This window comes from Hyposmocoma kahamanoa, unplaced genomic scaffold, assembly GCF_003589595.1.
Source record: "Hyposmocoma kahamanoa isolate Upper Pololo Valley unplaced genomic scaffold, ASM358959v1 102, whole genome shotgun sequence".
NCBI lineage: Eukaryota > Metazoa > Arthropoda > Insecta > Lepidoptera > Cosmopterigidae > Hyposmocoma > Hyposmocoma kahamanoa.
In genome coordinates, this window is record NW_020653337.1 from 10865862 (window position 1) to 10999011 (window position 133150).

At 36.0% G+C, this 133150-nt stretch overlaps 7 protein-coding genes across 9 annotated transcripts; 3 read left to right on the top strand and 4 right to left on the bottom strand.

Moving 5' to 3' along the window:
• Window positions 1–12710: 12710 nt before the first annotated feature.
• LOC113235269 (peroxisomal N(1)-acetyl-spermine/spermidine oxidase-like) lies at window positions 12711–15384 on the bottom strand. Its single transcript, XM_026470922.1, has 3 exons — window positions 15314–15384; window positions 14760–14999; window positions 12711–14583 (listed from the first exon to the last, which is right to left on the bottom strand). The coding sequence occupies exons 1-3, from the start codon at window positions 15373–15375 to the stop codon at window positions 13200–13202; spliced, it is 1686 nt and encodes a 561-aa protein (XP_026326707.1). The 5' UTR covers window positions 15376–15384; the 3' UTR covers window positions 12711–13199.
• A 778-nt stretch (window positions 15385–16162) lies between these two features.
• Window positions 16163–51979, bottom strand: LOC113235252 (venom dipeptidyl peptidase 4-like). Of its 3 annotated transcripts, none has more exons than XM_026470893.1 (14): window positions 51854–51979; window positions 34965–35112; window positions 33175–33269; window positions 33063–33083; window positions 32500–32577; window positions 26283–26335; window positions 22887–23077; window positions 22450–22619; window positions 20979–21623; window positions 20521–20746; window positions 20201–20351; window positions 19811–19971; window positions 17061–17266; window positions 16163–16767 (listed from the first exon to the last, which is right to left on the bottom strand). In XM_026470893.1, the coding sequence occupies exons 1-14, from the start codon at window positions 51872–51874 to the stop codon at window positions 16675–16677; spliced, it is 2259 nt and encodes a 752-aa protein (XP_026326678.1). In that variant the 5' UTR covers window positions 51875–51979; the 3' UTR covers window positions 16163–16674. The 3 variants fall into 3 exon arrangements, with proteins under 3 accessions (XP_026326678.1, XP_026326688.1, XP_026326695.1); XM_026470903.1 differs by having other exon boundaries at window positions 34965–35109; window positions 51854–51973; XM_026470910.1 differs by lacking the exon at window positions 33063–33083.
• On the top strand, window positions 40066–44482 carry LOC113235278 (alpha-L-fucosidase-like). Its single transcript, XM_026470934.1, has 5 exons — window positions 40066–40354; window positions 41762–41894; window positions 42005–42480; window positions 42623–42763; window positions 43964–44482. The coding sequence occupies exons 1-5, from the start codon at window positions 40066–40068 to the stop codon at window positions 44374–44376; spliced, it is 1452 nt and encodes a 483-aa protein (XP_026326719.1). The 3' UTR covers window positions 44377–44482.
• Window positions 51980–56464: 4485 nt separating the features above from the next.
• On the bottom strand, window positions 56465–90240 carry LOC113233504. Its single transcript, XM_026468631.1, has 21 exons — window positions 88386–90240; window positions 88101–88308; window positions 87741–87879; window positions 87076–87188; window positions 86470–86561; window positions 83079–83137; window positions 76782–76804; window positions 75873–75996; window positions 74756–74856; window positions 74173–74247; window positions 73618–73670; window positions 71833–72020; window positions 70702–70871; window positions 69682–69918; window positions 68063–68295; window positions 66851–67061; window positions 65938–66175; window positions 64105–64252; window positions 61970–62130; window positions 58919–59130; window positions 56465–56856 (listed from the first exon to the last, which is right to left on the bottom strand). Exons 1-21 carry the CDS (start codon window positions 90137–90139, stop codon window positions 56758–56760), a joined length of 4638 nt encoding a protein of 1545 aa, XP_026324416.1. The 5' UTR covers window positions 90140–90240; the 3' UTR covers window positions 56465–56757.
• A 553-nt stretch (window positions 90241–90793) lies between these two features.
• LOC113234737 (cyclin-Y-like protein 1) lies at window positions 90794–92865 on the top strand. The gene is made up of 2 exons (XM_026470204.1): window positions 90794–90871; window positions 90974–92865. Exon 2 carries the CDS (start codon window positions 91095–91097, stop codon window positions 92103–92105), a length of 1011 nt encoding a protein of 336 aa, XP_026325989.1. The 5' UTR covers window positions 90794–90871; window positions 90974–91094; the 3' UTR covers window positions 92106–92865.
• Window positions 92866–95523: 2658 nt separating this feature from the next.
• Window positions 95524–99464, bottom strand: LOC113233516 (mitochondrial assembly of ribosomal large subunit protein 1). The gene is made up of 4 exons (XM_026468641.1): window positions 99447–99464; window positions 97233–97503; window positions 96771–97031; window positions 95524–95695 (listed from the first exon to the last, which is right to left on the bottom strand). The coding sequence occupies exons 1-4, from the start codon at window positions 99462–99464 to the stop codon at window positions 95526–95528; spliced, it is 720 nt and encodes a 239-aa protein (XP_026324426.1). The 3' UTR covers window positions 95524–95525.
• A 497-nt stretch (window positions 99465–99961) lies between these two features.
• LOC113236257 lies at window positions 99962–108986 on the top strand. The gene is made up of 4 exons (XM_026472265.1): window positions 99962–100396; window positions 104429–104620; window positions 105868–106079; window positions 107610–108986. The coding sequence occupies exons 1-4, from the start codon at window positions 100215–100217 to the stop codon at window positions 108770–108772; spliced, it is 1749 nt and encodes a 582-aa protein (XP_026328050.1). The 5' UTR covers window positions 99962–100214; the 3' UTR covers window positions 108773–108986.
• The last annotated feature ends 24164 nt before the right edge of the window (window positions 108987–133150 follow it).

Genomic DNA, 133150 nt, shown 5'->3' on the forward strand with positions numbered 1-133150 from the left:
TATCGCACCGCTATCACTACTAACTAAACTGTTGTAATTGAAAATACGTGAAATTCACAATTATACTATTTAAAATTTGAATCTCTACACGTCAATACAACAGTCGTTAGAATATTGTTAGAAACAATTAAAAGATATCTACTTAATAGTTATTAGTAGCAGTAGAGCTCCTTGTGATAGAGTTCGCCTAGGGACGTACTGCCATCTTACCTACTTCTGCCGCCAAGCAGTAATGTGAGCATTACTGCGTCCCGGTTTGGAAGGGTAAGGGTGCTGGTGAAATTGCAGGGACTTGTCAACTTATGTCTCAGGGTGACATCTTTGCGATTTAAAGCTCCGAGTGGCACTGCAACTGTTATGGGCAGACATGTAAGCTTACCATCAAGCGCGACTTGTTCATCAAAATGTGTTAAACTTTTTGTAAGCTTATTGTGGACATAACAATCATTACTCAAAAACATTAAATTATTTTTCCTCTTTTATTCTTAAACATATTGGGCAAGTAGGAAATTTTGTTTAGAAGTCTTTAATAAACTTTAACCAATACATAAATTTTAATAATCTTTCACTGGAAGTGAGTAATTCGTTTTTCATTGATTCTGAAAAAATACAATTTTTGAGTTAATACACTATTGTATCAACAGTGCGATATGTAGTCATCGTAATCATCATGTTGTTAACATCATCCTCAACTCGACGTCACCCGCTGCTATAGTATAAAAAAGACGAATAGTAAGGCGTAGGGTTGTCACAATACTATTTTAGTTATACCTACAGGTCATCGACTTGGTTCCGTTCTCGATGCTACATACAGGTTGTCAAACATAATTTGAAGAAATTAAACCATTCATCACAACATTCTCGTGCTATATTGATAACCCTTGTTATACTAATAAATAAAAAATAAAAAAAATATTGTAAATGTTATTTACAAAGAGCAACCCCTAGAGTTTCTTGCTCATTCTTCTCAGGGGAATCTGTCTTACGAATGAGCGGTAGAGTTCAACTATTGTAACGATTTCAAGTGTAATAATGCTTACCTATGAAATAAAGATTATTTTGAATTTGAATTTTGAATTTGAATTTAAACTAAATGCAAACTAGGATGATCCCTGTGACACTTCATTTGACATTTGTCATAGAGATGAGGTAAAGTCTAGATTGTTAAAGTATTTGATTTTTGAAGCAAAAATTCTCTCTTATAGTTTTATTTTTCTGACTTATTCTGAACGATATACAGATGTGTGAAGTGTTTTGAATTATGTTGAAGGCATAAAGCACATAACTATAATTCAAATATAATTTCAATACCTATATATATTATTTAGTTTTTGACACTTTAGAAAATTTCAAAAAAACCTTTATCATATGATTAATTTATAGGTTCCAAAAACATAATAACACTGACATGTTAATTCATAGCCTGTGATTAAAATTCATAAATTAAGAATGAATACCCCACTATATATTTATTCATTAAATTACCTACAACTTTTTATCGATATCTAAATTACTAGATTATTTTCAGTATACAATACGTTACACATTTATATTTTTATACCAGCAAGCGTTGCTTGTTGATTAGTGTCTAGATTATGGGAATATGATCATAAAATGCAACTCGAGTGCACCGCGAGATTATGCGAATATGTACGTCCGTAAACGACGTGCAATGGGCATACACACATAGAAGCCGCGGTGCTACGTTTGTGTGAAGTTACATTGCTTGTGTTATTATACTATGGTATAGGTCTCCTGTAACTTGTGCCATGCACCACGATCTTACGGTAGTATCACTTATCCACGGTTCAGAACTTCAACTATGTTATCTACCCATCTCATTTTTTTTACAAGAGAGCGTCTCACGTTTCTATATCCTCCTCATGGTCACCATTCTGTTGTCATATAGTAATCTATTTACAAAAACTGAAGAATCGTCTATGAATTCAGAATAAATACCCATACCTATATCCAAGCGGGATATGCTATTTACAGAATGTCTAATCAAAGTATCTGTTTTCAGAATTGTTGTTTATGTGTCTGGATGCTTTTATCAAACAGGCTCCAAAATGGCCGAATGGTTTTAGATAAAACATTATAGAAAATATTTTTCTGGTTAGCACCTATTTTAATCACTACTATTTTTAACCGACTTCAAAAAAGGAGGAGGTTCTCAAATCGACTGTATTTTTTATATGTGTGTTGCGCGATAACTCCAGCATTTGTGAACCGATTTTGATATTTCTTTTTTTGTTGAAAAGAGTGTTAGTCCCATTTAAATTTGAAGAAAATATTCTACAATATATAAGGGTGGCAAACTGGGGGATGAATCCAGTTTCGCGCTCTTTCCAAAATCAAAATCAAATCAAAATAATTTCTTTATTACATAAGTAAGCATTATTACACTTGAAATCGTCACATTGGTTAAACTCTACCGCTCATTCGTAAGGCAGATTCCCCTGAGAAGAATGACCAAGAAACTCTAGGGGTTGCTCTTTGTAAATAACATTTATACGCAATCAACATTTACAATATATTTTCTTTTTGCTTTGAAACATCAGAGATCGAGACTACCTCCATGAGCTAAACGGGTCCACGGATTTTTGTCATCCAAGTACGCAGAAGTTGTATAATATAATAGCCTTTAATATAAAGTTTTTGTTTCACTACAATTTTAAACATCATGAATGGCAAATTTTGCGTATCAGCCGGAATCTTGTTATAGAAGCGTATACATTGCCCCTTAAATGAACTTGTCACTTTGTGGAGACGACTGTCAAGAACAGCTAGTTTATTTTATTCCTCGTATTAATGTTATGTCTGTCACTATTTTTCATATAGGGGTTAATATTCCTCTTAACATAAATTACATTTTCATAGATGTACTGTGACGCTAGTGTAAGAATATTAATTTCCTAAGTTTAAGGAAAAGATACTCTGGGGCCCAGATCGTAAATTACCCTAACTGCACATTTCTGCAGGTTTCCGGTAACCGATTTCAATAAAACTTGAACATAGATGTAATTCCACGAATTTTTGGGGTCGGTTTTTTTATAAAAAGGTTATAATTATTTATAATACATTCGAAACTAATTAAAAGTATAAGTGAATAGAACAGGTGCTAACTGGAAATATTTTCTATAATATCAGAAAGTCGCACTTGAAACGAAATAGTGTTGTAACTCAAAAAAGACGAAGAAAAAACGAATTACAAGTCAGTTTAGTATAGTTGAAAATACGCGATTTACGTCCGGAAAAAAAATTGTTTCATTTTCTACAGGATTTAAAAATACTGAACGGATCTTATTGCGAACAATATGATTATTTTTATTTATGCGTACCTAATATTTCACCATTATCAACCCATTTATACGTCCCACCGCTGGGCACGGGTTTCCTCTCAGACTAGGGTTAATCCACCACGCAGGCCCATGCGGGTTGGGGTTGGGGATTTCACACATTTTCCGTTTAAATTCCGATTAAGTAAGAGGTGCGAACCCGGAGCCTGAATTCGAAACCGCGGCCTCAGCTTGAACCGTGGTAGCCTAATGGTTTGACCTACCGCCTTTTTACCATATAATATTTATCCATTTATAAAGTAAAATATAAATGTATTAGTTTCAGTGTGCGTCGAGTAACTCTAACCTCTGAGACCCAGGTTATTACCTAGTTCAAGGGTGGAATGTATAGCCACCTATTTAGACACTGTTGTACAAAACCTGTTTAATTAGAGTCCATGCTATGTAACATGTTCTATTTTTATGACAATAAATTATAACAATTAAAAAATTCAATATTTTTTTACCTTTCAAATCGTGTTTTGAATTACTACAGTATTTTGTCATGTGCGAATACGAGTTCCCTTAACACCCTTTGAAGTCAATAAGAACGTATATTTTTTTCTATTTACAGAACTTTTATGGATGTGCATTTATGATGAATTTCTTTTCGTGTAGTTTTATCTTGTTTTTCATCACCATTTTTAATCATTCAGGCCATCAATATATTGATTATTACTAATTACAGGTTTGTTACCACGATATTTAAACACAAGTACACCCTCCATGGTCATGGATCTTGTCGCGACCATGGAACGTTCCGAAATATCGGGAAAATAAAAATAACTGATATCGGATTAACAGTCAACCTGTGACTATGGCGCTTGTAAGAGTGCCGAAATATCGGGAAAATAAAAAAGTGATATCGGATTAACAGTCAACCCATGAACATGGAGCGTGTAACCGTTCCGAAATATTGGGAAAATAAAAAGGACTGACATCGGATTGACAGTCAACCCATGACCATGGAAAGTAGAACCGTTCCGAAATATCGGGAAAATAAAAACAACTGATATCGGATTGACAGTCAACCCGTGACCACGGAGTGTGTAAGCGTGCCGAAATATCGGGAAAATAAGAACAACTGATATCGGATTGACAGTCACCCCGTGACCACGAAGTGTGTAACCGTTCCGAAATATCGGGAAAATAAAAAGTACTCACGTTGTGGTAAGAAACCTGCTATTAGTGAATAAATACGCAATCCATTATTTAAATTTTTTTAGATATGAAAATGTCTGAATTATATTTATGCAGTGATATACCATTTTTAAGTATATTATTTTCTTTAGCCTAACTTGCACCTACTAAATAGCAATAAGATACAGAGTTGAACGAACAATTAAGTTTCAAAATGAATGTAGTAATTACTCATGTTAAGATTGGTTAACGTATATTGTGTTTAACATGAATGTACGACCTACCTTTTAATTGCCACTCCTTCTAACTTAATGGAATTACTTTATGTTACCTATGGAATCCCGTTACATAATTAACGGTGTTCCATTACAATAATCGAGCAGACAATGGAATTTTCGTAGCAATAGAGCTCCTTGTGAAAGAGTTCGTCCAGGGAAGTACTGCCACCTTACCTGTTTCTGCCGCCAAGCAGTTTTGTAGGCTAAAGGTGCTGGTGAAATTGCAGGCAAATGGAACTTATCAACTTATGTCTCAGGCGCACTGGCAGTGTCCCTCAGATCTTTGCAATTTAAAGCTCTGAGTAGCACGGCAACTGCTATGGACAGGAGTGTCGCTTAACACCAGACCATCCTAGCCAGTTAGCTACCGTGGACAAATCTTTCTTTCAGAGAGCACATGGTGTCTGCGATAGTAATCACCTGGCAGGGAAACTTCAGCATATAAAGCAAGTCCTACATGCGAATAAGTTGAATATTCCACGCCAATGCCGCAGGCCCCGTGTGTAACCACCAACAGTCGAGCGAAGACCTGCCATCTTACCTTACGTGAGAGGTGTTACAGACAAGATCGGAAGAGTCCTCAGGCGTGCATCTATCAAGACCTATTTCAAGCCCCTGAGGAAGATTTCTCAGTTCCTGAGACCCGTGAAATGTAACATCCCCTTACAGGATGCAGGAGTTTACAAGCTTGACTGTGAGTGCGGTCTCTCTTATATTGGACAAACAAAGCGAAGTATTTGTACCCGCGTCAAAGAACATATAGCTGATGTCAAACACCGTCGCGTAAGCGAGTCTGCAGTCTGCTGGCGAACATGTCATGGATAAATCTACACATTCAATGAAGTTTGGCAAACCCCAGGTCCTTGCAAAAGAAGTCCGTTATCTACCCACGATGCTGCGAGAGGCCATTGAAATTAAAAAACATCCTAATTTCAACAGGGAAGATGGTTTCTCCGTGCCACCAGTTTGGGATCCAGTATTTCCTCTAATGAAAAATCCCAAACAGACATAAGACTGCAGTACTAATTAATATGTTTTAGTTTATTCTAATTTCTATTATTAATTAATAACAAATTGAACTTAATAAAAATTCATTCAATTAAACAATTTGTAAAACTTAATGTAGCGTAAATTGGAATGGTTTCTTTGTAAAATTGAAAATGTGGTATTTAATTAATAAATATTGTAACTATAGTGAAAAAATAGGGTGGTTTGCATCAATATTAGACATAACTGGTTGATGACTGTACCACCTCAGTCAACCGTGACCATGGGACCTGTAAAGGGCCCGAAACGTCGGTTTGTTTGAAAAAACAAATATACGCGATTTAAATCCGGAAAAATAGTTTCGTTTCCGACATGTTAATTGATTGGTAGTGCCAGTGCTAGAGACATAATTCGGCTATTCTCCGAGTGACACTAACTAGCTGTAGCCAGTAGCCGGCTAAAGCCAAGGCCTCAGCCGCGGGAGCAATTAGACGGAAGGGGAAATTGCATCTCTTGGGATGGCTCACAAATTGCCTCAAACGTCAGCACTCTACTCGCTACGCTAGAATTTGACTTTCGTATTAGTTCGATGGATACCCGAAATTCGCGAGTGAGTTCTTCGAGATGTCTCGTGAGTAAATCAGCAATTACGATTATGACATGTTTACCCCCGCCCACTTTACTTTAACTTGTTACTTATAGTTTATACTATTAATTGTACTGAATATTATAATTTTTACTACCATTACATTTTTTTATGAATTTATTACTCCACTAGATTGATACAATTATTAATACAAAGATCGAACACAAAGAAAAATTCCTTTGATTAGGACTCGAACCTGTGACCTGGTATATGGCATAGATGCCATACCAGGTCGACTGTAGTAGAGTGAAGAAAAATCTTTCAAAGTTTTATCACGGATGGCGTTATGGCAAAAAAATCCGTTAGAAAAGAAACAAAGATCTGTAGTAAACGCGTAGAAAAATTTTAAGATCTGCTCACTCGACCAGTAGCTCAGTTGGTAGAGCAGTCACCCTGATTTTGCAGACGAAGGTTCAAATCCTTTTTTTTTCTTGCCAAATATAAGAATTTTTCTTTGTGTTCGATCTTGGTATTAATAATTATATAATATAATAATAAATTATATAATATTAATAAATTATATATATTTTAGTTTATAGTTTTTCACACGTTAAAATATAAAATATATATTTTTGCTATGTTAGTATAATAAATAAAAACTATTTTACGGGGTTCTTGTCATAAATTATTAAGTGATACACTACTTATATAACGAAACAATATTTTTACCAGTTTTCCAAATATGTATTTAAAAATATTTTGTGAACATTTGTTTAATGCAGACAGACCTTACGTACTAGCCATAATGACCAAACATTTCTATATCATGTTTTGAGTTCCAGGTGTATCACGGCATCACTTTTAAGTGACATCACTGCCTGGCAAACTTACTTTTCATTAAACTAATTGAGCTCCGCAGGCTTCCTAAAACATTGATCGTCACACATGGTCACACGTGACTCCTTGGAAGTGAGCCGAACCGATTAAGTGAGGAAAGTGAGACGCAAGCCAGTGGTATGAGTAACTTTTAATGTAGCCGACCGAGAGGCATATCATAGAGCTATTACTAAAATTTGTACTTATCTAAAACCTGCACATAAACTAAAATCTATTCAAAAGTAGAGTGTCGTAATGAGAAATGTTTTTTAATGCATGTATTTCTTCAATACATTGACAAGTTCGGAAACACAAAAACATACTAGGGAATTTAATGTAGATGATTTTCTTCTACTTCGAATTGTTAATCAGTTGTACTTATGTTTCAAATTAGGTTTTTAGAAAAAAAAACATGAAGGAGATAATAGTAAGGTAAAAATGCACTATACCTATAAATGTTGATAATCAATCCGGTAGGTATTATTACCATCCAATTCCCTCATGATAAATAATTAAGAGTCATAACAAAAATATTTTTGTTATTTTCACTCCTTTGTTACAATTTCCAGCAAAAGACAAAAGGAAACAACAATATTTTGTCACGTCATGACCCTTTTAAATAAAGAAATACGAGCTGTACACTGCACACATGCGTTGGCCAAGAGAAATGGTACTCTTTCGACGGCGAGCAGCAACAGTCGCGACGAACTAGACACTGCCACCGTTAATATCTCAAATATTTATAAAATATTTTGTTGTCGAAAGATGTGTGCCGCGGTCGGCATTTGGCATCAGGCCAGTGCTATTGCTCTCCTCCTCTTCATTACAAATGGTGTAAGATCACAAGCAGCCCTTTATCGTAACGCAATGAAAATTTTTCGATTTGATCATATATCAGACGAAGAAAATAATATTTAATAAGTTCATCATTCGAGGACGCCGTCGTGTCACGAAAATTTCGCATCCATATTGTAAAAACTCCGATAGCCTTCGTTTTGGAGCGTAAAACTCATGCACGTCTATTTCTCTTTAAATTTTCCATAAATATACGCAATTTAACTAAAAAAATCAAAACAATATTTATCTCTCTCACCGTAACTCCTTAATGGGCAATACGCAGATATTAAAATGATCAGAAATGCATTCTACAGGACGAGCTTCTACGAGTCTACAAATCAGGATAACAGAAGAAACTCGAGCGTGACTATCGATAATGGCGATGAGATGAATGAAAACTACACGTGCAGGGGCAACCAAAGGTGGAAAAGTCATTGAAGGCATATAGCGTCCTATAGTGTACCTGGTCACGAGTTCGCGTTGCAGCGGTGCAGCGAATAAGAGCAGGGCGACACGCGCCGCTCGCCTGTCTCCGAGCGACTGGCGCCCGGGCCGCGACGCCCCGCCCGCTCCGCCACACGCCGGCGGATTCCGCTCGCGCTGTCGGCACGCGTCCGCCGCGCCGACACTCGCCCACCCGCTGCAGCAGCTACTGCTGCTACCACCACGACCTACCACTGCACCGCCAGCTACGACGCAATTTAAGCCCTCAGATAAACCCAGCAAGCGTTCCACACCGCGAGAGTATCGATGTATTTGTCAAGAAGTCTCGGGCGAAGGGTAGTCGCAAGGGGTGAGCACGCACCGCGCGGCGAGGGGGGCTGATCCTGCGCGTTGCGTCACGCATTTGTCTCGCAGTTTTCTTGCGTGCTCCCGCAGCCCTCTATCTGCAGAGACGTATCAGCCCATGGTACCGCCGCCACCACCCGCCCCGCGCGTCATTGCGTCGGTTGTGTTTACGATCACACAAAGTTTTTAGTTTTTTAATTGCTAATTTTGCAATGAACTTCCATTCCGGCTAGGTCACTAAACTTAAGATATAGATAGAACTATCTCACCAATGTTATTTTATTTGCCGTCAACAGGTTTTATTAAGATGCCCAGATGGTTTGAAATATATTTTTAATATGTACGTCATTTACATTCTGTAATGGCATTACTTGTAGTGTAGCACATAATTACCTACTAAAAATATTATTGAATTTGCAATCGTAGGAAAATTGTAGAAATTAATCAACTCTTAATATGTATATGAAAGCAGTTTGTCCACTCAAAGCATCAATCACCACCTATGATCAAACAAAGTTTCAATTCCTGATAAAGTTAGTCTTTTTTAGAATTAGCAACGCTAAAAGATGCTTAACATACATTTACTGTTATTGGTTGCTGGTCGGCACACAATTAACAATTTTACGTCTCAACATCAATCACTCACGAGCTGGTTATTGGAGCCTTATTGAAACTAATGTTGCTGCTTCAATGGCTAATCTGATGAAAAATATCTTTGTCGAATTCGGACCCCACGCCATAGCGCGCTGATTCCCCAATCACTCGGCTTAGCCCTAATTGAGTTAGGTATAGACACAGGACCACTTTTTACGGTTCGATATCCTGCTATCTCGTAGAAGGAAGATGGAATATTGCCAAGAAATTGCTTTCATGAGGGGAAATTCAATGTAAAGCTAGCTCAAATTCGGGATTTTTATACTTAAAAGTAGCTCTACCTCTTACCGAGAATACTTCTTTCATACAAATTATGATAACTATTCACGCTCTATATCACAACAAAAACCTTGCGGTGACGGTCGGCAATGATGGGGAAAAAGGACCGAATTTACTCAACGAGCTCTAATCTCTGATACGTATTCCATGTCCACAGCCCGCAGCTAACTCCCCTTCTTCTTTTCAACAGCGAAAGAATCATTGAATATTCTCGTAGGTAGAATCGAAATATTTTTTAATTTAGATTGGAAAGAAATTTTAATTAGTATTATAAATACAGGGGCTGTACAAATGCACTTGTTAAATTTTTAGAAAGTACAATGCTTTTTTGTAGGCAACTATGAAACCACTACTACAAAATGTACTTTTCACACATTGTATCCAATTCAAATTAAGGAAATAATAAATGTTTTAATTACCAAAAGTTAAGTTACATTGATTTATGTTCACAATAGTAAATTATAAAAAAACCATTTCTGCATTGCACATTAAAGGTGGTACTTATTTTGTATGATAAGAATTTTCAGGAAGAATATTGTCAGTAATTGCAACGATCAAAATTACATAGGTACTCTTAGTGACGACAAACTCAATAAAAATAAATAAGCAATATTGAGTGAAAGCTTGATGATTTTAAACAATTCATGTCTCGTAACACAAGTAAGTTCAACTTTATTCGCTACAAAGGAAATAGTGGATAATAAAAACGAATAATCTTATTTTACCACAGTATTACACAAAGCCAACTTACACTACTCAAATAAACATGGGATCACTCGCTCGGGAATATATAGAATCATCTTAGAAAGATAACATTACTTTCTAAATTAATGTTATCTTTCTGCATATGTAAGTCAAACCACATAGTGTCAGTTGGTTCCGACATATTGGGTATTAAAGATTTATAACAATATGTAGTCATTATCGAAGATCGAAATGAGTACAGTATATTTATACACATAATAACACTTTCCTCTTGAATCGTGGAATTATTGTACTTTATTTTGGTTTCTATTTTTTTAACTCCTACTGTTTTTACTACCATAAGTAATATTCATATACTTTTTGTGAAAATACATCACAAGTTTGGTGTTATTATTGATACAAAATTCGAACAAACACAAAGAAAAAATCCGTCGATCCGGCTGGATAAATACCGTTTCTGACAAAAACCGACTGTACATGTGTGCTAAGTCATGGAAGCGGTTTGCTTACCAAGCGTGGATGCTCGTTCCCACACAACTCCCAAAAATCGGACGCTAAAACAAGCCTTTAATTAAGTCACCACATCTAACTAAATTAGGTTTGAATAGAGTACGTTAAGCCCTTTTTCCAACTGGTTTCATATCCCTCACGAAGTAAAGCATTCTGGTGTCTCGCCAAATCTGTCGAGGCGAATTTCTGCAGATCGTCGCTTTCTCCACTATTAAAGTCTGATAAAAATCACTCGGTAACACCGTTAAAGAGAAAATTAATTTATTGGTTTTTGCTTTTGCGGATAACTCACATCTAGATGCTGCTGCCAAAGTTCGTAGTTACCTCATCATTTATCTATAATATTTTAGTAGCAGTTCGTCCAGGTAAGTGCTGCCACCTTACCTGTTTCTGCCGCCAAGCAGTAATATGAGCACTACTGCGTTCCGGTTTCGAAAGGTGAGAGTGCTGATGATATTACAGGCACATGGGACTTGTCAGCTTATGTCTCAGGGTGACGATCGCAGTGACAGTGCCCCTAAGATCTTTACGATTTAAAGCTCTAAGTGGCACTGCAACTGTTATGGACAGGCGTGTAGCTTACCATCAGGCACATGACTCGTTCGTTCCATTGATATTATTTTAAAAATCTAAAAGATGTACTCAGAACAGTAAGCACTCTTGACATGAATATAGCGATCCCTGTTGGTATTCCGGTAAATGTTTTTTGTAAAAAATCTGTATACTTGGATTGTCTTCACAGAGGACTTGGGTTTATATCTTTCTGCCAAGATTATAAGAATAGACTGCATTCGTCAGTCATTTCATGATAACCTGTCAGTTTATTTTGAGCACCGTCATAGTTAAGAAGTAAGTTAGTTGTGTACTTTTTTTACGCTAGGAATTCCCAGCGTCGGCGTTAAATACCATTCTCTGAGGCGCAGCAAACAGTTATGGGACTCCCAGGCAGTAGTTCCGTATACCCAATAAAACCCAGTGGTTAAACCCACCATCACAGACAGGCGTCTCAGGTTCCGTACAAAATTGTATATTCTCAACTTAAGCATTTGAATTTGAAGTTTGATATTAATTGTAGTTGATGTCAATTCAATACTACAAACAAGCAGTTGAAAGTAAATAAGTTTGACTACAATGTAGCCAGTAGGACTTTTGTCCCGGGAATCTCGTCACTCGGTCTCGAAAACTTTCGAGTCTCGACAATTCATTGGCATTTTGGAGACTCGAGGCTGACATTTTCAGTCTTGGGAATGTCAAGAGTTTTAACACTTAAGTCATTTAATTAAAAAGTATTAAAAATCTACTAAACCATCAGATATTATTCGCTCTGGCCACACGGACGTGGCAACACTGCACAGTGCAGTTACAATTTGTGGATAAAAAAAAATATTGAAGAACGGTAGTGACAAAATCAGGTCCTCTCTATTAGAAACTATACTTAGCGCCCCTTGTTTCTTACGTACTCATTATAAAAATGAAAAATAACTTTCATAATTAATAAATAATTTTTCATTTTGTAATTTGTGTTAATAAAGAACACAATTTAAATATGATGTGTTACCTGCCTAAACGCGTAACCTATAAGCATGTAAATCTATTTTTGAAACAGTCTCGAAAGCTCGTTTTGTCCGAGATTTTCGAGACCGCACCAAGTATCTTTTCCCGGCACGTGGAAATGCAGCGAAATTGAAAGCCCTAGTAGCCAGTATCATAAATATATATGCATACGTAGTTGAGTATTTACTTTTGGCCCAAAATATCTTAAAGTTCTATAAAAAAAATGTGTAAGTGATCTAAATTGGTTCAACTCTTGGGTTTCTGCAAAAAAAGTAATTTTTTTCAGTGTGAGCCAGCAACTAGAAATTAATATAGGCATTATTATTATAGTACATTTGCGTTAAAGCTGAAAAAGAAGGTTTCACCTGTCCAATAAATAGGCTTCAAACAATGAGTATTGTTTTAACTTGAACAAATTGTAGGTGCAATATTATAAAGACATGGTGCAAGATAACATGAAAATGATACAGAGTATCATCAGTCTTTCAAACTAACGAGAGGGAGTTCCGTGAAAGTTCGTAAAGATAAGTTAGTAACTAGACATGGGTTCTGTTCTAGATTAAAACATTAAGAAAGTTTATATAACACCTTCAGATTCCTCTGAATCACTAAACATTGCAAAAAATGTAAAGAACTTTTGATGGTATATAAAGTAAAACAACACAGTTAATCACCGTTGTCGTCCTCTTTGCTGTTGTCTTTTTTCTGTTTTTCTTTTTCTTTATTTTCTAATTGCTTCACCATGTCGATAGGAACAGGAGGCCCCTGATAATGTACAGTCAGTTGCACAATCCTCTCTGCTTCTCTGACGCCACTTATCCTGGCGCCAGAGACTGTTGCAAAATGACCTGGAACAGTCGCTTCTCCAGCAAACAGCAGAATTGGTGGAATGGGCTCATTGGGCCCTGGCAGAGGACAGGCTAGTGCTCGCTGTGCTGAACCATCTGAGCAGCCATTGTCAAATGAATAAGCACCACAAAAGTAAGGATCCGACGACCAGTAGGATCTTAGAATTGCTACTGGATACGGTACACACGTACCTGTAAGACACCGCAATAAATCTGTAACACCCTCCGCCACATCTTTATCACATATCCCCTCCACAAAAATAGCCTCCTGTCCAGTCACCCAACAACACATTACATGTTTGCTGTTAGATACTATTCCTAATGATTTAATACCTCTAGTCCAATCACAACGGCTATAAAGCTCAGAGCCTGTAAACTTGAAATTTAAATCAGATTGTTGCCAATACCAAAATGGGCGATCGTATTCTAAATATATTTTGTTACAATGTCCAAACCCGAGACATCGCATTGCATCCATTTTTGCAGCCGGTAGAGCTGGGCAGAACATTTTGATTGCGTTCTGTGCCAATACACCCAGAGATATAGTGACAACGACGTAGTCTGCCGGAAATTCTTCACCGTCGTCAGTTACAACTACCGCTCTGTGTAGGGACTTTGGACAAGTTCCCCAATACACGCAATTAACAGGCTTACAATATCTTATAGCACCTTCCGGTATCTTGCGCAGTATTGGCGCTAAGATACCAATTAATCCTAAGGGAACCCGAACTTCTCCGCCCGCCATATTCATAAAACAACCAAAGTGATCTGCACAAAGCATCGACGTGTCACTGCCGCAACGCGCGCTCAGCATGTGGCACATACCAAACATTATTCTTGCTGCGTCGTGCTGGTGTTCTTCAGGGAACTGGTGTAGCTCTTGTTGTATTCTTAGACTCATGAAATTAATAAGGGAACCATGCTGCTTGCTTCCACCTAAGCAATATATAGCGTCAGCTTCTTCTTCGATCTGTCGAAATTTGTAGTAAGCTGTTATGGTTGGCGTGAATGGCATATTTCCACTAACAGCTCTGGTAAATAAGCCACGACTGTGAACAGCAGCAGGAACACCGGGTCGTGGAGGATCTTCTGAAGCAGCCAGCTTATAAACTGGATGTGTGGCGCAATTATCTTCTTTCGAGTGAGAGCCGAGCTCCGCTACGACATCACCGAGCCAACACGAATGGATGCGTCCTCCTGGCCTAAATGAAACAAAATGTTTGATTTAACAAAATTTTTGGCCTTTGTCCAGCAGCGTGACAGCAACGGCTAACTAAAAAATAGAATGTAACAAAGTAACGAAACATTCGAGTAAACATTTAATTTAACTTCAGTACTACGATTTAAAACAAAGATATTACAATTTCATTAACTATACCTTTGATAAGCTTCCAGTATTACTATATTCTCAATGCCGCGGTCGAAGAGGCGAGCAGCGGTCGAAAGGCCTGCCATGCCGGCACCAATAATAACGACGCGTGGCTCCGGGAAAGACAGATCTACATTAATTGGGTCCACCGCATTTATGCCACGTTCGATCATGTTAGGAGAGCAATCGTACACTGTTGCAGGCTTCTTGGGACATTTGAATGTATTTTTTGCTTTTTTATCGGATTTCCTGTGAAATAGTAGTTTAAATTCACTAAAATAACTGAAATACATCGTCCTATCTCTTACACAGCCACATACTTGGTATTTGCGATGTGTTATTGGTTTACAAATTCATTTGTAATTGAGAATGGAATGTTCTGTTTGTGGTTCGATTGAGATCACAAATGTATTGATAACTATATTTGCAAGTTTTACTACTACGGTTCAAGTCTTTCCTTTAAATAAACTTGAATACGACCCTACTTTTGAACATTTCCATAGTCTGTCATCGAACAAACGTTTATCTGATAAATGTTTACTAATAATTTTAGAAGTACGTACCATCGTCTCATACTCGGCCATGTTCTTTGAATGATTCTAAATAAATTACTAAAATTTCTCATGATGTACAATAATCAAAATAAAACCACTAAAATATTTTGAAAGGTCATGAGTGCATTTCTATCAATTGAATGTCAAAACCAAGTCAAAACATGACGTGTTTTTGGCAATGTTCTATTTTATAACTACGACGCACTATAAGTTTCCGGAACTAGCCACTTACATAAACAATATTTAAAAAGTAATTACGACATTTGAAAATGGAACTCTTTGGCTGTAGAATACAGTTTGAAACAAAATCTGACTGTCAGGCAGAGGTTCCAGGTTCGATTCCCGGGCCGTGAGAAATATTTGTATGTGTGTGCCTACATTTATTTCTCTCGTGAGTTTGAGTGTAATTTGTGGTTGTCGTATGTGTGTTGAGTGTGTGCGTTATTATCATTGTCATTGTCACTGCCATTGTCATAGTCCCGACCTGGCGCCTTGTCACTTTTATTTATTTCCAGAAATTAAAAACCAGCGCACAACGCATTCAACAATTTTCATCACCTGAAGAGACTGTCGAAGAGTATGAAAAATATGTTTCAGAGATTGTCACGGAGGAGTAGCATAAATGTTTTCAAAATTGGTTCATTCTCATGAAAAAGTGCATTAACGGTAACGGAGAATATTTTGAGAAACAATAAAAAAATTTTCAAACAATTTATAGTATTTTATTCTTATTCATTAAGGAAACTCATAGTGCACCCCAAGTATTTAACAAAAAGAAGTTTGTGGGAGCATATAACAGCTCCAAAAATATAATTAAAAAACACTTGGAATAAATAGGAAATGAAACTATTTTTCCGGATTTAAATCGCGTATATTTGTTTTTTTCAAACAAACCGACGTTTCGGGTCCTTTACAGGTCCCATGGTCACGGTTGACTGTTTAGTTAAGTAAGTAATTAGTTAAGTAGCACTAGAAAGGAAAGCTTCTAAAGATCTTCAATCAGGTGCCTAAGTAATGTAATATAGGTCCAAGTACAAAGAACTTACGACTTTTCGATTTTATTGAAGACTTTGTCTTCAATAAAATCGAAATCTCGGAGGTCAATTTATGTTATTGAACTATAACGATAAAAAATTGAGTAGTTTTCAGATAACATTCAACAGGGTTAGTGTTTCTTCGAAAAGTTATCACTTGAAAGAAATAGTTCAAATATGGTTATAATTTTACTATAGATATAACTTTACTTATTATGCTTATGTTGCGCAATGAGGCGTCTTAAGAGATCAGAAGTCGATCGTCGATTTTATTCTTATTTTATCTAAGGACTTCTTCGGCAGGAAACAGGAGTTTAAGTCTTTCTCTGAATTTCGCTACGAGCTGAAGCACTCAGTCCAGAAGTGATCCAGTGTATGGTAAAAATGTCGACTGACACCGAGTAGTGAATGAGTCTCATCAGTGTAGCTCTGTAAAATAAAACGTTATGTTAATAAATAAACTTCTTAGGTTGAAAAATTACAGCTTCGAGGTTCTAATTGTTTCAAAAACACCTAATTTTGGGACCTTTCAATCATACAATTCGTAAGCATTACTAAACTTATGAAATGATGGCTTTTTAATTCAGAGTTAGTTAAGAATTATTTCAACTTTTGTACATGGTTATTTGTAAAATTCTAACAACCTCGCAGAACTGTATTACTAACATCATAAACTACAAATAAAAACATCTGATCAATCAATGTGAATGATTTTGTCTAACCATTTGTTCAAAAGGAATGTCAGCATGCTGCAGCACTTTTGCGAGCTGCAGACTGTGTTGATAATGTACGTTGTCGTCTCCCGTCCCGTGCACCAGCAGGTACTTGCGACCACGCAGCTTCGGCGCCAATGCCAATAAATCCGAACGCTGGTAGCCAACAGGATTAGCTTGCGGAAGATCCATGTAGCGCTCAGTGTAGATTGTATCTGTGAAGAGCATATAACTTTGAAAAAACGTATCATACCTTTTCTGTATATCTGGCGCATCTTGGGCAAGAATCGGTGACTACCTTATGCTGGGGTCGCACTTGCGTCTATCGTCACGAAACAGTTTGTGCTGAAACTTCGTATGATTTACTCGTTAAAAATTTATCACGCCAATGCGGTGATCACGTTAACGTTTCGTAATTTTAAACGAAATATCGTGTAATAAACCAAAATGACTACAAAACAATTTCCAGACCTATTGACCATGACTATTAACTATTTTTTACATCTACTGTGTAATGTGTACGAAAAATTACATTCATTGGATCCCATGTAATGGGCTCAGCTTCAAAGGTGTTTAAAAACTACAATATCATTTCGTCCCTCCAGACCGCAACAACCGAGAAATACAGTTGATATGAACAACACTAGTCCCAATACGCAGCACAAATTAACTAACTTAATTAAATTAAAACGATTGAATAATTTATTAAATTTAAAATTCAAACTTCAAGTTGTCTTCAAACAATGTCGCAAGCGATCAAATGTGGATCACATAAACCATCAAACAAGTTGGACAAACTTGCCTGTACTGTTCATGCTCATCTCTTTCTATAGTCGTACGTACCTACCGTACTATAGTTATCACAATGACTCATATCTCTTTGTGATTTGTGCAATGAGTAAGCATAATAGATAAACCGTTTCTAGCATTAATTCTAGCACTAAGTATTAAGAAAAAAGAAATATACGTTGGTATGGAATCTAGCAAGGTGAACGCGTAGGCGACAACTGAAATTTGGTTTGACAAACATGCTTGCAAACATATTTGTAAAACACGTCGTCAATCGAGATTTCCATCAAACATATCAAACACTTACATTATTTGACAAACGCATCAAACACGACCGCAGACGATCAAAAAGTTTGACACAAAGAAAAAAAAAATTTGACAAATTATTTGATCGTTTACCGGCCGTTTAACTCGATTGATAACTTGTATGCAGCCAGAACTTTCGCGAAGATAGCCGATATTGGTTAATTATACCTGGCTGCGTGTATCGTATCATTGCGCAAAGCTTCGTGACGATAGACGCAAGTGCGAGCCCAGCATTACGCCGATTGGCAAATCCTTTCACCACGATGGCAAGCATTAGTGTACAATCGGCGCCTTCACTTAGGTATCGTCGGTAGTGAGGGCACCGACTGGTATTATGCCATCGATGCGATAAGAAGAAGACTTTAAAAAATGCTTTGTCTTATGCCACATAGTTATACCAGTGTTCAAAAATGTTTAAGAACAATCCACACCTTTGTTGTTTTAAAAGGAAATTATTGACGTTAAAGGACGTTATTGTATAATTAATGATTGTACGTTATTGCAATTGCTATGACTGGGGTATATCGCATGTATTCATTATCCAATGAAGAGAACAATTGAATTTAATGGGAAATTTTCCCTTTCCTGGCTATTTCAATGGAATAAAAGAGCAATTCACAATAAAACGATATATACTTATACTGAACATTAAATATTACATTTTTGAAAAGAGACTACGGTATGCTTCAATGGAATACGTGTGTTGTACAATAGAAAAAATGAATTGTATACTATTATTAGAGGAGGAAGACGATTTGATAAAATGGCACCGGAAGGGAAACATAAATAAAAATAATAATAATTCAACTTTTACGTCATAACCAAAATAGTAATAGCAATAAAAAAAAATTTTCTTTTGGGCCGTGGGAGTGGCGATAATCTAAAGTAGATGCTAGTATAAAATAGGTTCTTGAATCTCACCTACCGCATCCACATTCATACCTCGAACACATTTAAAAATACAAAATTAATAATTACATCCCCGTAAAGGCGAGAACTTAAGAAATAATCAAAATAGATAATCAAACTTTTTTTTATACTAAATGATGTGACGAACAAGTCGTACGCCTGTCCATAACAGTTGCAGTGCCACTTAGAGCTTTAAATCGCAAAGATCTGAGGTGCACTACCAGTGCGCCCATCTCCCTGAGACATAAGTGAAACGGTTGAACCCTTCAAAACCGGAATGCGATAATGCTCACCTTACTGCTTGGCGGCAGAAATAGATAAGGTGGCAGTACTTCCCTGAAAGTCTTTCACAAGAAGCTCTACTGCTACTGTAAACTACTAAAAAAACTAATAGGAATAAAGTTACATAAAGAAAAAAAGTTAAAGAAAGAAAAAAAGCTGTGATAGCCTAATGGTTTGACCTATCGCCTCTCAAAGCAGAGGCCGTGGGTTCGAATCCGACTTCACGACTCTGAGTTTTTCGGAATTTATCTACGAAATTGAATTTGAAATTTACTACAAGTTTTTCAGTGAAGAAAAACATCGTGACGAAATCTGCCGAGAAAGATTCACAACCCTCGGAAAACGTGTGAAGTCCCCAACCCGCATTGGGCCAGCTTGGCGAACTATGACCTAAACCCTCAGCTATGAGGAGATCCGTGCCCAGCAGTGGGACGTATAAATGGGTTGATAATGATGATAAAATCTTTACTTACCATAATAAAGCCAGGAAGTGACTGGAGCTACAGCAGCGCCACAAGTGATGGTCTTCAGGTCATCCTGGATCAACATCATGGTGGTAGCATACCCTCCATAACTCCACCCCCAAACTCCGACTTTTGAAGGGTCGATAAATGGGTACGTCTCCAATAAACGCCTGTTTGATTTTTTTTTTAATTCACACAAAATTTGTGTTCACAGATGCTCATTATTGTTAAAAATGATATTCGAAATTGGAGAATAAATATGTGTCTTACATACAGTGGTTAATTTATGCATATAGTCCAACAATGTAGTTACATGTCTCGATGTTACATAACAATACCAACACATTTTTATTCAACAATAACAGCTATTCGTTTCGACAAATCCGATGTCAATCTCACCTGATAGCAGCAATTGAGTCCGTAACCTCAACAGTGCCAAGGGCGTCCTTGACAGCAAACATGGCCTCTACGCCCATCGCGCCTGACCCTCGCACGTCGACGGACCCGACTATGAAACTACGATTGCCGGCCAAGTATAAGTTGTAATATTCTGTTATGTAAAATAACAATTGAAACCTTTATTTAGAGTATATTTTTAGGTCAATGAGTTTTCTTTCGTCATGAACAAAGTTTGTGTGAGGGTAAATTCATTTCAACAATATCTTCTTTATGTATTTTACGAGAGTATAGAAAAGTATTCAAAGTCACAAAAAACTCACCTAAATCAAAATTGTCTTTAACCCTAACCGTGCCCGGCCCAGCATACACCCTCACGACCAATGGATATTTCTGTCCTTGAACCATCTCAGGTGGTAACAATAATTTGACGTGGGCGTAAACATTATCTCCTAAAGGTATTATGTTGAACAAAGTCATCGGCATTTTGTATTGACTTAATTTCTCTGACAATTTCGTACTGTCTTTGATCAATGTCAATGTATCAACCTGAAAAGTAAGAGTTAACACTATAATAACAAGAAAAGTTAATTTTAATTAAAAAATGAAGTATGTTTTCGGTGAGTGGTGGTGAAATGTAAGCCCGTTAATTAAATACAATTCGCAAAGTATGGCAATTGTCAAAAATATTCTTAACTATGTAATATTACACGTTTTTAACCTGGTCTTTTAAATGACGGTCTACAAAATTCTTTCTGGTTAAAAATTCAAAGTAACATACCTGTGAATTATACAAAAATGTTTTAGGAGCGGTATTAGTAGACGAGCAAGAAAGGACACCATATGAGGAGCCTGTTGAAAACATGCCAGAAGTATGATGACAGGAAGACTCCCGGCACGATATACAACGAACAACGCTTCCTGAAGTCGACCATAGCTGCCTTTGCCACGGTGTTCCCGAAGGTGAAACAATATAATAGAGAGTTTTGGTTGCATCATTCCAACCCAGAATATCTGTGACAGTCGCGTTAGTAGGGGTTAAATTTTCTAAAGTATACGAGGCTAAATCAAAGCGCGTCGCATGTAAAAACTTCCGCTCTTCTAACTCTTGAGGTTCAATCTCTATCATTTTGGTACCAGTACTGTCGAAGTATGGCGTGTTTAAGTCGATCCAGCCGTTTGGTTCCACGCGCTGTCTGACAATATTGCATTTGTCAATTTGTAGTTCACAATTCACTAAAACGCTTAGGTTCTGTCTTCTATTTAACCATAGAACGAGGAGATTATGATCTGAGGCCCAGTTGACTCTACCAAGGATGTGATCCAAGCCGACTACGTCCACTGGAGCTGGAATGTTCCAAGCATCCGTTTCGGGATTGTTCACTTTGAACACACGGAGTCCTACTACTGGATTTACGCGACCTGCCTGACAATAAAAAATGATTGTCACTTCTTCCTTCTCCGTTACTTAACGATGTTTATTTATTTATTTAGCTTAATATAAATCAATAATTGTACAATACGTTGTGATTAACACTTTAGACTATGGAGTCTTACCTTATGTGGCATAGGTGTTAATTTAAATCAAACAAGTAAGTTTCCTCTTCCAATCAAAATCGCTTCGACAATAGGTAATTAAATTGCAATTTAAGCTAGTGCATTTGAAGTTCATTTAAAAGCTTAAATACAAAAATTTATGTATAATATTAGGACAATATGCAACTCTACAGTGTCATGCAAATGTAATGGTGTGTTATTTATATAAATTCAACAATACCTTAAATAATCTTAGGCCGTAAAAACCTTTTTTTATCTACGAGTAATGTACAGTGTTTTTTTAAACACTGGGGAAATCTGAAACCGTAGAAGATACAAGGAAACTGTCATATGAACCATTAAGTTTATTTTTGTGAAAACAATTTTGACAAACAATTTTTTGGTCAAGCGTGTGTTGTCCTTAAAAATAAAAAAAAATTTATGAAAATTTTTTTTAGTGCTGATCGACTCAGTTTTCTGTTGCCGATAGACTTCATTGTATCAGAAGAAAAAAATTAGAAGTTGGTCAAATTAAATAATCCTTACATAACCATAGAAGTATGTTTTCGGATTTCCCCACACTGTCCCATTAAAAAAGCACTCTACAGACGTTTGAAATGCTTAAAAAGCAAAATACTGCTCACTCGAGTACTAGGTACTGTTTTTTTTCACATGTTTGTTAATTTGTACTTAGTTATACATATTGTAAAACTAACCTTGGGGTACTTAAACCGGACTTCCTGTGAATATTGAAAGTTAACATCAGCTGGGTTCCCATAAATTGGATAGACCACTGACTCCACCAAAGTGTCGTTGAAAGATGCCACAGCCAAGTAAGTGCCGTTAGGTGAAAACCAAACTGCTTCTGCTGCATTGAATATCTCCTCTGGAACAGAAAACAGAACGTAGTTTATTTGTGATATAAATGTAAGTCTAGAATTGAATATAGCCAAGAAAACAATATAGAGCTCAGAAACTTCGATTCGGCAAGAAAAAGCAACTGTTTTTAATTATACCTTACATGCTCATTTTAAATTGATTTTAAACGAATCATTGTAATAAATTAATTACTATTACTCGTACATAACTTTGTGCGACGATATAGGCGCGTGCGCTCCTTTAAATTTGATTAGCTGTAATTTACAAAGCAAACCTTCATAAATCCAGTCCGTGACACCGAAGTAAACTTGTCCAACTACTCCCTCGTTTGTCAAAATGGTGACGTCATCAGGACGAGCCGAGTCCGCGACATAGTACACATTGTTATCTTGTACGTATGCTATAGAGTGATCTCCGCCCCAAATGGCTGTTTGAAGATATCCTTTGCCTAACTCCGTCAGTATTCTGTCAATAATTACAAAATGTCTATAGGTGAATTGAATTCGTTACAGCTCACTTCAACAAGGCACACATTTTACGATATTTTTATTTCGGACCATTCACACTGAATGTATGTCAGTCATAAAAAAAGTAAATATAATACACTCACGGACACATAATTCGAGCCACCTCGCAACAGTATTAAATGCCCTAAGCTTAAACAATGTTCGATTGATCAAGAACTATCCTACGCAATTTTGAAACTAGTTAATTAAATTTCTAAAAAGGACTTATGGAAAAGCCTTTTCTATAAGTCCTTTTTAGAAATTTGGACTTGCAAAACCGGGGAGCCTTTTTCTTCGATGATAACACTATATTTGTGTTCTAGCCCTTTAAGGCAAAAATGCGAGGTGACACAAATTATGTGTCCGGGAGTGATCATTGTATCAATATGTATTTACTGTTTTCATACTTTTAACATAACATACCATGACATTTTTAACCGTCTTCAAAAACATTCTTCACAATTCGACTGTGTTTTTTGTGTGTGCATGTTACGCGATTGCTTCAACATTCGTGAACCGATTGCGAAAATTCTTTTTTTTTTTGTTGGAAAGGGGATACCTCTGTAGCAGTCCCACTCAAATTGGAAAAAAATATTCCACCTCTAAGGATGGCAAATTAGGGGATGAATCCGGTTTATTGGATTTCACCCATTTTCCTTTAACTGATTTCAATAAAACTTGGCAAACAGATGTAATTCCAATTCGTCTAATTATGGAAATTGGCAAACAGGTGAGAAGGACTCTTCAACAGTGTACAGCAGCTACCTTGTGTTTGAGATCAAAATTTTTCCTTTTGACATGGACTGCCATATCTATGCCTTACTTTCACAAACTCGTATCTTATAAAGGGTGATTATTCAGGAGATGACAAAACTTTCCATTTATTTTAAATTTCTTATCAAGGGTGCTAATGTGGGTGCATTACTTTAAGAATACGTAAAAGCCAGTGTGTGAATATGTAGGAAATGTGATTTTGTTTTTATTTACTTGGTTAGTCAACAATTGTTATACCAATAAAAGATCAGAAAACATATATGCAAAAAAAACTTAAAACTAAGTGCACAATCTATTACAGACCGACACTACATGCACAATAAATTATTGCAGAGTAAAAAGAAACTTACAAAAAGATAAGTGTAAACATTAATTTAACCATATAATTCACTTACAAAAACAATTAGTGTTAATATCTTAAGACTAAGCAAAAGCATAAAAAAGTAGTTAGGTGACTGAGTTTTAGGAAGGTGACGACATTTCGCGCTTGGTTCGTACTGCAGAGAAGTAGTGGAAATCAATGGTTGCGTAGTGACCATTGTACAATTGGCAAAGCCTAGCAATGGAAGAATTCGCGCCTAAAACAGTCCTGCGAAAAGGCTTCCAAAGAGGCTTGATGTAAAATCTAGGTAGTCTGTGGGGAACATTAACTAATATAAGGTTTAGAACTGCATTTAAGTTGATTATTTAATAATTTATATAAAAACATCATATTTTTATATATGAACGAAGTTTTTTAGCTTGTCCAGTGTAGAACGCCAAATGATTCACAAACCTCTTCTGCATCCTCTTCAATCTCTGTGAGTGAGTGGCGAAATGTGGACGCCACACAGTGCTACAGTATTCCAGAATACTACGGACTAATGTGTTATAAAGTATTAACTTTGTTTTTGGACTCTTAAACACTTTACAGGTTCTGAGTAAGAAACCTTAAGATACGAGAAGCACTTTTTATGGTTTTATCAATATGAGGTACGAAAGTGAATTTTTTGTCAAGTATCCCACCGAGATCTCTAATCATATCAGACTCAACCAGAATTGTCCCTTTTATGTAGTAATTAGTGGAAACAGGTGAAAGATTTCTAGTAAATTTAATGTGGGTACAATTTGCAACGTTCAACTCCATACCATTGCTGTCACACCAATGTACCACATTATTTAAATCAGTTTGAAGCTTAGACTCATTGTCACTTAAAATGACCCTAGAAATTTTCAAGTCATCGGCGTACACAAAATGAGAAGAACTATTAATAGTCAATGGAAGATCGTTTATGAATATATTAAATAAAATCGGTCCCTGGTGTGAATCCTGGGGCACGCCTGATGTTGCTCGTTGAAACTGAGTACGATAACTGTTGATGACTACATAAAATAATCTATCCTCCAAATACAATTTCAGCCATTTGAAAAAAGAACCACTAATGCCATAAACTGAAAGTTTTTTAACTTGTATATAGTGTGGTACCTTGTCGAAGGCCTTACTAAGATCCGTGTATAGACATCGACTTGATGGTGAGAGTCAATACATCCGAATATCATTTCCGTAAATGCAACTAAATTCGTTATTGTCGATCGTTCTTTAACACAGGCATGTTGGTGCTCACTTAAATATTTACTAAAATATGATTGCAAAATAGGACAAACGAAAGCTTCAAAGACTTTTGCCAATGTTGCTAAAATAAAGTAAATAAGTGATGTGTAATCAGCCTCCAAAATTTGTATATGCAATCGATTTTTTGCATTTCGGTAACTTTGTGCTTTAAGATACGCGTTTGAGAAAGTAAGGCGACGATATGCGTTTTTGTTCTATTTGAGGCGACCGCGGTGACGAATACAGCAAAAGTGGATAAAGCGTGAAACACACAGGGAGCGGGTGCAGGTCGGGTGCGGATCGGGCGGGTGTCGGGTCCGGAGCAGGCCCACGCGTATGGGGTGTTGTTGTCCATAAAAATACACGGAATTAGAGCCGCCGCGCTCCTGACCCGACACGCACCCGACCCGCAGCCGTTCTTCTTTTGAGGTCGGTTTTTTTATGTAAAATGTTATAAGTATATATAACACAATTTACCAGCATGAAACTATAACGTCACTAGAGCAAACAGAGTTATTTTCGAGCGATCGAAAATAATTTGTTTAATATCGTTTGATCGATATACTCGATCAAACGATATTAAACAAAGTAAACGCGTTGTTTAATTTTTCCATGCTGAGAAATAATAATTAACAAATGTTTGTGACCTGCAATTATTTGTAACAAATATACATTATTAAGCAAGTTAAAGTAAATTTTATTTTGCCCGGTCACAAATTAACCATAAAATTGCTGCTACTTTTAATGAGGGCACAACGTTAAATATTTAATTAAAACCTTGATGAGATTGTCAACTCACTTTTTTTCAAGGTTGTACAATGAATATTTCGCGAGACTTGAGTGCCGGTATACCTGAAACAATATTGATTACTCAGTAAATTAAATAAGTACATATTTATATTATGTATTTGTAGCATATTACTTTTCCTGTGGTGGTACTGGTAGGACATTAGTAGAATTATAAAAACCAACATTTTCTGGGCTCTATGTAAAAGTTAAATGAGAAATAAGTAGGTAAAGGTAGACGACTCGTTGACATTCTGTAGGGTTTCTGCCCCTCTTGTCGTAACTAATAAATGCGTTGATTTTGGTAACTTTCGAAATATCGGCACCTAAAGTTTATTTCTTTGAAAAATGTCACTAACTTTTAATTTATTATTATTATTCATTGACTTACAATGTTATTATTATTATTTATCTTTAAGTTTACCCGGTAACTTTGAGATTGCCTGGTAGAGATCTAGTTATAAGATCGCCTGTCTTTTGTTTTTTTTGTTATGTATTATGTTCTAGAGCGCAATGAGGAGTATTTGTATTGTAAAAAAAAACAATAAGCCAAATAAGATACAAAAAAACCAAGTATAAGGGGTTGTAGATTCTCATTTCACTCATTGATTGAATCCAAAACAGTTCCTTTTTTGACTTATAAAAATATTGGTGAGATCCAGATTGTCAACGGTTAAAATAACGCTATTTTAAGATAAGCCTCTATTCTAAAAAGCCATCGATATGTTAATAACTCAATTTCGCTAAAATGTCGATTAAGTTGTTTATGGTAAAGAGGACAATAGTATTTTAACCGTCTTGATCTTTTACTAGTATCCGACCTGTTATTAGTACCTGTATTCGCAAGTGTATTCTACAGATTTTTCAGACAAGCAAGAACCACAATTAGTAACTTATGGCTGTATATAGTACGGCAGATATCAATACGAATTGACGAGACATGTTTATCTTAGTTGAAAGTACTTATTTTTATTTCACTAAATCACAAATAGAAATACAAATATAATTCTTAAAGTGCACACCACGATCTTTTTACATAGTTTGTTTTTAGATTTTAGTAGCAGTAGAGTTCCTTGTCAATGAGTTCGTCCAGAGACGTATTGCCATGTTACCTATTTCCGCCGCGACGCGGTAATGTGAGTATTACTGCGTTCCAAAAGGTAAGGGTGCTGGTGAAATTACAGGCATATAAGACTTGCCAACTTACGTCTCTGAGAGACGGGCGTAGCGGCAGTGGCACTGCAACTGTCCATAGGGACTGGCGTGTTGCTTACCAGCAGGCGCGCGACTTGTTTGTCCCGTCATTTGGTACCATAAAAAAGCTGTTTTATTGGTAAAGCAAAAATTGTAGGCCCCTTTTCTATGCATATTATTAAAGTAATATAACATCCAAAAGAGGTACAATTTAACTATTTAAAATGTTAACTACAAACATTAAGTAGTTTACTAATTTACCACACCAGATTTTTCTCTTCGTCCTGCAAAATTACATAAAAATCACTATAAGACGATGTATATTCTAATTTATTTAAAAAATATATTCCGCTTCTGAATCGTAAAACACGTTGCTCTCGCTAATATTCTGTATAGCCCGTAATATATATACCTGAGTAAAAACGATCGAATTGAAAATACTTAAACCGAATCAAATTGTCAAATCATATTCTATTATGGCAAGATTTCCTTGTCCTTGTCCTCGTAAGTAGCTGAACCAATACATTTACATAATTTGGTTATTGCATTCCATGAGATTCAATAGTTACAATATTTATATAATAGCACACCCAAGCCACTTGCCTATTATCGTTAAAAAAATGTTTTAGTTTCATAGTCACTCAAGAGAGAATTAATTTCCCTTGTTTTGCATACGTAGAGCAATAGAGCACATCGTTCCACTGGCCGAACAATTCAATAAATTACACTTTTTATCTTAAACGACTCCGTACTCGTGGTAACAGATCATGTTGTGGCGATTTATGTACATTCTCGTTGAGAAAAGTAACGCAAAAATGCTTTTTTTTTTCAAATCAAATCATTGATTGTGTACACACTTTTAGAAGGACTTGTTGTTCTGTCGATACGTATCGTCTTGCCAACTCAAACACCTTTTTTAGAACATTTTTATGAAACTTTCAGGGATTGTTGTTAATATTTTACAAATTATGGGAAAATATATAAAAAAATATTTGTTCGGGAAGACCGGATTTTCACTATGTCCTACATATAGGACAACGGCACTATATTAATATGTCCTTTTAACATATTGATTGATTGTAAGTGGACTAATTAGCAATGAAGTTAAAGGAATAATTCAATAAAATATTATTTATTGAAAAAAAAACTTATTAAACATAAACTTAAAAAACGAATAAAAAATAAATATTTCTTCTAAAACAAACAAAATATTTCTTCAATCATTTAGACGTTACTACTATTAGTCTAATTTACAAAATGTATTTAATTGTAAAATAGGCACAAAACACAAACAAATCTTACATTTTTTACAGTTTTTCTCATTACAACCACATTTTTGCAGCGTGACTGTTTTAAACTATTATTCCTTTAATTCCCTATAGTCAATCCGAGAAACTTTCCAGTTTTCAAAATTTGTGTTCTACTTGTACAGTCAACAATAAGAAATCGTCATCGATATACCTATTGCTGATAGAATCTATACCATGCCCATTCCATAGTATCTATCGGTAAATAGGCGGGTTGCAAATACTAAATTCTGGCTCAAACTTGTTTTTCGACCAATTATCTTGCTTATTTCTTTATCTTTGCTTATTTAGGTGTTTCAAGTACCTACACCGTCGACTACAAACACGTCTGCGTGAACGCGACATAGATCTCAGATGTCCTCTTGATCGCAACGGTAATGATGATGAACTGGCGAATTCTTCCGAATTATCAGAAAACGCTGGACAAGACACAACAGTATCCGATATATCGCACTGTTATTATAATAGTGTTGTAACTCAAAATATGTGAAATTCAAGATTATAGTATTGGTGAACGTACAATTTGATTCTCCACAGGCCAATGAAACCGTTGTTAGAATATTGTAATAAACAATGTAAAGCTATCTACTTAACTCAAACTGAGACAAACTTTTTGTGTGGTAGTTCTGGATAAAAACATTCCTACTCAACAATAGGAAATTTTTTCCTTTTTATTTTTAAAAATATTTAATATATAATATTAGTAGAAAACTGTTTACATGTCTGTAATAAACTTTAACCTATACATGTACTTTTCTAAATCTTTCATGGGAAGAGAATAATCAGTTTTTTATCGATTCTGAAAGAATACCCTTTTTGAGTTAATACACTTTTATATTCCTTATGCGATATGTTCATCGTCGTGTGAATTGCTATCCGACTCAAGGTTGTTAGTTTGATTGCGATACGGTTTCGGTTCGATACATTCAAGATCATCATCGGAAACGTCACCATAGAACAACCTTGGAGTCATTGAACGTTTCTAATATTTCATTATCTAATCTGTCAAATCATAATTTATCATAACTAAAGACAAAATATATAATTTGATAATATTTGAAAGATTTAGTTTATGTACTCTGTGAAGAACATGTGTAGGGATACTTAACATCGACTATCTACATTTGTTCTTTGCAAAGGACATAAAGTTTGTTAGGTTATTTTTCGCTAAGTATTTATTTTTTTCTAAAAAATGTCTATCTACACAGCTTTGCACAGACGCATGATTGCACGTGCTCCCTCAGATGCTATTTAGAAAAAAAAATACAGATGACACACGACATTTGTCTATTGTTTTGACAATGTAGAAAGCCTATAAATGGTATTAAAAAAATAGTAAGCTTGCCACCTTTAGTTACTTCAGGAGTTTTTTTGGATTTATGTGTACTTCTCGGAGTACAAATGTGGGTAGGAGGGTATTGCTAATTTTATGGCATACAATTACTTAATTTGATTAATTTAACGGTATATTATATAATATTTGTAATTATAAGTTTTGTAACAAACCTATTTTATAACTGTGTTTGTAACAATAGTTCCAGAGTTTACCGCTAGATGGCGTTTGCATCGAAAGCGCTATTTCTGAATAGCGGTGTTAAGATGTTGAGTTCTTCTCTTATAGCACGCCCTTCTGGCGGAAGTCCTTAGTAGCGCCCTGAGCCGAGGTCCGTGCCCACTTGGGCGCCCTTAGGCCCGCCACTTAGATTTAATTTTTTTAATGGGTTAAGAGCTCTCACCTCGCCTTCTTATCCAGTGGCGCAGTCAAGGCCAACTACAAAACGTCATCAATCAGTCCCTTCTTGGGAACTGCTGCCCGAACCTTCTGAAATTGACGTACGCTCATAGAGGGTGAAAATAACCTCTCGGAACGGTTTCCCGGAGTAAGTCCCTTCTTGGAAACAACTGCCCGGACCTTCTGCATATAGGGTGTAAAGCAGTTATCTTTGAAATAAACATCTTTCTGCAACATCTTGGAGTTTTGACTTGGCTTAAGTTGGGTCATCCCACAGCAAACAGAACTCCTCCTTTTATTGCTTAATTTCAAAAATGTCAAATTTCAATTTCAACTCTTAATAATCTCATGCATGTCATTATTTTATCGCAGATAACTATTATTGCATGTTCTTCTCATTTAAATAATCGCTGACTTTATAATATGCATTCCTGGTCAATAAATTGAATAAGCACATTTTAAAATTGGCAATGTCATTTGTATCAAGTATATGCTTTGGCAGCTTACTGGATTTTTTTTTTAAATCAATAAGAGCAATTAACGAATTTAGTTTAGCAGTTACATAGATGTAGCATTACCTTGGTACTTCGGGCATGTTTTACATCCACGAAGATACAACATACCATAAAGAACATTTTCAAAGAAAAAACTTAATATCACTGCTGTCTTTTTAATTGCATCTTATTTACGAGGGAAAAATAGATATATGCTACTTGTTTACAACCGAGTGCTCGCAAGTTCACTGCCATGGTTAAAACTTTGATAAAATGTTACACATAATTGTCATGATTAAATTTAATCTGCTTACTCCATGTTTTCATAATATAAACAACATTAAATAAATATTTATTGTATTAAAATAATAAATTGTCGATAAATATAATTACAAAATGTTAAAAAGAAAAAATATATGAAGTAACCATGCCGCATGCCGCCCCGACTTCAGTGTGCTATGCCCTTTAAGAAACTAGTAACGCGGTGGCTGTGCAGAACGAAAGGGTTATTATATTACAGATGAAAGTATTATATAAGCCTTTTATTGGCATTGTTGTTCGCACAGTTATTTATGTAGTTTCTCTACGGTATAGGTAAACGGTAAATCACTATTTAGTGCGTTCTAACAGGTCAATGGTTCTAATTAACATTTTTGCTGTCGATTTATAAGCGATGATCCCAGTTAGCTGTTACTGTTAGGCGGCTTTATTAGTGTTACTTAAAACAGTAGCGTTATCAGTGACTACGAGACGTGAAATTCAAATTTCTTTTCGTAAGTAATAATCATTGTTATTATTATTGATATAAAGATCGGACTACACAAAAAAAACCTTCAATCTGACTGGTTCGTTTAATAAAAAAAAATGTTGTAAAAACTTCTTGATATTCAATAAAATAAATATTCATTGTTTTACAAGAATAATAATCCTGCTGAAAACAAATTAAATACGTGTATATATGTTCTTATACATAAAACATTGGCAAATATGAAATTTCAACAATAATTTCGGAATATTATTTGATTACAATTACAATTCTCTACATATCGATGCACGTGACAATAAAATCACGTGTATATAATAACAACAGTGTTATAGGAATCTAAATTTTGTATAGTTAGTGATAATTACATATATTCTTTTTTGAATGCCATGAGAATACTGAGGGCCGTTTCGTTAGGGAAGTTGATCAACGACTGACAAATTAGATAACAACAAGCATGAGTGACAAGGATGACGCTTTACAAAGCCGAAATCAGCCGATCATCTTATTCTCCAGCTCGATGTATTCGGCACTACTACCATAATTGATCATAGGCCCTAAACAAATAAAGAGTTAAAAAAGTTCTTTCTGTTTGTTGGATCTAGTAGTGCAGTATTTTCACAAAGGTATATGAGTGTCATGGTATCAAAAACATCAGTTATTCAATAACATAAAATATTTGTAATTATAATAATAATGTTATTACTTCTTATAGGTAGGTAGATATTTGAGGTACTCACTTTTTTGCTCTGTGATGACATTAACAAGTATTTTGAATCCTTAGAAAATGAAACGAAAGCATGGCCGCTTAAGTTGAACTGAAAAAAAAAATAGAATAGGTATATTGATTGCATCTCATATTGCTCTACTAAGATAAAGAAACAATATTAGTAGAAAGTAGGTATGTGAAATTAATTTTAATGACTCGTCCGACTCCCCGAAATGTTATGCTGGCTTCTGACGGTCCGTGGTGTCACGGACCGCGCCACGAGAGCTCGCGCCAACGTGCCGTAGCTCGTAGGGCGGGCTCACGTATGGACTGGTAGCGCGAGCTTGCCCGGCTTGACTCGTGTTATCACGGGCCGTAGGAAGCCGCTTTAATAATAGCCTATTCATTGCATTGGCCACACTGAACAAAATTTATCTACAGATTATTTAAACAACAAAGAAAGTAAAGTAAAACTATACAGACAGAACAATCTAAAAAAATTAAGACATTTAAAAGGAAAGTAGACACACAAATGCTTGTTAATAATAAATAAATCTACAATTGAACAAAAAAAAATTCGTCATTCAAAGTTACCGTAATAGAGTTATTTCCTATCTGAAAACAAATTACTTTTACTTTATTTTTAAGCTCGTTTTAACTGTTTGTATAATCAAAAAATTCACAAAATTAATTACAAATTTCTTACCAACTCATCAGTATCTAACAAAGTGATAAATTTGTTGATGCTGGCATCAAACTTTTTTATTCCTCCGGCAGGATCGAATGTAATATACTCAGTATCTGTAATCAAAGTAAAATAGAAGACGTTTATAATACATAAACGTCACCTACATTTTTTTGCTTTCAGTAACATAAATATAGAACAGACTTTCGGGGTCTACGCGTTGTAAATAACATTACGTACAATGCGTACGTTGTTGGAAGTGGGACCGTTGCGAATATCATCATTCGCTTCCGCATCCACGAATAACCGGCATAAATTAAAATATCCGCATCCGTATCTGTCTCCGGATTGATCGATGATGATGTTCATTGCGAATATTCGCGTCGTGACATTATCTAAAGGGAATAACGGCGCGCTGGAATAATTTACAAACGATCTAGAATTTGATAATAACAACGCACACACTCCACATAGCCCCGCACTAGGGAAACCTTGTGTTGCGGGTGCCATGGACACTCACATAGACAACCACAAATTACACCCAAACTCACGAGAGAAATAAATGTAGGCCACACAAATATTTCTCCCGGTCCGGGAATCGAATCTGGGACCTCTGCATGGTAACCGTTCGGCCACGAAGGCAGTTAAAATATAAAATAATATATATTTATATAATATATATTTATATAATAATAAAATTCCAGTATGATTAAGCTAGGCAGATTGATTGATTTTTTGTTAATAAATGTCACATAATTGTTAAAAAGCTGTTTCATGTAAATTCAATAAGGATATGTGCATCAGGATCTACTATTTTAAACAAAAAATCTGCATCCGTATCCACTGATGTACAAAAGTCCTGCATCATCGACAACCCTGATAGGAACATTTACAATATTCTTGATACTAAAATGTTTGATAGACCTCCTGCAAAGTACGAAATTGTTTTAGTTTTTATTTTATCGTTACTACAGTACTAAAAAACGTGCAAAAAGTAACATTTAAAAAACCTCATTAGATCATTTACATACAAAATTTTCACATTTAAAAAATATTTGAAATATGCTCTTCGAAAGTTCTTATGACAACCACTTAGACTTACGCAGAAATAAAAATACTTTTAGTAATAGGGTCTATTAGTAGAGTCTATATTTATGTTACTGATAAGAAAAAAAGTACAACAAAATTGCTAGAGAGACATGAAAGTCACTCAATTTACAAGATAAACACAGGTTCACAGTTCATGAAGTTTTACTCATAAGAAAATACTCATAAATTTATGAACTGCATATCTTCCTAGATTTTGATAGACTAGTATTTCGACTCTAAAAACTAGAATAATAAAGAAATTTATGACCTGTAACCGTTGAATACATGTAATGAGTAAAATACCAAAGTTCATATCTCGAGCTGAATACTGAAGAAAATATCAACATAGACTGGTGCTTTTGAAATCCAATTGTATATATATCTCAAATTGTAGTAGACGTCGTACAACAATTTAAACCATTTATTTATAAAATAATTAAACTTCGTTAAACTAATCAGATTATGTTTAGTACTCAAGTGTCGCAATAAAATGCTAATAAATATATTATGAATTTAGTATATATTCGACGGTCTTGGAGAATAAATTAATAAAAGAGAGTTAAGTACTCTTTGTTCCTGGAGGTAGATCACAACCCTAACGACGAAAATTGTATACGGAATGTGCGGAAAGATACTTAGTCTATATTACAACCTAAATTATGGTGAATTTAGTAACTTAGAATAGTAATAAATTTAAGTTGCTATGTGATTAGACAACATACCTGATGTCCAGTCTACAGAGATTCTTTCAGGGTAAAAGTCTGGCTTCAACGGAATCAGCTCTTCGAGAGTGAACGTTTTCAGGTTTTGAGGTGATGACTCCGTGTGATACCCGAGAAGCACTAGCACCAGTATGGCATTGTGAATCTTCTGAAAAATAATCGCTATATGTTATAATCTATATGCCATAAGTGACCGATTTAAAAAACATATATTCTTCGCTCATTTGTCCGATTAAGAAAACCCATGTAAGTTAACAAAGCTAGGATTTCAGGTTTTACATTGGTCTCCCTATAGCTCTGTTAACATCTACATCTTGTATAATGCCATTGTACCATTTATAAACTATTGAGAGAAGTAAATAAACTTCATATTACACAATTTTCGGTAAAATCATAAGCATATTATCTTTACCTCATGAGTAAGGTAAAAAATTTAACACAAATTTCCAATCGGGAGCATGCAACTGTATTAAGTTATCCAACCAATAAGCTAGAAATGTATCATTCATCATAAGTTCATGGAAATGGTATAAAAAAACCTTGTCAAAGACATTAACGTTATTCATATTATCGTATCACATAAAGTACTTAGTCTCAGATTATAGAAGTCTAGGTGACGACAATGAAATATTACAGAGTAGTAAAATTAACTTTGGTGACACAATTTTTTTTATAATACTAAGTGACGGGACGAACTAGTCGTATGACTGGAGGTGAGGTGAGTGACACACCTGTAGCTAACAGTTGCAATCCCATCAGAGCTTTAAATCACAAAGATCTGATGGGCATTGTCCTTGTGCCCGACTCCCTGAGACATAAGTTGACAAGTCCCATGTGCCTGTAATTTCACCATCACACTTAACGTTCGAAACAGGAATGCAATAATGTTCATATTACTGCTTGGAGGCAGAAATAGGTAAGGTGGTACTTCCCTGAACGAACTCTGTCACAAGAAGCTCTACTGCAACTAAACACTAGCCGGTTCCTTCCTTCAGAGTAGTTAGCCACTGACTCAAAAGTGAAGGTCAGGGATGGGGAAGATTATTTTGTAAATAAATAGTGTTTTATTACATTATTATTCCAAGTACCAAGTAGGTATGTATTTATAGGGCAATGTAACCTGAGTATAAACAAATAAATTAGGGGCCAGAATAAATAAGAAATTTTACAGGGGGCCGGAAATGTAAAAAATGCATTTTCTTTTGAAATGTGTTTTATAGTGAAGTGTTATGTTATTCTGCGTGAATATTAACATATACATATGTTATATTTTGTTGTGTCAACGAGGATATAAAAATATACATCCGCGGGCGCGACGGAAGGTCTTTGTGGACTGGAGTTGGCTATTGGGCCGAACTTTGCCGAACGCGGGTCTAGGCCAATGCATATTCTACCATGATAATAGAACGTAGGTAACTTCGAATGATATTAATGTTGTGTACATATTTCATAACCCTTGGTTTTATGAGATCAATTCATTATTTTATAATGTTCAAAAATCGTACTCAATAGGAAAGTAGGTAATTAAATTTGCAAGTCTAATTCACAACGCAGAAATATTACGCTATAAAATGCTTAAAAATACACCGAAACAATAAAAGAATCACGGCAGTTACAAAATACAGGGCGTGACAAAAGGCGCAATTTATTTCCACTGATAAGTAGTCTCCAATGTATTCCGTAGTATTCCGCAAACAAGAGGGAGTCACTAGTTGAAGCATTCTCGTACTCACTTCTTTCATATTTAATCAGAAGGTCTTGGTATGCTTGACGTTTTCAGACGAAAAGAATGCTACCGCCTTCTTCATCCCTTAAATTCCAAAAAATGGGGTAATATGATGTACATGCAAAAGATTTCAACGAGGACATATTGTCAAGGTACATTGACACAAGTAGCAGATATTATCGGTAGTGTCACTGTTTTTCTATAGTTATCCTTTTCACTATTTTTAAAGAAAAATGATTCGAGTTTCGACATAATTAAAGGTTACAAATAGTAATAAAAACAAATGATAGTTGTTCGTAGTAAACTCGATGGCTGATCAGTGTTATGCCAAATGTATCTGATTTTTAAATCAGTACTAGATAATATTAGGGGTTAAAGTATGAAATTGCCGTTTTATTGCAATAGGTTCTTTGAATTTTCATAGAATCTTCATGGTTTGAGGTTTTCGAATGAAACTTTTTTCAAATGGTTTCTGTGATTTTTTTTTTTTTAATTTGAAACATTTGAATATCGACTTTCAATTGTTTTTGTTATTCAATTTAGACAAGAAAGATGGATACTGCGAAAATTCGAGTGATTTTTGAATACGAGTTCCGACGCGGAACTAACGCGGCACAAACAGCCCGCAATATCAATGCTGCGTTTGGAGAGGGGTCTACTAATGAACGCACCGTGCGATTTTGGTTTAAACGCTTTCGTGATGGAAATTTCGACTTAAAGAACGAGCCACGAGGAAGACCGCCCACACAGGTGAATAACGATGAATTAAGAGAGATAGTGGAAGTCGATCCTAGTCAAACTACCCAGGAATTAGCGGCATGGTTTAACGTTACCTTACCCACAATATTGACTCACTTGCGTCAAACCAATAAAATAAAAAAATACGAAAAATGGGTGCCTCATGATTTGACTGATCTGCAGAAAGAAACGCGTGTTGAAACTTGTGTTGCCTTGTTGAACCGGTACAGAAATGAAGGAATATTGGATCGAATTGTAACATGTGATGAAAAGTGGATTCTTTATGATAACCGGAAAAGAAAAATGCAATGGCTGACCCCAGGTCAAATGCCACAACAGTGTCCTAAAGCAAAACTTACCAATAAAAAGGTAATGGTAACTGTTTGGTGGTCTCAGCATGGTGTTATTCACTATAGTTTTCTCCGATCTGGTCAAGCAATAACGGCAGATGTCTATTGTGCCGAACTCCGAACCATGTTGACAAAACTAGCAGTAAAACAGCCCCGACTCATGAATCGATCTTCACCATTATTGCTCCACGACAACGCGAGACCTCACACAGCACGAGAAACCATTTTGACCCTTCAGGAACTGCAGTTAGAAACCATTCGTCATCCTCCGTATTCACCAGACCTTGCTCCAACGGACTACCATTTTTTTCGTGATTTGGACAATTATCTACGTGACAAGAAGTTTTCTTCCCAGGAGGCAGTACAAAATGCTTTCACACAGTTTGTGCAGTCTAGATCGTCGGAGTTCTATCGCAAAGGCATTAATAACCTTCCCATTAGATGGCAGCAATGTATAGATAATAATGGCAACTATTTTGATTAAATAAATTTGTTAAAAATTAAAAAAATAAACAATTTAGATTTTCAGTACAAATCGGCAATTTCATACTTTAACCCCTATTATTGTATATCATTGTAGCAAAAAAAATTATCCCTTCTGTTAGGTATCGAATATATTTAATTTAGTAGCAGTAGAGAAAGTGTGAAAGAGCTTGTCCAGGGATGTACTACTACCTTACCTATTTCAGCCGCCAAGCAGTAATGTGACCATTTCTGCGTTCCGGTTTTGAAGGGTAAGGGTGCTGGTGAACGTACAGGCACGTGGGACTTGTCAACTTATGTCTCAGGATGACAGGCGCAGTGGCTGTGCCCATAAGATCTTTGCGATTTAAAGCTCTGAAAGGCACTGCAACTGGACAGGCCTTTAACTTATTACCAGGCACACGACTTGCTCGTCCCGTCACTTGATATTATAAAAAAAAATTTGGCTTTGGAAGAAAAAAGCAATAGAAATGCCTTAAGATTCGATTACAATCAGAACCGCTGTCGCCAAAACTCACACATTCATAATTTGAAACACTATGAAATCTTGATAATTATTGGTCATAGTTTGTAATTTAAAAAGATGTTAGGAATTCTAAACTATATAATGTAATTTAAACTTTACCCCATCGGCATATCGTTGAAAGTTCAATAACTATTATTGCGAGTTACGATGTTTTGATTTTATATTGAAATTTCAATCAATCTGCTGCCATCTAGCGGTCGGTATCTGAATGACGACGACTTTAAGATCTTTACTTCTTCAAAAAAGAAGCGATCATATTGCAGCGGTATAAGGTTTACTTTCGTTTCTTGTAACAAAACATTATTACGATAAACAGAAAATTGAAAATTTATTCAAATTAAATAAGACTTGACTATGATATAAAACATCAGCATAGATGATAATATTACAAGTGAGAGTACTATTTTTGCACTCTAAAGTAGCAAAATAATTCATTTTTCTATGATTTTCGAGGGTTTTCGCGAGATAATTGACACGACCATATCGTACAAAGCGAAAATGGCGAACTGAACTTAATATGTGGAACTTCGCATACTGTTGGCACACATGCCACGCAAACTATGCACCTCTACTATATATTTAATTGTTCGGTGGTTTTGGCTAATGCAAGGTCACTAGAATTCATCCACAATAAAGAATATTAGACCATGAATCTATTTTTTCTTTGTCTAGTCCTTAACAAACAACAGTAGACTATAACACAGGTCAGGTGATCACAAATATAGCTATTTATCAATCTAGAATTAATTTACTTTTCTTATCATTCAAATTATTTTTAATAATTCTCACAAAATGACTAAGCGGTGACACCACCTTATTCGACTACTCATACTTATGTATTAAATTACATTACATATATATACATCAGATATTACACAATCGAATTTTAAAAATCTACATTTTTTTCCTTCAGCCATAATACAATATTGTTTGAGTAGCTATTGTTTAATTAAAAGAGAGGGTTTAAAACATTTTTTCAATAAAGAATATGGCAATAGTTCTTCAACCAATTGCTGATTCGTAAACACAAGAAATGAGATTTGTTTGGAGTGTGTTACCGTGCGTTTGTGAGTGCATTTTATCTTTAAGTAAAAAGCTAGAGATACAGGCAGGATCTGTAAAAATTATTTGCGTTTATTACTTTAGATAATTTTCGTAGTTTTCAAATAAAAAAAAAATGATAGTTTGAATGTAACCTATATACATAAATTTAGCGTCATTGTCTGGATACATATATAAAAAAGAAATATCAATAAAAAATCATTTTTCTGCAGGATCATGAGATGGTTACAATTTTCTGTTTTCTTTGTTTACCTTGTTTACTCAAAAGTACAGGAAAACAGGGACAATTTAAACATTAAAAACGTGACAAATACATTAAATTTAACGAAAATCAAGATGAATGTATTGCAGAACAGTAAAGTGTATTCGCCGAATTGGCAAGATCTAGATACTCGCCCCTTACCTCAGTGGTATGATTCTGCAAAAATTGGCATTTTCGTTCATTGGGGCGTGTATTCTGTGCCAGGTTGTGTAAGTGAGTGGTTCTGGTATTATTGGCGAAATGGTAATTTTTTTGTAATAATCGATTTACTTTATTTGTTAGTTCAAGGGTTATGACAGAGTTCTCACAACGTATTGAATCTAGGCCTATCAGAATTTTGCATACATTACTGGTTATAACTGCTTCCGTGACAGGAGAAATATTTGTATGGCCTACATTTATTTCTCTCATGAGTTTGGGTGTAATTTGTGGTTGTCTATGTGTGTGTCCACGACGCGTTTCCCTAGTGTGGGGCAATGTTAAGTGTGCGCGTTATTGAGTGTGTGCGTTATTATGTGTTTTTATTAAATCAGTGAGTAATAAGTAAGTGCTGTAGAGAGCGTATGTCAGTTCACGTTATTGTGAACTGACATACGATCGAGTTTAATTCTATAAATTAAATTTCCATGTTTGTCCTTTTTTAACCACCTTCAAAGTGGGAGGAGGTCCTCAATTGGGCAGTATTTTTCTTTTTTTTTTATGTTACGCGATCCGACATTTGTGAACCGTTGTTGATGATTCTTATTTTGTTGTGAAGAGGGTACTTCAGTATTGGTCCCATTTAAATTTGAAGAAAATATTCCACCTTTAAGGGTGAAAAACTAGGGGACGAATCCGGTTTCGTGCACTTCCCGGTATCTAATTTCAATAAAACTTGGCAAATAAATGTAACTCCACTAACTGTTGAAATCGGTTTTTTTTAATAAAAAGTATAATTTATTCACAATGCTAAAACACCTTTCTAGTGCAGCGTCAAGAGCACGTAAACCTTGGCACTTAAAACTTATATTCAACTCTATGCCGTTTACAATAAGAACGCTTCAAAGTGTCGCTTAATGTTTTTGACACATTTACTTGACATAATTACTTATTATTGCACTTGTATTTTTCTTTTCTTTTTTATAATACGAAGTGACGCGACGAACAAGTCGTGCACCTGGCCGTAAGCGTCACGCCGGTTCATAATAGTTACAGTGCCACTCAGAGCTTTAAATCGTAAAGATTTTGAGGGCACTGCCACTGCGCCCGTCACCCTGAGACTTAAGTTAACAAGTCCCATGTGCCTGTAATTTCACCAGCACCCTTACCCTTTCAAACCGGTACACAGTAATGCTCACATTACTGCTTGGCGGCAGAAACAGGTAAGGCGGCAGTACTTCCCTGGACGAACTCTTTCTCAAGGAGCTCTACTGCTACTAAAATAATCTAACTGAGGTACAAAAGTTAATATAATTCAAAATTCCCAACTTAGTGTTTCCCCTAGTATAATCACCATAGCACTTACCCAGAAAATTTGTAGATCGGCGATGTAACCAAATGAATGCTATCAGTTTAACTATGTCTACCACTTACGTTTAGGATGAATACCTTAATTAACTTTTGCTGTAAATTAACTGTGTCGAACGAACATGACATCAAATTGTTTTTCAGGTAACAGAGAAATACACGATTTTTTAAAATATTACCGTCATGGATTTACGTATGAAGAATTTGCACAAAACCTCACAGCTAATTCTTTTAACCCCAATAAATGGGCAAAACTTTTCGCAAAATCTGGAGCTAAGTTTGTATCTTTATATAAAATGATTGTTCTGACTTATCGACCCAACAACAATTTGTTGATGTATAAATACGAATAAAGGTCATTGAAACCTTTATTAACGTGCATTTCAGATACGTCGTTCTCACAGCTAAACATCACGACGGGTTTACCTTGTTTCCATCTGGCCGTCCAGGGAACTGGAATTCAGTGGACATAGGGCCTAAAATAGACGTCGTAAAAGCTCTTTCAGAGGCCGTAAGAAGTCACAAGTTGAAATTTGGTATTTACTATTCTTTGTTAGAATGGAACAACACATTGTTCTTAAGCGATATAAAATCACATAATACTACAAATGCTACTACAAATTATATTGAAGACGTACTTTGGCCTGACATCAAACTTTTAATCAACACGTATACGCCCTCCGTGCTATGGGCCGACGGAGACTGGGACGCAAATTATTCCTACTGGAAATCGCCAGAACTTGTAGCCTGGCTCTACAATGAGAGTCCAGTTAAAGATGAGATAGTAGTCAACGACAGGTGGGGCTGGGGTACCAACTGTCAATATGGAGACTTCTTCAACTGTAAAGACAGATTTAATCCTAGTATGCGTAATTTTAATTTTCCTTAAATGTATCACATAAACAAAGTAATACAATACTTTTTTAAGTTGAATTTAAACGTTACTAATGTTTTTTGTATTAGGCACCATCTCAAGAGATTATACTTATGTTATAAATATTCCAGGAACCCTGTTTCCACACAAATGGGAAAATGCGTTCACTATAGACAAGTTATCATGGGGTTTCAGAAGAAATATGAAATCAAGTGAAGTTTTAAGTTTCGAAGAAATATTGGAATATGTTGTGTCGACAGTGAGCTGTGGTGGTAACAAATTAGAAATTGTGTATATAAAGTACTTCTACAAAGTATGTTGATGTGCTCGCTAAGGCCTAGGCCATAGTTTCCCAAAGTGATTCTTAACCCCCAAGATGGGCGCTGAAGAGTCCAAGGAGCCTCGGCAGTAATTGGGGGGCGTTGATTCTGTCCAGGGGGTATTATCGCATTTGAAAAAACTTCAATTATCTATATAAACTACACTACTTTTTCCTTCTGATTTTTGTGTTCAGTTGATGTAAAAAATACATGTTTTCAACATTGACTTACAGTCAATGGTTTTCAATTATTTTTTATGATGGTGGACTTTGAAATTTTTTTATCTTAGCCTAAGTGAATGGTGAGTCAAAAAATTTGGGAACCTATGGCCTAGGCTCCCAAGGCCTAAAATAAAGGACATGAGATTTCTACCCGTATCATAACTAATGTAATTGACATTTTTAGCGATATTGAATTATTCCGCTTTATTCCTCTGATCGTAGATATGTAATCTACGATCAGCGGAGTAAAGTGGATATAAATGGATGGATGGAATAAAGTTGAGTGCAAGAGTGAAGAATACAATAATACGTGAAAGATGTGGCTTGAAAGGGGATGTGGTCACTAGAATAGGGAAAAGAATGTTGAGGTGGTTTGGGCATATAGAGCGGTTGGATGTAAGAAGAATTACCAAACAGATTTATGCGAATGTTTTTTTTTATAATATCAAGTGACGGGACGAACAAGTAGTGCGCCTGATGGTAAGCTACATGCCTGTCCATAATACTTGTTCGTTCGTCACTTAGTATTTATTATAAAAAAAAATTATCGATGTTATCGTTACATTTTAAGATTTCTTCATTAGCTGATGCTTCTTCATTAGCGATTCTTAATTACTGTTCCAATATTTAATATGTTGTTTGAATTTAAAGAAGTTTCTTAAATCTATATATTGATTATCCAAACGACGGCCCCCGTTGTCGAGTGGCTTGCATACCGGTTTACAAATTGTCGTCATTTCTGAAGTCCCGGGTTCATCACTCTTCCAGCTTTTCTATACTGTCTCGGGTCTGGGTGTTTGTGATACCGTCGTCTTCAGATTTCCATAACACAAGTGCTTTAACTACTTATTTTGGGCTCAGAATAATATATATGATGTTGTCTAATTATTAAAAATTAAAAATCATATCAATTTTGTCTTTATTTCCCAAGGAAACGCATTGATCAACGTTGGACCAACAAAAGATGGAGCTATATTGCCTGTATTCCAAAAGAGACTACTAAAGTTGGGCAAATGGCTGGGAATTAATGGCGAAGCCATTTATAACACCTCGCCCTGGCATTTCCAAAAAGACAAACTCAGTAACACAGATGTTTGGTACACTTGCAAAACTGAACGACTCCAGCGATCGAAACTTATGGCGCCTATAGAATCTGACACAATTACATCAATTTATGCCATATTTCTAAAATGGCCCGTCGATGACACATTGAAGTTATATTGTTTGACTCCTTACATAGTTAATGAAAATATTACGATTCAACTTCTAATGCCTGACGGTATCTATTTCCCTGTACCTGTAAGTAATAATAATGTTAATTATTGTGGCAGGCAACCACACTAATTGTCTGGTTTAAAAGTAGGAAATACCTGTACTCTATTATTACCCTGAACAGTGATCGGCAAACCGCGACTCGCGAGTCACATGCGGCATTTTGACCTCTTGAGTGGGGCTCTTCCACTAAATACCGACACCGATGAGTGTACAAAACAAGTGTGAATGGGATACTTGGGAGGGATCAACTTCAGCAAACGTACCTCAATCAAATTGGTAAATTGGTGAAATTACATGCACATGGGACTTATCGAGTCCTTAGGTTTTCGCAATTGTTACACATAGGAAATGAAACTATTTTTCCGGATTTAAATCGCATATATTTGTTTTTTTAACCAACCAACGTTTCGGGCGACTGACTGTTGACTAAGGTGGTAAATTTTCACGACTTTAAGTGTAACTTAACAGCTAAGCGGAGCTTAGCTCGGCTTCAAACTGCTTTTGACGATGAAGCACCATGCAAGACAACTATTTATGGCTGGTTTTCAGAATGCAAATGCGGTCATGTGAATCTCAGTGACAAATTTCGTGATGGTCGCCCGTCCACTACTGTGAACAACAAAAATATCGATGCTGTGCGCCGTACGACCAAACAGACAGGCATGTGACGTACCATGAGATTCGGGCATCTTTATGCATAGGCATGAGTCAAATACAATCAATACTACACAAACATTTGGGTGTGAAAAAGCTGTGCTCTCGGTGGATCCCACACACTTTGACTGAGGTTCAAAAAACGGATCGCGTCACTTGGTGCAATGCCATTCTAACCAGATTCAACGAAGGGTCGTCAAATTTGGTGTGGGACATAACAACAACGTAACAGGTGACGAAACATGGATTCATACGGAAAAATAGTTTCATTTCACATGGGACTTGTCAACTTATGTCTCAGGCTGATGGACGCAGTGACAGTTTGCGATTTATAGCTCTGAGTGGCGCTGCAACTGTTATGGACAGGCGTGTAGCTCACCATGAGGCGCACGATTTGTTCGTCCCGTCACTTGATATTATAAAACAATAAAAAGATCAGATTGAGGATATTCTTAGCAGTTTAGGAGTACCTCAATTAAGTTAACAACAATTTTAGTAGGTACATACAGTTTAAGTTTAAAAAATTGGCTCTCAAATGTTATTCAATCTGTCATACTGTTGATATCTGAGTCTGTAGACAAATGAGTTGGCCGATCACCGATCCAGAACGTCCAAACCAGGGGGTCTACTCTCGACCTCCGTCCGATATCCGTCCGAAACAATTACTGCCAAATAAGCAATTGACCAAATGAAAAAACGCGTGATGGGAATGAAGCTTCATATTTGATACTTGTCTTTTAATTTTGTCGAATATTACTTATTTGACAGTAATTGTTTCGGACGGATGTCAGATCGAGAATAGACCCGCTGAACCATCAGGGGGTCTATTCTCGATCTCCGTAATAAATATATCCGTGATAAAATTCAGTTCCCAAATTGGTAATTCCGAGAATTGAAAACGGGACCTCCTGGTCTTGTACTTATAGAGCGAGAACTGCTAGGCTTTCTGACTCATCTAGTTTACCCACTACAAAATAATGTACATTTATGTTTAAAGTTTTTTAAAAGCCATACACATACATACCTACTATTGTTACAATAGTGGTTTACCTATTTAGTGGTAATCATGCGTAAGAGTTAAATATATATATGGGAATGTTAAATAAAAACACCAAAACCTATGATTTACAGAGTAACATTAGAAATGATGTGACGGAAGTACTCCTCGAGGAAATAAATAAAGATGATGATACCACAGTAACTGCCTGGGTGTTGAAAGTACAAATTACATATACAATGTTATAAGTACGTAAAACACAAATCGCCACATCTCACAGCACGTCATAATTAGATCGAAGATCAATTTATCTAATGATAACAAAAGTGCAACCAGTCGTGAAACTATTTATACTCGTAGTTAACTACCTTGCAATAAAATTTTACTTATTTAGTCTTTTTTTTTAAACAACTAAATATTGAAAGTACAATCTTTTATACTATTAATAAGTATACAGAAAAACTTTATTATTGATTACCACGATCGTGAGGGTTAGTAAAATCAAAGATCATTTTGTCGGATGAAATCAAAAGTGCAATCAATCGTGAAACTACTAGTTATTGTTGAAACAATGTGTAACTTGTTTACGCTTTTGATGTTTATTTTAAACTCGATATTGTAAAAGATTTTACACAATGTTAAAATATTATAGAACTAAAATAGAGTAATCTGCGAGTGTTAGTAAGATCAAAGACTGCTTTTTGTCGAATAAAACTAAAAGTGCAACCCGTCGTAAAACTACTTATTGTTGTCGTTAACTAGCATAAAATAAAATAACTATTACTTGTTTACTTTTTTATATTTCTATAGACAATTAGAAGTATATTTAGGTACAGGTACATCTAGGTACATTTTTATACAACGTTATAATAGCAAAAAAAACTAAATTATCATATCTGAGACCGTTAGTAAGATCGAAGATCAATTTGTCGAATAAAACCAAAAGTGCAACCAGCCGTAAACTACTTCTTGTTGTCGTTAACTAGCTTGAAATAAAATATTATTGTTTACTCTTTTTATGTTTTTTCAAACAACGAGACATTGTAGATACAATGTCTTATAAATGTTATAACAGCATAGAAGATCTAAATTAGCATACGAGTATCTGCGAGTATTAGTAAAATCGAAAATCATTTTGTCGAGTGAAACCAAAAGTGAACCAAAACCAGTCGAAAACTACTTATTGTTGTCGTTAAGCTTAAAATGATATATAACATGTTTTTATACATGTCGTAGTAAACTAAATCTGTGTAATATAAATATCTGTGTAATAGAAAAATTTTACATTTAATATCACTTTCTATAATACTTTCCTCTACAATATACCTAAAACCTGGGTTATCAGTGTTAATACATCCGAAGATCAATCGTAATGAGAAAACTATTTAAGGCTCAACTCACACTGGCGCTGAGTCGAAACGTCGCGTCGCGTTCTGTTTTTAACTACAACGCTTGGCGATACTGATGATGGCTGATAATGTGCTCAAGAGACGCGCGTCGACGCGCGAAGCCGCTCGCCTGCAGTCAAGCGTAGACGCACGTCGACGCCCGTTTCCATATTTGCATAACACAAATTTGTACCTTAATCATGGGAAAATAGAGATGAATATACTATAGGCGAAAAACATGACGCGTCGCGACGCTTCGAATCTGCGCCAGTGTGAGTTGAGCCTATGAGAATGACACCGGTTCACTATCTAAAGCAGTCTTGCCAGATTAAGCGATTTTTCGCCTCTTAGGCTACTTCGTAAAACTATAAATATTTAAATACTTAATAAAATGACTGGGGAATTACAAATTTGATTGGGGATTTTGTGGGGAATGGAGTTGAAAAATAACTCATTTGGGGGTTTGAGTATTTCCCCAATGTCCGGCAGCAAGGAATTGTAGAATTGTTTTCCTTGATTTTTAGGGATGTTATGACTTGGGCGAATATCGGCTGCTTAACACAAAAAAAACTGATCTACAGGCAGTTCAAAGGGTTTTATTTCTATTTGCTATAGAGATTTATTTTTGTTGTTAATTGTATTATAATATTTTATTTACAACTTTACTTTTGTACTAAGAATACATGGTAAATAATCATATTTAATATTTTGAATTTTCCATGCATTCTGAGTGCAGAAGAAAAATTATTATTGCAATTTAAATACAAAAGAGTGAATTTGCAACCTACGGGTCCTCGCCTAGTTGGCCGTCCAAGATATCGTTGGAATGATGGAGACGCCAAAGACCTGAAGAAATTGAATGTGCCCGAATGGTAGCAATTGGCACTAAAATAGCGTACTTTGGTGTCGGAGGCCAAAATGTTTTTCAGTTCGCTGGGCCATCGAAGTAAGTAATTCAAATATAATTGACAACAAATGTAAAATATCTGTGAAGGTTAAGAGCAAATAAACACAAACCCGTTTGAACTAACTTTCGATAGTGAACCGGTGTCATTTATCTTTAATAGTTTTGTAATTATGGCTGTTGTGGCATATTATTTGGTCTATATTATTTCTTGGGTAGGAAATATTCAACAATACCGATAAGAGCTAGGTGCTTAGGTTTTAGGTATGTTGTAGGGGAAAGTATAATAGCAAGAAAAAAACCACTTTTCTAAACTGTATTATAATCCATTTATGTCAATAAACTAATACCCAGCTGCATCCGTTTTCTGGGGTAGTATCGAGAAACAATAAACTACAATTTCGATTTATGCTACCAAGTTCAGCACTCCATGTCTCCATTCTTCCTCACTTACGGTAATTAAAAAACAAATTGTTTTGGAGTGTATTCACACCAAGTTTAGGGTAATAGACTCAGGGATATGAATTTCCTTTAACTCATTGCATTGGTTCACTGAATTGAATAGTATAGAAAAATAAGATTTTATTTTTCTTTATCAGTTTTGAAGAATATTTATATTAAGTTTCAGGTAAATAGATTCGCTTTTATGATACTAAGTGACGAACAAGTCGTGCGCCTCGTGTAAGCGACACACCTGTCTATAGCAGTTACAGTGTCACTCAGAGCTTTGAAAGTGTACAATTCCCATATGCCTGTAATTTCACCAGCGCCTTTACCATTCAATACTGGAACACAGTAATGTTCACTTTACTGCTTGGCGGCATAAAGAGGTACCTAAGGTGGCAGTACTTCCATGGACGAAATCATTTACAAGGAGCCTTCTGGTAGATCTTGCAAATATTATTTCTCCTTTATAGGAATAAACGCAAACTTTGTATATAGCTCGTAGCTGTATTTTTACAAAACCGGAACTTTTATTATTACGTTTATACAACGTAACAGAACTTTTGTTCTAGATCTTCTAAAATTCTAACGATATTTTTTTAACTTCCCATACAATTCCAGCAGTTCCGCTGGTTTGTATGCGACCTTAGCACAATTATGTGAAATGCTTAAAGTGGCAGAACAACAGTTTTGATTATAGAAATACCATATTCAGAGGTTTCGAGTAAAGTAAGTACATATGGATTATCTATGAAACACAACGTGTGAAAAAAACATTGGTACCTTAAACCCGATGTTGCACGCACGTGTAATAAACACAATACAATTTCATTATCATAGGTTAGAAAGAAAAAGAACATAATTTATGTTATTTAATAACCCTCGGCACCTTATAACAGAAATAAATCGTTCCAATCTGGAACACTGTTTGAATGCCTTTTTGTTTCATATGTTTTGCATAAAACCTATAATCTCTACTCGGTATGATAATATATTAAGTGATGTTTCTCATAATGAAGATACATCTGTTACAGTACAATAGACAGGAGCTTCAATCTTTTCTACGTAATTTCTCTATATGAAAATAAGTGACATATACTCTAATCCACATGATCGACTTACAACCTCTTCTTTATTTATTTATTTACGAGTTTATATGGCGTCCAAGCATTGACTTTATTTGTAAGTCAATGCGTCCAAGCAATAAATTTACATTTTATGTAATACTTTTGATGTGGATCATTTCAATACGAGTGTGATTTCAGCAAGGGGAGCACTGAGAGGGTGCCTACTTCTTTGACTCATAGTGACGCTTAATACTGCAGCTGCAGTGATCTTTTGATGTTTTATGTAATAAGTTAGTTGAATTGTGGATCTAGGTCCCTTATTATATTTCTGTTTGTGAGGATCTGTAATTTGCTCTCAGTTGTTAATATTATAATTTAATTTAGTTTTAAGCAGTTGGTCTTCCTTTTAGTAAATAAATGAATAAATGTATTCATGGAAAACCAAATGTTTCAAAATATTTAAAAAACAGGGAAAAAAACATACAGCCAATTAAAGATTTCCGCTTTATTCTTAGTCACATGTCAACGCGAAACCAATAGGCATAAATAATTAATAAATAAATAAAAAACGCATACACACTAATAGCACCGCACTAGGGAAACCCTGTGTCGCGGATGCCATGGCCACACATATAGACAACCACAAATTCCCCAAAATACCCAAAAATACCCAAACTCACGAGAAAAATAAACGTAGGCCATACAAACGTCTGCGTGACAGACCAGGATGGTAATGGCCACCAAGGCATTTGTATTAATGGGATAATTTGGCTAATATGGACTCTCACAGCTTTAAATCGCGCAAAGATCTTAGGGGCACTGTCACTGCGCCCTGAGACATACGTTGACAAGTCCCATATGACTGTAATTTCACCTGCACCCTTACCCTTCCAAACCAATACGAAAAGTCAAAATAAAACTTTTGCAATGATATATTTTTTGTTGCTAACACTACATACATTGAACAATTTATAAAATCAAAGGTAAGTTCACAAGAAGACCAATGAATCCGAAACATGAATGAATCAGCAGTAAACAACCAAGTATGTATAATGTAACTAATGTGATTAACTGCTTTCGTGGCCGAACGGTTACCATGCTCGTCTGAAACGCAGAGGTCTCATGTGCGATTCCCGGGCCGGCAGAAATATTTGTATGGCCTTCATTTATTTCACTCCTTAGTTTGGGTGTAATTTGTGGTGTTCTATGTGTGTGGTCCATAGCACCCGCGACACAGGGTTTCCTTAGTGCTAGGCTATGATAATTTCATTTTTTATTTAATTAAGAATCAAAAATATACAAGAATAACATAGCACAAATTCAAAGAAACCTGCATACCGGGAACATAACATTTTCGTCGTTCTCGACAATGTGACGATTCGATTATAATAGTAACCCTCCTACAGCAGGTGGCAGAGCATTGTTCATTTTGCATGAAAATTATTTGAAGTAACCCTGAACAGCAGCTAAACAAAATCAGCTTCCCAACCAAGGACCTATCATACTGTATCTCAGCATGCGTTAACGTTACAAGGTGTAAGTAAATTGATATACTTTTTCTAAATATGGAATAGGTAAAACCATGCACATTTTAGATATCGTAAGAACGGATACGGAGAATCCGGTTCTCAATATTAAGATTAGGATTAGTTGCATTGACACTTTTATGTCGCAAACTATATGTCACTGAATGGTGTAGATACTTTAGTAGTTTAATATCATAATACGATCAACAGCTAAATATGTTATGACCTTTTTTGTACCGCCCTGTATAAACTGCCGATAATTTAAAAAAATGTAGCGAAGAAGGGAAATTAAATTTTTGCTATACATTACGTACCGCAACAAGAATTGTTAGCGATAACAATTTTTGTTGTTTAAATGTTTCCTTAACATTTTTAAAAAGCACTCAATGGCAATAGGTAATTTATATTATGTATTATTACAGGTATTAATATAGTTTTTTTTTATTTACTAAGATTGCCGATAAACGTTACGCAGTGATATACATAATTTAATGACAACTTAAAAAATACACCGCAACTTGCTATATGTACGCTAATTTCAAAGGCAATCACAAACATATACTTACCATTGTTTTAATATACGACATGTTAGTGGGCTACTGGCAAGTTGCCAAGTCCTGTCCTTCTCAATCCTAAATGAAATTTAAGTGGTCCAATCAGACGCGTGATACAACTCGCCGGGCCTCAACTCGCGCGCGCACAGCCTCGCTAATGCGGTCACCGACTGACTGCCCGCGCCCGTGCGCACAACCACTTCACGCTCACTAACACAGTCACCACGCACTTCACAACAATTAAAACTTCCAAGAGTCAACATCACCCGCCAATTAATACAAACCCGTTTAACTATTAGAAGGTACTGTGTACAGTCAAAATGTCACGGATAGCGAAACGAAGGCACATCCGCACCAGACCGGAAAATACTAGGGCCGTAGAAGTAGGTCAGGGACCTTAGTTACTACTTCTTCCTGATCCGCCTTACAGCAATTAAATCAAAATTCACTTTGTTATTGTTTTTTTTCTTCTGCTTGTCCCAGAGTAGTTGAGTGAGAATTATGATTTATGACATTAATTAAGTCCATCGTACTTTATCGCATCGTGCAAGAAAGTTTTAGTAAATAAACAAATAAAATGCTTGGTTTAGACAGAATCTGAAAAAGAAGCCGTGTTTTTCACAAAATTCGTGCAGCTTTAAATATACATAACATACGTAAAAATTGTTAGAAAAAATCCTAAACAGTACGATACCAACCCTTTTAAATGAATAACAATGAGAGCATCATTGTTTTTAAAGTAAATATCTAATATTGTATTTGTATAAGATACTTCAATTCTCACCATAGCTACCTGTCAACGTTTAACACATTTGGACTTATACTCGGCAGCTTAGATCCATAACGTATGTGCTGACGTAACTATTGCCAAACGGACCAATTTCGTTCGAAAATATGGTCTGTTATACAAGACCTTTCTAACGTATAAAGAGGTAAAAACACTTAACGGTGAGGTCACTATCGGTCAATGACCAAACAATTACAAGATGAGCCGAGACAAACTCAGGGACGTGAACTTTTATGATAAGTTACGGTCGTAATCCTGCGTCACGAAATAGTGTACGCGTAAGTCCGTGGACCAGTAAAGTAATCGTTAAACATTATGTTTCGTAACACACAATAAATTTGCAATAAAAATATCAATATCACATTACGATATGATTCAAACAAGAGTGATAAAGTATCACGTCCGTAAGTCTACATTATGCAATCTCGTACATACGTACCAGCAGCACAAGTTAGCGGATTTGTATAATACCAACAAGATAGTAGCTTTCTGGTGAACATAAACAAACAGGAAAATGAATAAGGAAGATGTGTAGATATTAAAAATGTTTCTTTTTGCATGGTCTGAGAAAAAGGAAATAAGTGCGGAATACTTGATAAAGCCCAGATGCAACTTAGAGAGCTATATTGCAGTAAATTGCTTTCCAGTGAGCATTTTTTATCAACACACGAAATACCGAACTAAATAAAGCAATAGTAGTAGAACGTGCAAAATGTAAGTGCAATGTTGCGAATTTGTTATTTTGAAATTTTCTGCGCTCTTAAAACTGATATGTGTAGTCCTAAACTCACATTGAGACTCTATAATTCAAATATCTACCTGTTCCTTAGGATAGACGCGTGGCCAGCCACTGGTGTACAGTCAAAAGCACGTCAAGCTTGACGCTTTGTATTTGAACAGTTCTTATCGTAAGCGGCATAGAGTTGGATTTAAGTCTTAAGTGTCAAGCTTGACGTGCTCTTGACCCTGTACCTTTTTCCATAGTAACTATAGTCTAGTATTTGAAATTTAAATAGTTTATGTACGTAGGTAAATATCTTAAAAAATAAAATACCCGACCTCGAAGGTTTGTGGAATTACATCTATTTGCCAAGTTTTATTGAAATCGGTTAGCGGTAGTCGGAAACTGGGTGAAATCCAGTAAACCTGATTCATTTACCCTAATTTGCCATCTTTAGAGGCGGAGTATTTTCTTCAAATTTGAATGAGACCACTACTGAGGTACCCTCTTTATAACAAAAAAAAAAGAATCATCGAAATCAATTCACAAATGTCGGAGAAATCGCGTAACATACGCACAACAAAAAAATACACAGTCAAATTGAGGCCCTCCACCTTTTTTAAGTCGGTTAAAAATCGACATGTAGTCGGTTTTAGTAAATAAAAAATATTATGTTTACTCGGCCCGCCCCATTTCACATCCATTCATTACTAGCATTCCAGCTGGATGTGTCTTCTCAATTGATTTTGATCAAAAATATCTACAACCCCTATAGGATGAAAAATCCGAGTCCTGTTTAAGCAACTTCTGTGAGAAAAATCCAATAAGTCACTGTTCTACTTTCATCGCATAAATAAACAAATAAGTTAAATTATTTTGCATTTTGCATTCTGCAAGTCAAGTTTGTGTATTCGATTATACAATCGTGATCGGCCATGTTCAGTTCCTTTCACTTTTAACGGTCGTCACTCTACTGCATACTGCAGCAGCCTCACTAACATACGAGTTAAAGATCACTAGACGGCGGGTTAATAAACCGCTGTTTTATGTCAGACAACTTATGTATCATTTATTATTTAGTTGGAATACTGATTGCCCATTCGTGTTTTCTTAGATATGATGATTGCCATAACTGTTATGCTCAAATAGATTTGGAATAAGTCGAGGCCAGAAATAATTTGATAAATACAGAGATATTTCATCAGAGTCTATGTAAAGTAATAAAATGTGTCGACGAACAGGTTCAAGTACCTTATGATCGGTTTCAATAATTTTATGTAACCTTTATGTCATGTAACTGATACAGAACTATTTAGTGGAAGAATTGAACACCTTAAATTCTCATCTAGATATTGCATAGGAGAAATACCAATTACATAACAATACCAGATATTTATAATAGATAAATATGGTCTATTCCACTAAGTTCAACTATAAGTTCAATCAGTTAAACTAATCGGACACAAATATTCCAATTAGTTCAACTAGGTACAACTTTCAAAGTTGAACTTATTGGACGAAATATAGTGATTACGTTTAAGTACAATAATTCCCAGTCTATCCCATCTGTCAACGCCTGACGTTAAAGTGTTGATAAAAGTGTGCATCAAAAAATTGTACTATGAATAATTTTTTGCCGCAGCGCTCGTCACCCAACGACATAAGTTGACTAGTCCTATGTGCCTGTAATTTCACCAGCACCCTTCTTACCCTTCAAAACCGGAACGCAGTAATGCTCACATTATTGCGGTAGAAATAGGTAAGTACGTTAATATTACTGAATGATGATCTCTAAAAACCCTGGTAACATATAGTATAGTGTTACGTTTTCTTGCGTTGTGTAAAATTAATGGATAATTCTCACTCGAATCATTTATTCTATATTACTATATTGTAGTCAAGGCGAAAGTCTTTGACCAGTGTGTGTTGCCAGTGATCACATATGGATCAGAAACGTGGTCCCTCACTATGGGCCTCATAAGAAGGCTCAAGGTCACTCAGCGGGCAATGGAGAGAGCGATGCTCGGTATTTCCCTGCGTGATAGAATCAGAAATGAGGAAATCCGTAGGAGAACTAAGGTAACCGACATAGCTCGAAGAATTGCTCAGCTGAAGTGGCAGTGGGCGTGGCACATAGCTAGGAGAACCGATGGCCGTTGGGGCGGAAAGGTTCTTCAATGGCGACCGCGCACCGGACGACGCTCAGTGGGTAGGCCCTCCACCAGGTGGACCGACGATCTGGTGGAGGTCGCGGGAAGCCGATGGATGCGGGCAGTGCAGGACCGATCGTCGTGGAGATCGTTGGGGGAGGCCTATGCCCAGCAGTGGGCGTCGTATGGCTGAATGATGATATTGTAGTATCTTTCAATCTCCTGACGCAATTCCACAACTGCTGCGGTAACTTTTTTGTATATAAATTTTATTTGTTTCTACTTCGGATACTTAAGTCCCCGTGGGTCCGAATGAAAAATGAGAAATGGATGTCGAACACAAAATCTTCATATTACTTTTCATACGTTTTTCTACATCTGTGACATGCAAAAATTCTACTTCTTGCATAAAATTTACCAATTTAGAAACATTATTAATATGTAGAATCTTGAAATATGGAATACGCAACAGTCCTGAATGTTTAATTTAACCCACAGGTGCCGTGCCCTCATTATTTTTTATATGAAAATTGTTTTTAGCATTCACCCCTAATCCCAGAATCCTACAAGACCTTATTAAAAATAAGACAAAAGATAATGGTTCATTTGACCTCAAAACCTTTATTTCTCTACGACCCAAAACGTAAAATTTAAAATTGTTCAATTCCTTTAATCTATGCCTTATGTATTATACAACCATTTGTCACCTATAAAATTTTGCAGAATGCGAGCGAAGCAAAATGGCTCGTAATTCGTTACAGTACGTAATTTTATGGCTCAAAACGTCAGTTTGAAATGTTCACGGCTACTGTATAAACACAGATAATGAAAGCAAACCAAAGTGTATAGAAAACAGTTTATTATTATTTTTACACTTAACATTAAAATTAGGTGTAATTAAAAATATATACAAATAATAATATTTAAAAAATAAAAATTTGTGACATAAATATGTTTATATATCCAGTTCATTACATGTTGCTTGATAATAGTCGATGTCGGTGTTCGTCGGTGTCGGTGTCGTCATGATTCGTCAGCCTCCGTATCCTTGTTGAATTTTGAACACTTCTCACGATGGGTAAAACAAAAGACTAGTACCATATTGCGACAGTTTTTGTGCGCACCACGGTCACACACTACCACAAGTACAAAAATTTAATGTTATGTCGTATTGTTAATTTGAATACATCAGCATGTGCTGAACGTCTGATTAGCGGTAATATTATGAAAATTTATTGTGCATTTTACAACTGTACACCTACACGCGCAGCCGCAGACATCTGTTCCAGTAGCGGTCCATAGCGTGGTACCGATGCATGTTGACGCCCGCCAAACTGTGTGCTTCGTCAGGGTAGGACTGCGAAAGATATTAAACCGATATAATAATGTGGGCTAAGAGTCATGGAACACAGCTCTAAGATTACCCTAGTATAAAATACTACCACAAAAAGTAGTATGTTGACATACGACACCTTGTTTAATATTATAATTAAAGTTTAAGCCACGCATACAGTCGTATTCTCAAGTTACGACATTTGCACGGATAGCAAAGGATCGTAACTAGAGATTTTCCCGTTTTTCTTCACAAATACGACTCTCTGATTGATGTTAATTATTACGAAATATACCATAGATACTTATAAAATAAAATTACAAACATCCATTACTGTAATATTTGTATGAAACGCATAAACCTAGATCAAAAGTTAAATGTCTATTTCTCGAAATGTTGCTTTTTAGGGTTCTTTGTTCAAAATAACACATAAGATACAATAATTCTGTACAAACGGCATGTGAAACCTTGCCATGTACAATTTAAAAAAAAAAAATTTCTACTACAGGCATAGCATTTGTCACTTGCAACATGTTGGCCTTCATGACGGCCGGTTTATACGTATAAAGTAATAAGTGATAAGTAGAAGTACTTTGTTTGGTGAGTTCAGCATATTCAAAGATGTATATCAATCATCAAATATGCCACGATTATGTCGTCGGCGTTTTGTAGAAAGGGTGAAAACACCATGTCGAAAAACTTTTCAGGGGAGCATGTTCTAGGTTTCAAAGACTATTTTAAAATATTTACGTCCTGTTTTAAAATTCAATTTTGGTTTTAATTAAGTTTAAGTTTTAAAATTGAACAGGGTGCAGGACGTAATATTTTAAAACAGTCGTGAAAAACTAAAACATGCTCCCTTGATTTTTTTTTCGAAATGGTGCTGTCTCCCTTTCCACAAAACACTGGTAATGTGCTTTTGCTTACCACTTTGTATTTAATTTATGTAAACCAACAATTACTATCCAGAGGTCGTCTCAGTACCTACTGAGTAGTATGTTGCCCTCCTTATCATAACCGACGTAGTCAGATATGGGCAAGCGCCCGGGTTTTTATCCGGCGTTTTGTTAATAAAAAGGTTTATGTATCGAGTTAAAATCATTCACGTCCGTAATCGAGGCTAAACACTATTTACAACTAACTCTTTGTCGTAAATCGAGCTTTGTACAAATATTAGGTATTATTACAAAATGTTTATTGCTTTCCTATCTAGACGGATCGATTTGCCTTTCTATTGAATCGTTTCGCAAGAAGTTAGTAAGAATTCACAGGATTGCAACGTAGGTATTGTGTTGAGTTGTCTTATTTTCATCTAAAATTGATTTATTACATCGAAATTTTGTAATAAGTTTGAATCTACACCAAAATCCGTATTCACTGTTTCCGCCTAAGATTTTGGGCAGAAATTGATTAAGACACGACGCTTTGAGTAAAAATCCGGTTAAAACCCGGGCGAGTTGATTGGGTTTTAACTCACTGCCCATCTCTAAACAGACATTTTTAACCACATTGAGTTATTAACACATCTGGGATCTGCGAAATGTTACCTACAACCCTCTGTAATCAGTTTTAATATTTTATTTAGTTTCAGTTGCATTGTTAAACAAAATAAACGTATTTGACATTTTTTAGGTCACAATAAAACTTTAGGAACCAATATCTCAAATATTACCAAAATGCATTTGCGTTAGTTGTAACAAGTAGGACAGAATGGTAGTAACATTTTATTTAATAACGTCACGGGACCTGTCGACGGGACGAACAAGTCGTGCGCCTGATGGTAAGCTACACGCCTTACATAACAGTTACAGTACCACTCAGAGTTTTAAATTGCAACGATCTGAGGAGCACTACCACTGCGCATGTCACTCTGAGATATAAGTTGACAAGTTCTATGTGCCTGTAACTTCACCAGCACCCTTACCCTTCAAAACTGGAACACAGTAATACGTAATAAGGCATTACTGCTTGGCGGCAGAATACGTACGGTGGCAGTACTTTTTTTTTTTTTTTTAACCTAGACGAACTCTTTCACAAGGAGCTCTACTGCTACTTGTACAATGTATCATGTATCATAACTGCTCACCATCTGTTCAAAAGGAATATTGAGTTCCTGCAACGCCGTCATCAACTTAGCTGCGTTCTGATAATGCACGTTGTCGTCTGCATTGCCGTGCATGATGTAGAAATCATGACCTTCCAGTTTTTTTGCTAGCAATGTAACGTCACCGGCTTCATATCCCTTTAGATTGTCCTCTTCAGTAGGTCGCCCCATGTAGCGTTCCGTGTACATAGTATCTTTAACAAAATAATACATAATAATTACGATCACGATGAATCTATTACAGATTTGATATTAATGATGATCATTAGGCATAGAGTATATAACCGAAAATAGAGACGAAATAAGGGCCATATATTCCTGGTAACATATTAGCGATACAGCTCTTATAAATGTCAATTCTCGTTTGCACAGAAATATAGACAGGCCAACTACTGACCTGTGTGTACGTCTCCGTATATTCCAAAAAATATTCTGTATTTATTGTAATAAAGATAATATCTCTAACAATGCCGTGCTGTTCTATATGGTGGGAAAAACAGCAATACGTCTCATTACAAAACAAACGGAATCACATTTCATCGGTAATTAAAGATGTAATTTTGCGATTTTCGTCCATTATAGCAAAGCTCAAGTTAACCGGTCGATTTGAAGTGACACAGTTGACGACACCCATTGACGACACCCGTCAATTGTTTCGAATTCGGGCTGGCCAATCGGAGCGCAGTTGTCACAGCAATGATATGGCAAAATAGTTTTCAAACAAATTAAATGACATTTCGTATCTATTTCTGGTTATATGCTCGATGTCATTAGGTAATATGGGACCGTAATATACCTTAACATTAGTCAAATCAGTTTGGAAATTGGGAGATTTACTTCTATATTATCTAAGTATAAAAACTACATAGGCCCGTATTTTTATTACTTGTAACACCTTTGGGACTCCTTTCATTAAAAAAATGCACATTAATTGCTTATGCTTACATTATGTTACATAATTATGTGAAAAATCATTTAAATTTAAATAGTACCAACGTGACATAGATTTTTTTTAAATAAAACTTACAAAAATTTACTGCCCTCGTAACGAAAAAAGGCACAACTGTTGTATAAATTACACATAGTTCTGCCTTTTTTGTTCCGAGGGCAGTATAACAATTACAATTAATCAGCGTAAAAGTGGTGTAACCCATTCTGAATTTATTTTTCTACAATATTACTTTAAATGATACTAAAGTACATAGTTACATTTGGATGCCATTTTCATGTATAGAAAATATTTAATTTTTCAAATCAAAATAGCATTCAAATATATAATAAATTGTGTACTTTAGAGTCATTAGATAAAGAAATTAAATATGATTTACACCATTTTTGCGCTGATAGCCTCAATTTATATTCCAACAAATATTCCTCAAAAAACTCTTGAATGCTATAACAACATATTTAACAAATGTGCTTTGAGATGTTCGGTAAATAAATAATATTGCGTTTGAGATGAAAATATATTTGGGAGTTAAGTTAAATGTTTTAATACCATTTACAAAAGGTTGTGTGCTGTAGATTTTTATTTCGAGCAACACTAAAACACGTAGGTATGTTTATCAGTTTTCGAAGTGGTTTTCCTTAACTGGAATAAGCAAAGACAGTGAAAGTGTATAGAACATCAATCCATTTCAATCTATTATACAGAAAAAGTTCACTACTGACCTGATAATACACAGTTTAGTGATAACTAGATGAACTGCCAACTACAAATCAATTAGTTAATTGTATGAATCGATTTGTTTAATTGAATCAGTTGGAATAACAGTTTTGTTGCGATTTTTTATTTATTTTAATTTTATTGAGCTTTGGCTATAGAGTCATCAGCTTAAACAATAACAAATAATTAAGAAAATAAAAACGTAATAAACTAAAAAATAATTTGCATGAAAATTGTAAAAATAAAATCCCACAATTTTTTCTGAAAAAAAAAAGGTTTTTTGCGTTTTCGCTGCTGAGTACTGACCAAAAATATGTGACACAATACCGAGTGTTATTTTCATACACACATATTATTAGTACATGGTGTAAAAGTGGTTTTTCTTACATGACCCATAAAAGTAAATTTAAATTTAAAATCCTTACTTAGATGTAGACGAGTAAGTACTCGATTGTGTTTGAAATATTCGATTTACTAATCGATTACAAAACTTTAATGGAATGAACCGAATGTTTCTTCGTACAGCACTATGCAACAAACAATCTCACTTTTGTTCTAACATTTTCCAAATACGATTTTAAGTTTTTAAATTTTTATTGAATTGATGTTCAATTATTTTTTGTGAAATGATTCCACTAGTTTGTTATAATTATTAATACAAAGATCGAACACTCACAAAAAATTCCTTCGATCCGGCCGGATTCCAACCGACTACATCTAGCTAACGGAACATACGTAAGGGAACGAACCAGCGGACTTCACGAATTTTTCTATATGCTTGCGTCGTATCTTTGTATTTGGTTTTTCGCCAGAGCTGTAAAGATATCTAACTGGGTGATAAAACTTTCATAGATTTCTCATAGATGGCGCTACGACTAAAAAGTCGTTGATACAACCAAATACAAAGATACGACGCAAGCACATAGAAAAATTCGTGAAGTCCGCTGGTTCGTTCCGTGGCTTAGTTGGTATAGCGTCTGCCACGGTAAGCTAGAAGACGTCGGTTCAAATCCGGCCACATCGAGGGAATTTTTTCTGAGTGTTCGATCTTTGTATTAATAATTATAACAATTTTAAGTTCAAATTAATATTGTTGGCAAAAGTGATGAGACATCAAGTTGAAATCTTCAAAATATACGTAAAAATGTCACTTACAATAAATGGATAGAGTGATTGCTTTAACCACACCGGTTTGTTTAATTTTACTGCAAAATGGATTAAAACAGACATATTGTGCGATAATATTTTCTAAAAAATCATTGGAAGAAAATGAGGAAGACGAATGTTGTAGTTCGCACTAATTGAAGCAGTGTTCCCTATACCTTTTCAGCTCCTCAATAATCAAACTAACTTTATACACTACTCACTGTAATACAGCCAAGAAGTGACAGGGGCTCCAGAGACACCGCAGCTGAAGAGATGTTCGTCATCGTGTAATAGAGTGAGCAGCGTCGCATATCCCCCGTAACTGTGACCCCATATGCCGATTCTGCTTTGGTCGATGACCGGGAATTGTTGTAGAACTTGTCTGTAGCAAGATACATGTGTACAGACTAACAAGTTAGATTTTGACCTTCGCCATGTTTAACATTTTTAAACAACATTTCTTCTACAGACTACACGAACATTGATTTTTAAAATGTGCTGGCGCCATCTATCTGGTGTCATTGCAATTACACCAGATAGATGAATGTATTATAATCCATTTCGCATGATGAGTACTGTGACATTTCAAATTTTTATGTTACTTTTAATTTACTCTCAATCAAGTTACAAAAAAATAGTAAATTTGTTTTAATAGACCAAAAGAAACAAAAATTGTTTCAATTTTTCCATAGATCCATAGATTTACACCATAGAATCGACAAGTACCTTGTATGCGGGTTCTTTTCTTTTGTTTTGAGCTTTGCGTGATGCTTTTGGAGTAATTGTTCTAATTTCGTTTCGTAGCTGTTGATTTTATGGTTTTTTGTTGACTTTTTGTTTGGTTGTTATCGATATTTTAAACCGTTATGTAGTTTTTTAGTAACTTAATAACATAATAATGGAATCCTTTTTATTTTGTTTATTATTTATTCTTGAACTAATGTCTCCAAATTAATTCTCTCTTCGTTACAGACTATCTCGATAAGATATTGAAATCGATTTTTTTAATTCAAATTTACATCAATACTATCTAGAAACTACAAATCACAAATGTCACCGTACCCATACTATGTGAAACGGACTATAATGATGAAATTGATTATCAGTCAGTCCTCATACTTTTCCAAAATAGGCCTACAAGTGTTTCTACACTTTTTAAATTATATAACTCCTGCAACAATTACAATTAATAACAAAGGTATTCACGGGCACTTGCGACTGCCATGAGCTATTTGGTACCGAGTATATTCGTACTACATAGTTTACTAACTTACGAAACACTGGTTATTAATTGCACACGTTCTATTATTAACTTATTGTCAAGGAGGGGCAAAAAAAAAATTTGATATAAGTATGTAATTAATATCTATTAATATATCAATTTTTTGAGATCCACTTAATTTTAATACAATAGGTAAAGAAATGCCGAATAGCAATTTTTAATTCTTAGCAGCACCTTAAAACCGAAACGCAGTATTCCTAGCACACTCCTTGGCGGCAGAAATATGTAAGGTTATAAAGTTAAGGTAATTATGTAGAAAGTTATTGCGGGTAACTATGTGAGTCTGTTCGGGAGATATATATAGTCGTACGACGTAGCTCTAGGCCTTTGATAGAACAAAGAAACACGAAAACCTTTATATATATTATATACATATGTACGTCTTTATTGTTCGCTTCGTTCAACGAGTAAGGGTCAGACAGCCATACAAGGTACCATAGAGGGCTACCGTTCTTGGGGAACAATATAAGGAACAACATAGCTATTAAAATAATGGAAGTATCCAAACATGTAATGTGACGCTTCCACGTAAAACAAAAGGGTAAGTTTTAGGTTAGTTTTCTAATTTCGGTGGCATTTTGTATTATTTAAGTATTCGAGTGTATTATCGTGAAATATTAAATAATATTTCAGACTAATACACTCGAATATGAAATAATACTTCATGATATTATTCAAGAATATTTAAATAATAAAAAATGCCACCGAAATTAGACGCAGAAAACAAACCTGAAAATTACCCAAAAAAACAGGTGGATGTTGCGCTAGAATAGTGTTATTTTGTACGCCAGTAATTTTCAGGTAAGTTTTTTGTACTCAATTTGGTGACAATTTATATTATTTAACTACTCGTACATATCATTGTGAAATATTAAATAATAATTCAGGTTACTACACTCGAATATTAAATAATATTTCATGATGATAGTCTATAAATATTTAAATAAAAAGAAATTGTCACCAAAATTGAGTATAAAAAACTTACCTGAAAATGACCAACCTGTCATCGCCTTTTGACGGGAGCCACAAAAGGTCACTATTTGAAAACTATAATTATTGTTTTAGATTGCTTACCTGAGAATAACAAAATGGTCTTCGACCTCAACAGTGCCCAAAGCATTGTTGAGTGAATACAGTATTTCTTGTCCCTTGAGACCGGAACCCCTTCCGTCCGCCACCATGTAGATTATGTTGCGACTGGTCGCCAAGTATGAATGATAACCTAGTGTAAACACACATTGTTGTTTAAAACTTGCATAATGAAAAGATTCTGGGACCGATTCAAAGGGAGGATGGAGCTGGAAAGCAAGGAAGAACCTTGAAATTGAAGATCTGATGTCCGGAGTCCAATTCGAATATTCTGGGAGAAACTAAAGCTGCGAGATTTAGTTAGCTCGGACATGTGGAAAGAATGGGAGAGGATCGAGCCGCGAAAAGAGAGTACCTACTTGAGACGACCGAGTGGACGGTCAGACGTCATAGGTACCACTCGAGTGATGAAGTCCAGAAAGATCTGAACTCGGTGCTAGTGACTGGAAGAATCTGGTGTCGGAGGTCAAGACCCACTTTGGATCAGTGCGTCACCGAAATAAGTAGTAAGTACAAACGAAAAAAACGAAAACAAAATAATGATAATAATAACGCACACACTTATAGCCCCGCACTAGGGAAACTCTGTATCGCGGGTGCCATTGACACACACATAGGAACCACAAATTGCACCCAAACACACAAGAGAAATAAATGTAGGCCATACAAATATTTCTCTCAGTCCCGGAATCGAACCCGGGACCTCTGTGTAGCAGTCTAGCATGGTAACCGTTCGACCACAGAGGCAGATATTCATTGTTAATTGTGTTTGATTTAGCGGCTCAAGGGTTTATTTTTGGAGTCACAGAAAGAAGGAAGCGTATTTCAAGTGTAAAATAGTTTATTATTAATACCGTGTAGTAGTAATCTATGTTAATTATAGTTAACTGCTCTATGTGTGAAATACTATGTATATTAACTTGTGTGTTATCAGTTTCAATTTTGGTTTATGTTTTCGTACGCGTGTTTTATACGTAGGTATATCGGCTAATCCACAAAAGCTGAATACCAGTTATGTGTATGCGCATGCGCTCTACACAGTGTGCTTTAACTTACTCCCCTGCCACACAATAATTGTAAATTTTTATATCGTTGAATAAGTTACGTTTAGTCACGGTATGCTGAAGGCGTCACCGCCGGTTCGAATCCACCCGGATTGAAAGAATTTTTCTTAGTGTTCGATCTTTGTGTAAAGAATTATAACAAACTAATGGAGTAATTTCACAAAAAAATATTTAATACCATGGTAGTAAAACATCGTGGGGGATATAAAATCCGCTCGTGGAAAGAATGGGAGAGGATCGAGATGCCAAAAAAGCGTATTTGGGGCAATCTATGGGTCATCGTCCAGTGGGTCTTCCAAGATATCGCTGGAAGGATGAAGTCACCAAAGACCTAAAGGAACTGAATGTGACTGAATGGTCGGAATTGGCACAAGACCGACAGAAATGGCATAGGTACTTAGGTGTCGGAGGCCAAGATCCACTTCGGGTCGCTGAGTCAGCGAAGTAAGCAAAACATCGTGGTGATATTTAACAGCTTAATATTACAAACATCGTAATATTCAATAAACTCAATATTATAAGTTACGTTTAATTACTGTTGGGTAATTTTCCAAAAACTTTCAAAGCGGAAATTTTTCCGGAAAAAATCCCGGAAAATTTGAAAAATATGACTTGAAATTTTTTTTTAATGGAAATTTTCCATGACCCAACACTACATCTTTTTTTGTGGAGTAAATAAATGGTATAGACAATTTCGACTAACGCGATTCGACATTAAATACTACTCATATATTCCACACAGTAAGTTACTTACCGACAGTAAAGGTGTCGAATACTGTATTGGTATTAGGTCCAGAATATACGTAAAACACAAGTGGATATTTAGTATTGGTGTCGCTGAAGTCTAGTCCAGGGGGGAGGTGAAGACGTACAGGGGCAGGAAATCCGTTCTGAAGGGGCACTGTGAAGATCATGCTACCGGGTCTTGTCTTTCCCACCAGGCGTTCACGAACTATGGCGTTGTCTTCCCATAGGCGGATTGATTCGCGAGTCTATAGAGAAAAAAAACGTAAAAGTAAGCTTACTTTAGCCTATTTAAGTTGAAAAATCTCGTTTCAGTTATTTTTTTTACTTTTCTATTATTTATATAATAACCAAGTTACTTTGATTGTGAATCTTTTTAAAATATCAGATAATAAATAAAATATCAGTAGGTGGCATTATCTATAAATTCTTTACTACACGAAAGAAATACTAATTATACAAACGGTGAGCAAAGGTGGACTTATCTCTAAAAAATATCTCTTCCAGCCAATAGAGAAAGTGAGAGAAATATTATAAACTAACAGGTAATAACAGGTAAATAAATAACCTGAATACACACACACACACACACACACACACACACACACACACACACACACACACACACACACACACACACACACACACACACACACACACACACACACACACGCACGCACGCACGCACGCACACATGTGGATATATATTTATATACAACAAAATAGTAAAAACAATGACATGAGACTTCACCAAGAAAGTGCGCTACCAGCCGTTTCTTGAAGGAAACAATTGACGATTATTACGTAAAAAGACACGTATGCTAACTCTATTACAAACGTAGCAGCGCGGCTTGTATTTGTGCACGTCTACCGCGCCGTATACGGACGCATTCGCATAATAATGAAAGGCGCGTGGTACTAACCCGAGTATCAATAATAAACGTAGCAGAAATTTCATTAGACGAGGAACAAGTAATGGTCAGGTAGGAGCCGCCGTGACTGGCCGTGGCGGTGGCCCACGTGCAAGGACCCCCGTCCGGCAATACCAGGTTGCAGCTGAGGCAACCGTCATTTGCGCCAACCACGCGCACTTGCGACTGCCACGGGGTATCGGGTACAGTGGTCGTGTAGTAGCTGAAAACAGTAATCAGTATCGGTGCTCATACGAGCAAATACTCGTACTACATAGTTTACCGACTCCGTGTGAAGCACCAGTGGTGCTTTGCGGGCGTAAGAGGCTAGCCTTCAAATAAAAGCTAATATAGTTTTTTATTTGTTTCTTCGGATTTGTTGTTAAAATCTCATAAACTACAATACAACACCACATAAATATAGGCATGTATTAAAATGATAATTTTAAATTTGCAAAAGCAGCAGGCAAAAAAATCTAAACGGTCATCTTTTATAATGATTGATCCTCTTTCTCTGATACATAAAATAAATTAAATCAGCGGATATTTTAATCTGTTCAGAGCTAAGCAAAAAATGTTTCGTATGTATAAATTAGCATTGATAGTTTTAAGTTGGACCTCAACACTAAGACAAATGAGCATTAAAAATAAAATTTAGATACTTATTTTTAAAACTAAGTAAATAATAATAATAAAAACGCACACACTCAACATAGCCCCGCACTAGGGAAACCCTGTGTCGCGGGTGCCATGGACACACACATAGACAACCACAAATTATGGGTGTAACTTGTGGTTGTGTGTGTGTGTGTGTGTGTGTGTGTGTGTAATGGGTTTCAATATATAATTATATATTTAGGACATTTGAACACGCTGATTTTCAAGTAAGAAGGCTGGTCTAAGAGCTCGGGGAAACTATTTCCTTTCGAGTTATTGCTATAATTGTTTAGAAAATTATTGATAGAATAATAATAATAAGTGCCAGAAGTATTATGAGTACCAGAGCAACGAAACCAATAAAACGAACACCCAGGCAAGAGCCAATTTAGAAAAGTTTTTTCCTAAATTGATCCTACCGGGAATCGGACCCGGAACCTCATCATCCAATATCTACAGAATAAAACGTTGTGTCACCGAGTTCATCATTGATTATTATTATCACTATTACTATACAATCACATATACATACAATTTCATAACATAGATATGTATAGATATACGTACTATTCAAGAAACTCCTCATTCATTCCAACAAAATTATTAACAGTGGCATGTTGAGGTGTAATGGAACTGGATACAATGTCATCATCAATACGCATGCTGAGGAAGAGATGTTGCCATATATTGCCATCAGTCTGCTCCAGCGACCATCGAAGGGACAAGAAGTAACTGCCGTCACTGCTGAAGCGTGGCAGGCCTATAGGCACCCAACCGTTTGGCTGAGTTCTGTACTCGTCCTATGCACAAACATACACATAGAATAAAATAACAATAAATCAAAATCGGCCCACGTCCACGACAACAATCTACGACTGTGTGGTATGTCATAGTTTTCGCTGATATAATCAGAGTATGATAAGACAAACAGCATACTCCATACTACTGTTGAGGATATTTTTCCGGAAAATATCAAACCGTGAACAAAATTCTGATAAGTTGGAAAAATTGGAAGGCTCATATTATGTTCTACGTTTAAATATGTTTTAAAGTTTTATTTAGAATGAATTATAAAATAAAATTGTATAGCTAAAAGCAAGTTAGAGTAAATTGAGATTTAAAATAATTGGACAACAACTGGAAAACAGGATCACAGTAGGTAGGTAAAAAACAAATTATAATAATTCCATCGTTTTCGTTCAACTTTTAACAGCTGTAAACTGTCAAATGTGGAAAAATATAGGAAAATTATTCAGAAAAATATTTATTTTTCTAAGTAATAAATATGATTGTTCAAAATGGAAATTATTACATGACAGCGCGGCTTGTACGTGTGCACGCCCGCCGCGCCATGTACGGATGTACACATTCACATAATCTCGCGGTGCACTCGCGTTGTACAGTGCACCGCACATACCATTCATTATAGAATTTAAATATTCGCTAAAAAAATTATCAAATAGTAAAGGTGTTTAAGGTTGTACCAATAAGAATGCGTCAAATTTTGAATTGTTCAGCATATCATTTCTATTTCATACTCCCATAACCGAGATACAAATCCGCGACACTAATATAAAAATGTCAATATATAAGTACTGCATTTGACAAAAGTTTAGTAAACATGAGCATACTGTATTTATTATTTTTATGACATTTTTTTTTTCAAAATATGTTTGCGACCTGTTAGTGTAAGGACCAACTACAATAATAATGTGACAACTCTACGCTCCAAGCGACGACGCGTAGGTATTGACACGCCGCACAGGAAGAACTTTGAACTACTTGTTTTAATAAGTATACTATGGAGTACGTGTGTTGGAGTGAGTGATCTGCCATACATTTCGACAAAAAGGAATCATCAAAATCTGTTCACAAATACCTGAGTTACCGCGTAACATACTACAAAAAAACATACAGTCGAATTGAGAACCTCCTCTTTTTAAAGTCGGTTAATAAAACAATGACGAGTCAACATGCGTAACGCGTATGAATAGGTGGCGATGTTGTATGTTGTTTTTTATATTACTTATATTGTTATATAACGTGTGTCATATAATACTTTTAACAATATTGTTTCGGAGTTATCTTAATATTAACACAGCATCAAAGTGACTACAATATTCGACTTAAAATTAAAAACGTTCGATTTAAGCATTTTTATTCAACGCTACTTTAGTAGTACTTACTTGGCAAGTTATTGGAGTGACGGCAATGTTACAAATCTTCAGTACAGTGGAGTTCTGCCGCCTATTAAGCCAAAGAGCAGCAATCTCGTTGTCAGTGGTCCATTGTACACCACCAAGGATGTGGTCATCGGTAACCGTCTCCACGGGAGCAGGTAGATCTATGTAACTGATGTTGTTCGCCGTTATACCCACAAGATTAACAACACGCAGGCGCACTGTCGGGTTACGGTGATTAACCTATAGACAAGGAATAAAAAAGAATAAAGTAACGAGATATTTTGTTGCCACATTGACGGAACGGCAACAAAGGCTGTCATTAAGCCGTTCGATAGACGACTTGATTTTTAAATAGTTCGAATTTCCTTATAATGAACGCACCTTACTATGTGGTGGTTTATCTTCATATAAAAGGGATAAAGAGACGAGTTTCGTTAAAAAAAACTTTTTATTAGATTTCCAATAAGGTGCCAATAAGTATAATGAGATTTCATAACAGATTATTAAAAGGTAAAAGAAAAGTCCTATTTTTCTTTATTTTAAGTAACAATCACCATGATAAATCTATGGCAAGATGTTTTATTATAAAATTTCGATGACATACAAGAAACATTTGAGCAGTAGCCGTGCACACGACTTGTTCGCCCGGTCACTTTTTATCATAAAAAAAGACTGCTGCGTTCGGTATGGAACGAAATTTCCGTAGGTAAATAGCTGAGTATTATTCTGCCATTATTGCCATAACTAACGCATTTACATTTCGGTAATTTCCGAAATATTGGCACCTAAGGTTTTAGTCTCACCAAAAAGAATCAGAATTAAGCTGATTACGCTTAACAATACAACTGAAACTAAATAAGATACTAAAAAACCGATTAGATGTTGTTGTAGATCTGGTTTCGCTGATCTCAGACATGTTAATAACTAAATTTCGCTAGAAATTACGATTATATTAGGTAAGGAGAGCAGTATTATTTTTCGAATAACCCAAGTAACAGACCTTTAGACCTTATACATACAGACCTTTGGGTACTTCAAATGGACGAGTTCCGGGTACAAATCATCGGGCTCTGTCATATTGACATAGTAGTAATACGAATAGGTTTCAACTTCACGGTCGTCGAAACTGGCAAAAGCAAGATAGGAGCCCTGGGTCGAGAACCATGTTGCTTGCCCGGTGTACATAACGTCCTCTGTAATATAAAGGATACCACTAAGCTTAGTCTAAACAATGTTAAGTTACCCTGTATCATTATTTATTTTCGTTGAATATTATGTTTTTACTACCATGATATTCATGTTTTTGTGAAAATACTCCACTAATTTGTTATAATTATTGATACATGAATCGAATATACACAAGGAAAAGTTCCTTTTATCCGGGCCTCGGCACCAGTATCTGTTGCCTCGCCGTTGCTACCACACTAACCAACTAAACTACAGCTCGTGGCAGGAGGTTTACTCCGGTTCTCCATCTCATAGATATGAGTTTCTCTATGTGCTTCTACATATTTTTGTATTAGGTTTATACAGCATTTTCGCCCAAAATCTGTTTTAATATGAAACATAAAAAATAGTTCAGAAGTGGTGTATTCGATTTCAACCTTAGGTCAAGGACGCACTGTAATGTGCGAAATAATCTGACTTCCATATTTTAAAAGTGAACTATTTTTTCGGATCTTAATCGCATATTTCAACTAACCATCCTTTTAGGCTCTTCATGAGAGGGTCGCTCTAGAAATAGGAACGCCTGGGTAATTCCCATGACATTGTGATTGTTACGCTCTGTTTCAATCTGTTTTGCATCTTATGTTATTATTATCATACTATTAAAGCCATTTATATAGCCAGGGTGATTTCCTACTACTGCATTCTTAACGTGAATAATCTATACCACAGATTACTTAATAGTTACTACTCTCATACAAAATCGAAAATACCTACGCTATAATAGCCTACTAAATCTGACTAATGACACCAGGTGCTCACTACAAGGAAAAAGCACTTAAGCACGCGCACATAGAGGTGAAAATAACGTTATCGCATAACCTTGAGCAAGTGTCGGAGCCCTGTCTATAGTGACTAGTTATCACGAGTTGTTTACAGTGGTCAGGCGGCACTACCAACCGCAGAGTTCAACAAATAGCCACTTACCCTCATACACCCAATCCGTGTGTCCATTGAAAACATCGCCCGGATTGCCGTCGAAGGTTAGAGGGATAGCTTCGGTCACGTCACTGGGCAAGTAATACACGTTGTTGTTCAACACGTACGCTAGCGCGTGATTCGCGCCGAAGATGCAAAGTTGGAGTGGCTCATGATCTGCTATAAGGGTCGTGTGTCTGAAATATTGTATAAACACTTACTATCTTTCAATTACATAAACGAATCTCTTCGAATAAGACCGTCTAACTTTGACGAATCTTACATACAAAATTACAGAAACAACACTGGGCGGAACTGGTTTCTGGGCTAACTCGGCTGCGGCGGAAATGGTACATATAACAGCGTTGCCCAATGCAAGACCAAGACGAGACTAACGCCACACTTGGTCTTGATCTCGCGTCAATACACCTGGTCTTGGTCTCAATATTGCACACTCAGGGTCGTATTCCAGAACTCTACTCAATGCTCAAGACAGGATTTGAGCAGACTTCAGTATGATTTCAAGCACTGGAAATACGACCGTAATGGCAGGGACTTGAGTATGATTTCTAGTGCTTTGAATCATACTCAAGTCAGGATTGCAATTGAAACACAAGCACTGGAAATACGACCCTAATGGCAGGGACTTGAGTATGATTTCGAGTGCTTTAAACCATACTCAAATCCTGACTTGAGCATTGATTAGAGTTCTAGAATACGACCCTATGTCTTGGTCTCGGTTTTGTTGCAAGAGTCTCGCAAGTCTTACTATAGCTACTGTTACTTATCAAACTACAATTCTATTATTTAGGGTTGGTTCATAGTTTGGAACAACGCAACAGAGTAAGCACATTTTCAGCAAGTGGACGACCGGTTACCGTGCTGGTCTGCCACGCAGAAGTCCCGGGTTCGATTCCCGGGCCGGGAGAAATATTTGTATGGCTTACATTTATTTCTCTCGTGAGTTGGGTGTAATTTGTGGTTGCCTGTATGTGTTTCCATGGCACCCCCGACACCCTAGGACGGGACCATGAGTGTGTGCGTTTTTTATTATTATTATTATTTATTTAATTTATAATATTGTGATGACCATATATATTGGTTAGTCATAATTTTTCGCATATATTAATAAGATTTATAAATAATACTATATATTTAGAGTATGACAAGGGTACAAGGTGTGACCAGCTCGCGGATCGTCGCGCCGTGTTTCGCCCGCGCCCCGGTTCGCTACTTTTTTCTTTCATTTTCGGTTTATGTTGTTTATTATGTTAATTCATTAACTTCAATAGTGCTTTTTGTTTTTTGATACACTTTTATCACAAGAGCACATTATTTTAAGTAAGAAAACTACTTACTTCAAAATATAATCATGGACACAATAGTTAGTAGTATAATATAACAAACAACCAACTTTGTTGTTAGAAGAAACGGTTGTTTTGACACCGATACTAGGGAACGTCAATCAATATCGACACTTATTTGAATCCAAATGCATCAATATTTAATGCCTATATCTGAATCTCGCAATCTCGCCTTGTCCTTGCTTAAATCTTGCAGGGCTGGATTGGTCTTGTTACAATTAAGTGGTATTGGTGTTGCATTTTTGCATTTTTTTAACGATTTTAGAAAACACTTTAGAAGGGTTTTTCACGGTATTGTTCTTCTCCCATTAAGCAATTGTAAGGTAATTAACAATTGAAGCTTGTGTCCCAATACCTTTTCCTCATGCAAGATATATGCCAGAACGTATAAGTGTTGGTACAGTTACGATTAGTAAATGTTAAAACCTACTGAGTTTCTATCTCGTAAAGAGCAAATCGAGCTGTTGTAGAGTATCGGTAGACCTGTGAACAAAATGATTTTAATAACCTTTAGTTAGATAAAAATATAACCAAAACTTTGGGCTATGGAAGAAAGTACATTACCCTAGACGATTTTAGACAGAAATATATCTTTTTAGGTTAAAATAAATTTAGATAAAACACAACCATATGGTTGATAGAACCAGAAATTATATAGGGAATGTCGACTTTAGTTTCCGAATAACTAAATATGTTATATCTTACTAAAGTCTTTCAGTATCACCGACACTATCATGACCCAGAGTATTGTTGCCCCCTTTTGATACCAACCTGTATTACACTATTTTGAAATCTACATTCGATATTTACTACATAATATATTTTAATCTTCATACTAGTCACTATCATAAGTTGATAATATTGATATGATAAGTGAATACACAATATATTACTAAGCCTTCAATTCTGAATTATTACTACTATTTTACTATTGAGGCGAATTAAATTATTATTATTATTAACTAAATGGAAAATGTAATGGTACCCGTTGAACATCACTAGGTGCTAATATATACTGCCGATCCCGTGAGAGTATTGGATTCTCAGTGCCCAGGGCTTCCTGTCGACAAAAATTAAGTGTTACTTATATAGTATTTTAATGTAATGAACTAATGAATTATCTCACTGTTCAATAAAGTCAAGTCACATACAGTCTATATACTTAGCAACAAGTCAAAAGTTAGAGTCATCCGGTCAAAATATTTCATCTAATATTATCTATACGTTAAATTCAGAGTTCTCTGTATAATTGACAAAAACCAATTTTCCAAACCAATTCTCTGTATAATTGAAAAAAAATTCATCATCAAATGAACAGACAGCTCAGTAAATTTATTGCAATACAAGGCGAACTCACATATTCTAGAGTGATAAGTTAGCACTCCGAAATTAATAAATTTATTTAATTTTGAAAATTTATCTACGACAATATACGTATACATAGATATTTCTATACGAATCGATAAATTATCGAATACTAATAATACAGTGAGCTGTAAGACAGGTTTAGTTGCCTACTACGTTCTCCAGACTTTCACAAGGGATTATATTTTGCATTGATTTCTTACCAGAACTGACGCATTGACGAAGAACTCTCTGATGCTGTCATCAGAAGCATCGTACACGAAAATGCCCGGTTCTTCGGGCTTTGTGAAGGTGAATTCGGTATCTGAAATATGACTTTCACTTGTAATTACGTTACTTGGTCCATACTTTTATTTATAGCAGAAAATTGTTCAGCAACTTTTACAGGTTTCGAGAATATTGCTATTAATAGCATTAGTCATAAAACTTCGCTAATTAGCTATGTAATTGAAAAAAAAACTAAATTTAGTTATGTAATTGAAAAGCTCTAATTTATTTTTATTGTGACATATCGACTGTAAACTGGCAACTGGTACTATCTCAATTTTCTAAAGGTGTCACTTTTTAAAACACATTTTATACTATTTCATACTTCGCAGCGTTGCAAGAAATTACATCTCAGATACATTCAATTTTGGCGCCAGAATCGACTTCATTCAACTTGTACTAACATCTAACCAGATGCTATATAAATGACGCAAACAATTCTTTTCTTCAGAATATATAGTCGATATGTTCAGAAAGTTTTGGTATGTGTAAGTGATTGTACTATAATAAACATGGTTTATTGAGGTTTAATTCTTAACAGATAAGGTTTATTCTTTATATTAACAAGCAATTTAATGCGATAGCAGACATACTCGAAAACAGCAGGTTAACTCAATTCATAAGTTGGCAATATAAGGTGAAAAATAATTTGATGTAATAAAAAAACGCATTGTTTTTTTCTTAATATTTAACGAATAAATAAGTTACGACATCTCATAGTTTTCCCAAAGGTACCGCTTTAGTTAACACGAACACCTCTATGCGGACACCGCGCCATAGCAGCGGACACACACAGTCGTGGTATGAGAATAACTCGACGGTGTACCTTAAGTTATCTATGTATTCGAATAATTAGAATAATTTTAGTAACACAAATGTACTAACCCTTTTTTTACGGATGTATTCCGAGATTATGTTTCATAGGAAAAAATAGAGATTTTTTGTCGCCCCATAGATATTTAATTTATAGTAATCGTTACACGATTTACATATTATGTTATTTTTAATTTTAAACCCCATAAAAGAAAATAATAAAAGATGCAGGCTGCATACCAGAAATCCAAGTGCCATTGAATCCTCTCTGCGCAAACCGCCCTGAGACAAAGTCGTCGATTGTGAAAGGGTTGTCTGCCGTCACCGACATCACTACCACCGCCAGTACGTACCACCACCGCGCCTTACGAAATCATAAAGGAGTTTACCACTCAATATTAGCTAGGTACATAATAATAATTATAACTTTTTTATAATAACAAAACCGACTTCAAAAGTTTGTGGAATTACATCTATTTGGCAGGTTTTATTGAAATCCATTAACAAAAATTGGGTGAAATGCAATAAACCCGATTCATCCCCTAATGTGCCACTCTTAGGGTTGTATTCTAGAATTCTACTCAATGCTCAAGTCAGGATTTGAGTATGGTTTAAAGCACTCGAAATCATACTCAAGTCCCTGCCATTAGGGTCGTATTTCCAGTGCTTGTGTTTCCAGTGCAATCCTGACTTGACCATTGAGTAGAGTTCTAGAACACGACCCTTAGAGCTGGAATATTTTCTTCAAATTTGTCGGGACTACTATGGAGGCACATACACACAAAAAATACAGTCGAATTGAACTTCCTCCTTTTTTTGAAAACAGTTAAATGTGTATCTGTATTGAAAAGTGAATAGTCTTACAGCTGGGCACGGGTCTCATATAAGGCGATGTTTTAGACCCTAGTCCGCTGCACTAGCGTACTAAAGGTCGCAATTAGAATCACAATGTTTTCCTTCATCGCTAATGTAAGTGACCAATTTATAAATTAATAAACATAAAATGTAGTTCTTTAATTTAGAGTAAGTAATGAACTACTTGCACGCACAGTCTGAAAAAATTTAAAACCAACCACATCGATGCATTTCCTTATATTATATTGTAACAAAGTTTGAATTATTTGATAGAATAGAGAAAAAAATATTTACCATTTTTACAAAATATTTCAATTATCACTGTTACATAGGCGCGCTTGCCCCCAATCGTCTCGGATCGATCGGACGACTGTCTTACATTTGCTTATCTCTGAATTACTTTTTTATCCTCTGATAAACAAATATCTACAGATATACTTATAAGCCCTTTGATGTATATTTTAAGTATATAACCAGTTGTAAAATTTAAACATCATCGGTAATGCCACTTCTTATACTGAATTGCTTTTGTAACTACACTCCCAGGCACATAATTCGAGCCACTCTGCATTTTCAGTGTTAAATTTCCTAAGCATAAAAAATATTGAACAAAAATTATAATGTAGTAGATTGAAGTCTTTGATTATGCAATTTTGAATTCATAATTGGTATACTAAATGTCTTTTCTAAAAGTCGCTGAAAATTTTAATTTATAAAACCGGGGAAAATTCTTTCTTCGATAAATAAGATAAGAATTTGTATTCTAACCGTTCGAAAAAAAAAATGCAAGAAGAAGTATGTGTCTAGTAGGGAATTTTTAGACACAGTACACAACTTGCCGTCACAATGAGTAGCATGATGAAGGCACGTATTGTTTTTGTACCGACTGATACTATAGTCAAGCGCTCATTGTATACCAATTTTTATATCAATAATAATAATCACTTCACACCGGGACAATTGTATCAAGCACAAGTCCCGTCGTGTATGGAGTACTGTTGCCACCTTTGGGATGGCTCTGCTACATATCAACTGGCCACCTTGGATTCAATTGACAAGCATACCAAGAGCCTTGTAGGTGACTCGGAATTAGTAGAGCCGAAACTGCAGAGCCTTGAACCGCCGTAAAGTTGCCTGCTTATCGGTATTTTATAGGACATATCACGGAGAGTGTGCGATGGAATTACACGATTTAATTCCGCCTTCCCCTTTCCATCATCGGGGGACTAGGCGTAGGCTTGGCTTCCGCCCCTATGTTGTGGATATTCTAAAGATTAGCACGAAGCGTTACGCTTCCACATTTATATGGCGAACGGCTATGGAGTGGAATTCCCTGCCTGCAGACTTGTTCCCTGAACGTTATAACTTGGACCTTTTCAAGGCGAGAGTGAATAGGCATTATCTAGGTGTGCAAGCTCCATCGTCGACCTCATCGTCACTTTCCATCAGGTGAGATGGAGGTCAAATGCACACCTACATTAGAATAAATAAAAAAAATAATAATAATGCACACACTCAACATAGCCCCGCACAATGGACACCCTGTGTCGCGGGTGCCATGGACACACACATAGACAACCAGAAATTACACCCAAGCTCACGAGAGAAATAAATGTAGGCCATACAAATATTTCTCCCGGCCCGGGAATCGAGTCTGGGACCTCTGCGTGGAAGTCCGGTGGAAGATGATAACCGTTCGGCCACGAAGGTAGTTAATTAATGCACTATGTTAGGTAGGCTTGCCATCGTCATGGACCCCCGGCCTTCATTACACGAAACGTTTAGGGATTCGTGGATCTTAGGTTAAGAATTTCAAAAGAATATCGACAATAGATTAAATTCCCTCCCCCATATACCGGAGGTTCCAAATATTTTACATAGCACGATATTTAATTGCATTAAAAATGAATTTGATAAGGTGTTTACATCGAAATCACTAACTTTCCACAGGGAGACTAAATGTAATGACTGGGCAACTGGGTTTGTATGAGCTATATGCTATGAAAACTTATAATACTAATTCCAGTTTTATAGAATATGTTAAAATTTATTCAAAAATATTTAAAAAAGTATGTGTAGCTGCTACGGTAAGTTTCACAGCGATAAAATTATACAATCGAAAAATAAATCTAAAACTACTTGGAGTATAATAAATAAAGAGTCATGCACGGTTAAACAACATGATAGAGATATAGTTCTAGAATTAGACGGCAAACTTATTAAATCAAAAGATGAGGTAGCCCAAGCTTTTCAATCATTCTTTCCGGAAATCGCCGTAAACATTATATCATCATCGTTCAGCCATACGACGCCCACTGCTACGGGCATAGGCCTCCCCCAACGATCTCCACGACGCGTCGTGGACGATCGGCCCTGCGCTGCCCGCATACCCATTGAGCGATCGTCCGATACGCGGTCGCCATTAAAGAACCTTTCCGCCCCAATGGCCGTCGGTTCTCCTAGCTATGTGCCCCGTCCACTACCACTTCAGCTGAGCAATTCTTCGAGCTATGTCGGTTACCTTAGTTCTCCTACGGATTTCCTCATTTCTGATTCTATCACGTAGGGAAATAACAAGCATCGCTCTCTCCATTGCCCCCTGAGTGACCTTGAGCCTTCTTATGAGGCCCATCGTCTTATTAAGAAGCTGCAATTTTACGGAGTAAGTGACAAAGCGTTAGAACTTGTCTCGTCATATCTTAACGGTAGAATTTAGAAAGTAGATATAAATGGAGTGACTTCTTTTGGTTCTCCGGTAAAAATGGGTATTCCGCAGGGCTTAATAATTCGACATTTCTTATTTCTCATTTATATTAATAATATCTCACTCTTTGTTAAGGACTTTTGCGAAATAATATTGTTTGCTGACACATCCTTGATTTTGAAAACAAACAGACATGACGTTAACTAAGACAATATTAATAATGACACCCTTTCAAAGGTAGTTTATTGTTTTAATATTAACAATTTATTGCTCAATGCCAAGAAGTAAAGTGTCTTAAATTTGAATTACCTAATGTACAATTGACTGGCCCAATTATAGAAATAAATGGAAAAAAGTTAGACCTTGTTAATAAAGCTGTCTTTTTGGGAGTTACCTTAGACAGTAAACTCCAATAGTTTCCATATATATCTTCCCTGGCCAGCAAATTAAGCTCTGCTGCATACGCAGTCCGTAGAATACGTGAAAATACCGATGTTGCTACTGCTAGACTAGGGTTGAATCAAATCAAAATCATCTCCATGGTCACGGGTTGAGTCAACCCGTGACCATGGAGCGTGCAACCGTTCCGAAATATCGGGAAAATAAAAAGAAGTTATACCGTGGTAAGAAACCTGTTACTAGTGATAATCATTTAGATTACTTTAGTTACTTCCATAGTATAAATATATTCCATAGTAAAGCGGCAGATATACAAACCATATTTCTGTTGCAAAATCGTGCGATTCGTTCTGTGTATCGTTTAGGTTCTCGGATTTCTCTCAGAGAAAAGTTTAGAGAGACTGGTATCATGACTGTGGCATCACAGTATCTACATTAATTTACTCAAATATTTTATATGCCCATAAAATTATACATAACTTCGTTAAGGAAGGACATATCCATTTCTAGTCCAAACTCATGGTAACACATTTTAGTTTAACTAAGGTAAACTATTCTTTTATGGGGAACTGTGTATGTTTTTACAATAAGATTCCGCAGCATATAATTAAGTTTACCATTTCCTAAGTTTAAAACTTACATTGAAAGTATTTTAATTGAAAAGTCATATTATACAAAATTGTAGACTACGTGTTAGGTAAAGATGTATGGAAAGACAACGTGAGTCTAGGTTCCACACAAATATGATTCAAAATGCATTTATATAGCATAGCTCTTTTCAAATAAAATAGCATTTAAGTTTATTTGAAAAGAGCTATCCCAAGAGTTTCTTGCTTGTTCTGCTCAGGGAGGTCAGCGTTGTGAACGATCAGTAGCTTAAAAAAATGAAGGTTTCAAGTGTAAAAATTATACGTATGGAATAAATGATTATTTGACTTTGACTTTGAGAAACCCTTCTCTAGAGTTATTCTTTTCTGTGGAATCTGCCTTAAGAATGCGTAGTAGATATGTCGATCGTGTTCAATCGAATCAAAAGCACCTGAAACCCTATAACCCGGTTACTAGCTTCTAAATAACCCGATCATTTTAGAGGTTCATGGGTCATGCGCGCAATATTCGACTTTATCGATATAATTTTAGAGATTATTCAGTAATTCAAAATATTCTTGTAGCCTCGTTCACTCTCACGTGAAGGCCCCACTCAAGACACGGTTTGTCTTCTCACTCTTCGTTTGGGTCGTCCGAACCTACGTTCGATCGAACCAAAAAGTCATTACAACTTTTTCCAGTCTCATCAATCCGTTAGTAATAGTGTTCCTTGTGGAAGTGTTCGTCCAGGGAAGTACCATCACCTTACCTATTTCTGCACATTACTGCATTTGGGTATTCAAGGGTAACCCATAGGGTTGCTGGTGAAATTACAGGCACATGGAATTTTACAACTTAAGTCTCAGGCTGACGGGCGCAGTGGCAGTGCCCCCCAGATTTTTGCGATTTAAAGCTCTCGGCAGCGCTGCAACTTTTATGGGCAGGCATGTCAATTACCACCAGGTGCACGAGTCGTTTGTCCCGTCACTTAGTATCATAAAAAAAAGCATCAAGCTTGACACTGGACTTTGACCGTTCATATGGCAAACGTAGAGTTGAATTGTCAGTTCACGTACTCTTGACCCTGCACTATTTTTTTTGTCTTATTTTTAAATTTGGTCTTCTAGGATTCGAATGAGAAAAAATACTTTTGTATAGTCAATACTGCCTACAACTGCCTCCGTGGCCGAACGGTTACCATACTGGACTTCCACGCAGTGATGCCGGGTTGGGTTCCCGGGCCGGGAGAAAAATTTTTATGGCCTATATTTATTTCTCTCGTGAGTGTGGATGTAATTTGTGCTTGTCTATGTATGTCCATGGCACCCGCAATACAGGGTATCCTTAGTGCGGGGCTATGAGTGTTGAGTTATTATTAATAGCATATCAGCTATACACTTTTGTTCGAGTGTCGCCTCCAAAGCAACGGACAAAATTCATCAAAGTAGCTTTGATATCAATTCATTTGATAATTATGACAACAATCTATATTTTCCAATTGTCAGTACACTTGTATGGCCAGCATCTATACAACAGGAGTGGAGACAAAAGGATTCACAAATCCTAATAGTCCCACCCATGTTATTTAATAGGCACATGACGGGCGTGTCACACACCTCTCTATCTTAAGATAGGTGAGTTACGCGTAACAAGGCTACTTCATAAGAGCACAAAATATTATTTTTTTGTAAAATGTATTTACGAAGATATAGTATACGCCAAATGCTTGCGTCTCATTAATTTAATAATATTATTACGCGATTTTCATTTATCTAAACATAATTGAAATAGGCAATACAATAACAAAGCGTTTGCGAAAATACGCATACCTCTCGCAATTCGAGTTATGTGATATAATTCTTTTATTTTAACTTTAATTATATAAAATAAATAAGTATGTATATAAAATAATAAATATAATTATTATCCTAAGTGGATTTGACAACATCAGAATTGTTATAATTACATTTGTAATGATAATAAAAGACAAAATTTTGTTTGCATTTTTATGATTAGGCCCAAATTAATTTGATCCATATTTACTGCTTTCCACTTTTAAGAATATTACAATTAAATAATGTTTCATTTAAAACAAACAGCTTATTAATTAGCTGGATTGGGCAAATCAAATCGGTTCTTTTGTATATAAAATAAGGTTAGGTTAATTTGTGCTGTATGTACTAACAATAGTCTAAGTTTTAATTGTTTACTAACACTTTGTCTATGGGCATTTCATTGCCTGAAATAAAAGATTTCATTCATTCATTCATTAATATACCCAAATATAACTTAACTTTTTACTTTTCTTTGGTACGGGAACTATTATACACTTCTGGACACATCTATTGGCCCACCTTGTATTTTCAGTTTCGTTTGGTCCTAGTTAAAATTTTATATTAGGTCGAGCAAAAAGTTTTTATGCAGTTTTGAACCTGGCACATTCACAATTTCATTCAATAGTCTTTTTTTGAATTTCGAACACAGAATTTAAAGAAACAAAAGACAATTTGGAGCCTGTTTGTTGATATCAAACAATCGAATACTAAGAAAACTTGGTTTTATTGGTTTACTTGGATTTAATTCTTGAAAAAGTGATTGATATCTTTGGTTTTGCAACAAACATTACTTATTCTTAACATTAAGGTGAGGTTCTATCAATAATCTATGGATACTTCACCTGAAGTCGCCGCCCAAGCTGTGGCACTTATTCAGGCCGGACACAGCCAAAGAAACGTGAGTGCTCAACTTAATTTAAGTCGATCTGCGGTCCGAAATATTTATCGGAGGTACCTAGAGACTGGCGGCTTTGTTCGTCGCCAAGGAAGGCCACGATCTCGGGTCACAACTGAAAGGCAGGATCGATTCATCGTGACGACCAGCTTGAGAAATCGTCACCTTACCTCCATTGAGATACAAAACCAACTTCGCGACTTCCACGGAGTATCTGTGAGCGCTCGAACTGTTCGGAGAAGGTTAAAAGAACGCGATATGGTACCACACAAGCCAGCTAATGGGCCCAAACTAACGCGAGCCCACCGAACAGCGCGCCTTCATTTCGCACGCAGTCATTTAAATTGGACACAGCAAGATTGGAGCCGTGTACTCTTTTCTGATGAGTCTAAAATTGTGTTACATGGCAATGATGGAAGGAAGAAGGTCTACCGACGTAAGGGAGAGCGTTTCGCACAATGCTGCTTTGAAGAGAGGGTTGCTTATGGCGGTGGCTCATGGACTGTCTGGGGCGGTATATCCGCGAGCGGCAAAACTCAACTTGAGGTTGTTACAGGACCACGGCTGCCAACATTAAATGCTGAAAGGTACATTCGTGAGTGCTTAGAACCTCACGTGATACCATACGCGGACTATGTGGGCCCAAATTTCCTTTTTATGCATGATAATGCAAGAGCCCATGCGGCCGGCATCGTCAGGGAATATCTTCGGGATGTGAACATCACAGTTATGGACTGGCCAGCCAGAAGCCCAGATATGAACCCCATTGAGCACATGTGGGACGAGCTAAAAAGACGTGTTAGGGCTCGTCAGCCAGTTGCCCAGACGATGCAGGAGTTGAAAACTGCCATAGAAGACATTGACTTACAAAATAGAAGAGGAATGGGAGATGATCCCTCAAAATTTCATAGAACGGTTGATAAACTCTATGCCTAATCGTATGAGAGCTGTGGTAGATGCCCATGGAGGCAACACGCGTTATTAAATTAAACCTTTATTTGATAAAACATGTTTTTTATTCAAAAATCAATTGCCTTTAACAAGGCGCATATCCGATTTGTTAGGCGTAGCTCCATGTCGTATGGTATTCTGAATTCAAATTTAAAACAATACGATCGAAAAAGATGGTAAAATGTATCAGGTTTAAAACTGCATCAACAGTTTTTGTTCAATCTAGCAATCATATTTCGGTAGGGGCCATCGAAACCTAAACTCTAAGGTGGGCCAATAGATGTGTCCAGAAGTGTATTATTACTATTAGCTGTAAATGAATATACATGAGATAGCCTTTGGCCAACATTTTAACGCTAGTAATGGGCAGGGTCACGTAACTCACAAAATAGGTGATACGCTTTACACGATATGTATGACATTAATTAATGCTTAGAAATAAATGAAATCATAAAAAAATAACGATGACACTTACAAAGACATAAAAAAAGCATATTGTAGTAAAGGTTAATTACATCGATTGTACGTTAAGCAATTGTCATTGTGGCAGTTAGTTCACGATTTTGAGATATTGCATAAAATTCATTTCAAATTTAGTTTCCCAAAACTAATGGTTTTAAAAATTAGTGAGATTGGTGTGACACGGCAGATGAGTACTATCAAAATCCTATTGATCCCACTAGCGGTACCAAGAGTGGAACCGCCAATTGACAGAATATTAAGTAAGATCAATGTTCACCAGATATTAGTATACCTTTTCACGTTATGAATCTAACATTATACCTCAATTTTCAATAAAAAAATACCAGTTTTCAGAATAGTCGCATTAGAAAGATTTGTGTTCCAGATACATGTCTTTTTAATTCGGAAGTTTTGAGACTATTAGTATCTGAAGTATACACAAAAAAAAAATCATACAAAAAGTTATTGCACCAAAAGTAAAATTGCTTCAGGAAACCTAATGATTGATATATTATGTGCAATATTATTGTCCATGCATGCTATAAGGTATGTATGTACCGTTTATACTTACTAGTTTCTCGAGTAAATGTTCTTGAAATGTCCCGTTTATGTGTATTTTATAAATAGTTTCAGAATACCTTCATTCGACAGGAGGTAATTCACGAATGTCTTGAATGCTGGGCTGTATTAAAAAGTTTGTACGCTGGACGCGCATAACTACAGTTATGAAATTTAGTAGCAGTAGAGCTCCTTGTGAGAGATCGTCTGAGAAAGTACTGCCACCTTACCTATTTCTGCCGCCAAGTAGTTATGCGAGCATTACTGCGTTCGGATTTTGGTTCTGGTGAAATTACAGGCACATGACTTGTCAACTTGTCTCAGGGTGACGGGCGCAGTTGCTCTGAGCGGCACTGCAACAGGTGCGTCGCTTATCACCAGGCAGAAGGCTTGTCCGTCCACTCACTTGGTATCATAAACAATCCTGGAGTAAAACTAATTTGGAATTTTTCCTTGCCTCTAATATTATGTAGGTATACATTGTAGGTATATCTACATTCCGAATGATAATTAAGATAACTTTGATAAAATATGTATATGTGGTTAAAAATCGATTGTCATCATTCCAACACATTATTACTTTAAAGATTTTTTAGCAAATAAGACGACAGAATAAGATAGGAATACGTTTATTGAACATCAAGTCAATGGAATACTCGAGATTTTAAACAATTTCTATTAAAAAACATTACACCTGACTAAATCCAAAATCCACACTACCTAGTTTCTTTTAGACGCCGATGCTAAATTTGATAAATTTTCAACTAATTCCAGTGTCTCTGGATAGCTGCGCCGACAATAATCCATAATCAGAAAATAAATCATGTCTTCTATCAGCAACACACAGCAACACCCGTTCGTTATGGATTTCTACGTAAAATCTGTCTATTTCATTAATCAATGTATATTTTTTCATTCCATTATTATTATGTTGTTCAATATAATCAAAGCTTCAAGTAAAATGTCAATTCCGGAAATTCGTCATTTTTTAGTTTTGGTATCTGCAACTTCTTGGTAGCCGATGGACAGAAATTTAGAAACAAGTAATGAGCGCACTTGCTTCGTATTAACGCCGCGCATATCTCGACGGCAATGTCGTTTGTAAACTCAGCACCATTCGCAGCACGGCTTTTTCTCGGCGGAGTCCCAATTGTGTGCCCCTCGTTTCGATCAAGCGACCGCGGCACTCCGTCGGTGAATTAAATCATAGGATTTCCTCCAAGCGTGCCTTTCTATAACATTTTTTATAAAATGTAAATTCATATGCTCGCCGTCTCTGCATAATGTTTCCTTATGGCAATCGCTGAGTGTAGAACTCCCTTACTTTAGTTTGTGTGAATAACTATAAAAGTACAACTTAAATAATCCTCTAATAAGTGAAATTATTCAATATGCCAAAAATACCTACAATCAATGAGTACACCTGAAAAAAAAGTCGACAGAGCGACAAAAATAATTAAGATGACAATGAGAATGTGTGTGTAGGATTGTGTCGTTGCATGAATGTGAGTGCAATGTTTGAGTATGTTGTGTAGTGCATGCAGGGAGTGTGTGGAAGTGTAGGGTTGTATGAGTGGAGACGGACCATGCTAATGCCGACGATGCTGCGTGCGCCGCAGTTCCTGCAAGCGCCGCTCATGCTCGGCCATGTGCTGGCGCCGTTGCTCCTCTTTTATCGCAATCTGTAATAAACAAAATAATTTCATCCTTTATTACATATGATATATATTAATGTTATGAAAAAAATAAATTTATTATCAGACGAACACAAAAAATGTACCTTGCGACGAGTACCTACACTGATGTTAGATAAGCAGGATTATATTATACAAAAGGACTATTGCCGCGTGCACAATACTATAGAAATTAGCGATGGGCGAGTCGAGTCATTGAACTCGGTTAACTCGAGTTACTCCTATAATGAGTCAACTCGAGTTACTTTTTCATGAACCGAACCGAATACTTCATTCATACAGCGCGTCAGTGACCTTCAGAGCATGCACGAGTCGCCGATCCTGTCCAACTCCGTGAATCGTTGGTTCGAGTTCTACTCGCGACTCGCGGTTGCTCTGTCAAACACCGAGTCGAGTTGACTTGAGTTGCAACTCAAGTTAGCAGTCAAGTCAACTTGAGTAACTCAAGTTGAAACAAATACAATTCGTCTCATCGCTAATAGAAATATGTGAAGGTAATTACCGTTTCAGCTGACAGAGGCAGCCAGTATATGCATGGAGTGGTTTTAGTTTTTCTAAATAAGTCATCTAAGAGCTTTGCAGGGGCTTCTTCTTCTTTCTTTTTGAATTTCCGCGCTGAAAAATAATAAAAAATATTCTAAAATTGTTTGAACTGCGAAAATATACATAAACTGTTATAATAACACTGTCGCATATCTTAACTGTTAAGTCTTCGTCTAATTAAAATGTTGTTTGTGTCTATGACAATAGTATCACAACAGATTAAGCTCTTAAAACTTGCATACATACAATTATGGACATATGGACATGCTAAAAAATATTCATATGACGCACTGGTCATAAATACAAGAACATTCATTTGAAAAAGAATTATTTTAATTGTGTTTTCATTTTAATTGAGCATTGAGGTGTAGTATGTGGCAAGTGGTTCCATGATTATTGTTACCATAATTCAGCCATTTTTTTAGCATTATATGTCAGCTAATTATACAGCAAATATTGCAAGACGTTTTTTAACTAGTACGCGTCTTACGTAGATCAATTTAAAGGTTCAGACAAGCTTTTATTAGCACAATGTGTGGTCGGTCATAATTTATGGCGATTTTCGTTAGATGGAAATACTTTTTGTTTTCCCATATTTGTAGCTATTATATTCCATGTACAGACCTGGTTCAGGACTCGGTGTGCGATGTCGCCTCTTTTCCGGCAGGCGCTCGTCTCTACGTAATTTGTCCTTTTCCTTCTCTTTTTCATTCTTTCCCATGTCCCACTCTCGCATCGCCGCCTTCCGCTCCCAAGGCTTGTCCTGAGAATACATTAACAATTTAACTGCTGTCTAAACAGTGGTGTAATTTTGAAAAGAAAAACTTGAGTTTTAATCAGTTCCTATTGTAAGAATGTATTTTCATAATATGTATTCTTATGAATACATTATTATTTTGCAAAAGTTCCCCAATTCTACTTAAAATATAGAGATACAATATGATACTAGTGATGATACTCAAGAAAAAACCAAATAACACTCACAATTTCTCCTCGATCTCTCCTCATGTCTTGCTCCCGGAGCCAATCCTCAACAGTCCCAGGAATGGATGATGTTTGAGTACCATCAGTATCTTCATTTTGCATGGCCTTGTCAAATGCTTCTTGGGTAGAAAAATCCACTTGCAAAGTTTTAGGATTTGATACAGGCCAGGTTACACCATGCAATGCATGTCGTGTTTCCACAGCTTGACTGTAAAAGTAGTAAAACACTTCTATGGTAGTAATGTAATGTATAAAAAAATATAAGAAAAGTAAACAAATACTTACTCTTCATTTTCATATTTAACAAAACATTTTGACTTAATTCTGTCTATCCAAAAACCACTGTCCACAATTCTTCCAGTTCTCTGCAGCAAATTTTTCAACTGTGGTAAAGTAAATGGTCTCACCAGGTTCGTTATATACAAGATATTCGATTGCTTATGTTTTGGTGGGCTTGGAGGTCTAGCCATAATACTATCTTCCTCCTTTACAATGGAAATCCTCCTGTTTGCTGACATACGTAATTCTTTAACTTTGTCATGCTCTGCATCTTCTTGTTCTTTTTTATTCTGCTCCACATTATGAGTATTGTCAATAACAATTTTTGGCAATACTGGTCGCTCAAGTTTCTCTACAACCTCAATCCTCCTGTGTTTCTTCTCTTCGATCACTTCATCAAACTCCACAGGCTTCACATCAGGTATTATATCTTTAAGAATATCAGTAGAAATGGTGATAGACTTCTGGGTTGTGACTTTGGGCCTTGAGCCCCATTTGCGTTTCCTGGTAACTACAATAGGAGGGGCCTGCTCAATGTGGACAGTATCTTCCTGTGCTGACTGCACAGAGTCTGATCTATGTATATCTCTGTTTCGGTACCTTTCCTTACTTTCATCTTTGTCCTTGTCTGAATCTGTTGAAACATTTCTTGTCCTTTTATTTTCATCACTGTCAGTCTTTTCAGTGTTTTCTACAACATCAGTTTCATTATTAGTTTTAGCTGTATCGTTTTCACCAGACTCTTCAGTGTTACTCTCATCCTTTTTATCTTCACTAATACTTACCTTCCTCTCACTGGATGCCTCATCCTGCTCTATGGACTTATCACTTTCATCCTTTACGGAGTCCTCCTCTTCCTTATGTTGAGGTTCTGAAGACTCACATTTAGTCTCTTCTGCATGTATTTCCAATACTTCAGATTTCTCAACTGAAACGCTACGTTCTCGTTCACACTCCTGGTTTTCTCTCGCTGTAGTGTTTACATCACCAGTACTTTCCTGATTATCCATCTTTGGTGAGACGACTGTAGTGTCAGCAGCACTGTTATCTTGTGCCTCAGCTTCAGAAGAAGATTCATTCTGTTGTGACTCTTTCTCCTGTGTGTTATTACCATCAACTGGAGTTTCACTTTCAGTAGGTTTAGATTCTTCATTAGTAGTCGACATAGGGGTCTCATCAGAAGTGTGGTGTTGACTATCTGTGCTTTGACTTACCTCACTGTCGGGTTCATCTGACGCGGTATGGATTCCAGGCTCCACCTCTGGTTCTTCCTGACTGTCATTTTTATCTGACTCGTCTTTAGAATCGCGAGATTTCTTAGAGCGGTGGCCACTCTTCCTTTTCTCATCGACACTATCAACACTTGGAGAGTCGCTAGAGCTAGTTGCGCGCGAATGTTTCCTCCTACTCCGAGGAGATTTGTCTACTCTCTCAGGAGTCGAAGGAGGACGAGCCAGACAAATTTTCAGTTTTTGAATCTCTCCCACGTCGCCAGACGCTTCCGTAGCTTTTACATGCCATACCTGCTCCTGGGCGTCCTCTGGACTATCATCTTTCTTGACAGGGGTACTTGGCGGTATTTTGTCCTGCTCCTCGACGACTTCCACTTCCTGCACGGGGCTGCCCTCGTCGCCAGATTCATTTTCTGACGATGAAGATTGTTTACGGCGCCTTCCTCGAGTACGTTTTACTTTTTCAACCTTTTTTTCAGGCGAAGTTTTAGCTTTTTTAGTAGCGGTACGCTCACTTTTACGACGCATTTTTCACCTATAAAAATATTCCAAAAATATTAAAACCAATGTTAGAGAGAAAGTGTATACTAACAACTGCTAATAACAACATTCACCGGCACCTTTAACGTATTTATCTTCTGCTGTGTTTAGCGAAAATAAAAGAAAGCGTGTTCAAAGATTACAGAAGCTCGACGGCCATCTTTTCTTTGAAGTTTCTTGTATTAATGTTACCAGTTATTTCAAAGAACGAATGAAAGCTGAGGTTTTATAGACGAGCAGTTTCATATTTTTTTTATGCTGAAACGCGAGTGTGATATATAACAGGAACGCACCTAATTATTTAAAATGTCAATAGGAACAAATATTGCTAACATTTAACAATAATTCGTCATGAATTTGTCTAGGGATCGTGATAACTGATAATACGTGCATGTCTCTGCCAGAGTTGAGTTACTTATGCTACATGTTCATTAACTAGCATGTTGAACATTTTTTAGGTATAATATCGGTTAGGCATTCATTGCGAACATGTCATCTACCAAGTCAAACCCTATCCGGCTATATGGGATCTGTTAAAGAAATCTTAACTTATGAGAGCGTCGCTGACAAATTTCACTCATTTGGTATTGGGGTTTATTCATTCGTTCTTTCTGTCACAAGTTGTCATCAACTGTCAAAGTAATAGCCGAGAATTCTCTTCGATTTGTTCAATAATTTAATGAAATGTGTATTTTATTATGAAGATCTTACAATGTTAAGGTATGTAACACGTTTCGAATTGCTTCGTGATGGCTAATGAATTCAGTTAATTTCATGTGCTAATGTGATAATAGAATATTCATGGGTTACCTTTTGTTTCAGATAATATGGGCCTTTTGTGTCATTCTTGTGGATCGGCGCACTATTTATGTGTGTCTAGACACGAGAAATTACTTGTAGAATGATAACGAGCTATAATTAAGTGGCCCCATTTTAATTCAGCATGGGTAACCAAAGCAGTTGTTGTTGTTACCGCAGTCCTTCGCCGATCAGAAAGGATATCGTTAAGCTCGAGGACTACCTCCCTGAAGGAGAGGTGAGTTCCAACAACATCCAACATATAAGCGAAAGAGAACCTGACGATGGCGACATTGATCCTTCACAGGATCCTATTGCTGGTACAATATTCATGGAAAGGTCAAAGGCCTCACTCGAAAATGGTATGACCCGAAAGCGAAGTCAACATCAAATCGCCGACAATAAGCTAAAGAAAAGCAGTTCCTGTTCTACTATTTATTTAGACGATAGTACAGTGTCTCAACCCAACTTGAAAAATACAGTAAAATGTGTGGCACTTGCTATTTATTACCACATCAAGAATAGAACATCTGAACGCAGGTTAGACATTTTTGATGAGAAGCTCCACCCACTAAGTAAGGAAGGGCTCAGTGAAGATTATGACAAGTATAACCCTGAGCACAAACAAATATATAAATTTGTGAGAACTTTATTCAATGCTGCCCAACTAACTGCAGAATGCGCTATCATAACTTTGGTGTACTTGGAGCGACTCCTCATTTGTGCTGAACTGGACATAGCCCCTTCAAATTGGAAAAGAATTGTTTTAGGAGCAATTTTATTGGCAAGTAAGGTTTGGGATGACCAAGCTGTCTGGAATGTAGACTACTGCCAAATTTTAAAAGACATCACAGTAGAAGACATGAATGAGTTAGAGAGGCAATTCTTAGAAATGTTACAATTTAACATTAATGTACCATCTAGTGTTTATGCTAAATATTACTTTGATTTGCGCACACTTGCTGAAGCCAATGATCTAGCATTCCCCAGTGAGCCTTTGAGTAAAGAGAGAGCCCAAAAGCTGGAGGCCATGTCTCGGGTAATGGAAGACAAAATAGCTGCTGAAGTTGTTAAGAATGGCATTAAGAAGTGGTCAAGTTTAGACAATGTCAATTCTGGTGCTGGGGTGAGACGTAGTGTGGCCATATTGTCTTAATTTATTAGTCATGAGCCAAAATTTGGATCCAAATTGCAATCACAAATTACTTGATAACATTTGTGTATTTTCTAAGGGTATATTGTATTTAGAATTTTTGCACCAGATTGCTAAACTTATTTTAATAATTGGTTCAGTACTTCAACATCTGCTGAAAAATGAACTGCCAATATTCTCCAAGATCTGTTATGTATCCTGTAGCTGTTATAATACACCATAATTAACTTGAGAATAAGTTTACTATACTTTAACTGGAAGCTTTCAAGGCAAAGACCTTCATGTTATTAATTAAAAGTGCACAAACTTATTTTAGGGCAATGGTTTTATAGTCACTGAAAATGAAATTAAAGACTTGTATGTGGTCCAATATTATTTTAATATTTCTACAATGCTGATTTGCTACTTAATTCTTACAAATATTTTGTTATTATATTTTATTGGCTTCCATACTATGTTAGATTAACTCCTTAGAAGCACTAATATTATAGACTGCTTCCAAAACTAAGCTGCTTAGTATATAATTAGACAACTAGGATGTGCAAATGCATTTTGACTGAAATAAGGATCTTGTGATTGTGGTATAAATGTATTAGTCATCAGTTTTACTTTATAGTTTTATATTCATATGCATTTAGATTTCAGAGCTAGTTTATGAACTTATGCCAAATTGTTATTTTGTATATCAAATTATATTAGTATGAAAATCAATCATTTTCATACTAAAGACCCATTTACACTAATTTATGAATGAATGATAAATTCCTGTAATAATTATATACTACAACTGTATCCTGATTTTAATTTGAACAATTTGAGTTGTTTCATTATTATTTACATCGTGATTGAAATATACAATCCACATTTTATGTATCTTAATGTATTTTAATTAAGCAGAAATAAACATTTTATATGAGACTTTAATTGAATTTTTAATTGGTTAGAACTAGAGATGAAACGGATATCCGGAATCCGGCCTATTTTTACTATCCGGCCGGACTACCTACCGTTTAGTAGAACAATATCCGACCGGATACTGGATGTTTAGGAGTGAGAAAAAATCATAATTACTACGCCAAATAAATTGGCTGAGACTCGTCCAGCTGTGCTGATGCTGTAGTCGAGGTCTTGCGTTTGGGTATGGAGTATCACATACCATACTCTGATGTACCCAATGGACCCCAAGCTCGTCCATGGTTTGACGCTGATTGTAGTTGTGCTGAAGCACATAAACAGTCCGCGTACCTAGCTTGGGCAGATGCTCGACTACACAAAGCTCCGAGTACTCGGAATTTGAAAGCTTTTAATAAGGCCGCCAAGAAGTGCAAAATCGTGTTACGTAGGGTCAAGTTCGACCATGTGCGCCGTATAGGGCGCCAAGCTTGCCTCTTATCCATCAGGCAGCAAATCCTTTTCGGCCCTGGCCAAAGCGGTCGAATCTAACTTTTGTCGCCCATCTTTGCCACCTCTGCTGAGGCCGGATGGCTCGCTGGCTCATACTGCGGAAGAGAAGGCGAATCTTTTTGCCTCACTCTTTGCAGATAGTTCGCGTCTGGATGCCGCAATGAATCTACCACCTACCTTACCGCAGGCTAGCTGCATTATGGCGCCAGTTCGCATACGTCAAAAAGAGGTACTTAGAACTCTGCGGAATCTAGACGTGAATAAAGCTAGCGGGCCAGATGGAATTCTAGGAATAGTCCTGCGTAACTGTGCGCTTGAGTTGTCTCCTGTTCTCACACGCCTGTACCGCCTGTCATTTAAAACTGGTGTAGTTCCCAGGAAGCTTGCAAACGTGCAACCTGTGCCAAAAAAGGGAAGCAGAGCTGACCCTGTCAATTATAGACCAATCTCAGTCCATACTCTGCAAGACTATGGAACGTGTACTCAACAACCATCTCCTGTCATATCTTGAAGACAACGACCTCATCAGTGATCGCTAGTGCGGATTCGACGAGGGCGATGTACTGGGGTTCTTCTTGTGTATGCCTGTCACATATGGAGCGAGGCTATGGAAAAGCAAGGCGAAATACTTGCAGTGTCTTTGGACATTTCTAAAGCTTTTGACGGGGTCTGGCACGCAAGCCTATTAAGTAAGCTTCCCTCTTATGGACTTCCCACTGACCTTTGCAATTGGATCTCGGATTTCTTGAGCGAACGTTCGATTTGAGTGGTCTTAGAAGGTTACTCTTCCGAACATATGGCGATTGATGCCGAGTTCCTCAGGGTTCCGTACTGTCTGCAACTCTCTTTCTGCTGCATATCAATGATATGTTAATTCTTTTTTTTTTTTTTTTTTTAATATATAATAGACACACGCTTGGCCACAATCCAGGTACCTTTGCGTATGCTGATGACAGTACAGTTGTAGATAGGTACTTGATCAATGCGAGGATTAGTAGAGAGGAAATACAGTCTTGTCGAGAGTCCATGGTTAGCCGTTTGGATTTGACGCTCAAGGCAGTCTCCGATTGGGGCGATGCCAATCTGGTCAAATTTAACGCTACCAAAACGCAGGCGTGTCTATGCTCCACAAAACGGAGTCCCTTTGAGCTGACTCCGACTTTTCGTGATATATCCATACCGATGCCCGACTGTCTACTGATTGACGTGACTACTTGGAATGGACCTGTCGTCCAATTTGAACTTCGACAGATACATTGAATCCATGGCCAAAAATGCAGCAAAGAAGCTTGGCATCCTTTCCAGGGTGAGGCGTTACTTTACACCAGGACAGTTGCTTCAGCTGTACCAAACGCAAGTCCAGTCGTGCTTGGAGTGCTGCTGCCACCTTTGGGATGGCCCTGCTACATACCAACTGGCCACTATGGATTCAATTGACAACCGTGTCAAGAGGCTTATAGGTGACTCGGAATTAGTGGAGACTAAGCTGTAGAGCCTTGAACACCGCCTTAAAGTTTCCTGCTTATCGGTATTTTATAGGATATATCACGGAGAGTGTGCGATTGAATTACACGATTTAATTCCATCTTCCCCTTTCCATCACCGGGGGACTAGACGTAGACTTGGGTTCCACCCCTATGTTGTGGATATTCCAAATATTCCACATTTATATGGCAAACGGCCATGGAGTGGAATTCCCTGCCTGCAGACTTGTTCCCTGAACGTTATAACTTAGGCCTTTTGAAGGCGACAGGGAATAGGCATTATTTAGGTGTTTATGCTCCATCGTCACTTTCCATCAGGTGAGGTGAAGGTCAAATGCGCACTTATATTTTATAAAAAAAAGTGGGTCAGATATCCCGCTATCATCTCTAGTTAGCACTCTGGAAATGCTTTAAACAGTCTGTGTAATGTTGAATCATTGGTAGAAGTCAGTTGTAATGGATTAATGGAAAAAAATAGCATAATTATAATTAAACTTTTATTTCTATATTACTTATACTAATAATAACTTCTACATTATGTTAATGGCTTCAAGTCTTTTAAGTAGGTACTGTAGTTTTCAAACATGTCCACAACTTCACTTTTCTTATTAATCTGTTCATCATATTCTGGGCCCACTGCCCACAGAGTCTCTAGGTCATAAATCTCTCTTGCTTTATCTGAGAATATGTGTAGAGCAATATTACCTGGAACAAAATTGTTTATTGGAACATTTGTAGAGTCAATAGCATGTCACGCTTGACACTTTGTATTTTGGACCACTCTTATCGTAAGTGGCATAGAGTTGGATTTAAATCGTAAGTGTCAAGCTTGACATGCTCTTGACCCTGTGCATACAACTAATATTAAAGAGATATTCGGACTAAAGTGGTAACTGTTATTGTTGACTATAAATTCTATATAATAAATAAAATGTTTTAATCAAAATAGTCTTGTAAAAACAATTATTTTATATTCATCATGAATCAATACCAATTGACTAATAAGTATTCTTTGTATAATTAACATTATACAAATACATATTATACATATAACTAGATATTTACAAATTATGTTGGATGGTATTGTGCATTAATTATAAAGCTTAATTAATTGAAAGTAAACAAAAAAAATTATTAGTCTTCATCAACTATAAATTATCTAATTTGGTCATAATTTTGAGTTTGCTCTCCTGGGAGTCATGGAATCCTGCAATAGTTGTTGCCTTCACTGCACAGGCGTGCCAGTAGCGTGGCCTCGATTCGTGCTGCCCAGGGCCTACCTTAAAAATACTGCCCCTCTATTTTCACTATTACAAGAGTAGTTAGTTTGGGCAGGATCAGCTAGATAGTGGTTCTATGTTTGCCTGCAGTCGCCACCTTTGCATTGTTCAGGATATCGTTTTCTCAAATAGTGTAATTTATTTTCTAATTTTAAGTCAACAAAATTATTTTGACTAGATAAGGCTCGGCCGCCTTCTGCTGCCTCCATTTCTATGTCACCCATGGCCAAAACCCCCTGCACCCACCACGCTGCGCCACTGGGGCGTGCTGGTCTATTTTGGCTAACAAACCAGCTATTGGCTTTAATCCGTCACGCATCCTTGATACACACCGTAACAAAAAATATAATTTTTTATAAATGTAAAAAAATTAAAAATGGTGGCTGTAAACACAGCTGTACGTTAGAGACACCATGTGGCTCTAGGACACATGATAGTTTACTTTTAGTTGGCACATCTCTAATGATAGCAGTTTTTTTTAGTTTTTTTGGATAAAGTACCTAAATCTAAAGCTATCCATTCATCCGAGTCCTTTCCTTCAATTCTAGGAATATAATCACTCTTATGACATTTCTTCTTGTAAACTTTCCTTACAAACTCTGCCAGAGCTTTGATGTGCCTTTTACTGCGAGCACTAACCACACAAATGTATTCTACATAATTTATTTCTTTAGGCACTGTGGTTACAAAGACATCTTTGGAGTTTTCTCTTTTTAATAAATCAACTAAATCTTCAATTTCAAAAACTCCGGATTTTCCTCCTGCAAAAAATATTTTTGTATAATAAAAATAAGGAACTTGGTACAAGTATGACCATACCTTGAAATAACTTTGTAAATTAAAAATAATAAAAATAAGGAACTTGGTACAAGTATGACCATACCTTGAAATAACTTTGTAAATTAAAAATACTAAATTGTAACAATATTAGCATTGAAGGCCTTAAAAAGATTTATACTAACTTTCTAAATTAATTCCATCAAATTCATCACTTAAAATAGGATATTTTGTCTCAGAATGAATCTCCTCAGCTGTGTGTTCAATGACTGGTGAGTTTTCCTCCGTTATAACTTGGTACTTGCTAGCTATCGCAGGGGATGTCTTGATGTTTGGTTTCGACGTTTGTCGAGGATTTCGTAAGCAAACTCCGCAATGAATTTGCCTAAAATACGTAATACTACTACTAGAACTTAGCGGCGACAATGATAGAGGTTTTCGGAGGTGCAAAATCGTCTGTGACAAAATGCGTTTATACATATTTTATTTTAATACTTTCCTTATTATTAGATTTTTGTCTTAGTTTTTTCAACTATAATAAACAATAATGCAATAACTTAACCTAAAACGACAGTTACATTGTCATGTTGACATTTAAGGCGTTCGGATACACAATGAACATTGCTCACGGAGCGGAGTGCCTCAATCGATTTATTAATAACAATTAGAAAAATATTGAACGTGTATCCGAAACAAGAAATTTTTCGGTTGCGCAATGGTTGCGCAAGAATTATAAATGGTGGTGCACGGACATAAGGAACCCTAAAAAAAATATTGAAAATATAAGGGTAAACCATGCGTTTACCTAACCTTAGAGGATGGAAAAAAATCCCTAACGCAGTATAGTAGAGTTGTGAAGACGAGTCTTCTATCCCACAAAATCTAGACAAAAATAAAAAGAATAAGTTATCGTTACGAGGAAAACAATTTATTGATTCTGTAAGTCGCCGTGACAAAGAAAAATAAAAACTTAAATCAAAATTCGAAACAAACACAGACAACCTACATAGAAGGTGTGTCAGCCATAGGTATACTAAATCTATGGTGTGAGCAAAAAGGTTTTCCAACACTGCCCCTTTCACGAGCAATCATTTGTAATAGAAACATGGTTGCGAACTTAGAATAATAACGCATAGATTTCATATCAAACGAACTGTCACAAGTGAGGCAAAAATCAAATTCAAAGAGAATTTAAGCACTACGTTTTCATGTAGGCTAGTTTTAGTAGTAGGTTAATTTTCGGTTTTAGTGAATATTTATATAAAAATACAACTTGAAACGCGTTACTTCCTTGTGGAATGTGATGTTAGTATCTATTTTATGTTTGTCTAACGTATTTTTACACTCATTTTCCGCACATTTCGTGATTTTTAGCTAAAATTCTTGATCTGTTCGCGGTGCAAGTTGACCTTGAGCACTGAAGGCCCGCCCGCTCGTATAGGCCCTTTGGGCGCGCTTCAATTTGCCTCACTTAGCGTGTGCGGACTAGGTTTCTATGCGTTATTATTCTAAGGTTGCGAAAGTACAAAATACAACAATAGTTCAATAACCTAAATTAAACCTAAAGATTTTGTGCAAACGGAAACCGCGTATCGATTGTTTCTGCTTACGGCAGATTGAAATTGACCTCCATAGGAGTCACTACTTTGTAAAAATCTTCCGTACCAAATTTTGTTAATAGACTTTTTACATATTCCGACTGTGTCAGATTTAAAGTCCGTTGCTCCCAGTTTCTAGCAACTTTCATACCCAATGCTTGCTTTACGGGTCCAAGCAATTTGCTCTTGAAGTTGGAACTGACTAACTTATATAGCTTACTTTTTTGATGTTCATTTGAACTAAATATGAAGAAGTCATCAACATAAAGTTCTATATTGACCTTGTCTTTATAATAGACACATTTTTCAGTCTTTAATTGCGTATAAGCATTGGTAATTAAAACTTTGTGCACTTTTTCATTCCAAGCTCTACTGGCTTCTTTGAGTCCATCTAAACTCTTCTTGAGTAAATAAACTTTGTTCTGCCCCTCAATATCAAATCCAATAGGTTGCTCCTGCACGCACTTAAATTAATGCATTCACTAAGATCTCCATTAGGGATTGACATCTATATGTTCGATTTCCATATCATTTTCAATTCCAATTGCAAATAATAGACGTAATGTGCAATGTCTGACTGATGCAAAAGTATTTTCATAAACCACACCATATTGCTGAATGAAACCATTTGCAACTAAGCGAGCTTTAAATTTTTCAAAATTACCACTTGGATCAACATTTTCTTTGAAAACCCATTTACATATAATGACATTTCAATGTTTAGGTCGATCAACAAGTTCCCAGATTGTGAAGTATATACTATGTCACACAGGCGACAAAAGTGAATTATTTTCTTCTTACATGGCTTCTAACCAACATTTCGCTTTTTCACATTTTATATTATGAAGACAGGAGTCTTCTATCCCACAAAATCTCGACAAAAATAAAAACAACCAAGTTATCGTTACGAGGAAAACAATGTACTGATTCAGTAAGTCGCCGTTACAAGGAACATTATAAACTTAAATAAAAATTCGGAACAAACACAGACAATGTACAAGGTGTGTCAGCAAAAAGGTTTTCCAACTGGGGTAGTCCAATTAAGTGCCTAATTTGTGCTAAAAATAAGTTTTTTTACCTTGAAAATATTTTAGTAGTTATTTAATATCTACTGAATTCATAAATTCACTGAAACTCGCAGAAACTATGCCAATGACGTTTATCAGCTCGAGTCAACACCTTCTATCTAATCTGCACTATCAAATAGGTGTGTGCAAGAACTGTTTGTTTCATTTACTCATTTATTTGAAACAAAATAGTTTTGGTTATTTCGCGTTCTCTTTAATACTAAATTTTTAACATTAGTGTATTAATTAGGTGCCTCTCGTCTTTTTTAGTATTAAAATAATATAAAATAATTGCCTATTGTATATCCTGAATATATAAATTTGGTTTAATCAATATCTTTACCGCAAGACAATGCAATTCGTTCACTTAAGTGCTGTTTATTGTGATTTTCAAGGATACGGATAAAAACATTAAGTGATAAATTAATTGATTATATTATACTTGTTCCTTACTGTTTCAATATACTTGTAAAAATGTTGAAAAGTGTTGCGAAAAATTAAAATGGTAACTTGTGAGTTGGATAAAGAAATTTCTGGCGAAGTGCTGGGACTGAAGCTACCTACATGGCAGGCGCTGTTGCTGCACCGCGTTTTACCCTCTTGCGGTGGTTTCATTGTCTACCTCACTGTCATATGCTTCGATATCGCGGTAATATACGAACACTATCGGAATAAGGATAACGGGTAAGGGTGTTTCTTTTTACACGCACTCATACACTATACAGAATTAATTAAAATTAGGTGTAAAGTAATTATTGTTTGTTTGTTGCTCTTAAATTTCAGTTTTTATTTTTGTAAGTTTGGAGTTACTCGTCTTGTCAACCTGTGCAGTGGGTTATTTGGAAATAGCGTATTTTTTTTTTGTTTTGTTTTTTTTTCGTATTTTCTTTACATATTTATTTAGGTTTATATAACTATATATATATTTTTTTTATTTTTTACAATGTTTATTGAAGATGATTATTTTTCTTGCTCTTCAGATGATTATATTAGCGCCCAAAGTCATAATACTTCACTTTCAGATTCTGAACCTTTGGAAGATAAACTTCACGATGTATTTGATAATTATAACAAATTCCTTTCCTTAGTGCACATCAACGCGCAGAGCATTCCTGCTCACTACAATGATTTTCTTACATCTTTTAGCGCCGGCATAGTTGATTGTATTCTTGTGTCGGAAACCTGGCTGAAACCTACTTTACCTTCTACTAGCTGTTCCATTCCGGGATATAAACTATTTCGTAATGACCGTGTCGGGGGTGGTGGAGGTGGTGTTGGCATTTACCTTCGTAGCCACATCATTGCTGATGTTGTTTGTTGCTCTCAGTCACTATACACGGGTTCCTTGGAACATTTATTTCTTTCAATTGTAGTTCACCACAAAAAAATCCTGCTTGGCGTTTTATATAGCCCTAATGATAAAACAGAATATTTTAACGTCTTGGAAAGTACTTTTGAAAACTTGGTCCCCCCTTTTTGACCATGTCATTGTAATGGGTGACTTAAACACGTGTCTCCTCAAAAATGACAGTCGAGCCGTCAGGTTGGCAGCTTTGACGTCTGCGCTTGATCTCCAAGTGCTAAATACAAAGAAACCGACCCATTACTTTCCTAACTGTAGACCTTCCTTGCTAGATTTAATTATTGTCACTAACCCCAAACTGGTCATTTCGCATGGGCAGATGATTGCTCCCTTTTCACATCACGACTTAATTTATCTTTCTTACAAAGTGCGTCCACCTAAAGGTAGGGGAAAGTCCTTCTTTTGCGAAATTTCAAGAATTTGAATCTGGATCGTTTGAGAGAAGATATGAGATGTATTGACTGGTCCGTATTGTTTTCGTCTGACAGTATTGACGTAATGGTTGATATCCTTAACACTGAGTTGGTGAAGGTTTATGACTCCCATGCTCCTGCTCGGCCTGTGCGTGTTAAACGTGCGCCGGCTCCTTGGCTTTCGCCTGAGATTAAAAGAGTTATGGCAATGCGTGATAAAGCCAAATGCCGTCTAAAACGTGAGCCCTCTTCAGCAAATCTAGACGCGTATAAGAAGTTACGCAATCTCAGCAATAGAATGTGTAGGGATGCCAAACGTCGCTACTTTCACTCTACCATACAAAATCTTTCCCAAGCTCAGGTGTGGAAATTTTTACATTCCGTAGGTGTTGGCAAGTCGTCCTTGGATGTTTGCCAAAACAACATAGATCTCGATGCCCTGAACTCCCACTTTTCCACGCCGCCCATCATCCTTAACTCTCGCACTAAATCGAATACTCTAACTTTTCTGTCTAATCTTGCGTTACCTGATTGTCCCCCTTTCACTTTTAGTGCGGTCACAGAGGATCTTGTAAAAAAGAGTATCCGCTCGATTTCCACTAAGGCCATTGGCAGTGACAATTTGAGCCTCGAAATGATTCTTCCCGTGCTGGAGGACATTGCGCCGGTTATTACTTACATCATAAATTTTTCTCTCTCGCGCTATGTCTTTCCAACTCAATGGAAAAAGGCTTTTGTCATACCTCTCCCTAAAATCCAGAATCCTACATCTTTTTCACAATACCGTCCTGTTTCCATTCTCCCCATTCTTTCTAAAGCCCTAGAATCCATTGTACATACACAACTTTATTCTCATCTTACCTCCTATAATCTTTTATGTCCGTTTCAGTCTGGCTTTCGTCCATCTCATAGCACTATTGGAGCATTACTGAACATTACGGAGGACATACGTCGTGCTATGGATGAAACGAAACTCACTGCCATTGCCCTCTTGGATTTCAGCAACGCTTTTAACTCTGTTGACTTCGACATTCTTCTTGGTGCCCTTCAGGCTGTTAATATCCCCTCTCCTATTATAAGTTGGTTCTCTTCGTATCTTTTCGGTCGCCAGCAGAGCGTGAAAATCAATGATGGCTCGTCATCTTGGTCTAACTTAACTGCTGGTGTGCCCCAGGGTGGCGTACTCTCTCCTTTACTCTTTTCTATTTTTATTAATAATATTTCCCGTGTCATTTCTTCTCCCTTCCATTTATATGCTGATGATCTTCAGCTTTATCGTAATTTTGAAGTGGGCGAGGTAGCGGAGGCAATTGCGTCTATCAACTGTGATTTGTCTGCCATTCAGTTATGGGCCAAGTCATTTGGCCTTTTGGTTAATCCAGGCAAGTCTCAAGCAATGATTGTGGGCAGTAGCAGATTGAGGTCCAAGTTGGACTGGTCTTTGGTACCTGCGCTGGTATATGACGGAGTTCCAATTGCATATACTGACAAGGCTAAAAATCTCGGGTTAGTAATGGACTGCACCTTGTCTTGGACTTCTCATGTCAATGAGGTCAGCAGAGGAATGTACTTCTCATATCATTCTCTCAAACGTCTCCAATACTTTCTTCCTTTTCACACCAAAATTATGCTTGCGCAAACTCTTTTACTCCCTATTCTTGACTATGCCGACGTTTGTTACTTGGATGCGACCGAAGACCTTTTAAACAAACTAGAGCGTCTACAGAACCTGGCTATCAGATTTATTTTCGGTCTCCGAAAATTTGATCACGTTTCCGAATTTCGTGCTCGGTTAAAATGGCTCCCAATCCGCCTTCGCCGTGATGTGCATATCCTGTCCACCCTTTTTAATATACTTCATGACCCAAATTCTCCTTCCTACCTACGTTCCCGGTTCCAACTGCTTCCCCCTCCTAGCCGCTCAAGGCGTCCGTGCATCACTAAGATGCTCGTTCATCCTAGTTGTAAAACAAATTTCTTTTACAACTCCTTTTCCTCTCGTGCAGCGCAGCTGTGGAACAGACTCCCTTCCCATATTCAGTCTAGTCCGTCAATTGCTTCCTTCAAGAAAAGGTTGACAGCGCACTTTCTTGCTGAACTCTCTTAATAATCATCATATTTGTATATGTGTAAGTTTATTGATACAATGTATTATACGTTATGTAGTCTATTTATTTATATACTATTTTAATTATTTAACGGTAATTTTATATATGCATATTTTACACATGTAGATTATCATCTTTTGTTATCTCTTTTGCACGCCGTTCCCCGCTTAAAACCTTTGCTCTCACTGCCTTGGGTTGGCTGGAAGAGATCTCTTTTAGAGATAAGTCCACCTTTGCTCACCTTATGTTATTTTTTTGTTTCTGTTTATTTGTTTGGTGCAATAAAGAATATATATATAAAGTCAAAATGTTAAAAGTAAATGTTGATGAAGGAATTCTTATCAAAGTTTTTAAACATAGAAAAAAGGAAGCGAAAGATTGTCTTTTAAAACGATTATCCTTACCTTGAACTATGTTCTCGTTCTCCGCCTTGATCACTTAGTACAAAGTAAATAGATAGATACACACACTCTTACATTATACACAGCCGTACACGTACGCACGCTAAATAAATTAAAATAAATATTAAACATCACATAAGTTGCTGTGATCCCAAAGAAAGCAACAAAAGCACTTTGCTTAATGGAAATCGGAAACATCAACGGTACCATACCGACCAAGACCCGAGAAAGCGGTGTGCAAGCCACTCGACACGGATGTCGTCGTAAAAATGGTGATGATGATGCCGATAACGATGGCGTGGGCGATGGTCGTAGTGATGGCGATGGCGATGATAATGGCAAAGGCAATGTGATGATCGTGATGATCATAATATTTTGCCAGATATTTAACTTATTAATTGTACCAAACGCATTGTTATGTACTTTTTCAGACTAGGAGCATTCTGCATAATTCTCCTGGTGCTACCAGCAATCATATCTTTCGTTTTCACATTGGCTTCTCCCCCGCCAAGTCTACAGACCGAACCGTCTGCATTTACGGTCAACATCGAAAAGAAAGACTGGAAGTGGATTGTAATGCAGATCGTCAATTGTTTGTTTTTTCCTATAGCTGCAATTGGACGGTGAGCCCGCAGAAAGTCTTATAAAAAAATTGAGCCGTTACCGCCGACTTAAAGTGTAAGGGTCGTATTCTAGAACTCTACTCAATGCTCAAGTCAGGATTTGAGTATGGTTTAAAGCACTTGATATCATACTCAAGTCCCTGCCATTAGGGTCGTATTTCCAGTGCTTGTGTTTCCAGTGCAATCCTGACTTGAGCATTGAATAGAGTTCTAGAATACGACCCAAAAAGTCAATAAACAAAATTTTCTGGAAACGATTATTTAAATATTTATGTATACATATAAATGTAATAAGTACTAAATTTTTTTTTTATTTATTTATGAATTTCGTAACCGATTGTGTAACAGGTAAAATTGTTTTGAAAACAATGTACGTTAAGCCTTTTTGGGCGCTTACAATGTTTATGCTATGTCTATCTAAATATTTTTCAGGTTTTAGGCATTTTTAAGGTAACACTTGCGCTTGAAAATATGCAACAAGGTGCAACACGTTAAACGATGAAATAGTGATGTACTATATCGGTTGCGATAGCAAGTGGGGTCTTACATTATGATGTTTTAATACTGATTCTCGTTTTGACGCTTTGTGCCAGAAACGCAAAATGCCAAAAGGGATAGAATGCCAGATTCGCAGAATACCAGATTCGCAGAATGCCATATTCGCAGAATGCCAGATTCACAAAATGCCAAATGTCACTGCCAGGAACAGGCCTTTCTCCTCCTGACGTACGAACTAATATCCAGTAGTGGACGTCATTCGGCTGAAATAATGATGATAATGAAGCGAGGTTCTGATGTTTTATTAATTTATTAAAAACAAAATGTAGTTTCCTCTAACTACTAAATAACCTCGCAGTGACATTTGGCATTCTGCGAATCGGGCATTCCGCGAATCTGGCGTTCTGCGAATCTGACATTCTACCCGTTTCGCATTTTGCGTTTCTGGCATAAAGCGTCAAAACGTGGATTCTGTGAGCTAGAATATAAAAAACAGTTCAGCTAACGATAATGTCAACTTTTGCTACAATTTCTATTTGATGTAATATTGGCGGGAAATATCGACGCATCCTTGTCCGTTATAGTTTAAAATATTATTTGCAATAAAAAACGTTTAAGTAAAAATGGCACTTACGATAATAAGTCGGCGACCATGACTCGATTATACGTAGTAATAATTTCTGTAACTTTTACGACTTGTTGAATAACAATGAAATCATTTAAACTATTTTTTGTTACGTCGGTTTCAGATATTGTCATCAAATTTTCTGGTGGGTAGAAGCAGTATGCGCTTCCCGAGTACAAGATGAAGAGAGAACCGTTGATGCTCTTTCTCGTGCCCGTGCCCCATCCCCCTTGGAACTTTATTTGTTCCTGCAAGCATTCATACATTCAGCTCCATTTGCCATCGTAAATATTCTTGATATGATGAGCGGATATCGCGATCTCCACTTTGATAAAGGTGAGCTATGATTTAATTTGTTTTGGTATGTTTGATAGTAAATTTGCCTACTTATATATCTGATACTTGCACCTCCTACTAGAATACTATGCGGAATGTCGATTTCGTATTTCCGTAGAAGCGCAGCACACATTTAGAGCTATGGCACACGATGCGTTGCGTCGGCGTTGCGACGCCTGCGGTGACGCTGCGTCGTAATATATATAAATCAGAACGATATGCCACACGGTGTGGCGCCGTCGGAACGCGTGCGCATCGGACAAGGGGCTAGGAGACGAAGCGGAATGTGGCGCTGCGGATTGAGACTAAGCAGGTTACATTGTGACACCGAAGCGCTCGTGCGACACTCATTGCGTTGAAATCATAGCGTTTCGACAACGTAAGGCTGACACAAAGCCCGTGTGGCATCGCTATTACGCGCGCAAAGTTTTGTAGCTAAATGTCGCATTTATTAAATATCATGATATTTTACTACCATACATTTAGTAACTTCATAAGTTTAAATTTGTATTGAATTGATATTCAACTATGTTTTGTAAAATTACTTACTCCACAAGTTTATAACAAACTAGTGCGGTAATTGAACAAAAAAATGAATATCTATTCAATTCAAATTTAATAGCGACATCTCTAGCCAGGGCTGGTAACTGTAAAGTTAATTAAATTTTTATTGAATTGATATTCAATTACTTTTTGTGAAATTACTCCACTAGTTTGTTATAATTATTAATACAAAGATCGAACACTCAGAAAAAACACTCAGAAAAAATTCCTTCGATCCGGTCGGATTCGAACCGACGTCTTCTTGCATACCGTGCCAGACGCTATACCAACTAAGCCACATAGAAACAAGCAAGCACAGAAAATTTCGTGAGGTCCGCTAGTTCCTTACGTGTCTTAGTTGGCATAGCGTCTGGCACGGTTTGCTAGAAGACGTCTGTTGGAATCGGGCCGAATCGAAGGAATTATTTCTAAGTGTTCGATCTTTGTTTTAATAATTATAACAAACTTCGTAAGTTTGTCACAGATACGCTGACGGCAAAAAAGTCGTTTGTTAAAAACCCAAAACACAGATCATAGCGAACACAAAGAAATTCATAAGTTCTGCTGACTGGGACTGTCTCAGTTGATACAGTAGCCCTGGTATGGCAACAGACACTGGCTGTAATTATTATAATAATTAGAATCCAGTCAGATTTGCAATTTTTCTTTGTGTTCGATCTTAGTATCAATAATTATAAACTAGTGCCTATAGCCATTGACTTACAATTATAATAGCTAATATTTTTCCCATAGACGTGACATTGTGTGAGGTCTAACCTCAATTATATCACGGGACGAAATTAAAAACTTATAGAAAATTATTTTTGTGTTAGTTTCAAAATTCATCCATATCGGCTGAGAAATTTGGAAATTGTATTTGAGTGGATGCCAAGAAAGCTTCGAGCTTGCTGCGCTTCTAATTGTGCTAATATATAAAAAGACTTAAATTCTGAGCATTTATTAATACGCATCATTTCCCTTTTTCAGTCAGTGTTCAAGCTGTAAGCATAATTGCAGCTACATTGCGAATGGCGAGTACTGCTACAACGTACAGAAGATTTTCAAGAGAAAAGCTTTGCGGCAGAAGGTACCCATGGATAAATAACAAAAAATCAGACGTCGGAACAAGTAACGAGGGCCAAGAAAATGAAAAAGAAACAGAGGAAGAACCTATATATGAACCAATATTACAACGACAGCCACCTTTATTACAAAGTATTAATGAAGATGACAGGAACAACGCGAACAGTGATTTGATTGAATTCTCTCCGTCATATCCGCGGAAAGAACCATGGTTCTATGACTCTGATTCAGGTAATAGTTCAGATTATATGCCTCCCGAATTCGAAAGCCGATGGTCACGAAAAACATCGCATAGCAGTGTGGACGCATACATACGACCGATATCAATAATAGATAAAATAGCACCTTGGAGGCGTAACGCACCTGTCACGATTGAAAGAGTACAGATAACACCTCCGCCGGCGGTACAAGCGCCACGGCCGATGTCTTTAGCCGTTTGGGCTGAGAAATTAGTGGAAAATGCAGAATCCATACCGGGCTGGCTTTCAGCGCCTCACAGAAGCAAATACATTGCCCAGTTAAACGAACTTGAACCAGAATTGCCACGTCGAGTGCCACGTGCTTATATACGTGGATTAGAGCCTCAGGACGCGACCGCTGCGTTAGTACAGTTTCTAGGCTGGTATTCCTTTTTCGTGGCTCGGTTGCTTTCTATAGCCGCATTCATTAACAGCGTGCCCGTGGCGGCGATCATAGTCCTGTTCTCGCATTACCAAGTGATGCTCTTGTTGCTAATCGTGCCACAAGCGAGCACAGTGCGGAGAGGTTTCTATATGTTCCTCGCATTCATATTCTTGTTTTGCTTGATGGAATTCAAGATCCGCTTCCGGCACGTGCGCGTCTGGCATGTGTTCTGGATTTTAGTGTGCACTGTAGAGACCATTATATTCACCGGCTTGTGGTCAACTATCGGCAGCAACTTGAATGGTTGGTGGACGCTGTTCGTTGTGAAAATTATCTTAGGTAGTTTACTACTAAGCTTCATGTGTTTTCTTGTGTATTTCGTATTGCTTAAACCCCGAGAAACGATTGTTTATAAAAACAGAACTAGTAATTCTGGTAAATAGCACCTATGCTTGTATGTCAATAAGCATTGTATTCTTGGAATCAAATTAGATCACGAGTAATTTTGGTGCTTCTTTGTGTTTTCAATTACGAAAGTATTGGCTCTTTGTTCCGCGTGCATCGGCGAAGCTATAGTACTCTGTAGTAGGTATATAGAATATTGCTTAATCTAAGTACGTGTATGTTCTTATTTTATGAAGTTAATAATTTTGTACGCTAATATAACTGTATTTATTACATATATATTTTTCTACTTTGGTTTTGTTATTACTTTTAACACAATCGCGTGAGCATCATGCTTTTGCCAGTTGAGGTGCAGTGGCTGATTTTTTTTTTCATAATAAAAACATTTAGAAACGTTTCTTCTACATGTTATTAAACGAATGTAACAAATAATGATACTAGTGGACGCATGACGTCAATAAACCGTCTATGCAACGTTGTGCTTGTATGCCAGTGATTCAATGATCACTGGCTGATGTAGGTGTGAGTAGTGCTTACTTATCATGAGAAATTTCGATACTGCGTGTGGAAATTTCTCAGAGATATTCAATATTTTGATAATATGTTGTAGAACAATAACGTCACTATTAAGATTTTGTATAACCAATTAGCGCTCTCTTACGTTCTTCGATCAAATAAAAGAAATTAAATGAGGTAATAGTACTTACGTTGTTCTACATAATTTTTTTAATGTTTTTTATGAGACCAAGTGACGGAACGAACAAGTCGCCCACCTTGTAAGTGACACGCCTGTCCATAACAGTTGCAGTACCACTCAGTGCTTTAAAGCTCGAAGATCGGGCACTGCCACTGCGCCTATCACCCTGAGACATAAGTTGACAAGTCCCATGTGCCTGTAATTTCACCAGAATCCCTACCCTTCAAAACCGGAACAAAGTAATGTTAACATTTCTGCTTGGAGGCAGAAATAGGCATGGTGGCAGTAATTACCTGGACGAACTCTTTCACAAGTAGCTCTAAAATATGCTGTATTTACTATATTTACTGCTAGTAAAATGTTACTCGATAACTCCGGCTATAACTCCATTTGTGAACCGATTTTGAGGATTATTCACCCTGAGACATTAGTTGACAAGTCCCAAATCCCCTGGAATTTCACCAGCAACAAATGCTTAGAGCGGCATAGTTTAGTACGTAACTCGTGCGAATGAGTTCGAAAAACATCCTAAAGTGCGTAATTTTGACGACTTCTCTGGCCCCAACGGTTTACACTGTGGGCGCTGCATGAGGAGTCTCGGGCTCGATTCCCGGTGGGACCAATTTCAAATGACCTTCCTTGATCCTGATTTGGATGTTCTAACTAACGCCCCGGAGTGAATTCCGATGCTCTGGTACTCATAATACAGGGAGTTCTCAAGTTTGAGATCAGAAAATCATGGTGGTTATTTGACACGGTTATTCTATATCTATACGTACATAAAAGATCAATTCAAGCCAATGCTAATCTCAAGTTACATAACTGTTGTGATGTCAATTCCGATTATAACAATAATAATAATAATTGTCTTGTATAATATAATCCCACTGGTGGGCACAGGTGAGAGGAGTATCACAATGAGAGAGCAATGCGCTGGTTTCTATGTAGATTGTGTATTAACGGCGGTACACACTCAACATAGCCCTGCACTAGGGAAACCCGATGTCGCGGGTGCCATGGACACACACACAGAGACAACCACAAATTACACCCAAACTCACGAGATAAATAAATGTAGACCATACAAATATTTTTCCCGGCCCGGGAATCGAACCTGGGAGCTCTGTGTGGCAGTCTGGCATGGTAACAGTTCGGCGACGGAGGCAGTTATGTGCCGGTTTTCTCAGAATGTTTTCCTTCACTGAACAACTCATGATAATTCAAATTATATTTCGCATATAAATTCCGAAAAACACAATCTCGTGCGTTCGTGGAATGGTTTGGCTTAAGTCAAGCCATTAGGCTATTACAGCAATTCCGATTAAAATTGACAAAAAAATATTAAGCGCTGAAAAAAATTATCTACCTAATAGAACAATCAAAAACACCCTAACCTTTTTACACCCAAACAGAGCATTTGTATCCGAGATTTCCTTAAGGTGCATGCTGTAAGAGCAATGGCAATAAACATTATGATTGATACTTCAAAGCATCCATACAGTCGTTTCCAACTGCCATTGAAGTTTCCAGTTGTTAGCGCAGCTGCAGCATTTTTTCGTTTCGTTTTTATCTTTGTGTACCTAAACAAGCGAGTTAAACTTAGAATAAACCGTTTTCAAAGTAGGAGAACAACAAACCTCCTTAACTCTAAAGCAAATCGTTTAAATAAGCCTGCTCATTAAAATTAAATTATGCAGTAAAAGATCCTATTTTTAAACAAAAATTTATTTAACTAGAAATTTTTACCAATTATATAAAATGCAAATCGTATGTTCCACGTCATTTAGTTATAGTAGACATTATTTAACAATAAACCTCACATTATAAATTAATGCATACGTTCTTTCCGACAGTACAGCGTATTTATTTTTCCACATATAAGGTTTTTGTAATTTATCCCAAACTTAAAAAAGCTTCTCATAAGTACTTAAGGTCTTGTAAAAGTAAAAGAATGTAGGGTAAAAAGTACTAGTGCGAAAAAGAACAGTAAATTGCACTATTGCGCAACTTACCCTTTACACAATGTACAGACGGCAACTCATCAAGCTACACATTGACGGATCTTGTTCCGTTGAACTCGAGTTGCAATATTCGAACAAAAGTATATAGTTTAGCCATAAATGTATACCTACCATTATTCCAGAAATTGTTGTAGGACAACTTAGTTAAAATGGTACTAACTATATTTGAGGCTATCAGCACAAAAGTGGTATCGAATGTGTACTTTAACATCATTTAATGTAATATTGTGGAAATAAAATTAAATGTGACTTACATCACTTTTTCACTGATAGCTTCATTTATAAACAAATCTCCTAATGTAAAAGAAATACCCAAAGCAATTTGATCTGGAAAAATACAACAATGAAATATGTACCCACTATTAAGTTTACTTAGGTGCGATAGGGTCCATAACGTATAGTATTACTTGCTCGAGTTATTTATTTCATACATAAAATCAATTACTGTTATAACTAAAAATGTTGGAATTGATAAATTTATTCAGTATTTTTTAAAACTTTCAAATCGTGTTTCTATTCCACAAGTTACGACATTATTTGGTTTCATGAGCGATTTATAAATCCGTTAATGGAAAACCAACAGTTTTAAAACACTACAACTATAAAAAGATACAGCCAATTACTAATAGGTTTCCGCCTTTACTTCGAGAAAAATCAAATACGAGCGCTAATTATGAACAAACAACAAATGCATTCACAACAAGCGCTTACATAAAGTAGGCAACCCGATACCGATAACTAGAGGCGTGAATTATTTAACATTACGGAGTTTACGCTTTAGTGCACTCACATTACAATTAAATAAGTTAACATATAGATTATGATTACATAGCACATTGTCCAAATACTTGGTAGCTTTACAAAGATAACTATTTTAAACCCTCGGTGTGTGAACTGCAACAGATCCGTAGTGTCTCATAAAACGCGTAGGTATATGACGAATACATAGAGATAATTAACGATAAACCTTACAGAGACGTGGATAATCCAATGAATTACACACATTCTTGATTTGCAATGATTGCAACTGCTAAAAACGATCGCAGAAATAGAGTTATCCATAAAAACGGCAAAGCTTTTACTTGTTTGCGGTGGGATCTTACTTGTTTAAATATTTTATCTAGATCAAGCAGAGCTACCGCACTGTGATAATAATCCAAACGTTGGATTTTTTATTTTAGCGCAATCAAACCCACCACTACCACTCACGCCTATGAATATAGCTACAAGGACGAGTACAACTATGAGTATCGGGAATAAATGGTGAACCGTGCTTAATTCAAACGCAGGTGGCTTTTCCATTATCATTTTCCATTTTCCAAGTATTTCTGGACGGCTAATTGTAGATGGTATTTGACGGGGATTCCATATTGACCCTCTGCAGTACAATTCCCTCAAGTACGTCAGAGGTTGAGTAGAATTTTGCGTTGAAAATGTTAAATGTTTCTTTAAGTGGAAAAAAGTCTGTGATAGAAAACGTTTAATCATTGTTCAGTACTTTTTCTTTCAGCAATAGGCAATTATAGCAAAATTAATAATAATAAACGTATCTCTATAAATTGACATATTTTCGGCACTGACACTTGTTTTTCAAAAAGGCCACAGTGACATTAAATTAAATAAATTTGCTTGTAACCTTCTTGTAATAACCAATCGATCATTTCAATGGAAACTTGTCGATGAAGTCATGCAAATGATTTCCAATTCTAAGTAAAAAATCATGATACAAATAAAGATATTAGTAAATTCCCGTGAAATAAATAGTAAATAACACAAAGAAGCATCACGCTATTATTTTTCCTTAGTGTATACCAAAATGCTAAGTACTCGTTATGCTCAGATAATAAAAGCAGAAAAATCTTCTTACGTCTCTGGGTTGCGGCGTCCTGTGAAGTTTGCAAGGCATCTCTTCTCATTGTTTTTTGCTAATTTACCGTGCGACCGCGATCAAGATCATGTCTTGATGAAAAGACGATTAAGGATAAATAACTATAATGTGTGTAGAGTACCGTTACTTACAGTAAGTGAATAAAATTTTGTTCAAGCTAACCAATTCATCTTTTATACAAAAAAATAAAAGACAGTCAAAAGATTGTCACAATGCTGACCTCCTTCATTGTCATCCAACCTTTTTATCACTGTCTTGACTGGTTCCTGGCCACTTACTTTTAAAATATCGTTCTCGAATACCTTTTTCCTTCACTATTCTTGTGTTGGTTCATGGTTCATTCGGTCCTTCATCACTCCCAAGGAGAATAAAACCACTATCATCACTCCCATCAAAATTCTCAAAACAAGTAGACTTGCTCATAAATCTCTCTCATGTAAAAAAACTCAAAGTTCAAGTGATTTACTGTGATATCATACAGATATAGGTACGTATATAGGCCCCTTTTGAGTAAATGTTGTCAGGATTGTGTTCCAATAGGGAATGTTTTACATTGATTGTTTCAATGTTTGATGTTTTATTCTTTATATTAATTTAATTTTCTTATTACATTTTATTATTTTATTGTTACAGCCTTTCATTTCTAACCTTATAATAAATAAATTATATGGATCTCGCCTTGCCTTTCCTTTCACTAAGGCTAGGTTACAAATTGATAACATCGACTAAATTTGATAATTTTCCTTTTTTTTATAACATCAAGTGACGAGACGAACAAGTCGTGCGCCGGATGATAAGCTATACGCCTGTTTTTTGCTCTATATGTACAATATCGGGCAATTAAAGCTTAAAATATTTAAAGACCAAAGGTGCATGATTTACTTTTATTTTAGTTATAAAATAAAGGTATGAATAGATTGTCATTTAAAATTATTTATTGTAATTCTTCTGTTTGTGCCTACTCAAAAGTTCACTTTAAAGGACGTACGAGGTTTACGAATTTAACCCTTCGACGATATGTAGATATCTATTAAATAACACTTAGTAAATTAACGTCAAGTACATTCTAGTAAGGTATCTTAATTGTTTTGTCCTTGTCCTCACAGAAAAAAATCTTAAACTATACATAAATTAAATTATTTTCAACTTTGCAAAACGTATTGTACTATATTGTAACTAACACATAATATGTTCCATTAAATTTCAAAAGATTACTAAGACGAACTCGGCTTATTCTTTGAGTCTTTTTATGTCTATAAAGTAAAGATTATACGGATACATATCCAAGTTGCAATAACTACTTAATATTGTTCTCCAGTTACATTAACTAGGGAAAATGATACCTATAATTTAAGTAAATGCTGTGCTCATAGGTAATGTATCAACTTACTTAACTACTGTATCAAATAAATATAATTCATTCATTTTTTTTGTATCATAAAATTTAAAGAATCAAGTGTGTAGGTGAAATATGTAAAATCTTTGAAAATTGACTGATTTGAAATTGTTAAAATTGACGTAGAGTTCTAATCTTATCTACAGAAAATGTATTTTATTAGGTACGTATCTAATTATTACTTATCTACACGAAAACTTACATTTTAAAAGATTATAGTAGCGCTTTGTATACTTAGTATCTATAGACATGTACTACACTAAATCTTCCCAATATTGTGCCTCATTAAAATAACTATCTCCGTTGGATGTATTGCGAGGGCTTGCAGAACTTTAATTATTTTTTACTAATTTACCGTGAACTGTGATAGAGAGTGCGGCAATGCCGGAGATGAGATTACCGATACGTTGTGATTATAACTGGAACCGAAAGAAAAGGATATGGCAATGAGATCAAATGAATGGCCCCATTAGCATTCTTCCTCCCTTTAAAATGAACACAATCATTTAGACACAGAATTAAAGTGAAAATATGTGTAAGTAAATATCAAATTCTGACTTTAAGACAGTAAAAGCATTTTTGTTAAAAAATCGACCCCTCCTACATAAAGTGTCATATGTCGAAATTGCCAAGTTTACAAGGGAGTGTTTTAAAGTTCTGAATTCACTGAAAGAGTGAACGTCTAATAGATCATCATAGATCACCTAACCGATATCTAGGATTTTATAACACTCTATGTTTTGCTTTGCCGAATAAAACTAAGAAATCACGAATCACAAAAGAGTCACGTATTATGCTCATTTCAGTGAATTCAGAAATTTAAAATGCTCCCCTGTAAACTTAGCAATTTCGACGTACGATACTTTACGTAGGAGAGGTCGAAATATGTGATTTGCTTGGAAAAATGCAAATACCGGATATTTTGTTTTATAGGTAAAAATGAAACCACTGGGCAGCTATGACACTTTGATAACGAAAAACAATATACGTAATATACTTTTTGATTTTTATTGAATATCATGATGTTTTATTGTGGTTTTAGTACCATGATATTCATTTTTTTTTATGAAATTACTTCACAAGTTTGTTATAATTATGAATACAAAGATCGAACTCAAAGAAAACTTCCTTGACAGAACTCGAAACAAACTACATAGGTAAATAATATAAACGTAGTCGCATATAGGTATAACACATTTTGCATATATAACACATTTTATCCATAGAAATATATTTACCTAGGTTATTTAGTCTCCTCTTTTACTTTCGTAACATAATTCTAAGAAACCTACATATTAGATGTACGCAAACGGCATTACGTAAAATTTTATGTCTCGATAACGCATGTCTATGAATTTAACAGAACGTTGCATAAGTTGTTGAACTTCAGCGAAATAATATTTCCTAGAAACTACAACGTTATCTTGAAATGGTCCAAAAGTAATGCGGAAAACGTTTTGGTCGTTACGGTAACCAAATATGTACAAGTATTTGTTAAAGGTCCTTGCTGCAAGCTCTACACCGGCTGGGCCAAGGCCCCACCCGTCTGACGCTGTAACATGACACCACTTGTGCTCAATCCTCTCTGGTTATTGCGAGCCCACATAATACAGGGATGCCAATAGCTTCTTATAGCAATTTTATGCTAAAATCGAATTTTAATCATTTTTCTTGTTTAAAACTATATCACCCATTTCCATTCGGTTGGATTCCAGCATTATTGTAATAGGTACATCGACGCTAGTAAAGTTGATGCATATACTTACGTATTTTGAAGATTTTCCGTTACTGTTTTAACTGAATGTTCATTTAATTTTATAAGGATTATTGTCGCGAACTCATTGCTTTTTATAATGTTTTGCTATGTTTTTGATTTCTCTGTTTTGCTTGTTACTTAAATAAAAGAAAATTAAAAGGAAAAAAAGTTGTGTGGCGTGTGCTGTATTTATAATTCCATCCTCTAATATATAAAAAAGTTATAAAGTGTATAAATAATAAATATTTGTCGCAGTATTCCTTATTTTATTGCAAGTTTTGTAGTTTGGCTTAAAATAGTTGGAATAATCTCAGTACAGAGTACTTAAAAAACCTAACCCTCTTTCCAACAAAAAAAATAATCCTCAAAATCGGTTCACAAATGGAGTTATAGCCGGAGTTATCGAGTAACATTTTACTAGCAGTAAATATAGTAAATACAGCATATTTTAGAGCTACTTGTGAAAGAGTTCGTCCAGGTAATTACTGCCACCATGCCTATTTCTGCCTCCAAGCAGAAATGTTAACATTACTTTGTTCCGGTTTTGAAGGGTAGGGATTCTGGTGAAATTACAGGCACATGGGACTTGTCAACTTATGTCTCAGGGTGTCGGGCGCAGTGGCAGTGCCCCTTAGATCTTTGAGCACTGCAACTGTTATGGACAGGCGTGAGCTTACTATCAAGTGCACGACTTGTTCGTCCCGTCACTTGATGTTATAAAAAACCATACAGTCGAACGCATAATCTCCTCCTTTTTTCAAATCGGTTAAGTATTGTGTTTTATTATTGTGTTTCATAAATATAATAAATAACGCGTATGAGAACTGATTCACCTTCTTACATATAAATTCTATTTGGGATTGCCATTTCATGTTACTGTCTATATACAAGCCTAGAAATTTAGTAGTAGTGGTCATGTCAACGTCAATGTTATTATTAGTAAATGGGTTCAAGGGGGATTTTGTTAGTTGAAAGCTCATAACTTTAGTCTTACTGAGGTTTATACTTAAGTTGTTATTATTAAGCCGCTCTACTACTTCTTTAAGACTGTCAAGTATTTTAGATTTGTCTTCGTACAGTATAGTACAATCATCTGCAAATAGTACCATCGGATAAAGTGTGGATTTTATTATGTCATTAATATAAATTAAAAATAAGAGTGGCCCCAAGATACTTCCTTGAGGGACACCATGAATAAGCGTATTTGATCTGGATGTATATATTTTTTCAGTATTTGTTTTATTGCAGATTCTATTTACTCTTGTTAATTGAATTCTATCACTAAGGTAGGACTTAAGTACAGACAAAGAGTTACCTCAAACACCATAGGTCTCCAGTTTTTCTAAAAGTATTCTGTGATCAACAAAATCAAAAGCCTTTGTCATGTCTAAAAACATGGCGAAGACTTCCCGCTTTCTATCCATTCCTGAATCAGACGGATATTTGTATCAATAATAAAAGTTGCATTTCATTACACTATTGTTGTATCCGCATCCTAATTTAATATCTCAACAAACTTCGAGCCAAGTAGGTTGGACAACATCGTCGCAGTAGAATCCGATAAATACTTACTTATAGGTGACGAATTGTGGGAATTGCGAGTGGGTGATAGAATAGTCAATAGAGATTTATGGCACAAAACAAGTTCGTTAGAGGAAGCAGTGATATCGCGTGCAGATAATCGTGGCTCGGTGCATGCACATTAATAACTGGCCATTTAGCCAAATCGTAATTTTGTCTTGACTTCCTAGTATATAATATACTAAAATACATATAATAAATTTAAGAATTTTAATTATGAACTTAACTACGTAACGAGTGAGATCTGTTTTCATTTAATTCCCTTTTCAAGTTATTCTTTATATCAGACTTTTAATTTATTTATTTGTGAAAACACGATTGTATAGAAGTTGTCATGTAGAAAATAAGTATAGTTTCACTGTGTCCGACTAAACATTAGGCATACAACATAATATAATAGCAGTACAAGTACTTGTGAAAGAGTTCGCCCAAGGAAATACTACCACATTACCTATTTCTGCCGCCAAACAGTAGGTCCTTCGTTTCGGTTTTGAAGGGTAAGGGGTGCTGGTAAAATTAGAGACACGTGGGACTCGTCAACTTATGGGTCAGGGTGACGGACACAATGGCAGTGCCTCTCGGACATTGTATTTGGAGGATTAGTCGACATAAGACCTATGCACAGAATCACATGCAGTCGTAAAAGTACGTCAGAGTGTTGAACAAAAACGATACGATAATGATACACAAAAGTAGAAAAAATTGTTCATAACTTGTTCACTGACCCAATCACCAAATATATAAAAGTAAAAACTTTAATACACATACTAATGCAATACTAATGCGTAATGCAATAGCGTCACTGGTAAACAAGCAGTGGATGAATTGAGAGAGAAATTTCGTCATCTCTTGATCTAGTGCTGTGAAAGTCAACCGAAGATCAAGTAACATGGTTTAGCAGCCCTAGTGTATAGCCGCAACGAGTATCAACCGCGACGGACAATAGGCTGCGTTGTGCGATAAATCGAATTTCGCCGACGACAGCACCGTGTCTTCGCGATCAACGGCGCGATTACTCGCCTTACGATTATATCCTACCAGGAATCCGCGATGGTCAAGGATAATTTGCTAGGAATCCGCCTCAAGCACGCTTCTGACTTATGCTTAGCCATAAATCGAAACTCTAATAGAATATCATACATTACTGCACTATTGAAGGCGTACGTAATTGAAATATAGCGTTGGGCTGGGCCTGCTTGCCTCCTATTTATATCTCACACTATAGGTATTGATAACAATATTATCATATTTCAATCACAGTTACGTACCTTCAGTGCGCGCTAAAATAAGGAATTTGTGATTAAATCTGTCTTTGAATTCGTTTGTTAAAGAAACTATTATGCATCAGACATTTACGATAAAATATAATTATAATAAGACATCCCATTATTTCAAGGAACAACCAAAGTATATATCACTTGAGTGGGCTTAAATTTTTTTTATTATTATCGATTACCATTATATAAAAATACTTTGCTCACATTATGAAATTATGTATATACTATAAAGAAACCACTACAAGTATTGTGTTATAATTAGACCACTGGATTTAAAATATCTTCTACTTGGCGTACCATCTCTACCGGAGGTCGGCTATCATTATAACTAGGTACTTGGGCCCGTGAAGTTGCGGCTCGGAACAGTTCTGTGGTACTCATATTCAACACCTCTGCAAGTTTTGGAACCTTGTGGTTTTCTACGGCCACGTCCCATGTAGCCCTGGATTTTTCCTAGCAGAATGAGTTACTAATAAACTTAATAATTTAATAACTGCCTCAGTGGCCGAACGGTTACCATGCCGGACTGCCACGGAGAGGTCCCAGGTTCGATTCCCGGGCCGGGAGAAACATTTGTATGACCTACATTTATTTCTCTCGTGAGTTTGGGTGTAATTTATGGTTATCTATGTGTGTGTCCATGGCACCCGCGACACAGGGTTTCCCTAGTGCGGGGCTATGTTGAGTGTGTGCGTTATTATTATTATTACTGTTGAATTTATGATATCGCCGCAGTTTTACGAAGGTTTTTTACAAAGGTGCTAGGTATGTTTCACAAACTACGTGTAATTGAAACCCATCTATCAATTATAATGAATGTCAAGAACAACATGAATTTCTAAAAACGGGGTGTCGTAGCAATAAGTACTTGCCTAATGGAAGTTATATTGTTGTGACTTGCATTTTAAATAAATAAGACAAATTTGCTAAATTTTGGACTTCGTATCAGTGTACCTTTACTAGGTAGGTACTTACTGTGGGCCTTTTACAAAGTCCATTAGTGTAACGTTTGCCTTATCGCAGCTTTTACATGATTATGCAAGGCCAATTGTTTATGGTCCGTGTGATATGAAGTCCCGTACATATGAGTACACGCGCATTCCGAGTGCATCAGTCGCTACGCTATACGACGATAACATGACGACTTTCATCTCTATCCCACATATGTGTAAACAAACTTTAAACAATACACAAATAAATTATGTTCCTTGAGGTGATAATATTCTATGTCACACGTTATCAATAAATTTTGTAATATTGCCTGCTGCCAGTCCAAGCGGGTCACTCCGAGATGACGATTTACTTTAATGGTAAACAGCATAAAGGAGTCAACATTTTTCAGAGAGTTAATGCTATGCGTTTCGCAAGAGTAATCGCTTGAAATGACAATAAATATTGTGTACAAGCAAAGCTTATAAAGTAACAATTCTTGTTGCTTCCTATGTAGAACATTTTGGGTTTAATTCTCATAAAGGAACCTGGCACCACCGAGTCTTTTAGATTCACGTTATTTTAGTTCACTAATTATAACAGTTTGTTCTAATTCACGTCATTCTCGTAACTCTTCGATGTTATTACACGAGGACTAACCGCTATTCGCATTGAGCAAATGTGGTGAACAACGGCCTTAGCCCTCTTTTTACGAGGAGTTTCGTGCTCAACAGAGACGTATTTGGAACGATGACGATGATAGGTAGAGGCTAATTAAATTAATGTGGCAGGTACTATATTATATACTCTGTTCGCCCACAACCCAATTGTTGGAAACAATTTATCAAGCAGTTTGTACACATACAGACTTTATAGTTCGTTATACGTAGTCTTTTAGAGCCGCTTTAATGAGAAGTGCCTCTTAATGCATTGACGCAAGTGAAATTAGGACTTCGTGTGTGGTCCACCAATTGACCAGCACGATATCTCGGTAATGTCGCCCAAAAATGGCAAGTTCCCATATCTACGCCAACATTTGCGTCATACATCCAAAATCATATTTTAATAAATTGTACAACACTTTAAGTTACAGTAGAAGCTTCTCAAATAACTTGTGCTTAATATTTCCAAGAAAACATCATAAATTCTAATCCCTTTTGCTATTATTCGTTCAATTTTTTAGTCACAACAAATCTTTCGAACCGTATAAAATATTTAAAAAAGACATACAATCGATACATTTAATATTATATCAGTACAGAGTACTAAAAAAACCGACCTCAAAAGTCATTCATCCCCTAGTTTGCCGCTCTTAGGGTCGTATTCCGATACTCTACTCAATGCTCAAGTGAAGATTTGAGCAGACTTGAGTATGATTTCAAGCACTGGAAATACGATCCTAATGGCAAGGACTTAAGTATGATTTTCAGTGCTCACTGCAATACTCAAGTCTTGACTTCAGTATTGAGTAGAGTTCTGGAATACGACCCTTAGCGGTGGAATATTTTCTTCAAATTTAAATAGAACCACTTCTGAGGTATCCTCTTTCCAACAAAAAAGAATCATCAAAATCGGTTCACAAATGCCGCTGTTATCGCGGAACACACATACAAAAAAATATGCAGTCGAATTAAGCATCTCCTCCTTTTTTTGAAGTCGGTTAAAAATACACTCTTGACACAGAAACAGACAGGTAGAAAAATCCTCATATGGTCAATTTGTGCGACGTAAACAGAATAAATACATTAATTAGTTGGGTTTAGATTCAGGTAGAGTTTTTAACTAGCGGTCAATCAATCTAATCACGCCGCCTGACCTATAAAATGTTTACTCGTACAATGAACGACTGTCTGACTGGCAGAAGACGGCTTCAGTAAGTCTAATCTCTTCAATCGTTTTGTACTAATTTCATGTAACGTGTGATGTTCTAAATTACATCATTTTTTATAAAAAAAAAAAGTGTGGACGTACGTGTCGGCATTTCGCCGCCAATTATATAATCACTCAAGCGGGCCTTCAGACGCCTGACGAGTTGCTTTGTACATGAGACAAAGGCTAGGGAAACAATTGAAACACTCCAACATTGATCATTCGAGAAGTTTTGAATGTAAAACAGTGTCATAAGGATGTGATGAAAATGCTTGATTTTTCCCCTCTTGTCCTCTTTTGTTATTCTTATTACACCGTCACTATTTCAATTTTGAAAGTCGTGCGTGATGCGACCTACATCGAGAGGCATCGCTTGGCTATTCACGCCGCGATGGTTCGGCATCTAATTATCACTATTTACTTTTAATTACAATAACTTACAAGTTCACTTAGGTAAGGCACGTAATTATCAGAAGAGATAGGCTAATAAACGTTATGTTGAAATCATTCATTCATTCGTTCAAAAAGCTCACCATGTTAGGTAGGTTCGGGCTATTCGATTTCAAACAAAAAAGTTTTAGAAAATAAGAAAATAACATTAATTTACTTCATCAAGACATAATAATTCTTTTGTCACAATTGAAAAGCAGTGAACGAGAATCCTTGTCTGGGAACTCAGTTTCTAGAGATCCACGAGAATTAGTTCCTTTTATAATTTCCTATTTTAAATTATTTCTTTGTAAACTGCGGAAAAAATGTGAGTATGGCGTGAAGTGGCGAAAAGCTTCATTCAGTAACTGCTGAACGTGATGATGAAAGACAATTTATTCGGCAATATGTGCTCTGGCATTATCGCATAGAAGTAACGGTGAAGAACGTTTGACCAGTCGTGGTTGTTTCTCTAGGAGCCCTTCCAACATCGACCGCATTTGTTTACATTTGCTCCCATAGTTACACCAGATTAAGGAAGTCGCGACTGGACGACCATATAGTTTTCCAACCATTTCAATCAACCAACCATTTCCTGTGGGTTATTTCTATTTGGACACTACTTGGCCTTGGCGCCAATATTCAACCACTATGTTGATCGTATGCAAGTATTACAAATGGATCTATCGTTCGTCACAAGTAATGATACGGTTTGTAATACGTTTCAATTTTGAGTCGATTAATTAGAACAGTGCAAGATTTATAACGCGCGTCTCTCATAGTAGTTCGGAGAATAACATGTAGTAGGTACACATTTTTCTATTTCTTTAGTCTTATAGTATGTATCAAACCAAAAAACTTTTATAACGATTTATAACGCGCGCTTCTCGTAGTGGTTCGGAGAATACATGTAGTAGGTATACATTTTTTTGTTTCTTTAGTCTTATAGTACATGTCAAATAAAAAAACTAAACTTCTAATTATGTATTGTGGTTGTTATTACATCAAACCACGGTGCTAATTCCGTCGTAGTTTGTTTAAGCTTAAGGTCAAACTAAAAACGCACAGTGCATTCGTTACAAACACGTCAATGTTCCAAGTCGTTGATGCTGTGTCGGAATTCATATAAAAAACATGAATATTAACAATGTAGTTATTCATATTTTTTTATGATACTAAACAACAAGACGAACAAGTCGTGCACTCAGAGCTTTAATTCGCAAAGATCCGAGGGGCACTGCTACTGCGCCCGTCACCCTGAGACATAATTTAACAAGTCCCATGTGCCTGTAAATTCACCAGCACCCTTAACCTTTAAAACCGGTACGCAGTAATGCTTACATTACTGCTTGGCGGCAGATCTATACGTACTATATGTCTGTTTTGAAAGAAATCTCATAAATAATTAATCAAAACAAAAACAATGGAATAATACAAAAACATTTTTTATAGCCTTTATTTATAGATTTTATTCCAAAAGCAAGTATATAATAAATAATTTCATGAGTTAACCTTTAATATACTTAATTATGGGTCGTATTCTAGAACTCTACTCAATGCTCAAGTCGGGATTTGAGTATGGTTTAAAGCACTCGAAATCATACTCAAGTCATTAGAGTCGTATTTCCAGTGCTTGTGTTTCCAGTGCAATCCTGACTTGAGCATTGAGTAGAGTTCTAGAATACGACCCTATGAATACAACCAGCGCCCTTGATTTAAAAATACTCATTGATGCTACAAATTTTATCTCTTTTCGCGGTCGAAAGTAAGATCACCATAATTCATACTACAGAGTAGGTTTTAAATTGTCACCTCTGTACATCGATTAGATGCTGCGCACATTTAGTGTCACGGCAGGATGCCTTTTTGTGCGCCGTCGTTTCTGGCTCATTATAAAGTCTTCGAGAGAACCGGCTCATGTCCAAGCACACAATCCATGTGTTTAATTCGCACGTTTATCCTTAAGTCACATGTCATACATACACTTAGTTTTGATTGATGTGAACGCAAAATTAGTAGAATTTTGCGTTCTTTTCGTGGACTTTATTAGTTTTTAACCGACTTCAAATTCCATTCCGAATTCCATTGCTGAAAGTGGCAAATTAGAGGATAAATCCGGTTTACTGGATTTCATCCATTTTTAGTTAACTGATTTCAATAAAACTGGCACATAGATGTAATTCCACAAACATTTGTGGTCTTTTTTAGAACAGTTATAATTATTAATAGTCGTATTTCATGTAATGTTATTTCAGAAATAGATAAATATTGTGAGAAAGTACCTACCTACGTTTATTTGTTATTTTACTTTTCAATTTGAAGTATATTGCTTTTAGAATCATATCACCAAACGCAGCAGGTCTTGGTCAGCAGGTTTGCAGGTCTCTGAAGTTCTAATAAACTTGTAATTGAACAAATTTTTTAAATTCCCGCCCAAAGACATGCCCCATAATTTCTGACAAACAGATACTGTTTGGTAGAGTCGTGTACCCAATTAAAATATTACGGTGCCGGGTTAGACATGCATGGCAGGCATCGTATAGAACGCCTCTGTGTGCATACTAACGATGCGCTTCTGATTCTTCTACGAGTTACAACTGATTTATTTGTTTGCCTTACAGTGTACATTAGAAAATGCCATTGTAACAATCTCATTGTTCTAATAAAGTATAATTGTAAGAGTTATTTGTTATAGTTTTACCTTTAGTTTGTTTGGCAGGTAATTATAAAATTCACATCTAGGTATATTTTACACCTGAGTAAACGCTCAGAATTATTGCTTTTTAACGATTACTTCATCCTTGTACTGTTGCGCTTTTCGTCATAAATCGTATTCAATGATATTTTTGTCCGAATTAACGCGACTCCTGTGCAGCCTGACACTAGTCCGACGCAAATGCCTTCATAACTTGCGCTCACGACGATAACCACTAAATAACGAACCATTTGCAGTCATTAACAACAGAGGTAATAGCCATTACAATCGTACTCCACGGCTACGTACTAAACAATTTATAGTCAAAACGAAACACAATGTGCAAGAACTATAATTCGGAATTATTACCGGCGGGTTCCAATACATTGAATATGTCTGTCAAACAACCATTCTCCACCAGGTGGCCGATATTACTTTCACTTTGATTACGTACTTTGTGTTATATTAGACGAGATAAAAACTACTAATTGATAAAGTTTTTTTTAAGATACAAAGTGACGGGACGAACAAGTCGTGTGCCTGGTGGTAAGTCACACAGAACTTTAAATCGCAAAGATCTGAGGCAACTGCGCCCGTCACCTTGAGACATAAATTGACAAAGTCGTGCCTGTAATTTCACCAATAGCACTCATTTGTGAGTGTGTTGCTGCTTGGCGGCAGAAATAGATAAGGTGGAAATATTTCCCTGAACGAACTCCTTCGTAGGAAGCTCTACTGCTACTAAAACAAATTTCTATAGTAAATAAAGTTGCTTTAAAAAAAGGTCTTCTTATTCCAATTTTATTAGAACGGATTTGTAAGTGGTACTTTAGAAATAAGTAAGTAGGTAATGAGCTTCAAGTAACTATTATGATGAGGAAGCGCGCTATATAGAGTTATGAGACCTTAAAAAATTTCGGAGTTGGAAATGTAATTAATATTTAGGAAATGAAACTATTTTTTCCGGATTTCCGGATTTCCGGTCAACCGTGACCATGGGACCTGTAAAGGGCCCGAAACGTCGGTTTGTTTGAAAAAACAAATAGACGCGATTTAAATCCGGTGTCCGGTTTAAAATTTCCTAAGTGTAACAATCGCGATCGCCTAAGAACTCGATATGTAATTAATATTCTTAAAATACTATGGTAAAACTTCGGAATAGAGCTTCTTTTCGACGTTCTCAGTGTCAAAGCTTGTCTTCCAATAATCTAAAAATGAGTTATAGAATGAAAATGACCGAATCAATTTGCATATAGAGCCAACAGTTGCACACACAAGATGACTTTATATAGTCGATCTGTACAGAATACAATTATAATTACATGAGTGTTTTGTTTATATATATGTCTGAATATGTCTGAATTTTTTAGCAATAAATGTATTTGAAATTGATTTCATGTCTATATGAAATTTATGTAATAATTGAAAATACAATTCAGTAAAAATTGTTATTAGCAATAAGTGTACGAATAATATATACTACAATAATAAAATAAATGTACGAATACTATAATATACTATAATATATGTTAATATAATTGTATCATTAGGTTTAAGTTTAAATTGTGCTAGGCCCTAACAGGGTATCACATGTATGTATCTAAGTTTATTAAAATGTGAATTGCAATAAATGAAATTAAATTAAACGTAATAGTAATAAAAATGTTTCATAATTATAAAAATAATAATCTAATTAATTTTAAGATAAAAATATTGTGTAATAATGTAGTAATGTTTATTAATAATTATAGAATCTATAATATAATTAATTATCTAAACTAATTAACTACGTTCAAGCTTGCAATGTATTTAAATTCCATTGTAACTTTGCTACACCCTTACAGGGTATCACATGTATAAGTTTATCATCCATGTGAAATGCAAATAAATGAATATGAAATATGAATATGATTTATTTATCAAATAGGTACGTAAGAAATACTTAATTGTCTCTTCAAAATATCTTATTCCTGTTAGTTATCAATATAAGTATGAAACTTTTCTGATCAAGATTGGATCAAAGCACTGGTTGTGGTCTATAAAACGTACTTCTATAAACTTCGTATAATAAAGACACATGTGAACATACGCCAAAAATTATACTATTATACTTTCAAAAAACGAACACGGAAAGTTGGTCATTTATAGACCATGCGACTTCTTCCCGGCCAAGGCCTGCAAAGTAACCACAAAGTGCTCACTTCTCTAAACTAAAAGTTTAATCTATCTACAAAAGCAAATAATGAACTATGAAAACAGGCAAAGAAAAACTCATACAGCCAACTGGCCGGTGTTCATAGTTACGAGAATTAAAAATCCATTATACCATTATACTAAATCTTTTGGTATTCTTTTGTTTTTTCGTATTTTGGTTGCAGAATAAGTGCTAGTTAGAAGAACAATAACGAAAATACAGCAATATATACAGATTCAAACACATCAGCAGACTACTGATAATGTGCCTGGAAAAACAACAACATTTTCTTTTAGCAATTATCCTAATATGTCGAATTTTAATTTTTTATTAATTAATATTTTTTTACTTTTTCTGTTAGACATCTTACTCTATTTAGTCTTTTATTATTTCCTCACATTGTTTGAGAAAAATACTATAGATACCTCGTCGGGAATGAGGATTGCTTGACTAATGAGCATAATAAATAATAGTAAGTCATACTCGTCCAGCAATCCCTTATTTCCGGCCTCTTTACTTCCGGCCTATTATCACAGTCATAAAATAAAATACGAACTACTCGAAACAAATTACGTGTTCGTATGTAAAGTTTCACTACTCTCCTATGTGAACATAAAAAAACTTTGGACTAATTTCGTTCATAGAATCTTGACACCTCTCCTGAAAAGTGGACATTCTGTAGATGTGGTCCTTTTACACCAACGTTACATCCAAAATTTATGATTTAGAGATCGCTTACTCCAATTACTCATAGAATTATACTTATTGCTCTATGTAAATAATCTCAGTACACTTTTAGAGGTGAAATGTTTTCTTCAAATTTCAATGGGACCACTACTGAGATACCCTCTTTCCAAAAAAAAAAGAATCATCAAAATAGGTTCACAAATTATCGCGTAACATACATACAAAAAAAAACATACAGTCGAATTGACAACCTCCCCCTTTTTTCGACGGAACGTCACGTCGACTGGTGCGCGTAAGTAGGAACTCCTAAATCTCGCATCAATGCTTTGCTACAAACTATCAAATTTACCACAGAATTGCATGGACGTACAAGAATTGCAACGAACAGAGAAATAAGCATAGCCAAGGGTGAACAGGATGACAGCATCTGACATAATATTAGGGGTTAAAGTATGAAATTGCCGTTTTATTGCAATAGGTTCTTTGAATTTTCATAGAATCTTCATGGTTTGAGGTTTTCGAATGAAACTTTTTTCAAATGGTTTCTGTGATTTTTTTTTTTTTAATTTGAAACATTTGAATATCGACTTTTAATTGTTTTTGTTATTCAATTTAGACAAGAAAGATGGATACTGCGAAAATTCGAGTGATTTTTGAATACGAGTTCCGACGCGGAACTAACGCGGCAGAAACAGCCCGCAATATCAATGCTGCGTTTGGAGAGGGGTCTACTAATGAACGCACCGTGCGATTTTGGTTTAAACGCTTTCGTGATGGAAATTTCGACTTAAAGAACGAGCCACGAGGAAGACCGCCCACACAGGTGAATAACGATGAATTAAGAGAGATAGTGGAAGCCGATCCTAGTCAAACTACCCAGGAATTAGCGGCATGGTTTAACGTTACCTTACCCACAATATTGACTCACTTGCGTCAAATCAATAAAATAAAAAAATACGAAAAATGGGTGCCTCATGATTTGACTGATCTGCAGAAAGAAACGCGTGTTGAAACTTGTGTTGCCTTGTTGAACCGGTACAGAAATGAAGGAATATTGGATCGAATTGTAACATGTGATGAAAAGTGGATTCTTTATGATAACCGGAAAAGAAAAATGCAATGGCTGACCCCAGGTCAAATGCCACAACAGTGTCCTAAAGCAAAACTTACCAATAAAAAGGTAATGGTAACTGTTTGGTGGTCTCAGCATGGTGTTATTCACTATAGTTTTCTCCGATCTGGTCAAGCAATAACGGCAGATGTCTATTGTGCCGAACTCCGAACCATGTTGACAAAACTAGCAGTAAAACAGCCCCGACTCATGAATCGATCTTCACCATTATTGCTCCACGACAACGCGAGACCTCACACAGCACGAGAAACCATTTTGACCCTTCAGGAACTGCAGTTAGAAACCATTCGTCATCCTCCGTACTCACCAGACCTTGCTCCAACGGACTACCATTTTTTTCGTGATTTGGACAATTATCTACGTGACAAGAAGTTTTCTTCCCAGGAGGCAGTACAAAATGCTTTCACACAGTTTGTGCAGTCTAGATCGTCGGAGTTCTATCGCAAAGGCATTAATAACCTTCCCATTAGATGGCAGCAATGTATAGATAATAATGGCAACTATTTTGATTAAATAAATTTGTTAAAAATTCAAAAAATAAACAATTTAGATTTTCAGTACAAATCGGCAATTTCATACTTTAACCCCTATTATTAAACCAAGGTGCAAAAAAATGGAAATACATGTCGAATGCAGACTGTGCAAATTATTTTAACACGTGCAAATGTCTCTCCTGGCGTCGTTAATACTTGTCCATCAAAAACTTGCAAATAATAGAATTAATTTATTTTCGAATAAAGTTGCGATATATACTGTAGATAAGGATTAATATTTCAAAAAGTCAAAGTCGACAGGTCAATCCATCAGTGCGACAGCTTCACTCAATCATCGATACACGGGAGTGACCATTAGTGACTTAATCGTATACATCGTCTTTGATAAGGTCAGGTGGAATTATTGCAATGACTGGATTTACATAATTTTCTAGGGCTTTTTCCTTCAAATCTTCCTTATCGACGCCGCAACCGTATCACACCGAAAATAAGAACGCAAATATATATATATACAAATACATTGTAAAGGAAATATTAGACGGCAAAGTTGCGCAAATTTCAATTTCAAGTAATGTTTCTAATTTGAGTACTTGTAAAAAAGCAAAATATATTTAAAATAAATTTTACTGCAAAGTTGTAATTTTGTCATACACTACGGTTTTTACTTGCTTTCTTGCACAGCTTTTGCACGTTTTACTGCATTTAATTTTGTTGAGTATGTCGCCAAATAGACTCTAAGATTTTATATGTACTGAGGTACTTATTATTTTCCATTTACGCTGTCCTATTTTGTAAAAGAAGTAAATAGATTTAAAATAAAAAAGTGGGAAAAAAATTGATTTCACGTATTAAACATTCAATTGTTAAAATTAAAATATCGAGTTTTTTGGTTTTCGTTATTGTTACACATGGAAAATGAAACTATTTTTTTGGATTTAAATCACGTATATTTGTTTTTAACCGACTTAGAAAAAAAGGAGGAGGTTCTCAATTCGACTGTATGTATTATTTTGTATGTGTTACGCAACAATTTATGAACCGATTTTGATGATCCGTTTTTTGTTGGGAAGAGGGTACCTCAGTAGTAGCCCCATTCAAATTTGAAGAAAATACTCCACCTCTAAGGGTGGCATACTAGGAGATGAATCCGGTTTCGAGCACTTTCCGTTAACAGATTTCATTAAAACTTGGCAAATAGATGTAATTCGACGAACTTTTGAGGTCACTTTGTTTACTACTCTGTACTGAGATTATTTCAAAGAAACCAACATTTAGGGTTCTTCGCAGGTCCCGTGGTCACGGCTGAGAGTAATATTTGTTTAGTCTGTGGCTGAGAGTCAGTCGATTTTCATAAAAAAAAACAGTTTTATTTAAAAAAAAATACGTAAAGATGTCTTCAAAAATTTAACCAAAAGTAGGTAGGTAGAGTATTTATATACTACTTAAGTGAATTATGTATTCAGTCGAATAGTCATCATCGTATACAACATAAAAAGCTCTTACTCCTCATTGACCCACAACTTTAATCAAAATGTATCTTTTGTTCTTAAAATACATCTTACATGACCTCGTGGTTCTCGAAGTAACCTCCTTAAGTTTTTCAAAAATAAGGAGTTATTTTAATCGCACGTTGTCTCAGTTTTTTTTAAAAGATAATAAAATTGAAGATTAATACTCCGTAAGTAATTTTCTTATTCATTCTTTATGAAAGCTCATCGAGACCATGAATTGAAACGATAAATGGCTTATGCCGAGTTTGAAGAACATTAATTCTACAGAGAACTGACGACTTTCTTATTAAGACATTTTATAAATGCATTAATGGATGTAGTTAATCCAATCAACAATAATTATAATTGAATTTGTAAACGAGTATCATCTTTGTCGTACACATCATTAGAAATTGACACCTTCTTTAGAAGGGAAATAAAAAAATATGCGTAGGTGTTTATGCACTTACGTGTTTACTTAACAATATGAAAAATTGTAATTAATACATTCAGGCGTTACTTTGCGGATATCTATGTTAATAAAAATGGTAGTAAATGCAAATTAGTTGCGCTTGTGTCGAATATTTTTTAACTTATTAAAAAATTAACTGCATGAAAAAATATATAACACAATCGCAGTTATTTTCAATGTTTCATCTCCACTATATAGGTTAGCAAATTAATTTAATTCCATTTTTATTAACATGAAATGTGGCCACAAAAAAATCTTCTAACTTAAGTAACAAAATTCTAAATATATTATATATATATATATATATATATATATATATATATATATATATAAAATTATTATTGTTTTTTTAACTTCACCCTAATCAAATGCAAATATTTAATAAAATTTACTTCTTGACACCTTATATAAAGGTTTCGTTCGTAATCTTTATTAAAAAATTACCATACCGTCGGTGTTTAGTAGAATGGGTTAACGTTTGTTTTAAAATATTTACGTCCTATTTTAAAACTAAATATTGGTTTTAATTATGCTTAAGTCGTAAAACTGAATTTAAAACGAGACGTAAATATTTTAAAACAGTGGTGAAATTTTAAAAACATACGCCCCGTGATTTTTTTTTTCGAAATGTCGCTTACAACTTTTCAACAAAACATGACGATATGTCATCAACATCGTGCGGTCGAGATTAAGGTAAAAAGTACTTATGTAGGTGTCTTGAGTTTGATACGTTTTCATATGTCATTTCTAGCATTTATAAGTAGATACATTAAGTATTTAATGTGCAACAGTAATCCTTACAATCTAAGTGCCGGTCATCATAAAGAAGGCAAGTGTAGTTTTACAAGCACTAGTAAAGTATGCAACCAGCTTTCAATGAGTTTACTAAAAGCACGAGTAATTTGTATGAGCCGTCGATGTGAGACGGTAATGTCGGCATTAGCGTTTATTGCAAACGACTTTAAGTCATTAGCTTTATAGATGTCGGCTCTAATAAATGATCTTTTCATTATCTTTACAGCTATTATACATTTACCTATTTACATACATTTGCGAGGTTTCCCATTGAACGTAGAGAATTGTACAACAATAAACACAGATTACCTATACAAAATCCTCTCACTCAATATTTGTACGTAAAAGCTAGTTGGTTAGTATTTGATTTTAAATGACAGCACATACTACACGTTGGTACTACTAGGAATTGAATGCAATTCCACAAAAATAGCCCCTCTGAATTTGACACCAGTAGGGCTAGCACGAAGGACGCGACTTGCGCGAGAGCAACATAAAGCGCGGGATCGCTATGCAAGAATCGCACTTTATGTCGCTCTAGCGGAAGTCGCGCCCTATTGTGCTAACCCTACAGTTGCAATAGGAAAATCTATTAAGATTATTTAAAACCCTA

Bases quoted from the DNA above. Each gene is read 5' to 3' on its own strand.
- LOC113235269 (XM_026470922.1), bottom strand. From the start codon at position 15,375: ATGAGAAATTTTAGTAATTTATTTAGAATCATTCAAAGAACATGGCCG. The intron at 15,000-15,313 runs GTACGTACTTCT...ACTATTTCACAG, and splicing joins TGGCCGAGTATGAGACGATG to GAAATCCGATAAAAAAGCAA. The intron at 14,584-14,759 runs GTATAGTTAATG...TGTTTCATTTAG, and splicing joins ATACTGGAAGCTTATCAAAG to GCCAGGAGGACGCATCCATT.
- LOC113235278 (XM_026470934.1), top strand. From the start codon at position 40,066: ATGAGATGGTTACAATTTTCTGTTTTCTTTGTTTACCTTGTTTACTCA. The intron at 41,895-42,004 runs GTTTGTATCTTT...CGTGCATTTCAG, and splicing joins TTCGCAAAATCTGGAGCTAA to ATACGTCGTTCTCACAGCTA. The intron at 42,764-43,963 runs GTAACAAATTAG...TTATTTCCCAAG, and splicing joins GTCGACAGTGAGCTGTGGTG to GAAACGCATTGATCAACGTT.
- LOC113235252 (XM_026470893.1), bottom strand. From the start codon at position 51,874: ATGTCGTATATTAAAACAATG. The intron at 19,972-20,200 runs GTGAGATTGACA...AAAATCAAACAG, and splicing joins GACTCAATTGCTGCTATCAG to GCGTTTATTGGAGACGTACC. The intron at 17,267-19,810 runs GTAAGTAAAGAT...TGCTCTTCACAG, and splicing joins CACTTCCTGGCTTTATTATG to ATACAATCTACACTGAGCGC.
- LOC113233504 (XM_026468631.1), bottom strand. From the start codon at position 90,139: ATGCGTCGTAAAAGTGAGCGTACCGCTACTAAAAAAGCTAAAACTTCG. The intron at 86,562-87,075 runs GTAATTACCTTC...TGTTTATTACAG, and splicing joins TGCCTCTGTCAGCTGAAACG to ATTGCGATAAAAGAGGAGCA. The intron at 64,253-65,937 runs GTAAGTAACTTA...TGTTTACACTAG, and splicing joins ATTCGACACCTTTACTGTCG to GTTATCATTCATACTTGGCG.
- LOC113234737 (XM_026470204.1), top strand. From the start codon at position 91,095: ATGGGTAACCAAAGCAGTTGTTGTTGTTACCGCAGTCCTTCGCCGATC.
- LOC113233516 (XM_026468641.1), bottom strand. The intron at 97,032-97,232 runs GTTAGTATAAAT...TATTTTTTGCAG, and splicing joins TGATGGAATTAATTTAGAAA to GAGGAAAATCCGGAGTTTTT. The intron at 95,696-96,770 runs GTACTTTATCCA...ATTTTGTTCCAG, and splicing joins ATGGATAGCTTTAGATTTAG to GTAATATTGCTCTACACATA.
- LOC113236257 (XM_026472265.1), top strand. From the start codon at position 100,215: ATGGTAACTTGTGAGTTGGATAAAGAAATTTCTGGCGAAGTGCTGGGA. The intron at 104,621-105,867 runs GTGAGCCCGCAG...CGTCGGTTTCAG, and splicing joins CCTATAGCTGCAATTGGACG to ATATTGTCATCAAATTTTCT. The intron at 106,080-107,609 runs GTGAGCTATGAT...TCCCTTTTTCAG, and splicing joins CGATCTCCACTTTGATAAAG to TCAGTGTTCAAGCTGTAAGC.